Here is a 144,179-nt window from a genome sequence, read left to right as displayed (position 1 = left end):
TTGGTCACACTTGAAAGTTCAGTTTCACTTCCCCTGAAATCACAATAACTATAGCTGGATATTTTAAACTAGGCAGTCTGGTAATGCTGCTTTTAATGAAAGCCAAATATATCGCCCCCTCTGCCTAAGGCTTTTAAGTAAGTACTTAACATTGAAATATCCATTTATCATATGTAGGAGCTGGCAGCTGTGGAATGTGTTTCAAAGGCAGTAGTTGTAAATATTTGCTGAAAGACCTCCAGAAAATGTTATCAAAATGTTTAAGAATAACAGATCTGGGTCTTAGCTCTGAAGTAGGCAGTATCACGTGAAAATATGATGAAAATATATTATTGTAATTCAATCCAGATGAGAAATGTAGGAGAAAAATAACTGAAGAACTTTGACGTTAGATTTTTAATATAGCATTAAAACATATTGGACATATACCAAAGCTGTCCAGTAGAGCTTATTGGATCCATTTGTGAGTTTAGAGTTTGACAACAGACATAAAAATATAAACACCATTATGCAGTACTTTGTGTTTGCAGCTCTTAAGCACAACATCTGCAGTAGCCCCATGAATTAGGTGAATAGTATCAATGAAAAAAAACCCTCACTGACAGCAATGAAAATAAATGAGAATAAAAGGCAGTGTAAATAGCTTAGTTGTAAACTATTTCACAAAGAAATCTACTGTTCTGAATACTAGTTTATTTTATGTAACTATATAAGTCCTGTGTTTTTCTATAAGTGTTTGGGGTTGTATTTTCAATCACATCAAGGTCATATGTTTCACACCAAAAGGTATATAATGTAATGTTATTCCACAAAGGGTTTACCAAGGAGAATAGTGAATCAACTCACCTCCCCTCAGAAAGTTAGTAAAAGCTGAGCGAGAGGTGACATGATCGTAGTTCATATATTCAATCTTCATTTAAAAATCTTAGAATAGCCTAAATAAGACAATTAAAATTTATTAACATGAGTTTCCCTTGTTCTTATCTTTACATCACTTTTTTTTTCCCAGAGAAAATGAGCATGTAAAGTAAATATCTAGATTTTTATCTCTATTAAGGCTTTTATAAATTATATTTTTTTCCTTGTAATCTCACTGTAGAGTGAAACACAACTGCAGCTCAATAATCATACTAATATGACTATCTAAACTGAAAAGTTAAAGAAATGGGTTTTAATTTATATTTCCTTTTTATATTTTTTAATTGTTACGCTTAAAAATAATTCAGAATATATAAAGCTGTAAAACCTCATGGTAAAAAAATGCAACAGTTCTGGCAGTTACTGACTGAGAGAGGGATATTCTGTACAATATTAACAGAGTGGTGAGGGAATGCAAATCTGATTAATTAAAAACAGGTAAGACTCCTACCTCCTTTTATTTTGGAGAGTATTTCCCTTCGATTCTTTTCAGGACCCTTGTACACTATGTTTTATTTCTACCCTATGCCTTTGAACATTGCTTTCATCTTGCCCCTTCATACCCAACCAACTTATCTTACTACTGTCTAAACCTATACATCCTGAAGTTTTGCAGGATGCCAAACTGTTAATGTTCAGATTCAGAGTTCTTTTCTTTGATTTAATATTTCTCCACCATATTTAAAAGCAAATTACTTTTTGTTTTGGGTGTGGGGGGTTTTTTTGGCTTTTTTTTTTTTGGTTTTGAGAAAAGTAATTATTACTCTGGATAGATTGTTTGGGAAAGATTTGGTTTAAGTATTAAATATCTTTCTGAGTATACATGATAATATTATTCATACACACACTTCACCTCTTTCTCTCCAAAGCCAAATAAAATAACAACAACCAAATATAAAAAGGTGAGTAAATTCTGCTTCTCAGTGGAAATTTATGGAAAGTTAAGACCATCACTGAAAACCAGACTTGATTGCTTATTATGAAATTTTCAGATGAAACATGAAAAAAAGCTTTACAAGTATAATAGAATATCAAAAATATGAGGTTGCATTTTCACAAAATGTAGACTAGTGGAGATCCAGTGATGATGAAATCTGTTAGTTCTATTAAAAAGAAGAACTAGTTGTTACTTGTATCTCTTGTAAATTGAATTATCCTGCTCTATTATCTGGGAAAATTCTGAAAATATCTTTTTCTTTTTTTTTTTTTTTTTCTGCTGTCTGAAGTCCTTAGGTTATTTTGTTCCAATTGTCAAAGGAGAATTTTCAGATTTCATACTCAAACTTATATATTATATAATGCAGATGTGAAAGGCATAATCTTGAGATAATTCTGCCTTAAATGGTGGCTTACCAACAGAAGGAGATAAAAGGCATGAATACAATCAACATAAGTACTAAAACCATCTGGATCACTCGCCAGCAGAGTTGTATGAGTGATTGCAATGCCGCTATTGGATTTAGAGTGGTGGCTGCCTTCTGTACAGCAGACTTAAATGGGGAATAGAATCCCTTTTGAAATACTCCCCTTACACTAAAAAGAGATATCTTGCTGGTCCAAATGTGCACATTTACTTTTACAATATAATACTATACTGTTATGGCTAGATAAATTCACTTAACCATATGTGCACGTCATTTTATTCTGCTTAAATGCTACATGTTTCCCAGCCCTTAAGAAGCAGAATAACCTTATGGAAGATTCTAAATTATTCCATTTGGAGAAAAGTATTCTGCTTTTATGGATTTATTTTTTTTTTACTTAATTACAGGAAAAATAAATTCTGTAGAACTTGTCTTCTCTCAAGAAATGTTTACAGGCAGAATATTACTTGTAACTTGTATAGTTTTACTAAACTGTTAGATGACTTTTCACCTCCAGATCTCACTAATATACCTTCACAAATGTAATATACCTGCTACAGATCTTGCACATCTTTAATATTAATTTCTCTTGGAAATAAATACATAGATAAACCATATCCTCAAATGGACATTTCAAAATTGGTCTCAAGACATTGTAATGAATATTATACATTCTATCTCCACCTACTTGAGAACTAACCAGGTTTCTGAACATATAATTGAGTGCGAAAATCTGGATTAGTATTTTTACTGTGCATACTTATCTTCCAAATAATTTACAGTTTAATAGCAACACAAACAAAACAGAAAGATACTGAACAAAAAAGGATGCAACTAAAGCTTAAAATAACAGATTCAGAATCTGTGAATTAAGAATTCAGGTCTGTGATTTTCAGGAAGAGTTTAAACGTCATACTGAAAAATGTCATGTGTTGATGGGGGGGAATAGTAATGGTTTGGTTCAGAAACATATCCAATGTTAGAAAATTAGGAGAGAAATTGTGATTAGCTCAATTTCAAATCAATTTGAGCTGTGTAGTATCACCCATATATCTCTGGAGGACTGAGCCATGATGAAGTTAAATGAGTTGCCTAAGATTTTATGGTAAGACAACAGCTGACATGGGAAACAAAGGTTAACTTTTTCAGTCTACATTCTAATACTGTTCCTAATTCCATTTCCATATCAACCCACTGTGAAGCAGAAAAAAGGATTACAACATCTAATGCTGAAAGAGTACAGCAAGTCTTTTAAATAACAGAAGAGGCTTTGTTCACAGAAACATTTTTTTTATCTGTGTGGCTACAAAGAAAATATTTTATAGTTTAAAAAAATGAATATATAGAGACATCAGAGAAGGGAAATGGCTCAACTCAGGTGGATGCATGATTCAGTGGGTAGCAAGATTCACAAATGGGTTCTTTTTTCCTACTTGAATTTTTCTCACTTTAAAACACACTTACTTTTCTTTATGAAGTCCCAATTGTCCTGATGCCACCTGGGAGCTTGGGAGCTCTGGACAGCTCTCAGACAGGCTCTTTTTTCTCACACTAATTGCAGCTCTGTGCTGAGACACCAGATCCCAGGTCATTCAAAGACATGGCTGGCTGGGAACATCATCCTGAGATTTTATGAAACCCTCTCTTACCATGCTACATTCCTTTTCTGTCACCAGCTGTGTCAGTGCTGCCACAAATACGGTAACTTGTCTGTTGAGAAGTAACATATAACTGCTTTTGCTGTGGCTAAGTGAGGTACTTTGGTGTGTCCTCTGCCACAGACAGGAATTTCCACTCCTCTTTTGCTTTGCTGCCACTTATCTTACCAGGAGGACAATAAGTTTAAATTTATAGGGCTTATGGAAAAATAAACAAACAAAAAAAAAAGTGTGTTGTGTGTCATGTAGCAGAGAACTTTCTCTAGGAACAGTCTTTACAATCCATGCATTCAAAACAGCCTGAAATATTCCACTGAACCCTTTTTATCTCATTAGAAAGCAGACTTTGATACATAATACTTATTAAGGTGATATTTCCCACTGAATAAAGCAGCTTGAATAATTACACCTTTTATAGATCATTATGAAAACCATAAGTTCCACGGTATGTGGAGTTTTAAGTATTTTTTATTTCTTGGCTTATGAACATATGCTGCAGAGAGAAACCAAGCAAAACGTGGCTTCATAGTTTGCAATCTGACCTTAATTTCTGTTGCTGCAATTGTTATCTTTACATATCATCTTTCAAAGTCTAAATAAAAGAACACATTTCTGAAAGAGTGCTGCAGGTAGATTTTTGTGAGATTGGCTGCTGCAGCTCACTGTAGCCATCATCAGAGAGAACTTAATAGACATATAGTATTTTTATATATATTTATCTCCACATACTATAGCATTCTGTCCTTTTCTCTGTCTTATCCTATTATTTTTATATCTTCTGTTTCTAATTTAGATTCATCCAATCAACTTGCATACGTGTCTAGACTGTTTTAACCATACACATTCAAAGCTAATATTTGAAGGAGGCAGAACATCAGTAGGGAATGAGAAAGGAATGCTTTCTCTCCCTGTGTAATTGCAAGATGGGATTCTGTCCAAGTTGAACAACAAATGATAGAGGAGATAGATACCATTTTGCAGTGTCAGCTCACTAATAAATCAAAACAATGAAAGATTCTATTAAATCCATTTCTGAAAGTATGCAGAGTTTCAGAGGCCTAGTACAAGTACATCCTCTAAACACAATAGTACAACTTTGTAATCTCCATTGCCCTTCAAAGTTTCTTTCTGAAGAACAGTAATTTGTCTTCAGTTTTCTAGGACACACTTTATGTGGTCACTTATTTATTTTAATCGAAGCACAGACTGAGGGTCTTATCTACTGATTATTCATGAATAAATGAATGATTTTAGTGAACGTGTAGTTCATGCAGAGTAAATGTTAGATGAAGTCCGTAAAATAGAAGCTCATCCTACTCTTGATGAAGCTAGATATCCTCATTTTTAGGTTAATTACTGTGAGTATGATTCCCTGAAAACGTGCATGTAATCACTATTCCTAGGTGTATGTACGCAAGAACAACACTGGTGAAAAGAACGACAACTGATTGCATGAAAGGAAACCGTATGTTTCAAAGAAACTAAAGGGCCAAGTGCTGACTCCAAGTATTACCTAAAGACATATGACTAGATTTATATTTAGCTGGGTGGCAGAAATAATACTGTTTTCTTGGTTTAGTTCCCCAAAGAGATGTCACAAGGCTGAATGATGGCTAGATTATTATTAGATACCACAGGATGATCTGTTTCCACCCTTCTGGAAAGAAGCAGGCAATCAGTTTTGGATTTGCCTGTGTTCCAGCCCTCTACCAACTATGCCAGGCAGAACTGTGTCTACCACTGTTTATTCTGGCTAGTACCTGTGCTTAATTCATGCTTGACTACACCTAGAATAGACTCAGTCCATGCACTGTGTTCATATTTTCTCTAATCTGCTATCACAAAAATGTCCTACAAGTAGATACTGGTTAGTTACTAATTTCTGACTTTACCATTGCCGTGCTGTTCTGTGTAAGGCTGTATTGCATTTTAAATGTAATGCTTCTGCTGATCTATGCTAACAGAGGAATAATCATACCAGTTTTCAGCTTCCTTTCCTGACAGCATCCTGTCAGCAATGAGAGACATGGATACTCATGAGTTCTTAAGACATAGGTTTTTGGCAGTTGCTTCTTGATACAGAAATCACAAATCACCCTAGGGTTTTAAGTCTATGTATGGCAGTGGAAGGGTGGTGAATCATAGGAAACTAAGCCAGGCAATACTGACTTCTTTCAAGACTACTTACAGAACGTCTTACAGTATCTATCTGTAATAGCTTATCCTTTGTGACTGGTATCTTTTGTTAAGGTCAAGTATAATCAACATTCAGCAAGATGACAGCAGGTTCACTATGTGCTACCATTAACCCTCTGGCTCAGTTCTGTTTGCAAAAACAGGTCTGACTAAGCATAATCAGAAGCAATTGTGAAGTGCTGTTAATTATGTTTGTTGCAATTACCTCATGTGAGGTGGGCTTCTAAATTTGGAAATAAATGGGAAATAAATGAGAAACAGAAAAAAGTGGCTGAAAAGAAAGAAGATAGTGACCACTTTGAAATGCAATCATATCTGTTATGCTTCTTAGGTACTTAAGAAGTGCTTGATTCCCATTGTAATTATGGTTCCAGCTTCCATTTTTGTTAAGGAGTCATCAATATTTTTTACTGCCACCAGGTGAGTAACTTCATTCTATAATAATGAACTCAGACTTTAGTTATCAGCGTCAATTTCTGTAGCCCATAGATACAGCAGCATTTTCTGACACAGCCCCCAAAGAGCATAATTGAATGCTAGAAAAAAATAAATATAATTTTTATTTACAAGGCATCACATTTACATTGGAGTAGATATTTAGACTAGAATTCTCTGCCTTTGCTAAACAGGGAGCTGGTGATTCATCACGTGAGCAGAACCAAGCTGTCATGGTCAATGTGTTACTGTTGGTTAGCTAAGCTGCAAGAGCAGATTGTCTATTTCCTTGCAGTACATTTCAGTCAGGTTTTTCAATATGGTGTAGCCAAAACTAGTCACCTATATGAGCATCGCTGGTGCTGGCACAAACCTCAGGGGAGCACTATAGCGCGGTGCACCAGGAGCTTTCCTGAACCAGAGGATCCTCACACAGATCTCCAGTGGGAACACTGCGACCTAGGTGTCAGCTGCAGGGTGTAACTTGCTTTTATGCCAGTAGCAGGCAGCAGCAGTGAGCACATCAGTGAGAGGCAGAGGAACTGCTCTGCTTCAACAAGAACATGATTTTTTTTTTTTCTCAATTAGGAATTTTTTCTCAACTTGGGAAAAATCAATTTATACCTAATTAAAGTAATTCTGACTGTGAGAAACAAAGACAAGACCTGAAATATATTTCCCCTAACTCAACTTCTGCTCAGGCTCAACTTCACTCCTTCATTCCTAAACTTCTATCTTTCCCTTGCCCTAAGTGGAGGAGGGTGATGGGGAATTAGGGTCTTGCTCAGTCCACAACAGCTTCCTCCTAATCTCAATTCCTTACTCCAGCTTGGAGTCGTTATCACAGGATACAGTCATTCATGAACCGCTTCGGGTTGAGTCCTTTCCATGAGATTTAATTCTTTCAGAACTGCTCCAGAATGGATCCTCTTCATGGGGCAGAGTTCATAAGAGCAAACTGATCCATTGTGGATGCTCCACAAACCACAGCTCCTGTGTGGGCTCCCCTCTACAGCTACAAGTGCTGCAAGGATCTTGGTCCTATGTGGGTTTTCCATCAGCTGCAGCTTCCTTTCAGGGCATGCCCAATATGTGTCATGTGTTCTTTCACAGGCTGCAGTGCGGATATCTGCTCCGCTGTTGTCCCATGGGCTGCAGGGAATAACCTGCTACACCACGGTCTTCTCCATGGGTTGAAGAAGAATCTCTTCACAGTATCACAGTATCACAGTAGGTTAGAGATTGGAAGGGACCTCAAAAGATCATCTAGTCCAATCCCCCTGCCGGAGCAGGAACACCTAGATAAGGTTACACAGGAACGTGTCCAGGCGGGTCTTGAATGTCTCCAAAGAAGGAGATTCCACAACCTCCCTGGGCAGCCTGTTCCAGTGTTCCGTCACCCTCACTGAGAAGAAGTTTCTTCTCAGGTTTAAGTGGAACCTCTTGTGCTCCAATTTGTACCCATTACCCCTTGTCCTTTCATTGTTTGCCACTGAGAAGAGCCTGGCTCCATCCTCGTGACACTCCCCCTTTATATATTTATATACACTAATAAGGTCACCCCTCAATCTCCTCTTCTCCAAACTATAGAGACCCAGCTCCCTCAGTCTTTCCTCATAAGGGAGATGCTCCACTCCCTTAATCATCTTAGTTGCCCTGCGCTGGACTCTCTCCAGCAGGTCCCTGTCCTTTTTAAACTGAGGGGCCCAGAACTGGACACAATATTCCAGATGAGGTCTCACCAGGGCAGAGTAGAGGGGAAGGAGGACCTCTCTCGACCTACTAACCACCCCCCTTCTAATACAACCCAGGATGCCATTGGCCTTCTTGGCCACAAGGGCACAGTGTCGGCTCATGGTCACCCTGTCGTCCACCAGGACCCCCAGGTCCCTCTCCCCTACACTGCTCTCTAACAGGTCGTTCCCCAGCCTATACTGGAACCTGGGGTTGTTCCTGCCCAGATGCAGGACTCTACACTTTCCCTTGTTATATTTCATCAAGTTATTCCCCGCCCAGCTCTCCAGCCTGTCCAGGTCCCTCTGGATGGCAGCACAGCCTTCTGGCGTGTCGGCCACCCCTCCCAGCTTAGTGTCATCAGCAAACTTGCTGATAGTACACTCAATTCCCTCATCTAAATCGTTGATGAATATATTAAATAATACTGGTCCCAGTACCGACCCTTGAGGCACTCCACTAGATACAGGCCTCCAACTAGACTCCGCCCCATAGACTACAACTCTCTGGCTTCTCTCCTTCAGCCAGTTCACAGTCCACCTCACTACCCGATCATCCAGACCACACTTCCTCAATTTAGCCGCAAGGATGCTGTGGGAGACCGTGTCAAACGCTTTGCTGAAGTCGAGGTAGACCACATCCACCGCTCTACCATCATCCATCCACCGTGTTATTTCCTCATAAAAGGCTACGAGATTGGTCAAGCACGACTTCCCCTTGGTGAAGCCATGTTGACTGCCCCTCATAACCCTCTTATCCTTGATATGCCTTAAGATGGCACCAAGGATAAGGTGTTCCATCACTTTCCCAGGAACGGAGGTGAGGCTAACCGGTCTATAGTTACCCGGGTCCTCCTTCTTGCCCTTTTTGAAGACAGGAGTGACATTTGCTTTCCTCCAGTCCTCAGGCACCTCTCCCGTTTCCCAAGACTTGGTAAAGATGATGGAGAGCGGTCTAGCTATGACCTCAGCCAGTTCCCTCAGCACCCGCGGGTGCATCCCATCTGGACCCATGGATTTATGGATATCCAGATTGCTCAACTGATCTTTAACCCATTCCTCATCGACTAAGGCAGACCGCTCCGTTGACCTATCTTCATCCGGGGTCTCAGCGGTACAGGGCTCTTCAGGACTGCCTCCAGCAGAGTAGACAGAGACAAAGAAGTCATTCAGTAACTCTGCCATCTCTGTATCTTCTGTCACCAGGGCACCATGCCTGGAGTACTTAATCCACCTCATTCTCTTACTTGGGTGTCTGCAGGGATGTTTTCCTCACATTTTTCTCATTCTTCTCTCTCACACCTTCTGCACAGTGATTTTTACCCTTTTTTCAATACCCTTCCTACAATGCAGCCCAGAAAGCCAACCATATCCTGGGCTGCCACAAAAGGGGCTTGACCAGCAGGTCGAAGGAGGTGATCCTGCCCCTCTGCTCTGCTCTTGTGAGACCTCACTTGGAGTATTGTGTGCAGTTCTGGTGTCCTTAACACAAAAAAAAGACATGGAACTGTTGGAACAAGTCCAGAGGAGGGCCACGAGGATGATCAGGGGACTGGAGCACCTCCTATATGAAGATCGGCGGAGAAAGTTGGAGCTGTTGTGCCTGGTGAAGAGAAGGCTGCGTGGAGACCTCATAGCAGCCTTCCAGTATCTGAAGGAAGCTTATAGGGATGCTGGGGAGGGACTCTTCATTAAGGACTGTAGTGACAGGACAAGGGGTAACGGGTTAAAACTTAAACAGGGGAAGTTTAGATTGAATATGAGGAAATCTTTCCTACTTAGGGTGGTGAGGCACTAGAATGGGTTGCCCAATGAGGTTGTGAATGCTCCATCCCTGGCAGTGTTCAAGGCCAGGCTGGACGAAGCCTTGGGTGACATGGTTGAGTGGGAGGTGTCCCTGCCCACGGCAGGGTGATTTGAACTAGATGATCTTAAGGTCCTTTCCAACACTAACTATTCTATGAGTCTACAAGGTGCCACCATCTTTGATGAAAGGATCATCTGTGTCCTGTGGTGGATCGCTGGAGATGGCTGGATCTGGTATGTCCAGCACAGGGCAGACCTGGCCTCACAGAGGCTGCCCTGCAGCCCCCACTGCCAGTACCTTGCTATGTAAATCAAATACGTATCTTTTGAGATATGATTTGTAATCTTCCTCCTTGTACATGCTTTGATCTCCATGTATTAAGCACACTATTCACAACTTCATAAACACTAACTTTAAATTGCAATTTTATGATATATACTCAAAAATCATGATCAAGCAACAGTAAATAGCTAATGTGTCTGTATAAAAATGTTATTCTATCTTATTCCTGAAAAATTAACAAATTAAGTAGAAAAGATTTAAACAGATTGTTTAGTTAAAATTTTAAGATGTGTTTGATCAAATACTAAGACAATCACAGCACAATGAAAATAATGTGAAATCTGTGAAAGAAGCATGCAGTCTATGAAGGCTGAAATAGAACTAACTAAATTATGCAGCTCAAGTGGTTTTAATGCCTTGATGAAGCACAACGCATCTTGAGAGCTGAAATAAAATAAAAGGAAGAATCTCCTAAAGGTTCATATGATTCATTAAATAATAAGTATACTGTTCCTTAAGTTCATATTACAGATACCTATTTTTCATTTTAGTGGAAAGCAATGTATCAATTGCACATAAGCCTGAGGTAACCAAATACTACACCAGTGCATCATTAAGCTAGAAGAATTTCAAGTTTCAGTTATTCCCAGTAGACAGACAGAGAGACAATCGTTGAAGTTTTGACATAACAATTAATTATTATTTCCATGTATAAAACATGTGCAGTTGTAGCCCTAGATGTCAGAAAAGTAATCCCATATTAGTAATGCAGGAGACATATTTAGTATGAGCTTTCTGAATTGGAATAAATAAAAATCCTGACATTTGTAATTATCAGTTGTGTTCTTCAACTATTTCTAGCCAGCCAAACCCATAACAAATCCAGCCTTAAGTGTCTCCAACCTTAAAAAGTACTATACTTTTGGTTGTTTTTCCTCTCCAGTTATAAAATTAAAGCACATAGATAGATTCTGCTGATATAGTGCTTACTCATCAAGTGCTTTTAAAGAAAATAAACTGCTATGAGATAAGAAAAGGAATATTCACATGGGTTAAGAAGTTGTGAAGGGAGGATACAGACAGTAGAAAAGAATGGCCAAGTTGCAGATAGCATGGATATGATCACAGGACACTCACAGGGATTGTAGTGGAAACAGGTAGGTGTCATATATTAAAAAAAATGACCAGGGTGAAAGAAAGGGAGTGAAATAATGATGTTCCCATTCGATACCAAATTTCTCAGGGTAACAAAGATGAGGACTAACTGAAATATTGCCGAAGACCATCACAATACTGAGTGACTAAAAGGTGAATTAAAATCAGCATGAGGAAATGCTTATTTGCCAAGATAGCAATACAGGAAGTGTCATTCTGACTCTTAATAAATCTAAGGCGTAGTGATGTTTTGAATACCCCCATAAGGTAAGCTTCCCATCTCACCTCAGAAAAGTATGTTGTAAAATTGGAAAAGGACAATTGCACTTTTAGAAAGGTTTCAATGAAGAATGATTTTGCAGAGTAGATTCTTCAGCCTGAAAAAGAAATTACTGAACAGATAATGACAGATACCTATAAAATAAATAAGACACGCAGAAATTGAACGGCAAATGATTATTTACTCTTTCCTCTAATACAGTAAGTAAAGCTAGGAGCTGGCAGGTTCAAAATAAAAGAAGTCTGTGTCTTCAGTAGGTGTTATGAATCTGTGAAATGTCTTGCTGCAGGCTCACAGACTGATATGGCTGTTCAGGCTGGAAGTGAGCTCAGGAGGTCTGTAGTTGCAAACTGCTACCCGAAGTAGGGTCAGCTCTGAGGTCAGGCTTACCAGATGAGGTCAAATTTATAGAGCATAATTATGTCATGGACTATTACACCTACCTACAATATCCCTTCTGCTCCTCCATCCCCAAACCTTCTGTGACTCTGGAGAGCTCAGAAGTGGTGATGTGTACAAGAGTCTTCTAGAGACCGATTATTTTGTGCTTGTCATGTAGTTTTGATGGAGACAAAAGATCTGATATACAGATCTTTTTCTGATCCAGTATAGCTTCTTTCGTATTCTCATGGATGTACTAGTGAAAAGTATGATTCAATAGAGAAATTGTTAAATAAATGAACAATGTATTTCCCAATGAAAACATAAAAATCTGTAACAAAGAACTAATGGGAAAGAGGTGTACTATAAAGATTAAAGAATGTGTACGCGAACCAGGATGCCACTCCAGTTTTGACACCAGGCTCCTGAGAGTTTTGTTTTAATTGCCACTGAGACAGCATGCTGAAATAATTGGCTGTAACTGCAAATTCACTTTTTGCCTTTTGAACTGCCTTTATTCATTCTGGCACACTGCTTAGATCTGGTTCTATTCAATATAATGTGAGGGCTGTAAGCAATAGAAAAAAGTCACTCTGCTGCCAGAGTTTAAACCAATCTTAGCTGTTATAGTGATTTCAGCTCAGTGCAGCTACACATGAAGAAATGGTGACTAGCTAACTACTGCCATTTTGCGAGTAGTTAAAGACTGCTGTGGATCCAATCCTGTACCTGCTGTCTTTCAATTTTAACTTCTTTTGGTGCTCAACAGTTCTCAAAAAGGAATCAGTGGGTCAGCATACATGTGTGCACGATTATGCCCATCTATGTCTTCAAAGGCAGGACATGAGTAAGAGAGATAATACCTCTCTGCTGGGGGTTGCCTTATTACAAGCCTTAGCCTGAAGTCAAGCAGTATGTGTGAGCAGTCCAAGGAGCAAATGTATATTGTCAGATATATTGTAATTTTAATGTTGAGCTCAAAATTCTTCAACATTTAAACTCTACATATATAACATTCACAAATTTATGCTAAGAATGCTATAGTGAAAAAGCATACACTCTTAAGTCAGAAGTTAACAGACATAGTGCTGCTCTTGCCCTAATTGTCCCTATTGTACACATATGTTGTACTTTCATATCATTTTCTGAGTATCCTTGCTTCATTCAGGGTACCTTTCATACTCTGTACTGTTCCTACACAACACACAACACCTTTATCTTCATTATTCAGTGCATGGCCATGTGCCTTCTTTACTGACTATTATTCAAACTCTGGCTTGAAGGCAAAACTAATATGTTTGTAGATTTCTATGGTATTTATCACTGATACTACACTGTGGCACAAACAAATCATTTGATTTTTACAGTACCCTTGGAAAATAAAATGTTATTTTCTTTTATGCAGGAAAGCAGGGAAGGTAAGATGTACCTATTAATTTAGAGTGCCTATTGTGGTATGAATATTTATATCATGGGGCATTATATAGCGCTTTATCTATTCAATGAAAAGCTCTGATCACATTGCTCCTTACTGCCCAGACTTTTTACGAATGAATCCTAAATCTCTCAGGAAGTGAAGAATGTGTAGTCTGATGACCCATAAGAAGTTTGATCAACATGATCTTCACAAAAACACGTGTTAGTGTCATAAAGAACAGTCTATTTCCACATGAAACTATTTAAATGGCTACATGTAAGACTCTTCTTTCTCTCTTCCATCTCTACATTTCCTCATTTTGTTTTCAACTTTCTGAAGAACCAAAGCAGAATTCTTACAAACGGCAAGCAAGGTCAGTTATAGCAGGTTGCATGTCCAGTGGGGCTTTCAATATCTCCACAGGTGGATCCTTCACAAACTGTCTAGGCAACCTACTTCAGTATTTTACCCCCCTCAAAAAAAAAAAAAAAAAAAAAAAAAAAAACCAAAACGAGTGGGTTTTTTTTGTGTTCAGATGTAATTTCATGTGATTTATTTGTGCCCATTGTTATTTGTCCTGCCGGTGGGTGCTGCTGAGAAGCTGTCTCAGCCTTTCTTCATACGAAAAATGCTTCAGTCCCTTCAATAGTCTTTGTGGCCCCCTGTTGAACTCATTCCAGCAAGTCCATATCTCCCCTGTACTGGGTAGCCCAAAACTAGACACAGCATTCCAGTTGTGTCCTTAACAATCCTAATGCAGGATGCTGTTAGCCTTCTTTGTCCTGAGGGTGCATTGTTATCTCATGGTCAGCTTGTTGCCCACCAGGCCCCAAAGGTCCTTTTCTGTAAAGCTGCTTTACAGTTGGCTGGCCTCAGGCATGTACCAGTGCCTGTAGCTATTCCTCCCCAGCTGTGGGACCTTGCACTTCCCTTTGTTGAACTTTATAAGATTCGTCTCAGACCAATTCTCCAGACTTTTGAGGTCCCTCTGGATGGCAGCATAACACTCTGGTGTATCAGCTATTCTCCCCAGTTTTGTATCATCTATGAACTCGCTGAGGATGTAATTTGTCCCAGTAATGAAGAGGTTAAACAGTATTGGTAACTCACCTCACTGCTCAGTTACCCAAACTACATTGTCAGCTTGTCTACAAGGATGTTATGAAAGACAGTATAAAAAATCTCACTAAAGTAGAGGTAAACTATGTCCACTGATTTCCTCTCTTCCATCAAAGCAGTCATTGCATTACGAAGGCTGTCAGATTTGCCAGAAGTCATTTCCCTCCGATAAATCCATGCTGACTACTCCCAGTCACCTTTTTCTCCTGCACATATTTGGAAATGGTTTCCAGGAGAATTTTCTTCATCACTTTCCCAGGAATATGGGTGAAGTTGACCAGCCTGCAGTTCCCTAGGTCTTCCTGCTTTCCCTTCTTGAAGATAACACTGGCATTTGCTTTCTTCTAGCCTTCAGGAACCTCTCTCAGTCACCATAACATTTCAAAGAAAATTGTGAATGGCCCTACAGTGAGGTCAGCTAACTCTCACAGGATTTGTAGGTGCAGCCAGCCAGGCTCCAATGACTTTTAAGTGAAGAAAGTAAAGAACTTCAGTATCTGCTGATAACAGAAGAATAAAACCTAGTATTTTGGGGAAAAAACTCCTCTAGTTTCAGGATCATATGCTCTTCTACCTTGCCAAAATTCAGATATTGTCCTTGCTTTCTCCATAACCCACTCAATCCGCTGAATCTTATAGAGTGTTTCTAAGGGCTGCAAAGCAGAATGACAGTTCATATCAGTCATTGCAGTCTAGTTCAGATTTAGAACAGTTTAGGCTGACTAGAGCATTCACAGTACAAAGCAATCAGCTGTTTAGGTACAGTCAGATACCTTTTGTCTTATGTGCTGCTGTTATGGTTTTAGTTTTTAAAAACAGTTGTAGGTTTTTTTTTTCAGTTTGGACTGCCTGAAATAACAAAGCAGCTACGATGTTGCCTGCCAGGTTTCCTTTTTTAGCATGACTCCAGGTATTCGTTTCATGTTCTTAGGCGCAACCTGAGTGTACATGGTTGTAATCTAGGATACAGAGCAAGCTATAATTGTGTTGGAAGACCATACTTGTCACAGGATCATTCTGGCATAGACTGTTCACTGTAGACCCTAGGACAAAGATAGATGCCTTATGTCTGGGAAGGAACTAGTGAATCTACTTGAGAAGTGAGAAACGAGTAGGCATTCCTGTAATATGATCAAGAGGAAACCAGCGCAAGGGCATAAGAGCAAAAAAAGTAAAAAAAAAAAAAGAAAAAAAGATTTGGACACATTTTCTGCTTCCTTAGCAAATGATTTCCAGTTCCAGCAAATGATTTCCAATTTTGCAACTTCATAATCTCCAGCTCCACCTTCCCTATACTTCTGGCCCACACAGTAAATAGTTCTTTCCATGTTTTGCAGGCCCAAATGTCTCCTCATTACTTTTCTTTTGCCCAGAAAATTCCAAAATTTCTGTCAAGTTCCTTGTACTAAGCAAGCACAAGCCAAGACCCAATTAAGGGATAAGATCCAATTTTGTTTTCAAAGTGTCAGACTGAAGGTTCTTTATTTCACTGTGTCTTATATTAGTGATGAACAAATATCCCCAGCTCCTGTACACCTTAAATTTGGCTCTGATAACTTTCTCATTCTATAATGCTTAGTATGAAATAGAGAAACAATAATTCTCTTGGTAGCTGGATCCAGTTCAGTTCAGGAACTGATGCAAAGGAGGTGTGGACAGGGTCTTAAGGGAATATAAGAGAATAAGACACTGCTGAAGTATGCAGAGTGGAATTGTTCAAAAGTAAGAACCTGGCACCATATGGTCAGGTGTTTCCATATATGGAAACAAACCAAATCTGTCAGAAAGGACAGTTTCATGCCCCAATGACCATAGATGATAGCGCTACCTAGTGAAAGTTTCTAGAAGTTTATAGTAGTGATAAAAGGCATTTTTTCTCAGCTTTTCTGTCACGTATGGCTGAAGTCTACCAATAAAGAGCAAATACGATACATGATGAAAACATTTCTCTAACGCAAACATCTAATGTATCATTTATATATAGACATTATTTGGCAAAGGTTTAAGTAACTAAACACATATATTCATAAAGTGTTGCATATATTAGACACTGTTATTAGACACTGTTATTATACACACTTAATCTAGCCATCATGTGACCAGATCCAGCTGAGTTTTTACTTCTGCTAAAATGTGCAAGAAACTCAAGTACTACATCACAGTTTTTAATAACTTCATATTGATTAAAAAAGAAGAGTTAAGTCAAAGTACACTGAGAAAATGTCAAGACAGATTTTGTGCTCTACCAGAAGTTCTGCAAAATATGATTTTTATTGGTTTTAGTCACTGTTACTACTGTTAGACATAGAGGTTTCTTCCCTTATGAACTGAATTGAACAGCAGGATTAAATGTTTAACACTGCTACAGAACACCTGGTTAGGTCTTTTGGAACTTACTTATAGTAGTGTTAGTCGTTACATTCATAGTATGTATTTTATTTAATCAGAAAAGCCCTTTACAGTTAGAGTTAGACCACATTGTTTTTTAGCTTTTGCTTCTTTCTGCTTTGATTACATTGCAATCTGTTTCTTAAATGTGGGGTTTTTTACCCGAGTAAACCATACATAGTAAGTAGATGACTAAGTATAGTTTTGCTTTCCAACAGGAATAATTCACTTTTAACATCAGTGTAGAAGTAGAGTTGTTAAAAAATTAGGATGATTGATAGTATTGTTGAAGTAAAAGGAATCTTATTTGTTAATAAGTAAAGTATCAGTTCCAGGCATTCATTGATAATGAAGTTGAGTAGCCAAACAAAAGACATTTTTCCAGATGGTCCTAAACACAGGTCAGATGATTCTTAAGCACTGCAAGTACCAGCTGTCCATGCTGCCATGATGCTGAGGCATAAATCTAATGGCATTCATTTTCAGTCAAGCAGAAGAAACTTTCTGAGAGCCAGTGATGGAGCCAATATCAACTCACTGCAGATTGCCTTGTTATATACCATATTGCCAGTGCTTTTACTAAACACCTGAGGGTATGAGAGACTCATTGACGAAGTTCTAGCAACATCTGCCTTTCCTTACATATTGTGTACAAAAATTAGTGTTATTTTAACAGATTGCAATTGATCAACTGAGAAAATCTGCACAAATAGGGCAATTGTGCCACAATATAATGATTTGCAACACATATGTATTATAAATATATTTTACTAATTAGTATGGCTGCTCTTAACAGTAGTAAAATATAAGTCATGACTGGAAAAAATGACGTATTTTTGGTGTATTTGATGCACAGTGAAGCATTTAAGGAACAGATTATTTGCCACTTTAATATTAAATCAGAATCAAGTTTTCATATTAAACCAAGGTTGATGAAGACTCTGCTTTTTTTCCGCTGATGAGCTCAGTCCTCAATCTGGTTCTAAAAGTTGCTTTTGTGGATTGACTCAGTGAAATTAGCTCTTTTGGAGGCCACATTGTTGCATAGTCCTTTTCAGTTCTACACATTTTACTAACTCTGCTTACTTTCCTTTTTTATGCAGGCAAACACAGGCTTAAAGAATACAATGTCAAAGTAAAGAAAAATACATGGAAATTACCATAAAGATTACAATACATAAGACACACTTATTAGAATTTACTTTGGAACTTATGAAGAATTATGCCATTCTGATATTTATAAAATCGACTGGATATTTGGAAAGATTATTTTGACTGAAATTACTGAAGCTTGCACAGACATTTAGAAAAGTATCATATTATGTTTGTGTTACATTATAAGAATTTCTATGAGGAAATACTAGCACATCTCCAATTTGCAATATGAAATTTAAAAAAATAAAAAATCTTTGTATGTGAACAGGAAGTTCAACCCTCCATTCCCTCATGTTTATCCAGAAATAAAAAGAAATGAAGTCACCACACTATTCATCTTGCTTCCTTGGCCACTTCATTTACCACATTTTGTAATCGAGCTTAATTTTCCAGAATATTTTATCAACTGCCTCTACTTGTTGTGCAAAATTTATGGCTGCCCTTCTATAGACAGAGCAGAATATGAAGAACATTTTACATCATGTTGGAAAGCACAGACAGCTATAACAAAATTTCACTTGGATTTATAAAAGCCTTACTTTTCTATATTAGAATTTCTAGAAAATAGATTTTAATATGGAAATTTTTTATCAGCGATTACAAAAAGGAATCCCAAAGTGTTTGCTTAAGAGAAGACTAACATTATCAGGACAACGCAGAGAGCTCAACTATTCCACAGAAAAATTATTATCCATTTTTTATATTTTACTAGTCCAGAGAAGAGAATTAAACTTTGTCACCTTAACTAGGCTAGAGATAAAAACATTGTTAGCTTTCTGACTGAAAGTGTATAACATTCAATTTATAAAACTTCTGAAAGTAATGATAAGGTCATGCAAGCCATTTTGATAAGTTACCACTTTAAATGCATCATTGTAATAGAAACTTGAGGATGTCTTCTATATTTGTAGTGTAATTACATAAGGCTTCACCAAGGTCAGGTAGTGCCTTAGTGAACTATTGCCACCAAGAAATAGTGGTATTTTTGGCCTTCTATGATGGATTGACTGAAACAGGAGACAAGGGAAGTGCTACAGATCTTATCTACCTGGGCCTAAGGCCTTTAATATGGTCCCCCACAACATTCTTGTCTCTAAATTGGAAAGCTATAGGGTTAATGGATGGACTGCTATGTGGATAAGGAACTGACTGGACTGCCATTTCCAAAGAGCTAGAGTCAACAGCTCAATATCCAAGCAGAAACCAGAAATGAGTGATGTCCCTCAAGGGTTTTGTAAGGGGACCAACACTGGTACTGAGCAGGAGCTTTATACAAATATATGGAGATGGTTCTTAGCATAACAAATATTTTTGTAGCTACGGAAGGTAAATAACCTTACCATTAAGTAAGTAAACAACTAGATGGTCTTCCACCTAACAAGAGACTAAAATAATCTTTGAGGAAAAACTCCAGCCTCCCTGTCAAACTTCAAGCGGACACTGACTGAAAAGGGCTATTGCACTATGTTGCGTCAGAGATAAGGCATATGGCAAGTCTAAGACTCTGTCTATCACACTCTCAGGCAGGAAAGAGGAAATCAACGAGATGAAGAGATACAAAACAAACATGGATTTTTTCTTTTTGTTTCTCCCACCTATTTTTAATACCGTTAAAGCACAAGTATCACAGTACAGAGACAAGCTAAAGGAAGCTGGAACTGCTTATCATTTTCAAGTATTTTTTTTTATTGTACCATATGCAACTGAGAGCTGCCATTTTCTTTTTTAGCATCCTAGCTATACATTTCACACTTTTGTATTTCTTGTTATCCTATCTGCGTCACAAGGTCATTAAATTGCTCATCTAATTTAATCGAAATCTTTTTCTTCTTTGCCACAATTTGCCCATGAGGTAACAGTTCTCCCCCTTCCTCTCCGCCCCCCCCCTTTTTTTTTCCCAAGTAAACACTATGTCTTCCATTATCCTTGACCTTTCCTGCAGCTGGAAGATGAATTAGGGGAAGAAGCTACTACTGCTCCCAGGAGTGGTGTGGCATTCACAGTCAACTCAGACCTCTTTATTTATCAGGTGATTTTGCAAAAATGGAAAGCAAAAAGAATACCCCACCCCAAGGAGTACTACCAGTCTATTCTTTCAGTCTTCTGCCATTATAGGTTGCTATATATTCACTTTCAACACAAAAGGGAAGATATCTGGACTAGAATAGATTGAAAAACTATTAATCAGGTTTTGAAAATGCATGTAACAGAAGAAAGGTGAGGAAAACATAAGTGGCACTTACAGGTTAAGAGCAATGTATGCTTACACTAGAGTTGAAAAACTATGACCGACATGTAGGGCTGTTTTTTTAGAATTTGTGAGTTATTTCAGCTTTCTAAAGGAAATTAGTGGAAGAAGAAATAACCTGGAGAAAAATTATGGATCTAAGACGAAAGTAAAATTGTTTGCTAGTACCTTTCCTTTGTTGGTGTTTTAATAGCCTTAGCCATGCTGTTGTACTGTTTAGTCTCTTTTTTAAGGAACAAGCTCGTTTGATGTCTCATTTTTTTGTTTTATGTTTTCCTCCATATACTCCATGTACTCTCACTTTAGGTTCACAGAGCCCACTATTCTCCAAAATTAAAGCTAGTTTTCCTCTGGGTTACAGATCAAGTTATGGGATTGTTTAATTCACAACAAATGGGTTGGGAAAGGAAAAACATATTTAGTGGGTAATTATAAAGAACAAACACTAAAACTAATATAAAACGTGGAAAAAAAAGAGGCCCGGTACACACTAATAATTTGAATTCTGCTAAATTTTGTAGCTAAAATTACTTTGCCAGTAGTGTGGTTTCTAGCTTTTTTTCAGTTAAGTAACCCATTAGGTCTTTTGCTGCCTTACTAATGTTTTTTGTTTGTTTTTTTTTTAGGAAATCTGGGACTGTTGTCTCTAGTAAGTAGTGAAAGCTTCTGGAACTAAAAATAATGTGAAAACATGTCAACTTTGATAAAGTCCTTCATTGACAGTAAAAAAGTTATAAAAATCAGATCTGAGAAATTAGACTCCCTTTCAACTTTCAGTTAACAGGTTCCTTTTCAACTTTCAGTGAACAGGGCTAATTTTTAAGTCATTATTTAGCTCATCCATACAAAGGGTTAAACAAAAACTATATAAATCTAAAGAAAAATGTAAGTCAACTATGTTTACTGCTAAAAGTCAAAATCATGATGAACAATAGAAACAAGTTCTGTCATGTTTGTGTTTATTGAATGACAGACATGACAGATATTGGGAGTTAACATGTCAGTTAAAATATTTGTTGAAAACAAATCTGAAGTACAGTGTTTTACTGATTCAGCATAACCCCATTTGTATTACATCATAATGTCAGAATAGATTTAAAGCTAACTGCCTTACAAGAACACATTAAGATATTTTGAAGTCAAAATGACTTCTTATAAAGCATCTCATCAAAAGTAGGTGTCAAAGCAACTTTATAATCTTGGCCTAAGTTTTCAATTTCTCACATTGCAAAATTTAGTATCTCATTAACAATTCAGTCACCTCCTAAATCAGTATCAAATCATCCACCCATCTTTCTATCTCTATCAATTATCAAAGGTGCTAACCCACCAAAACTCATTAGGACTTACTAAATTCTAACTTCTTTTATTAATTTAACAAAAAAAAAAATCTTCATCTATAACCTCACCGTCCAAGTCTGAGAAACAAGGAATATAGAAGCATAGAATCATAGAATGGTTTGGCTTCGAAAGAACTTTAAAATCATCTAGTTCTAACTCCCCTGTCATTGGCAGGGATGCCCCACATTAGACCAGGTTGCCCAAGGTTCCATCCAGCCTGAACTTGGACACTGCCAGGGATGAAGCATTTACCACTTCTTTGGACAATCTGTGCAAGTGCCTCACCACCCTCACAGTAAAGAACTGGTCAGTCAGGATTTCCCCTTGGTGAAGCCATGCTGGCTGTCACCAAGCACCTTGTTGCTTTTCATGTGTCTTAGCATGCCTTCCAGGAGAATCTGCTTCAAGATTTTTCCAGGCACAGAGGTAAGACTGACTGGTTTGTAATTCCCTGGGTCATCCATTTTCCCCTTCTTGAAAATGGGGGTTATATTTCCGTTTCTCCAGTCATCAGGAACTTCACCTGACTGCCATGATTTTTCAAATATGATGGACAGTGGCTTACCGACTTCATTTTCATGGACCCATGAATGGATTTCCTCAGGTCCCAGGATTTGTGCACGTTCAGGTTCTTCAGATGGTCCAAATCAGATCCCCTCCTACAGTAGGCCCAAGGTCTTCATTCTCACAGTCCCTGTGTCTGCCTTCCAAGACTTGGGTGGTGTGGTCAGAGCATTTGCTGGTGAAGACTGAGTCAAAGAAGTCATTCAGAACCTCAGACTTCTCCAAATCCAAGGTAGCCAGTTCTCCCATTTCATTCCAGAGTGGGCCTACATTATTCCTAATCTGCCTTTTATTTACAACATATCTATAGAAGACCTTTCTGTTATCTCTGACATCCCCGGCCAGACTCAATTTTAACTGGGCGTCAGCTTTCCTGACCTGGTCCCTAACTTCCCAGACAGCATCCCATTCTGCCCAGGCCACCTGTCCTTGCTTTCAGCTTCTATAAGACTCTTTTTTCCTTCTAAGTTTCCTCAGCAACTCCTATCCATCCATGGAGGTCTCCTGGCACTCCTGCCACATTTGCTTCTTGTTGGGACTCAACACTCCTGAGCTTGGATCAGGTGGTCCTTGAATATTAATCAACAGTCTTGGGCCCCCCTGCCTTCTAGGGCTATATCCCATGGAACCTTGCTAAGTAGGCTCCTGAAGAGGCCAAATTCTGCTCTCTTGAAATCCAGTGCAATAAGTTTGCTGCATGCCCTTCTCACTACCCTGAGAATCTCGAACTCCATCATTTCATGATCGCTGTAGCCAGGGATGCCTTGGAGCACCACATTCACCACCAGGCCTTCCTTGTTGGTAAGCACAAGGTCAAGCATGGCACCTCTCCTTGTCGGCTCCACTATTTCTTAAGGAAGGAAGTTGTCTTCCACACAATCAAGGAACTTCCTGCATTGCTTGTGCCAGTCCATACCATCCCTCCAACAGATATCATTGCTCATGTGTACATACTCTCTATATAGTTTTTTAACACGTTTCCTTTACAAATGTTGAAGCTGAAGAGCAAATAAACCTTCTCTGTTACTGTCCAAAAAGTACTGTAGTCCCATTCATAATGCTTTAGCTTAAAGTCTCTACCTCACATCAGCTGTAAAAAAGCAATGCCAGTCCAGCTGGAGTTATCTGCGCACAGGTTCTTCTGTAGCAGCTGAGGTGTTAAGAATTGCCTGTTATTATACTCCCCTCTAATTAGCTATGCCTCATGTTACATTAATTTTTAGGTAAAGTTCTAATTCATTTTTAGGTAAAGAAGACAGAAGGCTGTCTTGCTTTGCATTCATCCATGCATTTTTATTAAGCTTCTGTGAATCCCTGAACTAAATTATAGTCAATAGGAAATTTATAGCTGCCTGGATTTGGGAAAATGCAAGTTGTTCTTTTTTCTTCTAGAAGTTTTTTTGCAGGATTTCATACTGTGTTTAAAATTTCGAGTTAATTGATTTAAAAATAATAAGTTTGATGGATCATCCTTATTCAATATACATTTTAGTCTGGTTTTCCTGCTTTTACTGCCCTGGTTTGCATTGTGATATCTTTAGCCAAAGAATAAGAAATATTTACTTTTCTGCAGAATTATCCATGGTCTAATCAACAATGTTTCCAATTGCGTCTTTAATTTTTGCCATTATTTTTGCATAAAATAATATATTTTCATGTATAACATGCACTTCATTTTTCTTAATTTAATTTGACAGGATATATGTTCAAATTCAAAAGTTTTAAGATGATTCAGGCTTAGGGTGTTCTATTTAGGTTCTTATACTAGAGCACTAAATTATTCAAACATATACAAAAAAAAAACCCTAAAATCCAAACATTTATTTAGAATTTCTTTCTTTCAGCATTTATTGGTGAAAAAATATAATTGTTCTAGTTTCATTTAAAGGAATGAATACTTAAATATATGATGTATGCTTTTCTTTGTATACATGAGACCAATACTTCTCCTCTTAATGTTACTTTAAAGTAGTTTTAAAATGCTGCTTTAAAGTAAGAGTTTTCTCTGTTAGTAAGCATCCTCAAAAAAACCTCTCAGATTATATAAGAACTGCACAGTAATCCATTCAGAAAATAACTATATAACTGTGGATGCAGCGGTACTATTTTTAAATACTTAGGAGCCATTTATAGGGGAAAAATAAAAGACTATGTTTTTAAAAGCATAGCCTCTTTAGTATTGCCTTTATACTCAGCTAAGAAAGAAGAAATCAGACAGTAGCCTGCTGCCTAACAGATCAGTATAAGAAATATATACCATGGTCTGACTGCATAGTTTATGAAAACCTTTCCTTGTAATGAAGCTTAAGTGACGAGTTGCTCACTGCTGGCTAGAAGAAAAAAAAAAAAAAAAAGGAAAAAATTTGAAAGAAATCCTCCAAAATACAGAGACATTTTAAATTTACATGTGTATAAACAAGTAGCTATCAGATGGTTGGGGAAAAAATGCAATCAAAACAGCTAATTTTGTGTTATAAGGTTTTCTAGTTAAAATCATTTGTTTTTCTTTTTGACATTTAGCCAGTGCCCTGGGTTCAACAGTAGTAGCCATTTTTCTCCTTCTTAGTAGCTGGTGCAGTGCTGTGGTTTTGACTTTCAGCCTGGGAACAGTGCTGATAACACCAGTGGTTTTAGTTGTTGCTCAGTAATGTTTAGTCTCGCCAAGGACTTTCTGAATCTTATGCTCTGCAAGCGAGGAGGGGAATCTGGGAGGAAGCAGAAACAGGACACCTAACCCAAACTAACCAAAGAGGTATTCCATACCATACCACGTCATGCCCAGCTTATAAACTGGGGGCAGCTACCTGGAAGGGTTAGATCACTGCTCGGGTCGGGCTGGGTATTGGTCGGCAGGTGGTGAGCATTTGTATTCTCCTCCCTTGTTTTTTCCCTTATTGTTATTATTATTGGTGATAGCAGGAGCGGTTTTGTGTTATACCTTAGTTACTGAACTGCTCTTAACCAGTAGGAGTTACATTCTTTCGATTCTTCTACCCGTTCCTCCAGGAGCTGGTGGAGGAAGGGCGAGGGGGAGTGAATGAATGGCTGCGTGGTTCTGAGTTGCTGACTGGGCTTAAACCACGACAGTCACCTATGTTAGAAGTCCCAGCCCAATGTACATTTTGGTCATTCCAAGCGGGGAAATCTCTCCAAGTATTTTATGACAGAAGATATTGAACCATCAACAAATCTTTCACTTACTGGCCTAAATCTTTTTCTGACATTTCACCAGATCTTTCTTGTCTTCAGGCATAAATAATGTTGTCAACTTACAGGTTTTTCTCCTCTTCATCTTCTAAAGGAGGAAGGAAGAGAGCTTATTTTAGGTGCTTGAAGTAAATCATTACTCCCATTTCTAATGTAGAGATTCAAGATGAAACTCTAGTAATGATAAGGTAAATTGTTATTATTGGAGTTGAATTATTCAGTGGTATCCATTACAAAAGTGATAGCATCACAATTTTATATTTAGACTTCCTTGTAGACTGCATCAGCAGCTTGTTTCCAGCATGCTTTTAAGCATAAAAACAATGTGCGCACTTCCTCGGAAATAATGATAATTGGTGGTGGCAAGCTGAAACTGACAATTTACTGCTTTTGTGGTTTTCTTTGGGTTTTGGGAGGTTTTCTTTGTTTGTTGTTTTTTTTTTAAACCATGGACTTTACAAAGCCTTCCCAAAAATATTTTGATCAAAAAGCACTTGTGTTCTTCTGATTGTTATATTCTAGATATTTATTGTTCAGTTCTCAGTTGGTAAATGATTCCTTAACTATAATCAACAAATACAACTTGCACATCATTTTTTTTAATTGCATAATCTACATGTTGTAGGCCATTTGTCCTGATTATTCACAGGTTTTTAAAGAGGTTATATGTTTTTCTAAGTGTGAACGCACTGTGATTTATAAGCAGTCAATCAAATCTTTTTCCACTTTGTTAAGACCTTTGACCTCTCTGATAGTTTTATTGCAGAAGTATGAAATTGAATCTTGCACATTTCAAGCAGAGGGGAAAGCTGATCCTTTCCGTAACTTCAGTTGAAATATTTTTCTATGATTGTCTTCATTTTTATGAGAAAGAGGGAATAATTCTTAGTGCAAAGTATGATGAAATGTATGTCATACATAGGTTGGTTGGTTTTGGTGGTTTGTTTTTGGGGTTGTTCTTTTCTTTTTCCCCTGAAAATATATCAGAAATAGTTTTATCTATTGTTTAATGCTCTAGAATACAAACAGTGCTAGTACTGTTGGTGTATTTAATTTACAGCAATTATCCATTAACCATCTATCTTTTCTGAATTCCCACTCTAATTTTGTTAGCTTCAAAGTCATTGAGACAGGTCTTTATTACAATGGCTTTGTTTAATACTATTTCTACCATTATCAGCTTTATGTTCTCTTTTTTAAAATCATTTAATCTTCAGGTGAATTGGTTGCAAAATAACTTCAAAAGTTTCTGCATTTGCTTATAAGTTTACCTTCAAGATATTTTGAAAATTCAATTAACAGTAAGAAGCCAGTATAAAATCAGACATCATAACATGTAAAACTGGCAAATGGCATTTTCTACATTATCTGACTTTTAAAGGTTGCTCAAAATAAAAGTCCAAAGCAGATGTCGGCTGCTTTGCAATATATTTCCTTGCACTCACAACCACTTAAAGCTTTTTTTCTTTCTTTCCTAAATCCTATGAATTTCAAATTTACTCTTATTTACAAGAATGAAAGCAAGTTTAAATTTATTTGCAAAGTATGGGGATAAAGGGAGAAACAGGTGATTCCACTCCTTCCAGTCTTAGTGTAAAATGGCTACTTGTTAAAGCAATAAAAATATTTCCTTTTCAAGTGACATCTGAAAAGCAGTTTAACTGTGTAGAAATGGGAATTAGCAGGTGACTTCTATGGAAGTTAATCTATGGGGTACAGAATAAGGCAGATGATTCTGTGGTAACATTTAACTGTAATGCAATGTTCTTGCAATCAATGTATGCAACCTGATATGGTTGCAAAGCAGTAGCACAGGGAATTCATGGATACTACTCAATATAAGAATGTACACCATGGCCCTGGTCAGATTTGCAGAGAGTTTTGATGGAACTCAAAGAACTTGAGGGCATATCTTCCTGGGCATGTACACTGTATCGTAGAATCATATAGTATCATTGTATGGTTTGAACTGAAAGGGACCTTCAGAGGTCATCTGTTCCAACCCTTTTTCCATCTTTCACTAGATCAGATTGCCCAAGCCCTGTCCAGCCTGACTCTCAACATTTCCAATGATGATCCACAACTTCTATGGGCAATCTGATCCAGTGTCCTACCACCCTCATTGTAAAAATGCCTGAATTCTGAAGTCTGGTCCTATGCACATTCACTTTGCTGCTATGGACATTTCACTGATTCTCAAAGTGCAAACACAATCTGAGAATAAACTCTAATTTAATAAAAAAGAAAAACACAAGAAGCAGTTTGTGAATAATAAAATAGTCCACTGCAATATTAGGTTTTCAACAAAAGAGATTTAGAGATTAACAGTGGGGTCCTCAGTAGAGATAGAATATTTCATATCTTTATGAAAATATGTTCTTGTTCAATGCTCATTCAGTATTATTTATATTAAATATTCTTGGAATCTTTCGTAAGACTTCATGTACCAAGAAAATTTTATAAAATGTTTCTAGAAAAAAAAATAAGCTATTTATGGGGAATATACAGTATTCTAGAATTTTCTAACAGTATGACAGTATTTACAGGCAGATGTTTTAAGCTCTCACACCAGAGCACCAAAGTTATGGGAAATTGTATATTGAAAAGGGTGCATCTAAATTACATTAAAATCAATACACAGTGAGTTCCTGACCTTTTGACATCAAAAGGAAAGCTTTATGTAGGTAAGGAATGAGTACTATTGATTTGATTTTAATTCCAATACAGATGTACTTATTTAAACCTTATACATAGACTATTACATTAATGTTTTTCAACTTTTCATTGCCAGTTACATTTCTGTATTAAGTTTTATGTGGTAGTGCAAATTTGCAATTATTTGCTTTGTGGCAGCCCTGATGATTTTAAGTAAAATCAAGTACTCCATTTTGTTAGGTGTTGCATGAACATATGTTATGAAGCAACTCATGCACTGAATATCAATGTTAAACTCTTTAATGACAGGTGAAGACAATGCAGGTAAGCCTATACCATCACTCAGTTTTATCCTCCAAGGCTGTTGAGATCACGAAATTAAAAACTCCCAGAGAATTGAAAAATGTAGCTTAACAAAATCTCCGAATTTGTTCACCCTCATAAATGATATACAGAAACACCAGACATTCACTTATATATCACTGACCACAAAAATGAAACTTCTTGCCAGTGATTAACAATCAAGGTTATTGGTCTTCACGTAGACAGTGTTAAAGTGAGGCATAATGTTCAAGGTGCCCATAAAGTTATTTTCTTTGAACAGATAGAGGCACTGCTTTCTCAATAGCTCATGTACTTTCCCCAACAGTCTCTCTCAAAACCTTAATTCATGCAAATTCATCTCAGATTAAATCAGTCCCTCTGCCACTACTTGTATTCTATCTATCACATAAAAACAAGGGAAAACTTGAAGCTCGGTCACAGATAAGTCCTGGAAAAGCAAGATTTGCACTACAGCTTGACTTTTGAAATCCCAGTGAATCACCTCCTTCAACCTGCTGGTCCCAATCCTTTTCACGCAACCCAGGATCTGATCATCTTTCTGGGCTGCAAGCTCACATTCCTGGCTCATCTGCCAGCATTCCCAAATTCTTTTCGCAGGGATGATCTCAAACCTTTCATCCCCCAGCCTGCATACCTGATACTGGGTGTTGCCCTGACCCACATGCAGGACCTTGAGGTTCACATGGGGACGCTTTCTGAGCTTGTCCAGGTCTCTCTGGATAGCATTCTATTCCTCAGACATGTCAACCACACCACTCAGATTGGTGTTCTCAAACTTGCTGAGGGTGCACTTGGTCCCACTGTCCATGTCACTGATGAATATTAACCAGAATTGGACCCATATGAACTCCTGAGTAGACCGTCACTGTTCTCCATCTAGACATTTCACTGCTGACAACTGCTCTGGGTGTGACCATCCAGCCAGATCCTTATCCACTAAATAATCTGTCCATCATATCTATCTCTCTCCAATTTAGAGAAGAGGATTCTGTGGGGACCACGTCAAAGGCTTTATATAAGTCCATATAGATGATAACTGCAGCTCTTTCCTTATCCACTGATGTAGTCACTCCATCATAGAAGGCCACTAGGTTGGTCAGATGGGACTTACCTTCAGAGAAGCCATGCTGGCTGTCTTGAATCATGGGATGTGTACTTGCTCACTACATTCATGTTCCAACTTATGTGACCCCTTGTGCTTATGCCTGTTGCTTGAAGTAAGGGAGGAGAAAAATAGGTATAAGTTCTGTGAATTTTATCAGGACTTTCAACACTATCTCTGACAGTATTCTTGTTTCAAAGGTAGAGTCCACATAATAAAGAACCAGAAGAGTAATAAACTTATTGTATAATAGAACTCTAAGGCTTATGTGTCATGGTTAATGGGTCACTTTCTATCTGGAGACTGGCAACAAATGAAGTATTTCAGGCACCTGTGCTGAGACATGTCCTTTTCAATTTATTTACTGATGACCTCAAGGAGATAACAGGGTGCATGTTCATCAGGTTTAAAGATGACACCATTTCTGAGCTTGAAGGCCAGTTCACATATTCTAGGATGGTTACACCATCCAGAGGAACCTAGGCAAGTTAGAGAAACAGGTCACGAGGAATCTTATGAATTTCAACAGGGACAAACAGGAAGTCCTGCCCTTGCTACAGAAAAGCCCTGGCAATAAAGCAGGCTGGGGATAAATGTGCTGGGATTAGTTCTCTTGGGAAGTCCCTGAGGCTCAGTGAGCTGCAAACAGTTCGAGACAGATGTACAACCTGGCAGCAAACATAGCAGACAGAATTGGGGCCATAAAACAAGACCATGGCTACCACACCAGAATTATTATCCCCTTTACTCAGCACTTGTTAGACCACATTTGCAACAGTGTGCTCAGATTTGGGCACCCCAGTACAGGGAACACATTCATAGACCAGCATTCAGCAGAGTGCCACAAAGACGGTGCAGGCTGAAGAACTTGCCCTATAAATTGAGGCTGAGGGATGTAGGACTTGTTCAGCCTGGAGCAGGACAGCTTCAGAGGCACATAACTGTAACCTGTAAGAGCCTACAGAGGGGCTTGGAGGAGATGAAGCCAGGCTCTTCACAAGATGCTTTCAAGATGCAAAGTGGGATGACAAAGGACAATTAGCATGAATTGAACCGAGGGAGGTCTCGGTATAAGAAGAAGCTTTTTTCCCACAAGGACCTGTTCCACAACACTGGAGAAGGTTGTGCAGAGAGTTTGTGCAGCCTCTGTCCTCAGAGTTTTTTGAGACCTGCTAAGTTAAACTCTAAACACTATGGTATGATCCCACAGCTGAAAATGCTTTGAGCAAGAGGTTGGACTAGGGATCTCGTGAGGTCCCTGGTCACCAGTTGTCCCATGATCAGAAACTTTCATGCCACATTTTCTGGTCCAGCTGGAGAGTGACAACACATCTGAAGGTCATTGTGTTTTCTTCTATTAAGGCTCCATATTGCACTAAAAGATAAATATGTCTTTTTTTTTTTTTTTTATTTTCAGTAATTGTCCTGGGTTTAGCAGCAGCAGTCATTTTTTCTCCTTCTTGGTAGCTGGTGCAGTGCTGTGTTTTGACTTTCGGGCTCGGAACAAAGGTGATAAAAATGATGTTTTGGTTTGGCCAAGGACTTTGTGAGTCTCATGCTCTGCCAGGGAGGAGGGGAGGCCGGGAGGAAGCAGAGACAGGACACCTGACCCAAACTGACCAAAGAGGTATTCCATACCACAGCACGTCATGCCGAGGGGGGAACTGGGGGGGAACCCGGAAGGAGAGGGGGTCGGCCGGGTCGGACTGGCGGTTCGGCGCGTGGTATTGTACTCCTTTCCTTTGCTGTTTTCTCTTATCATTGTTGTCGTTGGTGGTAGCAGTGGTGATTCGTATTGTACCTTAGTTACTAAACTGTTCTTATCTCAAGCCGTGGGAGTTGCATTTCTTTTTGATTCTCCTCTCCGTTCCCCCAGGAGTAGGGGGAGGGCAAGAAGGGGGGGGAGTGGGTAACAAGCTGTCTGGCTGTGGGTTAAACCACGACAGTAATTCAGGATTCCATTTCTAAGTTCAGCATCTCCAAACATGAGGAAAGATCTCATGTTTGTGTGAAGGGAAATATGAAATAGTGGCTGAGCAAGTAGAAGGTTTTACTTAGACTTACCTAGAGTGAGACAGTCAGTATATCATAGCTTACCATCAGTGTAACATAGCTATTAAATATATCAGCAGGTCATACCATTTCCTCTGCAGCTGTCACTCATGCAATTATGTACATATTTTCTAGTCTTTTGATGATATTCCTTTCAGAGGTAAACAAGCATTACTTACTTCAATTTCATGCAGTCATGAAAAACAGACCATTGCAACATTGAACTCCTAAGCTGCACACAGCTTTACAGGCTTAGTTAACCTTAAAAACTGAGGTATTTTGATGGAGGCAAGGCAGCAATGAGTGTATTTTACACGTGTGTCCCCTCAAATTCAGATTGCCACATTGTGTGCCCAGGAATTTCCCAGTCTTGATGACACTCTTCTGCAGCAATGTACCAGACAAAGAGAAAAAGTAATTGTAGAGTTGTAGCATAGAACTGTTCACTTGCCCTGCCAGTTATCTTTAGTATCACAGTTTGTGATTAGGAATAAAGCTGCTCAATAAAGTCTTTATTGAAGTGAAGTTCCAGAATCTTCAATATCAAGAAAATTTCCACTCATTTCTTGAACAGCTACAAACTCTTTTTTTTTTTTTTTAAAGGGAGTGAGAGAAAAACAAAAATCATTTTATTGCATATGTGCTATGGCTCAATAAAGTTTATTGGTTTTGACACTGCTGCTGCTCCTGATATTTCTGCTTTTTTTTTTATTATTATTATTTCTTCTTTTGTACCACTATCTGTGGTAGTGCTCACACATTGGCATATGCTTCTACAGTATGGAAAAGACCCCAAACATTTTACAGTATGTTCCCAGAAGCGGCAATTTGTGGTACAATGTCCTGTACAGACTTAGAGAATGCATTCAATTTTTGTAAACTGGTTTTTTACTAGAAATCTTTCAGAATGCACAGACTCAGATTTTTTGTGTGTTTGTTTGTTTGTTTGCTTTCTTTCCAGTCCATGACCTTAAACCTACAGATGACACTGTAGAACCAGACTCCAGTTTCCCACATGGATTGCCAGATCTCCCAATAACCAGGATACATGGATATGGGCTGAAAAAACCTCTGACAAGGCAGAATCTGCAAAAAATGAAAAGTCTTTATATCTGAAGATTGTTTCAGAAGGGAATTTGAATCAGTAGAGAGGACCTTTTTAAAATTCAGTAGGTAAGCTTTTCTTGTTTATTAGTTTTATTACTTGTGTGACCTTTCGTTTTGAAACAGGAACCGTTAGCAAATCCATGCAGCTTACTTCAGCTGAAGATTTCTAAGCCTTTTACTGAAAATCTGGATTATTTTTTTCTGCTCTGCAAGACATTAAAATGTATAATTGGGCTGAAAGGTTTTACTGGTCACCTGCTGGTCAGTAATTAACTTCATATCCTCCCCTCCGTTTGATGCAATGTGAGAATATTAATTGGTTCATGAAAGAATGCTGTCAGTTTCCCTGTCTCTTCACCTTTTTTTATGAAAGACAAAAGAAGTCTTTCAGAAAGAGCAAAAAGTATCTTCTTGGTGTACAAATATTAGCCACAGTGACAAGCAGCCTGAGCATTATAAAAATGTCTGCCACTCCACTTTCACTAATATTTCCACCTTTTCTTCTAATCTGAACCATATCTATCATTTTCTTCTATCTTTCAGTTTGTATATTAAATCCTCAATTTTGTGGATTTAAGAACTAAAAAAAAAAAAAGACCTTCTGTCAATTTTCTCAGCTGCCTGGCACTTCAAGTATGAATACTTACAATGTAAATTGATGAGTAATTATTGATATCTTCAAGTACCACCTCATATACAGACCTTTACTCTGTGTATGAGTATACAGACCTCTTTACTGTGAGGGTGTGAGGCACTGGAACAGGTTGCCCAAAGAAGTGGTAAATGTTACATCTCTAGCAGTGTTCAAGGCCAGGTTGGGCAGAACCTTGGGCAGCATGGTCTTGTGTGTGGTGTCCCTGCCCATGGCAAGAGGGGTTGGAACTAGATGACCTTAAGGTCCTTTTCAACCTTAACCAGTCTATGATTCTATGTACAGGATCTTTAATTTAAACACTAATTGATTCATAAAGGGTAATTAAACTACATTTTAAAAGGTATTTTGAAAAAAATTAAAGTAAAACTGTCCATGAATAACTGGAAGGTGACTTGCCATGACTGGAAGACATTTGCCATGTTTTAACTGACAAACTTACCTAAATTGGAAAAAGTCTGGGTTGACATTTTAGGTTTTTAGGAAGTGTTTGAAAATAGCTTTTTTTAAAGGCAAAACTAAGAGATCAGGTTATCAAATTGGAAGGAAGATTAGGTGTACATTATCTATATATATTAATAAATATGACAAGATATAAAACTGTATTTTAAATAATACATGTCTTCAGAGCAAAATGGTATGATATGGGGAAAAAAAGTGGTTCAGAAGAAAAAAATTCAGCATTTAAAACCTGGTTTCTTCTCAGCAACTATAATCTTAATGGTGGCTGTTTGTGGAAGGGTGTTTTGTGTTTTATTTTTCTTGCCATTTGTGGATATGTGTGTGGTAAAAGCCTGTGCTTCCAGATGTAACATCTCTGCATTACTTTGCCTCACCTAAAGAGACAAGTTTCTGCCTGCTGAAATTAAAGCTACTGGGATTTTCTTCTCTCTCTGGTGAATTTCATACAAAACATTAACACCAGCAAAGCAGAAAAAATAAAAACACAAAACAACCCACACAATAAAACCTAGAACACACTATCAGTAATTCTTTCTTATCTAATTGTACATTGACACAGGCTACACAGCTGTGTAGTCTGTGACCATCAATAGAAGAGATTCAGATTCAGTTTTTCAATGCTGTTTACAGGCAGTTTATATTGTATTATCATCTGTTTATACTGTCCTATTTTTCTTTCTTCCATGTTTACGTATTCAGTTGCAGCTAACAGTGATCCAGTTTAGTTCAAATACTTTCAGTGTAAAGCCCTCCTGAATAGAACAATCAATGATCCTCTTTTTTAAATATCTTGCATGTATTCTTAGTCTCGGTTTTGCAGCCTTACCAAGTACTGTCATAACTAGCCATTTGAGTTACTTCTTACTAACACTTGAATTATACTCGATAAAAGCTGCATCAAAAGGAGCGTGACCAGCAGGTCGAAGGAGGTGATTCTGCTCCTCTACTCTGCTCTCATGAGACTTCACTTGGAGTATTGTGTGCAGTTCTGGTGTCCTCAACATAAAAAGGACATGGAACCGCTGGAACAAGTCCAGAGGAGGGCCATGAGGATGATCACGGGACTGAAGAACGTCCCATATGAAGACAGGCTGAGAAAGTTGAGGCTGTTCAGCCTGGATAGGAGAAGGCTGTGTGGAGACCTCATACCAGTCTTCCAGTATCTGAAGGGGGCCTATAAGTATGCTGGGGAAGGACCCCTCAATAAGGACTGTAGTGATAGGACAACAGGTTACGGGTTAAAACTTAAACGGGGGAAGTTTAGATTTCATGTAAGGAAGAAGTTCTTTTTTGTTAGGGTGGTGAGGCACTGGAATGGGTTGCCCAAGGAAATTGTGAATGTTCCATCCCTAGCCGTGCTCAAGGCCAGGTTGGACAGAGCCTTGGGTGGCATAGTTTAGTGTGAGGTGTCCCTGCCCATGGCATGGGGGTTGGAACTTGATGATATTAAGGTCCTTTCCAACCCTAACTATTCTATGATTCTATGAATATTTCTAGACATGTTACAAAGTTATTTATGTGATAGTCCAGGCCAGACACTATCACTCAACTAATTTAAAAAAAATAAATTAATGACATCCAGAAAATATCTGGATGAAATAGGTGTATGATGCTTCAAGGGAAAAGAAGCAACCATTCCTAGAACCACAGCCAAATTTGTAAGAAACCTAGAGAAACAATTAAGAATACAATTGGTCAAAGAAAAACCTTAAATTGTTTTTGCTTTTTGACATGCAGCCATGTAGATGACTATATGTTGTTTCTTGGCTACTGGACTAAAGACCATTAAAATAAAACATAACAAACAATCCCCCCTAAAAAAAAAAAAAAAAACAAAAAAACCAAAACACCACACCACCACCATCAACAACAAAAAAACAGAAAAACAATCTTTGTAGATTGTGCATCTACATGGTGCATACACATGCCTAGGTGTGTGGATTTACATTTCAAGAAATACTTGAACTCTTTTATCCAATATATTGTGGTACTAAACAGAATCAGTCAAGAAAAATACAAAGCTAGCTTGCATATAGCAAAAATCTATTTTATCCTTTCCCTAGCAGGTGAAGAGCTGACATACCAGCTGTTGTATGCTGATGAAGGCAATTTTCTAGAAGTGAGAAAAATGCATTGCTTTGTGTATCTTTTTAAAAACTGTGCATGTGTATATTAAAATCATTGGTAAGCCTTCAGCTCAGCAGTACGTATTAAGAGCAGCATTTCACACCTCATAATGTAATTACATTCAATGCTTCTAAACTTGACACCAAATCACTTCCTGAGAGTAATTAAAGTGAAGACAGACTATGGAATTATTTTCAAAAAAGTTATGTTTGCCAGGTAACATATTCAGACGTTTAACATAGTTTTTTGAGACACTATCCCAATATAAATAAGTCAAAAACCTGAACTTATATGAGAATAAAAAGAACTTTAGGACGTATTAAACTTGAGGGGGCATTTCATCTTTACACTTGAGTGCTCAAATATTAGATCTACAACTTTTGTTTCTCTAAGGCTTACAGCCATGAGGCCTTCCTTGCACAAAAAAAGAGAAATTTTAATAGCATCTGGGAAACTAGAAACCAAAAGAAATGCATACAAGTCTTAAGGTCCCCAAATCACACATTTTCTATGAACACAGATATTATTTTTAAAAAGAAATTTCACCAATATTCAGTTACAGTTAATTTCACTAAAAGGCTCAAAAAGAAACTCTATGCAATAAATATGAACAAGCTTTTACAGAGATTAGTTATTGTGTTTGTAAAGCCCTTAAAAATACTGATACATTGGCAGAAAGAATGTTCATTTCATGTTCTTGATACTGCTCTGCTAAGTAAAAATCACAACAAAAAGTAAAAGTAGGAAAACTATTCATGTCATAAATGGGTTAAGAGAGCTGGAAGACACTGAAGCAGTCTTTTAAAGTGAAGCAGATGAACTTTCAAGTTTTTAGGGAAGAATATCTTGTAATTGAATAGCCATCTGCAAAGAAAGAAAACTACGTCCAATTTCTTTCTCTACCTGAAGATATTTAAATTAGCACCTAAATTTCTCTAGAAGAGTGCAAAGCACCAAGCTGCAGAGTGTTCCAGGATGATGTTACCTAATTTTTTATTGTTCTGTAGTCAATGATGACATTTTTCAAGTAGTACCAATGACAGACTTGTGGAATAAAGCCCAGGCACAAATAAGAGCTGAGTTCTTACTCACAGTCTGGTTCAAACTCATAAGTGTTTGACATAATTTATTCAAAAGTTTGTGTGAATAGTGGTAATAGGGAGATTCTTATTTTTGACAATTTTTAACTCAAAGCCAATTGAGATTTAAAAACTCCAGGAAGATGTTACAGTTTTGCTTGGTTCCAAGACAAAGGCTTAAAACAGACTAAAAAGGTAAAATTGATTTAGAATATATTTCTGAAATATATTCTCTGAGAATTAAGAGCTGTTTGCAAGAAGCTCTTGATAAAATATTGTGTCTCGGTGCAATGGGTCATAGTAGCCTTAAAGTAGACTCACATAGAATCTAGGGCAGTTACGGTGTGTGGAGAGATCTTTGCAGAAGAAAGTAATGGTAATAAGTAGTATCTTCATTCACTTATTTTTCAGGACTTTTCACTGACCAAAACTTTGTGTTTAAACCATTATATTTCAAAAATGGCACTGATTTGCCTGTTTAACTGAAGAGCTTAATAAGCAGATGCTTGCCCATCTGCCATCTGTCTGTCTGCCAATGCCCAAGAAAGCACAGTTCAAAGCAGCAGTGTCTGAGGTACCTTTATACAGCACATATTGGCAAGTGAAAGCATTTTCTCTGCAAATGCTTCTACACAATTTAGGAAATACAAGGAAATCCTTGGTCTGACAGAAGAAGGAGTAAGTTGATTACCAAAATGATTCTCTGCAGTCCTATACGTGTCATCTTTTTCAAGACTGATATCTTGTTTCTTCTGATAACAATTTTTTGTTGTTGTTTCTAAAAATATGAAATGAGTGGATATAACTTACTCATGGGCATCAAACTCTTTAACAATAGCACTTGTTCAGAGATAGCAACAAAATGTCAGTTTGAAAAGTGAGTCAGTGACAATGACATCATGGGTTCCATATTTATCCTCTCAAAGCCTACCATAACACATCTGTGTTCTGTGAAAGAAAGGTTGATTTCAATGATTGCTAACCCTGAAGATTTCACTTAAGATCTGAAAAACAAACCACACTCTTATCTAATAATCTTACAATCAGGGATTAGTGGGCAATTATCTGCTGGTGATGCATTAGACAGAAAATTATATACGATAGTTTTGAACAGTTGCTTTTCCTTAGCAGCATTAGCAAAAGTAAAATGTATTAAATCTCTCACATTAACAGAGAAGTGTTACTTCTAATGCATTCCAATAATGATTTTGACCGTACAAGTAAAATGAGCACTACAAAGTTGATTTATTTGGTAAGAAAGAAAAAAATGTTTTTTTTTCTAATGTTACAGAATTAGTTATGAAAATAGCTATGCTATTACTAGATTCAAATAAATTAATAGATTGTGAATTACAAATATTTTGGAGAGTACTTGGGGGTAAATTTTCTTGAAAGCTACATCAAAAATTTTCATAAACAGTTCTTTAATCAGATGTTTTTAACAAAACCTACTGGTTTTTTTTTTTTTTTTTGCAATTGTAATGCTATATTTTTCCCCAGTAAAATTTCATGGCTGTTCACTGAGGAAGAAGAAACATCATTATTTTTAAATAGACAAACAACCTATGGTTTTTCTGCCCATGGTAGGGGGGTTTGGAACTAGACGATCTTAAGGTCCTTCCCAATCCAAACCGTTCTATGATTCTATGATAATAAAAATGCAAAATACAATCACTTGTTTCCTGTGATTTTGAGATCTATGCTTCTTTGCTTAAGTGCTTTTGAGAACTGAATTCCAGTTCAAATTGTAGAATGCAAGCTTTGGAGTACTGCAAGTAAGTGCATGGAAAAAAAATCAAGACAGTGAATATATTATTTTACTGATAAAAAAAGGCAAGGAACATCGTTGTTGTTACCTAGTTATACGAGTAGCAGTGAGTGCTGCAAATATAGGAACCAAATTAACACTAAATGAACTGGTATTTCATTCTCAAACCACAATATTGATCTTCATAGTATGTGTCAGGGAACATTTAATTAATTTTTTTTCCATTAAATAACCTCACAGAGAATCAAATAGTGTCACACAGAATGAAGAAGACAGTCTCAAACTACTCTTTAAACAATACCATTTCCCTCCTCATAAAATAATAAAAATTTTAAAATAAAACCTGTCTTGAAGGATCAGATCATAGAAGGTGAACAACTGTATGAAAAGGATGCTTTTCAACATGAAACAAATGGAGCTGAATGAGAGACTGTTCAGCGAAATTAAAAAATAATACTTTCACTCCTCCATGTGGGACACATTTCCAGCTGATTAGGTAAAGTCCTGTGTTGTTCTGAATTCTTGAAAATGAATTCCTTACTTTTAAATTAGGGAGGCTGTTGTCCTGTTTCCAGTAAAGTTCCCTAAGACTATTATTCTATATATACTATACTTTTATTAAATGTAAATCTGAGGTTTAGAAATGTTCTTTAAAAGTTGCATTCTTGACAGATTTCCATTTTTTATCCAGCTATTAAATTCAGCTTAAAGCAAGTAAGTTATTCTTTATTTATGATTAATATCTTTGCTAGAACACTAAATTATTCTACACATTTAAGCTTAATTATATTATGATTCCAGATACATTTCATTAGAGAAATTATAATACATGTTTGGTGACAATTCTTACACAGTAAATGTTAAGAGTAACTGGTACAGACTGTCATGAAGTCAAATTAAAGTCCACATAGAAAACATTTAAATCAAGTATTTCCTTCATTATTCTTCTGTTTTCTGAAAATGCTAGCAAAATAAATTCTGATATAATATTTTTATTGTAAATTATATTCACTTTTTTAAATTCTTCCATTTTCAGCAAAAAAAAGGAAACAATAAAAGTAGGCCTAATGTTGTGTGAATATTGAGTGAATGAGGTATCTATTTTATCATCTGTCTATTTTCTTGTAGATTGGCCTAACAAAGAATATCCTTATAACACAATATTTTTATAGAACCAGAAAAACTAAGGTACTTGAACACTAAAACAGTTAGATATTTGCAATCATTATTGAAAGATCAGAAGTGAACCCGCTGAAAAGTCAAAATGTAGCTTGCAGGTTATCTTTTAAAATTACAGAATTAAAAGGGAAAAAAAATGTACAGTATAAACTAAAAGAAGATCTGCTATCAAGTTTTTCCATTTCCTCTCAGAAATTGTGTTTTAGAGTATGTAGTTTAAAGTGGCTCTTTAAGGGACAATTAGAATGGGTCACATCAGCAAAGACACTTTTGAAAATAAATTTGCTTTATGAGGAGCAAAAGAAAACCAACCAGAATTCCCAGAGGAAAACTGCCTGAATATTAAGGGAGTAACACAACATTCTCCTTAATATACTTACCTTGCTAGCTCTGTGTCCTGGGTTTAGCAGTGGCAGTCATTTTTCTCTTTCTTGGTAGCTGGTGCAGTGCTGTGTTTTGACTTTCAGCTGGGAACAGAGCTGAAAAACAATGATGTTTTGGTTTGGCCAAGGACTTTGTGGGCCTCATGCTCTGCCAGGGAGGAGGGGAGCCGGGAGGAAGCAGAGACAGGACACCTGACCCAAACTGACCAAAGAGGTATTCCATACCACAGCACGTCATGCCCAGGATGTAACTGGGAGTTACCCGGAAGGGCGAGTTGGGACTGCAGGATTGGAGGAGGTATCGGTCGGTGCTTGGTCGGGCTGGGGGGCAAGTTATTGGTCGCCTGGTGATGGGGTGTTGTATTCTTTTCCCTTGTTATTTCCTTTATCATTACTATTATTGGTGGTAGCAGTACTGATTTGTGTTATACCTTAGTTACTAAACTGTTCTTATCTCAACCCGTGGGAGTTGCATTCTTTCTGATTCTCCTCTCCGTCCCTCCGAGAGTAGGGGGAGGGCAAGAAAGGGGGGGAGTGAGTGAGTGAAAGCTGTCTGGTTGGGTTTAAACCACGACAGTTCTTTTTGGCGCCCAACGTGGGGCACGAGGGGTTGAGATAACGACAGATCTGACCGTCACAATGATGATTTATTGGATCTCAGAGCTTCAGAATGTTGTAACTTACTTAGAGCCGGTATTTGCTGTGTTAGTGTTTATCAAGTGTGGGGCTTGGGCTAAGGTTCTTGTCTCACTGTACTTTATGGCAATGACTTGTAATACGGGCGAACTCCAGCAGCAGGGCGGGACGGACGTGGTCGTGGACTGGTCCCTGGCCGTCCGGCTGCTCCTCACCGTCCTGGCCCTCGCCCTCACCTCCGTCTGCTTGAGGCCGCGGGGAGCCGAGGAGGGGCGGCCCCGGGAGCCGGCGGCTGCTGAAGCGGCCCGGGAGAGCGGCCCCGGGGACCAAGCGGGAGCGGGACCGGAGGCCGCGAGGGGACGGCTGCCGGTGGAGGAGGTCGGGGCGGTCGAGCAGCGGGAGAAGGCGGCGGAGGAGCCGAGCCCCGAGGCCGAGGCCAGCCTCACGATGGCCGAGAGCATTCCCCGGACGCCGCCCGCCGAGCCCCAGGAGGACGCAGGAGACCCCGCAGCATTTCCCAGCAAGGCAGAGGAGGAAGAGCTGGACTCAGGAAAAGAGAAGCTGGTGGTGGGAGAGCCGGCAAGCACAGCAGCTGCACCAGCCCCAGGGACAAGTACAGCAGCATTGTTTGAGAGTTCTGAAGGTTTTGAATGGCCTTTGGGTACCCTTGGGACCTGCCTGCTGACTGTGATGGTGTTCACTATGTTGGCACACATTCAGAGTGTGTTTTACCCACCACCATTGTGTCTGATCTCGATATTTAAGCAGAGTGGGGTTTGGGTCTTGTCTGGGGTTAGACAGCAATATGGGAGGACCAAGAGGTTTTCCCCAAGGCTGGACAGCCATGAGTGGCAGGGCATGTGGGACAGTATGGGCAAGTATCTAGTCCACTGGGCCCCTCCAGTGCTTTGGAAACATTGGAGATGGAAGGACAATGAATTATTTTGAACCTGGTGGGCCCATGACCCTTAAGGCCAACAGAGCAGAGATGCAACATAGAGATGGACTCATGATCGAGGGGTGGACCTAACAATGGACACTACTGCCCAGGTTATTCATGTGTGTGAACACTGCACACAGCCTCTCCTGCTCTGGAAGACTGTTACAAGAGATGGAGCCTGGCATCATGGACCAGATGGACTCAGCAGCTTTATAGGGACTGGTCCATGCACTACGATGAGAGTGCACTTAGATCAGAGTGAGGGTATATTGAAAATGTGGGATCTGAGCATGACGTGAATGGTATGGAATAAGGGGTGGATAATGTCCTGGGTTTAGCAGTGGCAGTCATTTTTCTCTTTCTTGGTAGCTGGTGCAGTGCTGTGTTTTGACTTTCAGCTGGGAACAGAGCTGAAAAACAATGATGTTTTGGTTTGGCCAAGGACTTTGTGGGCCTCATGCTCTGCCAGGGAGGAGGGGAGCCGGGAGGAAGCAGAGACAGGACACCTGACCCAAACTGACCAAAGAGGTATTCCATACCACAGCACGTCATGCCCAGGATGTAACTGGGAGTGAGCCGGAAGGGCTGGGTGGACTGCAGGGTTGGAGGAGGTATCGGTCGGTGCTTGGTTGGGCTGGGGGGCAAGTTATTGGTCGCCTGGTGATGGGGTGATGTATTCTTTTCCCTTGTTATTTCCTTTATCATTACTATTATTGGTGGTAGCAGTACTGATTTGTGTTATACCTTAGTTACTAAACTGTTCTTATCTCAACCCGTGGGAGTTGCATTCTTTCTGATCCTCCTCTCCGTCCCTCCGAGAGTAGGGGGAGGGCAAGAAAGGGGGGGAGTGAGTGAGTGAAAGCTGTCTGGTTGAGGTTTAAACCACGACACTCTGTAAGAGTGCTTAGAAATTATGGAAAGCTTTGGAAGTAGTTGATTGTATGCCTCCTTTTATTGGTTGGTTTTCAATGCACACTTTTTTTTTTCTTTCTTTAAGTAATTGAGGATGTAAATCCCATATAGTCAGTATGTTCTAGACAATTCATATGAACTTCTTAAAGCAAAGATAAAACTGCTTGCAGGTTCTTTTTCATGGCCAGAATAGTCCTTTTTAATAGGTGTTTGAATACCTTTTATAGACCATGAGAGGTACTTTAGCCCCAGGCAAAGTATTTGATTGTAAGAACAGATGTTAATTTAACAATTCAGAATATTTCACAATAAACTCTTTCTGTGGCCAAAGTACAGGAATGTGAAGTTGGTAAATTTCCCAATGAACATGCATGGTACAAATATTTTATAGTGCAAGATAATTCTTGCCCAAAACATAGTCTTAATTGTTTTCAAAGCAGTTCCATAGCAAATACTATTATAAACAAAATCATCATTGAATGCTGTTATCTCCCTTTAAAAAATACCTCAACACTATGCTGTAAAAACAAACAAACAAACAAACAAAAACAACAAAAAACAGCCTTCCCCAAAACCCACATAACAACCACGAACCCAATGACGAGTCCAATGACCATGATGTCCATTAGTGTTGGCAGACTATAAAACACATTCAGCTGATCATATCTTTCAAAACAGACAGTAAACTTGTGGCTTCATTTGTTTTATTTCCTGCCCTAATATCAAAGTTAACACTTCATACTTAACATCGTCTTTCACTTTTGTCATTCTCTATAATTGACAATTAATGAAATACTGAACATCGGTGCTCACTGTTCTGCATGGGTGACTAGCAGTTAGCCTCTCTGATTAGGTAAACACTTGTCTCATCCAAGCTGTAAATATAAAAATGAAGATATTAAATTTTACAAGGCTTATATTCATAGACTTAAAATAAACAGATCTGTCTAACACCATGAGATGGAAAAACATATGATATAATTCTATGTAAATTTTGCTGAAAAAAAAGACCCAAAACAGCAAAGCAAAACAAAGGAAAATTGCGCTGTTATTGGCTTTATGCCGTGAACTACAGTACCAGTTACTAAAAGAAGGCATAGATAAAGAAACAGCTTACTAAGAAAAGAATTCTCCCATTTGCTTATGGTTGTCCCAATAATTGTCATTAATTAGGACAATTTGAAGAAGCATTGTCTTTCAATAGTGCGGAATCTAGTGCCAACATTAGAATAGCTGTCTTTTGAATTTTAGATGGACCCATTACTTCTCTTTTCCCCTTGCGCCTACTGCTGTTTTCTTTATAAAAATTAAGTTAGCCTCTGGTGCAGTAAGTGAAGACAAATCATATATATGCACAAAATAGGAGAAGAATAGATGGACTCAGAGAGGGCTTTTTCTGGTCTACACATCAACAATGATAGTTTTGGTACCATGTAGCCACTTAGAAAAGTTTTTAGAAATTCTTTCATAAAAGTGGAAGATTGTATTGTTGATCTTGATATTGCATTGTTCTGCCATAGCAGAACTGAACAAATAATTGTCATTTGCTGATGATCTGCATTTGTCTTTGTAGGAAAAGGAGTCCCCACAGATGAGAACTTATCCTGTCTTTCCTGGGAATACTGGCTGTGAAGGGATGCTGACTGGTCTAGAACCTCTCTTTCATGAGTTTCATGATGCTTTCTCAAGCTGTATGTGTCGGCACTGCCAAAGAGTCTGATGGGAAGGAGTGGTCTGAAACAAATTATCAGTACTGACAGTTCAGTTGACATTTGCAAAGTAATCTCCCATCCTCTTGGAAATTATTTTTATGAGGAACAGAATCAGACTGTCATATTTGAATGAACTTTCTTACAAACAGGGCTTAGAAACCATGTAAACTTGATATTTTTGACTGGTCAGCTAATAAATGAGAAGGCTGCTGTTTACTTAAATGTACTGCCATACAGCTGTAATGTCATATTTATTTTTAAGTTATATATACACATGTATTTACAAGTTACATCTAATGTATTGAAAAAGAAACGTTGACAGTATGAAAGGACAAGGAAGGTTATAAAATAGCTTATGTTTGGCTATTCTCCAATCTGGGATAATAGGATTCACAAGAGAAGACTGCTGAAGCCACTTCTCTCATCTGTCCTACATTATCTTTCTTTACATCATCCTGGGTGAGAAGGAAGAGGAGGAAATTCTGCTTTGATACTTACTGAGTCACACGTTTTCATAAAGTCTTTGGATGCAGTTTAATGCTCAATGCTTTCATCACCCTTCAGTTTCACATTTTATCTTTCCTTTCCAAGTTCCTGCCCCAATCTTATATAGTTTCTCCTGGGTGTTTTGATCTTTCTCCTTCCACACCAAGTGCTCCTTCCCAGGGTGTTAAAGGGGAGGGTAGCAGTGTTGCTGCTTTTGCTTTGCAGCACAGATTTAACCACACGTGCTGTGCCAGAAGATTCTCCCAAGTCCATTTTAACAGCCCAGATTTTCTCTAAACTTCTCTATAACCTTTCTTGCTGTCTAATTCAGATTAGACAATGCTTTAGACATGCTTTTAATGATGAAAATCAGACCACAATGAAGTTTCTACAGACACCACCTATGGCCTATTTTGTATAACAAGCTCCCTGAGGCAGTTTTTTAAGTTATCCTTCTTTCTTGCATCCTTGAAATGCAGGTATGGTCTTGTCCTCTCAATTACCAACTAAGACATCAGATGTGTGTGTCCTTAATATGTGAATGCAATTGGGCTCTTAAAGGTCTAGGATAAGTGGTATTAGTAGTAGCCAAAAACTCTCCAGGGTGCAAACTTGAACATAGTTACTGAACATAGTCCAGTAACTAAGGTATAATACAAACCCACTACTACTACCACCAATAATAATAATGATAAGGGAAATAATAAGGGGAGAGAACATACAACTAAAAGGGGAAAAGGAAAAGAAAATAAACATAAGTGATGCACAACAGAGTTGCTCACCACCTCCCAGCCGGTACCTAGCCCGACCCAAGAAACAGTCTGGGCCTTCTGTGTGACTCCCCCCAGTTTATATACTGGGCATGACGTGCTGTGGTATGTAATATCCCTTTGGCTAGTTTGGGTCAGGCATTCTGTCTCTGCTTCCTCCTGGCTTCCCATGCCCCTCCTCACTGGCAGAGTGTGAGACTGAAAAGTCCTTGATCAGGGTAAGCATTACTTAGCAACAGCTGAAAACATCAGTGTGTTATCAGTGTTGTTCTCAGACTGAAGTCGAAAACACAGCACTGCACCAGCTACTAAGAAAGAGAAAAATAACAGCTGAACCCAGGACAGTTCTTTATTTGAAGCGATCTTCTGTGTAACTGGAAACTGGATAAGGGAAAAAATCCTGAAATCAGAGTTGTTTTCTTACTAATGTATGAGTGTGTTGGGATCACACTGAATAGCAGCCCAACAGATTCCACCTGTGCTGCAGAGAACTTCAGTGAAGTTGTTGCTAAAATTTGTTATAATGCAGCCTCTACTTATAATCCCATTTTTATGCTCCCTCAAGAAGATTAATGAATAAAGCTACAGCTGTAGCTAAATGTACAGGAAAGAAACGAGACACTAGCTAAAACCCTTTTCTTCCCTGTTGATGCCCCACGAGCAAAAAAGCATCTGTCTATTGCTTTTTAGAGATTTAATATAAAAAGCATTTTTCCCCTACAAACTGGCATCCTTTTAGTGCTTACTTTAATCCCATAAACTTTTTGATTCAATCTTCTTTCCCACAGATTTGTCTTTGACTGCCCTTTTGAGTGCTATGTTATAGTTTGAAGAACCCACAGCTACTGTAAGCAATCCTGCCTGTGTGGTTTTCTCATTTTAGGTGGAAGACCAAGTCAGCATTGGAAGATAAAAGAGAACAGAGAGAAGTGGCAAGGATGAAAACTGATGGGGATAAAAGTAGCAGGGAAAAGATAGTGGAAAAAAAAGAGTAAGATGAAGACACAAAAGAAGTAGCAATTTGTGATTGAGCAGAATGACAGAGAAAGAAGATATCTTATTCTGGAAATATTCACCAGTATTTTTGAATATTTTACAGATTAGAAATTTCAGTCATATGGACAGGATTGCGCATATGGGATGAAGGCAAAATCTAATAACTATTTCAAGCTCTTTGCTCTTTGTTTACACCTATTAAACATAGGATAAAACCAAGGACTATGCAAGAAGAATGTTTAGAAACATCAGCATTTTTGCTCTTCATGAAAAATACTTCTTCAATTTAGGCTTTTTCTATAAGTCTTTTCTCCATATAAAATGCAGCAGTTCTTTTCTTCCTTTTTTTTTTTTATTTTCCACTTTCAGTCACAATATGAATTTCACTTCATGCTCTCCACATACACAACTCAATGAATATTAGAAAAAATAAAATAGGAAAATAAAATTTATTTACTTCATGGCATAAGCCCAGTCGGTAACTCTGTGTACAGAACCACGCAGCTGCTCACTCACTCCCCCTCTCCCTTCCTCTATCCGCTCCTGGAGGAATAGGTAGGATAATCAAAAGAATGTAACTCCCACAGGTTGAGATAAGAGCAGTCCAGTAACTAAGGTATAACACAAAACCGCTACTGCTATCACCAATAATAATAACAATAATGTCCTGGGTTTAGCAGCAGCAGTCATTTTTTCTCCTTCTTGGTAGCTGGTGCAGTGCTGTGTTTTGACTTTCGGGCTGGGAACAAAGCTGATAAAAATGATGTTTTGGTTTGGCCAAGGACTTTGTGAGTCTCATGCTCTGCCAGGGAGGAGGGAAAGCCGGGAGGAAGCAGAGACAGGACACCTGACCCAAACTGACCAAAGAGGTATTCCATACCACAGCACGTCATGCCCAGGGGGGGAACTGGGAGGGACCCGGAAGGGGCTAGAGTGGACGGCAGGGTTGGAGGAGGTATCGGTTGGTGCTTGGTCGGGCTGGGGGGGTGAGTTATCGGTTGCCTGGTGATGAGGTGTTGTATTCTCTTCCCTTGTTATTTCCTTTATCATTACTATTATTGGTGGTAGCAGTAGTGATTTGTGTTATACCTTAGTTACTAAACTGTTCTTATTTCAACCCGTGGGAGTTGCATTCTTTCTGATTCTCCTCGCCATCCCTCCGAGAGTAGGGGGAGGGCAAGAAGTGGGGGGGGAGTGAGTGAAAGCTGTCTGGTTGGGTTCAAACCACGACAGTTCTTTTTGGCGCCCAACATGGGGCTCAAAGGGGTTGAGATAACGACAGATCTGACTGGATTGAGTCACTCGTCACAATGCTGATTTATTGGCTCTCAGAGTTGCTCCTCTTGATCTCACAGCTTCGGAATGTTGTAACTTACTTAGAGCCGGTATTTGCTGTGTTAGTGTTTATCAAGTGTGGGGCTTGGGCTAAGGTTCTTGTCTCACTGTACTTTATGGCAATAACTTGTAATACGGGTGGGCTCCAGCAGCAGGATGGGACGGACGTGGCCGTGGACTGGTCCCTGGCCGTCCGGCTGCTCTTCACCGTCCTGGCCCTCGCCCTCGCCTCCGTCTGCGTGAGGCTCTGGGGAGCCGAGGGGGAACGGCGCCGGGAGCCGGCGGCTGCTGAAGCGGCCCGGGAGAGCGGTCCCGGGGACCAAGCGGGAGAGGGACCGGAGGCCGGCAGGGAGCGGCTGCCGGTGGAGGAGGTCGGGGCGGTCGAGGAGCGGAAGGAGGCGGCTGCCGAGCAGCGGGAGAAGGCGGCGGAGAAGCTGAGCCCCGCGGAGGAGCCGAGCCCCGCGGCCGAGCCCTGCCCCGCGACGGCCGAGAGCATTCCCCGGAAGCCGCCCACCGAGCCCCAGGAGGACGCACGAGACCCCGCAGGCATTTCCCAGCAGGGCAGAGGAGGAAGAGCTGGACTCAGGAAAAGAGAAGCTGGTGGTGAGGGAGCCGGCAAGCACAGCAGCTGCACCAGCCCCAGGGACAAGTACAGCAGCATCACTTGAGAGTTCTGAAGGTTTTGGATGGCTTTTGGGTACCCTTGGGACATGTCTGCTGATTGTAATGGGGATCAGCATGTTGGCACACATACAGAGTGTGTTTTACCCACCACCATTTTGTCTGATCCCGAAATTTAAGCAGAGTCGGGTTTGGGTCTTGTCTGGGGTTAGACAACAATATGGGAGGACCAAGAGGTTTTCCCCAAGGCTGAACAGCCATGAGTGGCAGGGCGTGTGGGACAGTATGGGCAAGTATCTAGTCCACTGGGTCCCTCCAGTGCTTTGGAAACATTGGAGATGGAAGGACAATGAATTATTTTGAGCCTGGTGGGCCAATGACCCTTAAGGCCAACAGAGCAGAGATGCAACATCGAGATGGACTCATGATCGAGGGGTGGACTTAGCAATGGACACTATTGCCCAGGTTATTCACAAGTGTGAACACTGCACACAGCCTCTCCTGTTCTGAAAGACTGTTACAAGAGATGGAGCCTGACATCATGGACCAGATGGACTCAGCAGCTTTATAGGGACTAGTCTTTGCACTAAGATAGAAGTGCACTGAGGTCGGAGTGATGGTATATTGAAAATGTAGGATCTGAGCATGACGTGAATGGTATGGAATAAGGGGTGGATAATGTCCTGGGTTTAGCAGCAGCAGTCATTTTTTCTCCTTCTTGGTAGCTGGTGCAGTGCTGTGTTTTGACTTTCGGGCTGGGAACAAAGCTGATAAAAATGATGTTTTGGTTTGGCCAAGGACTTTGTGAGTCTCATGCTCTGCCAGGGAGGAGGGGAAGCCGGGAGGAAGCAGAGACAGGACACCTGACCCAAACTGACCAAAGAGGTATTCCATACCACAGCACGTCATGCCCAGGGGGGAACTGGGAGGGACCCGGAAGGGGCTAGAGTGGACGGCAGGGTTGGAGGAGGTATCGGTTGGTGCTTGGTCGGGCTGGGGGGGCGAGTTATCGGTTGCCTGGTGATGAGGTGTTCTATTCTCTTCCCTTGTTATCTCCTTTATCATTACTATTATTGGTGGTAGCAGTAGTGATTTGTGTTATAACTTAGTTACTAAATTGTTCTTATCTCAACCCGTGGGAGTTGCATTCTTTCTGATTCTCCTCTCCGTCCCTCCGAGAGTAGGGGGAGGGCAAGAAGTGGGGGGGGAGTGAGTGAAAGCTGTCTGGTTGGGTTCAAACCACGACAAGGAAATAACAAGGGAGGAGAATACAAGTGCTCACCACCTGCCGACCAATACCCAGCCCAACCCAAGCAGAGATCTATCCTTTCCAGGTAACTCCCCCCAGTTTATATACTGGGCATGACGTGGTATGGTATGGAATACCTCTTTGGTTAGTTTGGGTCAGGTGTCCTGTCTCTGCTTCCTCCCAGATTCCCCTCCTCACTGTCAGAGCATAAGACTCAGAAAGTCCTTGGCCAGACTAAACATTGCTGAGGAACAACCAAAACCACTGGTGTATCAGCGCTGTTCCCAGGCTGAACGTCAAAACCACAGCACTGCACCACATACTAAGAAGGAGAAAAATGACTCCTACTGATGAACCCAGGACAGGGGGTTTAGTAGGCTTTTAAAAGTGTATTTTAGTTTTAATAAAAGTATTCTTTGTCCAGACCTGTAACACAAGAAAAGCTACTTCCCCATTGTCCTGGTTTCAGGTATCAGGTTTATAACAGGGAAGGTGGCGGGGATGAGGGAGCTGGTGCTGAGTTACCTCTGGGTTTAAACCACAGGAGTTCTTTTCAGCACCCAACATGAGGCACAGAGGGTTGAGATAACAACAGATCTGACCAGAGTGTGACAAAACAAATTTATTGCTTTGATTAATAGTCACTCATTGCAATGATGATCTATTTGCTCTTTGAGTTGTGCTTGGACCCAGAGTTTTGCTATATCACATCTTACTTGCAGGCTGTATTCACTGTTTTAGCATTTATCAGCTTTGGAGCCTGGGCTAGTGTTCTCATTTTGTTGTACTTTATGATAGTGGCTTGTAATATGATAGAGTTATTGATCATGAAACTGACCTGGTATGTGTTCTCAGCATTGCCCTCACCCCTATACTTTGGGAGGCATGTAATGGGAATTCTTAACAATTACCTCTTTTTTTCCCCCTTGGAGGACCAACCTATGGAGATGTCATCTTCTCGTGCCTTCACCTCCCCCATCAGCCCATTTACAGTAGCATCTGAGAATTTTAAGGATTTTGAATATGCTTTGAACACCCTTAAAACCAACCTGCCCTTATACGCAAGAGGAAATGGAAACTGAAACCAACTGACATAGTGAAGGAAGATGAAGAAGAGTCAATACCAGAACTAGAGGGGGCAACATCAGAACTAGAGGAACCAGTACAAGAAACAGAGGAAGAGGCAGAACAAGAGGTAACTTCTTAGTCTCTTTGGAAGCAAAGTGCAAGACACAGTTCACTTTTACTTGAAGGGGGATCCAGTACGCTTGGAATTGACTACCCCAGGGGTGGAAACACAGCCCTACCATCTGCCATGGACTGATTTAGTCCACATTGGAACACTTGCTAAAAACAAAGCCGCAATATATGACTATCAAAAGCACAGTTCTGCCAGTTTGTTGATGCTAACACCAGAATATATACCATAATGTTGTTATGTTAATGTTAATGTTGTTATGTTGTTATGTTAATGTTAAAGTTAGGCTTCAGCACTTTTTTCCTGAAATCTATTAGTAAAATCTAATTTTGTGCATTTATTGTTCCAGGTATATGTCAATTATCATACGTAACGATACATTTAGATGAGCCTGGGTGACAGTGTTCATATAAATGAAACAAAATGGGATAGCAAAGTTGAGTTTTCTTACTTTGAGATTTCAGAGTCATATAGAGCTTTCTAAAAGCAGAATGGCTATGAGATTGTTAGCAAAATAAATCCAGGAACAAAAATGAGGCTCATACAGGAATGACTTGCAGATCTTATCCTAAGCAGATCGTTTATCCTCCCTCATGTTCCCCAGTCTCTGAAATACTGATTTTAGCTGCAGTCAGGTAGTTTAGGAGCAGGCTGTGGTTTTAACAGCTGGTTCCACTAAATTAAATTAATTCAGCAGCAGGACAGCCTTCTTTAGGCCATGTTTTAATAGTGTTTTATAACTCAGTGGGACAATTTCTGTCAGCACAGATTTAAAATCTGAGTGGTAACCTGACTTTCATATCTCTTTTCTATGAAGAAATAGCCTGAAAAACGTATATATACAGTATTAACTTTCACACAACATAGGCATAAATGTAGCATAATTCTAGACGAGATGGGCATAATTTTTAAAAGTTAAATGGTGAAAAATGCCATGTAGATTGATTGTTGCGCTACAATATCACAACTGTTCACCAGTCATTTACTGTAGTCTCCAGATTATGAAAAACCATCACTGATTGTCATATGAAGATGCCTCCAGTGTACAGAAGTAAACAATACAGTTTATGGGCAGTTTTAGTATGTTAGGATTAGCTTTTGACAAATATTTGAAATATGAGAACAAGGTAATGGATAAACAGTTATTAAATACACAAAACAAATACTCTAATATTTTTGAGGGGAAGTTCAATTTGCTGATGTATGTTACTCAAAAATGAGATCAGTTCATTAGAGCAGCAAAGACAGTTTGTCAAATACTTGACACATTTGTGAGGCTTGACTGAATACTAGCAATAACAATGTTATAATAAAAATTAACATGTTTGTTTAAATATAAATCAAGTGTCAAGAATAAAACAAAACAAACATTCTCAAAAAGAAAAAATTGTTTGCAATTTTTAACTTCTTATCCCATGGTCATAAACACTTTGGGTTGAGAGAATAAGACTACAACAGGGTTAATACTTTGGGGAAAGTAGTCATCAACTATACCTTTGTATTACTTTGAATGACCTATGCCATCTAATGTATGTATTGATTTGAAGAAAAACTCTGAGAACTCGCCAGCAAAGTTTAAGTTGACAAGCATCTATCCTCCATTGTGGGGTCAGGAGACACAGGGAATAGCTCCTCTGAGCCTGTCTTGCTCGAGCACCAAACAAGCCGTGATTATATGGTCATCAAACGTACATATTCATTACATTAAATGAATATTCATAAAGCTACTTATACATGACATCATTTTTCTAGAAAATTCCTCCCACATGCACACAATAATGTGGTAGTGGTCTTTGGGACCCCTGGTGGTCGTTTCATCCTCATCTTCTTCTTCTTTGTCTTATTCTCCCTCACTCTGTCCTTTGACTGAACTTTAGGTTTGGAATGTACCATTGTCCTGCCAGCAAACACTAGTTCTGTTCTAGCTGGTTATTGTAAAACATTTAACTAAGATACTTCTTCACTATCATCTACCGTAAAGCTCTTAACCGTTGCTATTGTTGCAAAGCTACCAAGCTCAATGTTACTTAATCACAAAGCAGAACTGATTTTACTTATTTACAAGAGATTATACTGCATTTTGTATTTCTTTGTTTCAATTTCCCCCATTTTCTGTCCTTTTACAAATTCTTTTGCAAGACCCCTTTAAATTATTCCATTGCTATTTAAAGTTTTTCTGAAATTTCCATTTCTACTTGGTGCTTAGTTTTGTTTCTTTTCCATAGTTTATTGTTGACTGTTTACAATATCAAAAGAAACGTTGGATTGAAATACAAATAATTACAACTAGAATTTTCAATATCATCATTCCTATGAACTATTGCGTTAAACAGGAGAGATTTGATAACCAAGATGTCATTTTTTTCCAAATTTCCTCAAATTCTCATGATGTGAGCATGAGCAAACACATGAAACACTAACCTGTTTCAATATATCCTTTAGATCAGTTATGATTCTTTCACTCTGATCTATACAACAGTAATTATCATTGATCACTGAACAAACATCCTTGTGAGGCTAACGATATATCTATCTAAAGCCATCTGATTTTGCATAATCACTTTAAGTAGACCTGACAATTCTTGTATGGCTTTAATGGTATCAAATGTCCTGTTTTCTATAGTTTCTATCATTGCCAATATATTTACAAGGGATTTTTTTAACCCACTCACTGCTAACCACAAAACAAACCACCTGGCTGTCGTGGTATAACCCCAGACAGACAGCTTTCTCACTCACTTCCCCCTTCTTGCCCTCCCCCTACTACTGGAGGGACGGAGAGGAGAATCGAAAATAATGTAACTGCCACAGGTTGAGATAAGAACAGTTTAGTAACTAAGGTATAACACAAATCACTACTGCTACCACCAATAATAATAATGATAAAGAAAATAACAAGGGAAGAGAATACAACACCTCATCACCAGGAGACCAATAACTCGCTCCCCCAGCCCGACCAAGCACCGACCCATATCTCCTCTAACCCTGAAGTCCAACTAGCCCTTCTGGGTAGCTCTCCATTACCTCCTGGGCATGACGTGCTGTGGTATGGAATACCTCTTTGGTCAGTTTGGGTCAGGTGTCCTGTCTCTGCTTCCTCTTGGCTTCCCCTCCTCCCTGGCAGAGGATGAGGCTCACAAAGTCCTTGGCCAAACCAAAACATCATTGTTATCAGCTCTGTTCCCAACCTGAAAGTCAAAACACAGCACTGCACCAGCTACCAAGAAAGAGAAAAATGACTGCTACTGCTAAACCCAGGACACTGGCAAAAATATGAAAAGCTGTATTTTGGTTAGCTATCAGATTTGAACTTTTGATTCATTTAACAAAACTTCTAATCCACATTCCAGAAGGATGTGTGTTAACAATTGTGAGATTAGGGAATACTGCACCCAAGGTGGATACTCCTTTTCAGTTAACGGCTAATGTTTTATATGCATTTTCTCCATATAACCAATACCATCCTTTCCCTTCTGGAACAGGGCACCATTTCTCTGCAAACCAATCAATGTTTATTGTCTTGTTACAGCTTGAAAAGTTACTCATGAAAACTGTAGAATTTATACAACCTATCAAGATGCATTTTGGGGAATGGGAACTCTAATTAAAGGGATTTCAAACCCCTCTCCTGATTTAGGCAATTGAGTATAAACCCAACATTCACTCCGATTAATGAAACTAGTTACGTTTTGTGCCAATGACACATAATAATTATTGTTTATAATAACTATGTGTTTATAGCTATATAAATTCAAATTATGACCGACAGTTTTATAGGTATAGGTTTTAAACACTTTACCGGACATATTTCTCTGATTCTGGTGTCTTCTTGATTCTTGAATAGTGTATCCAGGCAGGCTGCTCCTTTGTCTTAATTGCAGTGAAAGTAGTCAACAAAACTTGATACGGTCCACTCCATTTTGATTCAAGAGGGTCACCTGAAAAGTTCTTCATATAAACCCAATCTCCTGATTTAAAAAGATGGATAGGATGATCTAAACCCCTTACTCTGGTCCCTAGTACCCTTTTATTTATTCCTCCTAATTGTTTCCTTAAGCTTATCAAAAACTGTTGGAGATAGTTTTCTCCTACTTCCTGAAGATTTTCCCCTTTAAACTGGGATTGATATGGTCTACCATATAGAATCTCAAATGGGCTAACTTTTTCCTTTCCCTGAGGTTTTGTTATGATTCTTAACAAAGCCAATGGTAAAGTCTGATACCAATACAAACTTGTCTCTTGCCAAATCTTACCAGTTTCTTGTTTGCTTAGGTGATTCATTTTTTCTACTTGTCCACTGGCCTGAGGCCTATATGAAACATATGATTGCCAATCAACTTCCAATTTCCTACTGATTTTTTCCAATAATTTGCACTGAAATTGAACCTCAGTCAGAAGAGATAGCCACTAGCACCCCAAAATGAAGTAGCATTTCATTTAATATTTTAATTACTTGTCTCACAGTATTTACCCTACAAGGGAATGTTTCTGGCCAGCCTGAAAAAGTGTCTGTCAGTACCAACAATTGTTGATAACCTTCTTTCCTAAGTAATTCAGGGAAATCTATCTGTCATTGCTGCTCCTGATAATTTCCTTTTCCAGCTGTCCCAATCTGATTCTTGTTTTGACCATGGTATATATGTTTCTTCCTACAATTTTGTCGGTCTATAATGAGTCAGTGTTCCAATGGGTCTTATTCTTTTCTTCCTTCCTGGATGACCCTCTTATAACAGAGGGGGCCATCCCTCACATCAAGGTCTGGTATTGCATATGTTCCCACTGCTCAGTGACTACTGGGTTGCAGCCAAATGCGGAGACAAAGGTTCTTCTTGGTAGCAAACACAGAAGCCAGCCCAGGCTTGCCCTTAACTATGGTAGGAGGCATTTGACCAACCTCAGTCCTTGCACCTCACTGCCAATGCAGTTTCATCTGTCTCATCCAATAACAAGTCACTGCCATGGCAAAGCACACACAGATTTATACTAGCAGTATAACTACTACAGGGTGCATTCCATGATTTCAGTTTTCGTGTTAATATCCCCCACAATTCTGTTGATTGCCCTTAAATCTTGAACTAATCTATAATTCTTTCCATTTGGTTTCTTTATTCAATTAGTAATCTCTATTTTAAAAAATTATCAATGATTTCTTTGATTCTCTTCCAATTTAAAGGATACTGTTTTATCCGAACTGGGTGGACCTTTTTATTTCTACTTTAACAGGAAAGGCATTTTTTGCCTTACCTGGAATTTCAGATGCCCATACTCTGGGGTACAACTGATTAAAAAAAATATTTTATTTCAAGGAGGTCCTCCTTTTTGCTTTTCTGTTGAATTAGAGATAAACTAAGGACTTCAATTAATTGTTCTTCTTTAACTCTTAATTCTATTTCTCCTTCCTTAAACATTATGGTTGCTTCCAAATATTCTAATAAATCTCACCATAGAAAGGATTTTGGAGAATTTGGCATGTAGGAAAATTTATGCATTCCTATTCTTTTTTCCAGTTTACACTTTAAGGGTTTCAGAAAGAACACTTTTTCTTGGTGGCCAGTAGCTCCCACAACTGTAACAGATTCTTTTCCCAATGGAGTCAAACTCTGATTTAAACACTGAATAGGTTACTCCTGTATCCACTAAAATTCCACCTCATTTTCTTTGGTCCCTAGCTTTCATTTAACCAGTGGATCCGCCAGGGTAGATTTTCCAGGTTCCCATCAGTCTAGCTCCAATCCAGTCACCAGAGTTATCTGGGGATCATTTAACTTGGGGTTTTCCCATTTCCAATATTTAATCTCTTTTACAATATGCACACTGGTCCTGTCTCATAGTGAATAGATTAATTTCCCCCCCCCCCCAGCATTCCTCCTCTATTTCTGTTTGTTTATATCCAATAAATTCTTAATCTCCTCGCAACTATAGTCTGTCAATTTGTGTGTTCTTCTTTGTCCGCTTACCCCAGTGATCATTTTACGTTTAAACACAGGAGCTGCATGAGCTCCTTCTTTTTTTTTTTTTTTTTTTTTTTCACATCTGCCTCTTCACTGGTGTTTGATTCTGACTCACTGGTACCCAAATATCTCCATCTCGTGTCTCTGGGTCACAGTTGGGCTAAGACATGAGGGAACGGACTTACGGCCCCTGTGCCTTTTTTTGTTACTCAGTTTTTAACATGCAAACAGTGTCTTTTTCTGCTAAGGTGGTACCATTTTTATTATTTTTTTTTTTTTTTGGTCATTCACCCTGCTCTGCAGCAGTTACAATTGCCTCTGCAACAGCGTTTCTGCTTTAACCCTTTCTTAACTCTGAATCTAAATCTGCTACTCGTTGCCCCAACAGTGTGTTCTTATCTACCATGCATTTGTAAGCAAACAGCAAACAGCCTGCCATGCGTCCAGGGTGACTCAGTTGCTCTTTTGAGTGGGTATGGGGGTTGGTACAAACTCACTCCAATACTTTAACACGCCCAGGGGGTGCTTAGCTCCCCACGGTTCAGGTCTTACATTAATGCAAGTTTCTGGTTTATCCCACAACATGCTCCAAGGTTCCTGCATCCACCCCGGTCATTCCACAGGAGGAGCCACAACCCAAGGCTCTTTCTTATAAAATATAGGGATCATATATTATACAAAAACCTCAACATGACTGCAACAACAAAAATGCACACAGAACAGCATCCCTTGGTGTAGCTACACACCCCACTGACCAAGCGCTGCCCTCAACACACACACATACAAGGGATCCCACAAGCACATTCCATAAAACTACAATGCTTGTGACACAAACAAAATTCAGACAATCATTAATAACATGCTTACAGCATACAGTATAGCATTAATCATATCATGTCACCAATACTAAAATCTTTACCGTGATAATCCGTAAAACTAGGTCAAATACCAGCAAGTCACAGACAGAGTTCTGGACAAATACGGTACAGCATTAATCATATCATACCAACAACATCCAAATCGTCACCATATTACAAATATCAGATCAGTTACTAGAAAGACAAATCCAATAAATCCAGTGTATACCATATGAGCCCTAGCAGCCGGGTATATGACTCTACCTACTAAACTTTCTATGTCTGGGTTTACAGGAGGTACCAGATGGGTGGCTCATAGGGTACTCTATTACAGAATACCCCTAGGACATCTACAGTTGGCTTATATAGCACCCTATAGCAGGGCTCTCCTGCCACAGCTAATCTAGGTTAGCTAATAGGGCACTCTAATATAGAGCACCCCAAGCACAGCTAACCTCCCAAAGAGCCCTTTAATACCATTACATCCTAATAATTAAATTCATAAAGAATACCTTATAAAAGATGGTCCTTGTCTGCTCCTGTGTGCCATTTCACGACACGGATTCAAGTTGATGAGGACACTCAAATCCAACTTTATTACAACCAAGTCTTTTTATTGCCCTGTTTGGTACTTTCCCACCCTGCCCATACATACAACATTCAATCTCATCGGCCCCTGTAAAACTCTACAGGTAAATAGTCCAATCACAATGTTGCAGACCCTCTCACAACCCCCACATCCTCTTCTCTCCAGCTGAGATTCCCCCCACAACTACATCCTGGCCCATCCCCCCAAGGCTTGCTCTTTGACCTTCCTTGTCCTTCAATGCCCCAACTCCTTGCCCCAGGGCTTGTCAAAGCACCAAGGCCTCAGAGCTCATTCCCAAACTCTTTTTCATGCAAATCTTATTGCCTTCACTCCCCACACTTATACATGACACCATTCTTCTAGAAAATTCCTCCCACATGTGCACAATAATGTGGTAATGGTCTTTGGGATCCCTGATAGTCATTTCTTCCTCATCTTCTTCTTCCTTACTTCATCCTTTGGCTGAACTTTAGGTTTGGAATGTCCCGTTGTCCTGCCAGCAAACACTAGTTCAGTTCTAGCTGGCTTTTATAAAATATTTGCCTGAGATACTTCTTCACTGTCATCTACCACAAAGCTCTTAACCACTGCTATTTTTGCAAAGCTACCAAGTTCAATGTTACTTAACTACAAAACAACTGATTTTACTTATTTACAAAATATTATACTGCATTTTGTATTTCCTTGCTTCATTGTTTACACTTTGCATAAAGAATTCAACCTCATCTCTCCTGTTTCATTCACTAGCCACATTTTATGTCACTAGGGCATTGAATAACTGATCACTATTCACCTTCTCTGTTGTTTTCATAATTTTGTCATGTAATTTCTGTCATATCCTTCTTTAGTGGTCTTTTTTTCTACGTTGAAAAATCCAAAGATACCAGGAGACATCTGTGAGATCCTAAAAGATTCAGGAGGCTTACTTAAAAATGTAGAAAGAAAGACAAGTATCCTGTTATTGGGGTTTTTTTGACATAAGCCTTATTTTCTTCCTTTTCCATGAAGAACTGAGAAAAGAAACACAGGTGTCACTTTCCTACTTGAGAACTCTTGTATCACCACATTATCCATAAGAAAATATTCCCTTTAACTCTCTTCAAACGTTACATAAGGAATGATTAACATCTTTTCCCTTTTGTAATCAATTAATATATTCCTAATGGTTTTATCTATCTAATGAGTGAATCAAAGAACAACTTGCCTTCCCAGGTAAGAGCGACCTTAGAAATGTCTGGTTCAAAGCATGTCAGTAAAGTTAAGCAATTCAAACTGGGACAGTATGGATATCACAGCTTTATTCCAATGGCCATTGAGATCTTGCTCTGATCCATGGAGGGTATTTCTGTATTAGTCTTGTCTTTTGCTTGTATGGTAAGTCCAACTTTTCATTAAATTATGATATGATTATCCAATAAACAGGGCTCTTTTATCTGATAGTGTTATGGATTTCATTCTTTACCATTTGCTATTTATCTGCCTAGTTACAGTTTTTCTGTGGAGATATACTTACTCCATAAAAGCCCCTAAATGTTATCCCTTTAATGCTTTCAGAGTAGTTATTACTGCTTATGGCAACATATTGTATACACCAGAGACCAACTGAAAACAAATATGCTACTTTTGCTTTTGAATAACAGACCTCTTATATTACAACATTGTCTGTTTTTCCTGGGAGGAATTTGCATGAGAATACATGAAGAGCCAAATACTACTAAGTTCTTTTTACCTGTACTGTTCAGATGTAGAGCAGATCTACTGCATTACTTAGGTTGTTATGTTTTCTCCATTATATTTACTCTCTATGTTATTTTTGATAGATTTTCAATTTTAATTTCACTAGTCATTTTGGAAGATGTCCCTTTTTATCACTGTTGATGTTTTGCTTTTTCCAAACATGTCAATAGAGTTACCCATCATTACTAAGTTTCTCCTTGGATATTATTTTTATTTCTTTTGAATTTTAGTCAAAACCTCATCTTTTATGAAAGACATAGTTATCCACTTTAAGCAGCAAAACTGAATTTTCAGTCATGGATCAGAAATCTCCTAAAATTTTATGGTTTTTTATCCCATGTATTCAACAAATCGCAGATTCTCTGGATTTTACACAAAGTACAGAGCTAATCAGTATTTAATACACACTTTCTTAACCAGGCTTCTTTAGATCCAATCTGTTTAAAAAAGATTCTTTCTGTGTAATGAGCTAATATTTAACTATCCCTGCGAAAGCAAGGAGTTTGTTGCTGTTGCAGCACTTCTGCCTACAAAGTTAAACTTTTTAAAGTCTCATTTTACATCTGTCAAGGAAGCTGTAGTGTTAAAATCATTTCATAAACCAAAAGTCTTTATTTAGAGCTAGAAACTGGGTGGGGAAATAGATCTAGTTCAAGACCAAGTTGAGAATTACAGTAAGTTTCAATCTTCAACATTTTCAAACTCTCCACTACTCAGCACCAAGAATCCCCCTCACATCTTTCTTACATTTGAGCTGATGTCTGTCACCTTTTGTTTTAAGGTTTTTTCCTTATTACTTTCACTTTTTTTTTATCATCTTATATAGTAGTCACTCCATTTCCTATCACCTGTTACCTCTATGTTTCAGGTTTCAGTAAAGAGGCTTGCTGTCATGGTTAAATAAAGGGCAACCTTGCCACACACACGAGTTAACTAGCAAACTTTAATTTTCTTGGCTTGTTTTTATCCTCTGTGATCTAATCTTTTATGCCACTTTCCTACTGTTTAAGGAAATGAGCATTCTCTAATTATAAAGGACTATGGCCACACTAAATCCAATTCTTATTAACGACTGAAAACCAGGTTTAATGATTGGCACAGGGAATTCTCACTGCAATGCTATTATGCCCTAGAAAAAAATCTGATCTTAAATAATGACCTCATGTGCAAAGCAACAGTAATCTCTTAACAAAGAAAGATATGCTTGTTTTCTGATTGCTAGGTAGAGAAAAGACAACTTCATTGTTTTCTTCTTTTAAAGAGTCATTCCAACTTCCAAAACTGGTTTTTAAAACAGACATGATAATACAGGGATGACAGGGATCTCTGCAGAAAAAAAAAAAAAAAAAACAAAAAAAGAACTCAACACCAAAACCAAAGAGCAGATTGCCTGTACTCAGAATGAAAGAGATTAAACAGCAGATAGCATAGTGCAAGCCTGAGAAATACTGTTGTGTGGCCTCTTCCTCAGTTCATTATATGTGATTTTATAATCTCTCAGGTTGTTATTTCTATCAATAAAAATACAAGAAAATGCCATTTTAAACAATTTGTACATTATTCAGCTACTTCAAAAATGAATTTTTTGCTCTATTGCAATGAGAATTTGTGAGTTTGCCTTGTTAAAGCTCATATAGTGGCTATTAAGGGCATGTTAGAGACCTGTATTGTACAGTCTGCATAATCACCTAAATGCTATATCCTGCCACTGCAAAAAGACTTAAGCCAGATTTTTAATAGCCCAGTGGTGACAGTGCATATGCATCTAAGGACAATGCACATGCAGAAGCAGCTAATTAACATCAAATACTAATTAGTCCCTCAGTATTTAGCAATAAAGTACCAGCAGCTGTCTTAGATGCCATATGCTAATTAGCATTAATAAACTTCAGAAATAATTGTCTCCATTGTTCTGTGTCATAGTACTCCCTCTAATTATACTTTGGAGAGCATTGCCTATAAATGGTAGCAAGCATTACATTGCTTTGCTTGAAGTTTAATGAGCAATTTATGGCAACTTGTGGCAATAAAACAAAGAAGCTATATCAGAAAAAAAGATTAATACCAATTTTATAAGTTTATAATTAATGTGTTGGCTTGTACTTGTGTTCAGAAATTCTGTGAGATGGAAGGAAGATATATTTTTTTTCTGTATGCAGTAGCGTATGCAACAAAAGAATAAAAAGGTGATGTTTTAGTGTAATAGAACTGATTCACTGTCTTTGCATGTAAATGCTCAAAAAAACCATTTTTATATCTCACATGAAATCGTGTGAGCTATTATACTGGAGTGTTTATGCTCAGCTCTTGGGTTTTATGGTTGTTCAGAATTCCATTTGTCTAATGGTGAGGAAAAAAGTATTATTTTTTGTTCACTCTGATCAATATGCATTATCCACTATGGATGTTTTTCCACAGATTTATATTTTCTTGGCAACATTGATGAACTGTATGATTGCTGACATTTTTTATTTATTTTCTGTTAATCAGAGCTCCAACAAAATCCATAGGAAGCACAAGTTTAATATTAGGTCTGTGGCATAAAACCTCAGACAACCTGAGGCTCTTGAGATCCATTTAGATTTGCCTGAAAACTTGTGATAACCGTTGCTAAAGGAATCCAGCACTGCATTAAAGGAAGTATAATTTTCCATAAAATGATCCCTTTACACACACACTGCTCAGTCTCTGTATTGCCTGGTTTAAAGAATGTCAATAAAGTTAAGCAGTTCAAATAAAGTGAGTATATGTAATATTTCAGAACACCTCCCACTTATTGAGTCCCAACAGGATGAAAATAAAAGATCAGGAAAAAGCATATAATATAATAAGACTAGTGATGACAACCAAGCTGAGCCTAGATCCTCCCAAAATGAGCTTGTATCCTGTAGAAAATCACCAGACAAACCCTGCTCTATAATATTTAATTTCTAGAATGGGTCATGAGTCAACAGAAGGCAGGTCAGACAGATGTTCTGACTGTATTTTACCAGAAGTAATAACAAATATTCCATGGACTGAGCTTAAGTTTCAGCTACCTGTATTTGTATAACCATTACAGCTTAAAGAAAACAAGAAAATACCTTAATATTAAGCTTGCTTAGACATTTGTTTTCTTCTTCTTTTCTTCTTATTGTATTTACAAGTCTGCCAGCAGACCAGTTATAGAATGGGAACTACTTAAATTCATAAACTGACAAATATGTTCATGCAGAAAAAAAAGAAAAAATGTTTTTCTGAAAAAATCCTGTAAATTCAATAGTAGAGCTGGAATCTCATCCTAGATTTACATCACTAAATAAGACAGCATTGAAGTGGCATAGAGCTATCTTAAATTCCATGCATTTTGACTTCTGATAGCTATTTTTATACAAGAAGAGTCTAAATTTTGAACTTTTAGAATCAAATCCTTGGCACAAATAATAAATAGGATTATTAGTTTTCCTTTCTACAAAATCTTTGCCAAATTCAAAAAGAAAAACCAAAGCAATACAGAAATAAAGGAATCAAACCAACACCCCACCGCCAAAGGAACTGAGCACTTTCCATTATTCTGTAATTAAACTGTGCCTAATCCAACTTATCCTGACTGTAGAGAGAAGCAACCTGAAGGGGTATATTGCAAACAGAAAATGTTGCTGTTCCACTGTTTACTGGTATGTTTTAAAAATTGCTCACCTTCCTGTAACAGCTTGTTAGGAAGATCCAGGATGAAGGGAAGGCAAAGGGGTTGTAGAAGCAATTTAAAAAAAAAATAAATAGTGTAGCAGTTGGCAAATCCATTAGTGTTTAACAGCCTCATCTGAAGCTGCAATAGTTCAAGACCGTGACAGAACTTTGTAAAAGATGATTTCCTCCAAGGAAACAGATCATTAGCTCATAGAAATGACTAATGTTAAGAGAGTTTACTAGTCTATTACTTCTATCAGTGCTGAACCCAAGTACGAGTATTTCACCAATTACATTAATGCCTGTGAAACAAGTGAACTGAAGATGAAAGAGTGCATATGCTTGGTATAAGCACAAATCCACACAAAAGCATAAGATCAAACTTTTGCAGCTGGCATGGGTTTGAGGCACAAAATTCAGTTACAGGTTGTGTTTGGACTTGCAGTTTATGATTAATAACATCTACAAACTACTAATAAACAAATATGCTCTCCCAGCAGAAATAATAGTAAGGATGTTAATATTGCTGGGGGAGAATCAGACTCTGGAACTGAAGTTTGACCCTGTAAACCATCTTCTGAGCCATAATTTGAAAATATTTGTATTCTAATTTACAATGACACTCGATTTGAGATTTTCTCTCATTTTTAAACTATTTATTTGCATCATGTGTAAGAGTGAGAAAGAAAGGAAGCTTATCCACTTCAAAACAAACTAAGGCTTCAGTTATTTCACATGCATACTTTGTTATGATTTATTAGCATATTAATGGTATGTCCATAAAATGAAGTAGTTTGAAAATCTTTATTCATTCTCACCTGCAGGAACATAAAACTTAAAAGTTATCCTAACAAACACTTTTATACATTAGGAGTATCTTTCTTCATATCTTCAGAGATTTTCTTTAGAAATAGCTGTTTTACTGTAGGTTTGAAATGTCAAAACCAAAACCTATCTTTCAGGAAATGTATCATCTATTCAGACCTGAACGGGTTTCTACCAGTAGTTAAAACTTCAGCTTGGACTAGAAATGTGATTTATGTATTTGTACTGTATTTTATTCTGTCACAAAAGTTTAATGCAATTTCTTTGGGATTCTGTTTTCACAAGAAGCCCTAGAGCTTTGATAAAGCTTTTAAGTGGAAAAATATCTACCTTTACTTTTTATCAAGTTTTTATAGCAGAAGTTAACGTATTATGTAGGTAGTTGATTTAAATACAGAATATTTTTTCTCATTTTATGTTAACAAGATTTTCTTGTCCTCCTGACAAGTTGATGCTTCCTTTTACAGTATCATAGAATCATAGAATCGTAGAATAGTTAGGGTTGGAAAGGACCTTAAGATCATCAAGTTCCAACCACCCTGCCATGGGGAGGGACACCTTGCTCTAAAACATATTACCCAAGGCCTCGTCCAACCTGGCCTTGAACACTGCCAGGGATGAAGCATTCACAACCTCATTGGGCAACCTATTCCAGTGCCTCACTACCCTAACAGGAAAGAATTTCCTCCTTGTATCCAATCTAAACTTCCCCTGGTTAACTTTTAACCCATTACCCCTTGTCCTACCACTACAGTCCCTAATGAAGAGTCCCTCCCCAGCATCCTCATAGGCCCCCTTCAGATACTGGAAGGCTGTTATGAGGTCTCCACGCAGCCTTCTCTTCTCCGGGCTGAACAGCCCCAACTTTCTCAGCCAATCCTCATATGGGAGGTGCTCCAGTCCCCTGATCATCCTCGTGACCCTCCTCTGGACTTGTTCCAACAGATCCATGTCCTTTTATGTTGAGGACACCAGAACTGCACACAATACTCCAAGTGAGGTCTCACAAGAGCAGAATAAAGGGGCAGGATCACCTCCTTCGACCTGCTGGTCACACTCCTTTTGATGCAGCCCAGGATACGGTTGGCTTTCTGGGCTGCAAGCGCACACTGCTGGCTCATGTTCATTTTCTCATCGACCAGCACCCCCAAGTCCTTCTCTGCAGGGCTGCTCTGAATCTCTTCTCTGCCCAACCTATAGCTGTGTCTGGGATTGCTCCGACCCAGGTGTAGGACCTTGCACTTGGCATGGTTAAACTTCATGAGGTTGGCATCAGCCCACCTCACAAGCGTGTCAAGGTCCCTCTGGATGGCATTCCTTCCCTCCAGCATATCAACCGAACCACACAGCTTGGTGTCATCGGCAAACTTGCTTTAAGGTATATAAAATCCCCCTGTTGGGCCTTTTAAGCATTCCTCTTCTTAGGACTCTCTATGTACCTAAGTGGGTGATTGTATAATCCCAGGTACATTCTGGTTGTCTGAACACCTAAACAATAATGTCAGCTTCCTGTTCAGTACCCACAGGACAGATGAGCTCTAGAGCCACAACTGTAAGTATATCCACATGGTGAGCGTGCAGGAGGCTTGCTGGGGGGCCAACTGAGAATTTGGGTTCAAGGGCAAAATTCTGATAACCACAATTTCTACCTAGAAGTCAGAACACTTTGCAGGGATGAAAATTATGAAGTATTCATTCCTCTATTAATTTCAGATAATCTTTATAACATTTATTCCTAACTGTTGGAAACATGGGAGAGAAATATTTCTTCTTTGAAACACTTTCTGGACTTCACTAGTGAGTTTAAGTCAGTTCCATATTTCAGCAATTTCAACTGCAGGGTTCAACAGCCTCAGTTAATTCTGAACATGCTCACTGTGGCATAGGTAGCTTCATTATCCTTCCTTCTTAGAATTTTTTGACAGCTTCAGCCATCCTTTCAACTTCTCCACAGTTGTCAAATATTATCATAAGAAAGACTCCTGAGCTGGTGCTATTAGCTTACTAGCACAAGTTCCCAACACTATCGGATGTTAAAAAAAAGAAAAAAAAAAAAAGGGGGAAAGAAAGGAAGGCAATATGAGAGCAAACCCAGACACTCTCACTGACAGGAACAGCAAAACAGATCCTTGGAATAGTGTCATACCCAATCTTAGGTCAGGTGAGCAATAATTTGAGGGAGAAATTTCTTACATTCTCTATCAATTCCTGATCCAAAACTGAACAGCGAGGACCACAAGATCTAGGTGTTTTTTTTTTTTTATTTATTATCACAGTTTTGGTTTTTGTTGGTTTTGGTTGTTTTATTTTCAAGAATTACGTTCATTTTATTTGCATTTTAACTAAAAGAAATGCACTTCAGAGATGTGTATTCAAATCATAATTACTGTATTGGCTTCCTTTAATCTTTGCACAGATTATTTTACTTATACAATTGAATTCAAGCACTTCAATTAACTACCAGAAATAGCAGATGGTTTTCACATATGGAAAAAAAAATGATTAATATCCACAACACATTTAGCATGTTCATTCTTATTAATTGCAGTGGATATTCTCAGAATCTAAGTATCTGTCTTACCAGGCACCATAGAAATGCAATAGGCTTGAACTAATGCTGATTTAGCCATATTCATTGAGGAAACTGGTTACTTTATTTGCATTGATTCAGGGTCATTGGCTTGCTTAGACTTTAAATGCAGATAAATTTTGTTGGAGTGCCAAGCCTTAACAGCTATTTCTACTGCTGTTCAGCTGCCTACGTTCATGCTGAGATTCAGAAAGCACTCTTTTTGTAATCTCATGACAATTTATGTCGAATAGGTTTCTGCATCAGCCTCCTACATTGAGGTAAAATTCACTGACAATTTCCTGTTCATGTCATACCTGGTCTAGCTTCAGGTCAAACCACCACCTCCATATCATTTGTTGCTCTTCACATTCAGAACAGCTCAATGTCTGAAATACCTTAACCATACAGATTTACCCAACTTACCTCTTATAGTTTTAGTCTTCCTTCTCAGGCTCTGCTTTCTAAGGCTCCAAGAGTCTTCAAATTTCTTTACCTCTAAGGGTCTCAGGGTCTCACCTCCTCACTTCTCTTTTCTGCTTGGGCTTTCAGGTTGCATTGTGTCATTTTGATAGACAGGATTCTTCAAGAACCACAGAGCTAATCTCTTTTATAAAATGCACCAATTTAGAACTGTGAAGGAACCCTGGACTAGTTGTCCACTGTTTTCTAGCCTTATGCATCTATTCCAAGGGTTTACCAAATCATAAAAGACTGCCTATGACCTTTCATTCTCAGCCTTTTCTCTTGCTATGTGGTATTACAGTTCAGTATAGTTAAGCTTCCTAATGATACCAGTCTATGGTCCATGTGTGTAACAGAACTGATAATCTCTTCCCAAACTCAGAGGACCTGCTACTATTCACAGACCCTGATGCTGTGCCGCTTTCCTTTTTCTCTCTGAGAGGACCATGCCTGACATGGATGCTCCAGCTTCTTCACAGGTTGGGTTCTCTGCAACCCAAGAAAGAAACTGTTTTGAGAAAAGTAAATAAAATAAAAATAAATAAAATAAAATAAATTTAAAATAAAATAAAATTTATTTGAAAGAAAAATTAATTTTCCTGCTTGAAATCACAGAATGCTGATGACAGTTATTTGGCTGGATATCTTCAATAAAGAATATTATTAATAAACAAAACATATAGCTCTAGTCTCTTACAGTTGCATAGACTATCAGAGACAAACTGTCACATTTCATTTTCTTGATAAAAGGTCGGAGTGTAAAGTACCAATTGCCTGAAGAAACTCTCACAGTAGCTTAAATAGTTAGTTAGATAGATAGCTAACTGTTAACTGAAAACTGCCACTGGTTCACCACAGACATTCTTAAAGATTCTCAGCAAGTAGCATCTCCTGGGGATTTAATGCCAAGATAGTTACACTTTTGTAGAAACATATATGTACTCGTAAGGGAAAAATAAGGTAAAGACCGTTGGAGAAGGAACAGCTTCGTGTAAGCAGGTGATTTTCATTTATGTGAATTCTCTCCTAGGGTAAATTTTATTTCATATTTTACCTCTGTTGAGCCCGTTTCAGATCAGGACTGATTTTACCCCTAAAATATATTCATTACTGTAGTTAGCTTTGCAGTATGGAGTGCATTTGGGTATTGTGTACATGTAGCATTGCTTAGGGTTTTGGCTGGTGTTATTTTCTTGGATTTTTTTTGGGGGGGTGGTGTTTTTTTTGTTAGTTGTGTTTTTTTCTGTATAAAACAAAGTAGGAAGTTTTGATGGAAATGACTGCATATTTCTCATTCTAAGTGAACAAAGCAGAAGTAAATAGATAATCTGTGTACATACTAAAGGGAGGTATAAAGTAAGAAGAGGAGTAATAATAGTTTATTCTTACAGGTAATTCACTAAATAAGTGAATTTGCAATGACTCTGCAACCTTTCTGTCAGCATATCATTACAGCAAGTCCTTACCTACACTGACATGATGTATTCTCATGTCTACCTACTTGACTGTGGATGTGACAGCCACTAGAAACAGAAACACTTGCACTTGTAACACTACATTCCTTGTAAATCGTCACCAACTTTTATGTATACATAAAAAAAAGCTTTTTGCTTTGTTACTTAGGAATTGATTACATGGCAAATTTTACAGCTTACCTGCCCTAACAGATGCTCCTTTCCTTCTATAGACAAGAATAAAGTAATTCTCGCAGGCAGTAAGCACTTTGGCTCTTAATAAATGTTGTGGGAGATCTTATTTGCAGGAGAGCAAAAAACTGAAGGACTGAGTGATTTGTAGCTTTTTTACATGACTGTTTTTACAACTGAAACAATTGTTATACTCTAGCTGACAAAATCGGCTGCGATCTAACAATCAAAATGAAAAAATAAGTTTAAAATTAATGCCAGATGAGGAAAATCTAACACTTTGTATGAGCTTTAAGTTCATCAGAAAAATGAAAGAGATTGTAAAATCACCTATTCTAGAGTTCAGAGAGTGTTAACATCAGTGCAGTAAACTAAAACACTGTGAAGGGAAATAAAAGCCCACTTTGGGCTAAAATATAAGCCATGTTATTGTTTTAGATGTAGATATGTCAGTCATATGACTAATTTTCTGGGATGTCCTGCAAGATATGTAAATTGAAAACAGTGTCAAATATAAAAGGATCATCAAAGTAGCTGTGCTATGCCTGAAGACAGAGAGAAACACAACACCTCCAACTTTATACTAATAAAGTCTAAACTGCTTGTGTTTAAAAATAGCTATCAGATTATTCAGCTAGTCTTAATTATTGTTAAAACATAACTTTCCATATATCCACACTTGAAAGTATTAGTTTTGAAGTTAATATTTCAAAGTACATCAAGTCAGTGTGCTTGAAGATAGGCAGAGTGAAACTGATAATAAATTGTGTAGATAAACAAAAGTCAAAGGTTTAAAAGAGTCTGCCTACTTCACTCATTTCAGCTTTCCTTTTGCTTTCCAAGTTGGTGCACAGATTTAATTTAATGTTTTTCACTTGTTAAAGAACTATTTTATTTCAACAAGGAAGTAAAAATCCAGTATAAGGGTAATCAGCAGGTCTATTTTTTCAAGCTGAGTTCATACTGACTTTCAGAAATACAGTGAAAAAAGAGAACACAGATCTAGTAGCTGGAACACAAGAATATATCCTTATTAAAAATAAGTTAGGGAGAGGAGGGGTGCTGTAAATGGTAACACTCTGGATGAGAAAGATTGTTGCAGAGGATATTTTCCTTTATTTACAATAGTTTCCATGAATTAATAACAATTCCTTTTCTTCACAGTGATCGCAAGTCATGAGCAGCCTCGTATTTAGTGTAATGCCATATTTTATTGAACTGCATTGTCTGTTTTCATAAGTTTTTTCCTATAGACTTTAGAAACAAAATTCAGAAAGCCTCATTTTCACTTCAAGTCAGTGCACATTTATCTTTTTTTGTTGTGGTGGTGATTATTTCCTTTTTTTTTTTCTTTTGTGGTCTTTTCCACCCTTTATACCTTAAGTTAATGCGTTAGTCTACTTCTCAGTGTTGTGAGCCACACCCCTGAATATAGTTATCATTATACTTATCACCTCCAATTTTGTTACTCCAATTCTCACATACCCATCTGATTTGACGAAAGGATGTTTTGCTGTTAACTTCTCCAGTTTTTGAAGCTCCCAGTGTTTCTGCTCATGCTGCAGTTTCGGGTTACTTCTGTCAAACAAGCCAAATGAGCCAGTTTACAGAAACCTGAATCTTTCAAAAACCTTTTTTCTCAGCCAGGTGCCTCTCATCTTTATATCACACAAGGTTGATTATTTACTCTATCCTCTTAAAAATGATGAAACCACTGTTTCCCAGGATAAAACTGAAAGATTTACATCAACCCAAGTTAGTATTTTCACACAGTGAGACTAAGTGATTAAGTAATTGGTGAATTTTACCTCTAAGTGATCAGTGAATTTCAGGTTCATCTTAAAATGGAAAAAGTATTATCTCCAAATACACTGTATACAGTTTTTACACTTTTCATCTCTGGAGGGAATCAGCAACAAACATTACTTATTCATATATAGGAATGATATGTGCCAAGCATGATTAAATTCCAAGTTGTATAAATGCCATGGAGAGTTTTGAAAATACTTAGTTACAAAATTTACTTTGGTATCCGTGAGACTTAGGGGCTTAGCTATATTTTAGACTCCCAAATACCTTATAAGTCTAGCTTCTTTGTTATGTCTTCCTTAAAAGAAGTTTGTGCCCGTGATAATAAAATGTCTACTCTGATATTAAGACTTTTATTATGTGTACAATGTCACAAATAAAAAGTTCCTTACACAATTTACAGTAGATGGCCTGACTAAGACCTGTGCACACTACCTGTAACCAGAGAACCACAAGAAAATATTTCAGTGCTTCTCAAGTAGCATCTTGTAAAGAGTACTGAATAGATTACACTGAAAAGGTGATGGAAGAATCAAGAAAGTTGAGTGAGAAACAGGTTGCTTGAAATGACAGAATAAAAAACCATTAAACTGATTGGAATATATTACATTCCACTGTCAGCTGTGTTAATTAATACATGTTTAGAAACATCTGACATTATGAGATGTATTGAAAAGCTACTGCTTTTTTTACACCTAAAATTTCTCATGCAAAGTATTTTTCTACCAATGAAGAACAGATCTCATTTTACCTGCATAACAACCAATTAATCGGTCATAACTGACCATTTAGTGTTTTCTTAATGACTTCTCATGTCACTGTCACCTGGAAACACTGATTTCTGCAACTGCAGCAAAGGAGTAGAAGCTGGCAGAGCTGAAATGAGACAGTTCTTTCCTAATGGATGCTTACCAGAGGTAAACAAACTCTCGGTCTTTGACAAAATTTCACAGGGACAGGCCTGAAGCCTATTGTAGAAGGGGGTATAGATATGATGGCTTTTGGAGGCTGTGGATCAAAAGGCTTCTGATACTCCTGTTACAGCTTGAAGGGGTGAGTGAAGAGGTAGGGCCACCATCAACAGGACCAGAAAACCTATAGACCTGTCTGAATAGCTCAGGCACTCCACAGTCATTCCAGTGAAAGGCAAAGCAAAGTTTATCTATCTCCATTTTATTAATAGTATAAGAGAAAGTGTTGGGGAAAACAAACAAAGGGAAGTTTCTATGCTATCTGGATATTTACACTGGGGGCATTTACACTGGGGGGGTTGGAGGGCAGGGGAATGCAATCTTTTTCAGCAGGAGTAAAAAAAGATTTTATCAATATTTTTTAATATGAGAGATAATTTCAAACAGAAAAAGCAGTTGTAGGAAAAAGAGGCTAGCTGACTGCTGGAGGGAACTGTGTAAAGTACCTCAGATTCTCATGCCCTAAGGCAGCTAGACTAACTTAATATGGGCTTCTCCAGACAGAAGGGTCAATGAACCTGTCTGAGAAAAACTGTAGTAGGTATCCAGTTCAGGTATTTAACACAGCTTTCTGGCATTACCTTTCCATTCCTTGCCTGAACTTCAAATGTCTTCTGATGTCTTAGAAGTTTTATTCCCCTAGTCTTTATTTAATATTTGGTCAAAATAGAAAATAATACTGTTGTTACTGATTCTTTAATAGTCAAGATGCATTTTAAATGGGGACTGTGAAAACAAGACAACTGTTAAGCCTAAAGAGGGATTTACAGCTGCATCAGTAGAATCAGTGGATTATAGCTTTAAAACACAATCTAAACTACAATATTTTAGTATACTATAGCTAAAAACATTAGTGAAATATAACTATTATGAAAACGTAATAATAATTATACTGTTTCAGTCTAGGTTTTTATTTCTTGATGCATAAAGGTAGATATTAGTTCTAATACATATTCGCTCATTTTCACCAATCCAGAAATGATATTGCTGTCATTGGCAAGTATGCCCAATTCTCTTTTTGAATCTCATTTTCCTTTCTGAGTTTATTCTGATTATGAACATTTTAGTTGGTGATGTGGGCAGGAGCACTGAGTGCCCCCTCAGCAAGTTTGCAGACAACACCAAGCTGTGCGGTACAGTTGATGTGCTGTAGGGAAGGGATGCCATCCAGAGGGACCTTGACTGGCTTGAGAATTGGGCCCATGCAAAGCTCATGAAGTTCAACAAGGCCAAGTGCAAGGTCCTACACAGGCTGCCCAGAGAAGCTGCAGGTGCCCCATCTCTGGCAGTGTTCAAGGTCAGGCTGGATGGGGCTTTAAGCAATCAGATCTAGCAGAAGGTTTCCCTGCCCTTGGCAAGGGGGTTGGACCTAGATGATCTTTAAGGTCCTTTCAAGCCTGTACCATTCTATGTTTCTATGATGCTACCATTAAACCACAACTTACCTCATTGCACTGTAATTAACATGTATTTTTCCTTTTGGGGGGGCCATCTATGATGTCATTAATTTATCTTTTCAATTGTATCAACTCACTTTTCAGACTATAAGAGTTTTCCATGTAAAAAGTAAAATTCAATTCCTGAGTTTCTCTTATACAATTCTTTCTAACATAGTTATTATTATTTTTTTTTAATTTATAACACCTTAGAAATGAGTGCAACTCATGATTTGATAGGGAAATGAAACATTTGTCTACAGCAAACTTTTAGAAGTAAAAATAATAAACACATTAGTTCTTTCCGTTTTTTGACAGATTGGTGTCAACAAATTTGACTACAGTGCTGCATTACATTAAAACATTTACTAATATTACTTTTTTTCATAACAGTAAAGGTTTATTTCATTTTCTTTTCCTTGTGTTAAGAATAAATTCTAATTTGCTTCCTGACAATTACTACAGTAAGCCAGACTCAATTTACAAAATGAAACCCTGGGGCCTGGTGGACACTGATAGTGATATGATAAACACTTCTGCTCTGTTACAGGATTTTGCTCGAAGCCAAAAAATAGCTTCAAGTTGAGAAAGTTAAAAACTAAAAGCAAACACAGAATGCTAAAGTGTTTAGTAACGATTTATTTTTATTTTTCTTAGGATTTGTTGCAAATAAAGAGAAGACTAAAAAAATCCCACCAATTTATAAAATGGCAGACAAATTATGATTAAAAATATAAATAATTTGTTTTAAAAAATCACTAAAAACATTTTCTGAAGTCGTTTTGCTTTGTTTCTTTTATGCTGTGACACAGCAGATTGCACATTAATTATTACAATCTATTCTACAGCCAATTGCATGGAACAGATTCCTTAGCCATGGTTCTTGCACAATCTACACTCAACTTGCTTAGCTACATGACTGTACACAGTAAGCAGTGTGTAGGCAGTCCACACTCTTAAACAGTAGTGAAGTTTTGGCCTCTGCATTCAGTTAGGGCAATATAGATCAGACACTTTCTCAGTAACTCATTTTGTTTTAGGTACTGCATCAGGACATTTTTATTTGGTCTAGGGAAGATGATCTGGTGTCAAAAGTGAAGCCATCTCTACAAGTTCTGCACTAATATGGCATAAACTTATTAATATTTAGAAATTAAAGTTCTATAAAAAGGGTTTTGTTTTTTCACCAGCCACATGAAACAGACAAAGATATCTCTAGAAAGGCTGGAAATAAAATCTTCAGAGAAATCAAATTGTTTCTGAATGAGTGGTAAAGCAAGAGATCTCCAGCAAGGGTTATCTTTTTCATTCTTCTCTGTGTTTCTGCTTTCTGCCCTTCTCTGATTTAATTATTTTTTCAAAACTAATGAAGCCTTCCCACAGTTGTATAAAGGTTAGAAAAAAACTAAATGTGTTGACATCTATAACAAGTAGATATACTGGAATGGTAAACACATTGAAAAAATTTAAACAAAACGAAATTTCCCCACTCTGCAGTACTGAGACACAAAAGGAGGTACAAAGAGAAGCTAAAAAACTAAATGTTAACAGTATAGTTCTATCAGTTGCTACATTAGTGTTTTCTCTTTTCCTCTTAAAATAGGAGATTGTAAGAGGCTGATTTCTTTTAAATACTCTTTCTGAAATTTTTCTGCTGATCTTTATGTCCGCCTGGCAGATGTGGCTGTATTATCTCTTCACACTAACTTTGCTAAAGGTTTCCACTCAACTTTGAAACAATGAACAGTTGTTGAAACATAAAACACCACCTGGCTTAGTAATGGAACTTGCTGATAAGTCATTTGTTAGTGACACCCTTCCCCCCACCCCATACTACTTCCCTCTCGAAGGGAATCTTCCCTGCATGACTACACGCCTTAAGTACCATATAGTTGTAACTGCAGTGTGTGCCTGTCTGTGTGTCCCCACCACATTTTGTGTCAGACATGATTTAAGCCTTGAATTAAGGAGACTGCAACATGGCAGGGTACTATAGTTTGAAATCCTATTATTCATACTCACTGACCCTAGGAACAGCCAACCAGTAAGCCACACCTTTGTGCCCAGCAAGATCTTGGAATAGATTTTCCTGGAAGATATGTTAAAACATATGAAAGACAGGGAGGTGATTAAAGACAGACAGCACCTACTTGGGAGTTCTGCATGGACCCCCCAGCATAACAAAAACATGGACCTGTTAGAGCAGGTCCAGAGGTAACGCATGAAAATGACCAGACGGGTGGAGTGCCTGTGCTATGAAGAAAAACTGAGAGAGTTGGGGCTTTTCAGCCTGGAGAAGAGAAGATTGCAGCCTTTTTCTATATAAAGGAGGCTTACAAGAAAGACAGCAAGAGACTTTTTACCAAGGTCCATAGTGACAGGGCAAAGGCCAATGGCTTTAAACTGAGAGTAGATTGGAATTGGACATGCTGAAGAAATTGTTTACAATGAGAGTGGTAAGGAACTGGAACAGGTTGCCCAGAGAAGTTGTGGGCATTCCCACATAGCAGCCTTCCAGTATCTGAAGGGGGCCTATAGGGATGCTGGGGAGGGACTCTTCATTAGGGACTGTAGTGACAGCACAAGGGGTAACAGTTTAAAACTTAAACAGGGGAAGTTTAGATTGGATATAAGGAAGAAATTCTTTCCTGTTAGGGTGGTGAGGCACTGGAATGGGTTGCCCAGGGAAGTTGTGAATGCTCCATCCCTGCCAGTGTTCAAGGCCAGGTTAGACAGAGCCTTGGGTGTCATGGTTTAGTGTGAGGTGTCCCTGCCCATGGGAGGGGGGTTGGAACTAGATGATCTTAAGGTCCTTTCTAACCCTAACTATTCTGTGATTCTATGATTCCATGTTTGGAAGAGTTCAAGGCTAGGCTAGACAGGGCTTTGAGCAACCTGATCTAGTGAAAGATGTCCCTGCCCATGGCAGAGGGGTTAGACTAGGTGCACTTTGAAGGTCCCTTCGACTGAAACTATTTATGATTTTATAAGAATATCACTTGTGAAATTCTATTTTAATTTGGGTTTAATGGTTTTTTATTTAAAAAATTACTTAAATCAGCTGGCAAGCATTCTTGCTCTTCTCACTTGCTCTTAGACCTCAGCATTCTGCAAGGAGGTCATTCCACAGTAGCTGGGTAATGAATACAGGCACAAGTGGAAGTTCTCAGGTGCTTGTCCCTCGAACTGTTCAAAAACTATGTAGATGAGGCTCTCAGTAATATGGTTTAGTGGTGGTCTTGGCAGTTCTGGGGTAATAGTTGGACTTGATCTTAAAGGTCTTTTGTGACCTAGTTGATCCTCTGGTTTGATGGCTACACAGCCAAAATTATCAAGTACCAGCTTACAATGAGGAGATGCCCACCATAAAACTTTCATTTCAAGGTGTCTTAGCACAAGTTAGTCTCAAAGATGTGCAGCAATATCAGGTGATGTACCTAATAGAAAGCACCTATTTGGACAGGAGATCAATAGGTGCAGTTTTTCTGAAGCAAAACTGAGCATGAATATGAATTATGTGGAAAATCATAATGTACTGAAATTTCCACCACAGTTTCAATATTTCAGAAATTTGGAAGTTCTAAACAAGCGCCTCAACGTTGTGGATATGCGTGAACTAAAATCTTTCTTTATAATATAATTTGCATGTAACTAGTAAAATATTATTTTAAATATAGCATGTTTTTTGTAATTCAACATACAAAAGAATAATTCTGATTAGCAGTGAAATAACACAGAATTGTGTATTATTCATTGATATTATCAACTAGATTCTGAACTAATGGCAGAAAAGCAGCTACAGATTAACTTTCGAGCTTCACCTGAATTTGCAAGGCTGCCATTAAAAAATTGCTCTTATTTGTAAATTAGACACTATGTTGGAGTCAGTGAATCTGGCACATATTGATTATGCTGTGTTTCTTCATATGTGCTTGAACAGGAACAAAGAAGCAACCAATCAAATTCACTGCATGCTCTTAGCAAACACAGTTATGATTATATCTTTAAATTGCAGCTATATATGTAAGTGACTGTAAATTAGAGGCATAAATGAATGAGGTATAAAAAAAACCCTTTTTTTAAAAAAGAAAAAGTAGAGGGTAGTGCTTTACATTACTGATTATGTATGACAAAGCTATATTGCATCTAACAGCAAAAAAGCTTGGGTCCTTCCATCCCTCATTTTTGCTGCTGGCATAGCATGGGCAGTGCAAGCTCAGGTTTGCCTGCATCTGCTAATATATAGATGTCATTGTATTGCAGTAGGAGCAAACCATTGTGTATAGGCTGTAGCTATTATGAAAAATAAGCACAGCTAGAAAATCAGCAGGCAAGTACCTTGTATGTTACTTTATCAGCTGACCAGCAGGAGGTATCCCTACCTTCAGCAGCTGTCACTTCTGCTCTTCTACTTATATCCCTTATCATGCAGAGGAGCCAAGGTCAGGCCATATAACTGCATCACTTTCACAATATCAGCATAGCTGAGCTTCTCAGTCAAGTCAATGGCTGAGAAAAAGATAGATGAGGTTGTTTTCAAACCAGCCTTCCCATTTCACAATACTCTGAACAGCTGCTAAACCACCTGGCCTACCACAGGTTTATACCTTATTTAATTCCAATCCAACAGAACTCAAACATTGTATAGCATTGCTATTTCTGACTGCAAGAAAAAATGTCTTTTTTTCACAGTTAGAGTTCAGATAAAATCTGAGTTTTGTAAATGATGTAGTCCTAAGAAAGAAAATCACAAGAGGTGAATAAACCTCACTAACCAGATAGCTGTTACTAGGAAAAGTGTTCAATGTGCAAGTACATGGCAAAGCTTGAATAGAACTTGGAGACCAAAAGGACTAAATTGTGATGCCTTTAGAACAGGGAGACCCAGGTACTGAATCATCTGTAGTCTGTTTATATATAATCATTTGTCAGAGAGTGTATTGGAATGGCAAGGATTTGGTATTGGTGTGGTTACAGGGGTGGCTCCTATGAGAAGATGCTAAAAGCTTCCCCTAGAAGTGCTCAGTAGAAAAGTGAGCAGTTAGAGAGCTCACTTCTCTAGGTGTCCAATAAAGCCAATGCCAGGAGGCTCCAAGATGGACCTGTTGTTGGCCAAGGCCAAGCCCATCACTGACGGTGGTAACACCTCTGGGATGATGGGTTTAGGAAGGGGAAAAAACAACCTGGGAAACTGCAGACAGAGAACAGGGGAGTGAGAATACGTGAAACAGCCCTGCAGACATCAAGCCCAGTGCAGGAGGGGAGTAGGTGATCCAGGTGCCAGAGCAGAGATTCTCCTGCAACCTGTGGGGCAGGCTGTGCCCCTGCAGTCCCTGGAGGTCCATGGTGGAGCAGATCTCCACCTGCAGCTCATGGAGGATGCCACAACTGAGCAGGAAGACACCTGAAAGAGGCTGTGACCCCATAGGAAGCCTGCACTGGGGCAGGCTCCTGGCAGGACCTGTGACCCATGGAGATAGGAGCCTAAACTGGAGCAGGTTGGCTGCAGGACTTAAGACCCCATGGGGATCCACACTGGAACAGCCTGTTCCTGAGGGCTGTACCCCATATAAGAGACGCATTCTGGAACAGTCTGTTCCTGAATAATTGCACCCATGGAAGACTCTAACACTGAAGAAGTTCATGGAGAACTGACTCTATGCTAGAGCAGGAAAAGAGTGTGAGGAGTCCCCTACCTGAGAAGGAAGAAATGGCAGAAGAATTTTAAGAATATTTAAAATAAGGTTATTGCTAACTAGATTTGTGTAGATAATGATAAATAGGAAGAAAATAGAAAACTTTTGGTCTCAAGCTCTTACATCTTACAAAAATATTATTAAATACTTGATTTAATTTACTTATTTCCATACCTTATTTAATTTAATTTACTAATTATTTTGGCTTTTAGTCTAAGTCAGGCCCTACTGAATCAAGACAGGCTTCATGTTGTAGCATTTCTCAAAAAAATGTTCCAGAAACACAAAGAATGATCCTTTTTTGTTGTCACATTTTCTTGCAGAAACCTAATGAGCAAGTTTATCAGTGGAGTCCCCAAAAGCACAATTTTAGCAAAATATTGAATATTCATGTAAAATAAAGAATGCAATCTATTGTATGTTTGTAAAAGGCATTGCAAACTATTCACTACTATCATTCATGAAATAATAGATTTAGCTATCTTTCAACATTTGTTGTTAAGGAAGATCAATTTTGGTATTGTAATCCTAGTTGTCAACAAACAGGACTTAGATTACTGTGATACATTGAATTAAGGATAAGGAAATATGATTAACTCCTCATATTTTGCTTTTCAGACTTAGAACTTTTCAGTCAACTGCTTGTAATTTAAATAGCTATTAGGTGTTAATCTCATAAAATTTAAGAAAAAATGTCAATAATTAGCCTTAAAGAAACATGATTTGAGTTGAATCACCGCTACAGTATTCCGCATAGAGCCTTGATAAAGAGATACAGATACATAATAATATGCAATTCTGTGCCCACTACATTCAATTGAAAAACCTGTAGTGATATTTCTGATATCTTCAGCCTGGCTGAAATTACTAGTTCAAAATACTGTTTATTGACTATGATTTTGCTTATTGAAGAGTGGCTGAAAATGTTGTGGTTCATTGACCCTGGTGAGCTGCCAGACACCACCTAGATGCTCTCAGGACAGAGGGAGAAAGTAAGATGGAGAAGTTTTTGGAGCAAGTTAGATAAGGAGGTCAGTTACCACTACCATCAGAGGCAAAACAGACTTGACTTGGAGAAGATCATTTTAACTTATGGACAATTAAATAATAGAGCAGGATGGTTAGAAGCAAGTGCAAAACCTACTCTTATTTTGTGGCTCAGCTCCTGCGTTCCTGACTCTTCTACACCCTCCTCCCCAAGAAGAGTAGGTGGATGGGGAATGGGGGTGTTGTTGTGGTAAGCTCCATGAGCTGAAGTCCTTCAGGAAACATCCACCTGCTCCAGAATGGGGCCTTCTGCATGGGATGTGGCATAGATATCTGTAAGTCTCTGATCTGTCACCTGGAGCAATTCCTCCCCTTCCTTTTTCTGTCACTTTCATACCTGCAAGGATGTTGACCTCACATTTTTTTCTGTCCTCTCTCTCAACTGCTGTGCAGCAGGCTTTTTAACTTTCTTTGAACACATTTTCCCAGAGATACTACCATCATGGCTGAGAGGCTCAGATGTGTCCTCCATTGGGTCCACTGGTATTAGGGTTGGCTGTTTCTGACACAGGGCAGACCCTGGCCCCTTCTTGTTTCTTGCAGCACCTCAGCTAGAAAAATCTTGCCACCCAAACCCAGCAGAAATATGTATAATGCAAATTTACAATTACTCTGAATGCTTGGACTTAAAAAAACAAGGCAATCTGATAATCCTGAAGAATTCAGTGTTGAAAACCAGATTTGATTTATTTATTAATTTATGCTAGAGTTGTAAACAAATATGAAAAACAACTTTGCATTACGAGTTCATTTTGAAGCAGAAGTTATTCTTTATACACTTACATACATACATACGTACACACACATATACACATACACTTTCACATATGTATGTATTTTATATGTTTATGTATACATACACGTATATGTAAAAATTGTCATAGTTGGGATTTGTGTTTTCCTTACTGTAAAGTATTAAAGATTTATTGATCTAATGGAATATGACAATCCTGTAAAAGAATATGATGTTCTAATTGGAAACACATGAGCTGTTAATTCTGTGAATATCACCCTCATGTAATTATGTAGAAGATACATCATGATTAATTGCTTTAAGATTTAAGATTAGTTCCTCTTGAATAACTATTACAACAAAGTTATGTCAATATAGTTTGCTTCCAACTTTCCGTTTGCACATGAAGAAGAGTAATAACTTCAGGTGTATATGAATACTGACTAGCATGCAAAATACTATGCCTCTTCTTTTTTTTATTCAAAAACTTATAGTGATTAATGAAACACATAACTTGTAATCTTTTCACAGTTTACGAGACAGAAAAGTAGGAGTAGATCTCTATAAACTCTCAGATGGTACATTTAAATTCATGTAGTGTTTTCCAAAGGAGAGTCTAGGTTACATTAAACAGAGTAAATACTATGACATGGCTGAACAATGTCTAAAACACTTGAATACTTTATGCAAAAATAAAAAGAGTGTGTAGCTTTGGTGGCTTCACAGATTTTGATGTCGGAGCCTACTGACTGAGCAGTAGCCAATAAGAACAAAAAAGTATTCTCACTAAATTCGCAACTGAAAAAAATTGATAGAGTTTATAATCATTAGGGACTGCAGCAACAGGAAAAGAGTTAATGGGTTTAAACAAGGAGTAATGGGTTTAAACTAAGGGAAAGTTCAGGTTACATATAAGGAAAAACTCTTTACTGTGAGGGTGGTGAGGCACTGGAACAAGTTGCCTGAAGAAGTGGTAAATACTCCGTCCCTGGCAGTGTTTAAGGTCAGATTGGACAGAGCATGATCTAGTGTGAGGTGTCTCTGCCCATGGCAGGGGATTGGAACTAGATGACCTTAAGGTCCTTTCTAACCCAAACCATTTGTAATTCTATGATTCTGTAAGTACATTAGAGGTTGGAATAAGAATTTAAATTATTTTCTTGATTTGGGGAGATAGTCTTCTAGAAGAATTAAACTCTGTGATAAAAAAAAAGCAAACAAACTAGATTACATGTCAAGCCATAACTGAATAAGAGAAATCCCTTTCATTTAAAGTCATTAAGTTAACATATCTGAGATTTGTTTCTATTTTCTGATTGAATCACCATATGTGTGCAGTTGATTCTAAATCCTGCGGCACACAGGATTACTGCACAGATAGATGTATGTTACATCTCATACTCCTCTGCAAGGTTCAGGCACATAACAGACAAAAGCAAGCAAATATACAGACCTGAGTCTTGCTAGACCTGGGCATCTGACAGTCTACATGGTTTACCTTCATGAGAAACACTCTTTGTACAAATAATGAATATATGACAGGACAAATTTCTTGCAAGGAAGCAGACTGCACTGTACCCCAATTCTGCTAAGAAGGAGGCACATGAAAAAGTACTAAAGAAGTGTGCTGCTCCACTGGGAGACAAAGTACCTGTGGGAGACCTGGTAGCTGTTGTCAGACATACATGTTGCATGTGTTTATGATTTTCTGTGTGTTTATAAATGTATACATGCAACTCTTGTAGGACTCTACTGTCATACCAGTCTGGTCACATCAAAAAATAAGAAAAAAATAAAAGAGCTGTAACTGTAACAATATCTATATAAAATATTACAAATTTTTTGACAGTGGGATAGATTGCTTGATTTGGTCCTGAATATTAGAAATTTATCCAGGAAGCAATTTCCAAGAATGGGTTAGGGGCATTAGAATGGGCATTCTAAGATCTTTCATTGGCCTCAGTTTAAAAGAATATTTCACTAGGAAATATGGAAAAGATCAAGAGAATACTACTGGAAAACGTTAGATGCAACTTTTTAGGGTATTCCAGGAACCAGTTGCTACTGGGTTTTAGTTTTAATACACAACAGGTATATTGATTTTCTATTTCAATGTTAGTCACAAAAATATTAAGGATAAATAATTAAAGTGCAGGGACAAATCATTCTGGGAGATTAATTAGTTTAGTTACAAAAAAAGTCATCTTTGCATAGATAATAAAAAATCTGATTACTTTTCTAAAACCTACATGTAGTTACACTAAGAGGAATATATATCTTGAAAATAAAGTTACATTGACTATCTGGAAAATATTACAGAATATGAGTCTGGACTCTATCATCAACCAACCAACAGTTTTGAGCCATGGTTCCTTGTTTACATAGAAATAAAGAAAACTTTAAATAAATACTTTACATGTAGGCTTCTGTATAGGAAGACAAAGGTTGTGACCTGTGTTTTATGCCCAAATTCCTAACACTTAGAGGCTTCTTTAGTGTCTACAGAAATTCTTTAGCATTATTAAATTTACACTTTATTACGCACACAATGTAATTAACTAGTAAGATTTAGCATCTAACATCAGTGTAAAAGCTGGCTTTACTACTCAAGACAGCCACTGGGAGCTTCCACAGCTGGTTCTGGGAGCTATTAAGGACAACATGTCAACAAATATTTCCCAATAAAGAGTAAGACTTCTAGGTATTAGTTAGTTTCCACAGAAGACATACAGGTGCTATTGAAGACCATGTAACCTCCAGAATGCAAACATTACATTCTTTATGCCATACTGAGGTAAGAGGTATCTTTTCTGCTTTTAAATGTTACACCATGCATATACTCTCTTCAGAGGGAAACAAGGCCTTCATCTATCCAAGCATAGATACAGAAGGGTCATGGGAGCACAGAAAAAGGCCACATTTATATCTCCATTTCCAGGCTTTCAACCTAGTCTGTAACTTTAACCTACCAATGATCCCTAGATACAATTCAGTGAAACGGTTGAACTCTATTGCAATTTCTAAGATCCTTTGAAGGGACTCAAGGCCTAGGTAAAACCTAATGGATGATGTCTAAGATGAACCTGCACATACTTTGGCTTTTTAGGTGCCCTGAAGCTCATTTTACATTTGCATGATATGCTCTGTAGATACCTGGGAAAAAAAATCCCCAAAGTTCAAGGATCTGTTGGGCAACAAGGATATCACTGGTTCTCTAACAGGCATGTCCCTTTTCCTTAAGTTTCATCATTGTAAACAGTTCCAGAAAAAAATGTTGTACTACTGAAATCTCTCTTGCTGCTCTCCTTATTAGTCTCAAACTTCTGACGGCTACAGTAGCTTATCTTACCTTAGTTCCTTTATATTCTCCTTGTTTTTTTTTGTCACATCATTATACTTTGGGACTCTTTTTCCAGCTAGTTTTAATGATTCCAGAAATATTCCATAAATGTTGTCTACCTCCCATTGTATGTGCATCTATCTCAAACCTGCACAAGCACAAGAATGCACATACATAAGATTGTGTTTACTCTGAGTCTACAGAAAACAGACTAGTCAGTAAGATGTTGAGTGCTTGCTACTGAAATTGCAATATATTCTCCGACTTACAGACAAAGTCTTATATTCCCAAGCCAGCTTTAGCTGCTGGGATTTTTTGAAAAAGAAAGATCTTTTGTTTCTTCTGTTTTCAAATTAAGTTCATTTTCAGTCATTCAGATAATTTATACATTCCAAAAAAAAAGGCCTATATACATATGTTTTCATTTTTGCACATACAAGTTCACACATTTTCCTTTTGAAGTCTGAGATCTGCAAATTCAAACTACTCAAAAATATAGCCAGCTGAACATGCACATATATTAGTGTAGCCTTATCTTTTTCTTCATTACCCATTGAAGTATTGTATTTGTGCATTTTTAAAGACTTCATAAAAAGTGTCTTCTTCCTGTGCTTGAAAATATTATCACAACAGGAGTGTAAACGAAAATTCAAAAAGAATTTTAAAAGTACAGAAAATCAGATAATTTACCTTTCACCACTAGAGTCTTTTCAGAAAAGGCTCCAGAGTAGCTATGATTTATCTTTATTCTTGTTTAATTGAATTTTTCAATTACATTGCCATTAATTTGTAAGTTGGAAGCTGACATAATTAGTACGCTTGTGATTTCCATGTCCCTATTTTCTCATCACAAGCATAAAGACTACGTAAATGTCTGCAGAGTTCGTCTGTAGTTATCATCACTATAAGCCAAGCATTTTCTCATATTCATGGAAGATTCTGAACACACTGAATTTTGCTGGTTTGAGGACTTGCAGAAAACTATGACAAACATTTTTGGAGGAAAAAAATATCTTTTTGGATGCATTACACAGGCAAATTACCCATTTGTCTGCTGAATGCAACTGTTGATGTAGTGTGGAAGAGTATGATCTCAGAAAGCTTATTTTCTTTCAATACTGTCACATTTGATGTCAGAGAGGAAAAAAAAAAGGCAAAGAAACCTCCGAGAAACACTTCCTGATATGGCAAGGAAAGGTAGCTACATATTAAACAAATTGCTCAAGTATTTCAGATGCTTTAAAATTATGTATGCAAACTTACTGACATAGTGGGAAGACTAGCTTTGTACATTAGGAAAAATAGTCTAGTGTTCTAACAGACATATTGTGCTGTTACTTGTCTCTGAAGTCAATGAACCTTGACTGGTTTGGACCAGTTCTAAGTTTTTCTTCCAGAATCTATAACTGATAAACAATGTTACTATCTTTGTTCCCAAGGGCTCACCATGCACTGTTGCTATGAGCAGCAGCCAGACTATGTTGGTCTTTCTGAAACATTTTTTTACAAGTGTCACATGACTAGTTGGTAAATGCACCCTAATTCTCCTCTCTTTGTTGGTCTTCCCTTTTACTTTCATAACACATATTAGCTTAAAGGGAGACAGAGACACTAGGGAGAGTATGTCTAGACATGCAGTGTTAATTGAAATAAAAAAACGCAGTTTCTGTAGCTCATCAAGAGTTAGAAAGACAGGTTGCTTCCTTTCTTGGATTTTTAAATGGAAAAGCAGAGGTTCTCTACTGTTTTATAGCTCCATAAAATTCTTGGTAAAAATCCTCTTCCTTCAAATTATGCTTAATCTACTGTACTCTTAGAAAAGCCAAAATCATACATAACTTAATTCTTGCCAATAGCTGTGTTCTCCACTATCAAACCTCTCATACTGCATTGAATAAGCATCAAAAATCAGATAGAATTTTATTAGAAGTCAGTGAAGGTGTTTCACAATGATTACTTTGTAACTACAAGCATTGAAAATGTTATAAAGAATGTAGTAGTTAAAAAAAATATCTTGAACTGTCTTCAGCTGCATAGAAGATTGGGCAGAACTATGAGAAAGGTTCAAACATTCATAGCACTGTAATTTCTTGTTAAAGAAATAAAGCCTTTGGAAATCCATAACAAAATGCAAGACAAATGACAAGAGACAGAGATAAGTCATAGGATATGTTTGTTTAGAGATGGAGCACTGGTATTGGTTTTAAAAACCATAGATATCTTTTTGTGTAAAAGCTTTCACTTTTCTTTCAAGCTATCCACTGCAAGTGCAACATAACACCTAACTTGATGTTTCCAACAGTGGTTTGTATGCTTGAATTAGTTGCCTGGACTTCTTTTCTGAATGAGTGGAGAGAAGTTAATCATCTGTCTCAGGTATCTACCTCAGGATGAGATGAATCATGTATTTCAGGTTAACTCCTGTGATTTTAAAAGGAGACTAAATTGCTAGTTCATATACTAACACCTGAAGTTTGATGAGATAAATTCCACTCTGCAATCTAGGCAATACTCAGTATGAACATCACAAAAAAATTCAGACGTTTGAGCCTATTTGTTAATGAAAGGCTGGAACTCACCTACAATTCTGAGATTAATATACATCTGTTTATTCAAGCAGTGGCATACTCTTTAGACAGCTAATAACTATTCAAAGTATTTGGAAAAATTTTGCTGGACATTTTCTCAACAGTAGCCATTATAAATTTCATCCCCTCAGCCCTAGAGCAGAATTGAAAGATAAAAATCTTTAATTTCATGTCAATATCATTACAGTAATTATGCCTACATGTTTATAAGGCAAATAAACTTGCATTGAGACTCAACCTTATAAAATTAAATCCATGTTATTCACTTTCATTATTCAAACATGTACATTGCATCAAACAGTGCTAATAAAGGTGGTTACTTCGTAATAAATCTGTCCTGTGTTTGTGCTTCATGGTGACAGCTGATGCACGACAGTGGGGTAAAACCTACTCTAGAAAAGACAATTCAGCTTGTTAACAGAATACCAAGCTGAGGTAGGTATCCTTTCCTGTACCTAAACACTCTGTTTCAGAGTTAACACCACATCTTGCTGTGTCTCCTAGCATACAACAGAAGCCTACTACAGAACAAGGTCCTTCAATTCCTGTTGCAATCATGAGGACCGATGTCATGAATTCCTGCAGGAAAACTTTTGGAGTTCTCCATAAGGACACAATGCATAAATACCATATGAAAAATATACAGCTTTGCATAGCATGCTACCTACAACAAATATGACTTAATAATGAAACAATATAGAAAAAAGGAGGAAGATATATCTATGCAGAAGACAGTAGAGATTATGTGTTATAGTAGTTGCTTCTGAAAGTTAGAAGTAGCAGCTTCTGTTAAAAATACACATTTATCTAATTATTTAAAAGGGCCAAGTTTTGCATTATTGTAGGTTCTTCCAAGACAAGATAAGCTTATGACAGACATATTGAAGCCGTTATGTAGAGTATTGTTGAAAATTTGACAGGCTATAACTCTTGTGGAACTCTCCTTGCATATTAATACAGAATTCAGCAGAAGGTTTTGATGAAGTTAAATGCTTTGACAGGATAAATTTGGCCTTTGAGACAAAAACAAAACATGGTTTTCAAAGCTTCCTGCTCTCTTTGGTAGCAAAAACATTACATTACAGAGCAACAATATTTGTTTCCTCTGACAGAGGGTGCAGCTTCTGTGATACATTGCAAATATGTAGCTTAGCTTACATGCTAGCTACTTCTTGTCATATAAATATTATCAGGTTTTATTTGGGGATTTTCAAATAGAAAAACTTTAGTGATTATGTGTAAAGCACTAGAATTGGTATCCAAGTATTTTCTAGACTAGCCAAAGAACTAACACCCATAGTATATATGACCACAATCAAAATGCATGTGCTAGTGATTAAATCTAATGGCAATATCAGTCACAAAATCGAACATGTACAAGACAGAATTCCACCTGTGTGTAAAGCTAATGCCATTTGCAAAGAACTTGTGAATTCAGCCAGAATCCATAATTAAAATGAAGAAATGTTTTCCATTTTGACAGTGTTCAGTAATATGAGCCATTGAACAATTATTCTGAATTTAAAATCTAAATAAACTTGAAGCTCTTAAGTAGTATGTCACCCAGAACCAAACAAAAGATACTGGTTTATTTCACATGATTGAACTGTACACTGAAGCCTCCAAATCTATACAGAATGAGTTGTTGTATATGTAGCTCATCAGATGTGGTAAATTTGGGCATGAAAGAAACTAAGAATGGTTAGGATTAAATGTCATGGCTACAGGGCATAACTTCTAATTTTTTATTTTAAACCAGTTGGAGCAATCCCAGGCACAGCTACAGGTTGGGCAGAGAAGAGATTCAGAGCAGCCCTGCAGAGAAGGACGTGGCAGTGCTGGTCAATGAAAAAATGAACATGAGCCGGCTTCAGTGTGCGCTTGCACCCAGAAAGCCAACCGCATCCTGGACTGCTTCAAAAGGAGTGTGACCAGCAGGTTGAAGGAGGTGATCCTGCCCCTGTACTCAGTTCTTGTGAGACCTCACCTGGACTATTGTGTGCAGTTCTGGTGTCCTCAGCATAAAAAGGACATGGAACTGCTGGAACAAGTCCAGAAAATGGCCACAAGGATGGTCAGGGGACTGGAGCACCTCCCATATGAAGACAGGCTGAGAAAGTTGGGGCTGTTCAGCCCGGAGAAGAGAAGGCTGTGTGGAGACCTCATAGCAGCCTTCCAGTATCTGAAGGGGGCCTATAGGGATGCTGGGGAGGGGCTCTTCATTAGGGACTGTAGTGATAGGACAAGGGCTAATGGGCTCAAACTTAACCAGGGGAAGTTTAGATTGGATATAAGGAGGAAATTCTTTCCTGTTAGGGTGGTGAGGCAGTGGAATAGGTTGCCCAGGGAGGCTGTGAATGCTCCATCCCTGGCAGTGTTCAAGATGAGGCTGGACAAAGCCTTGGGTGAGATGGTTTAGTGTAAGGTGTCCGTTCCCATGGCAGGGTGGTTGGGACTAGATGATCTTAAGGTCCTTTCAACCCTAGCCATTCTATGATTCTATGATTAAACCAGAACCTTTTAAACATGGTACCACTGTAGAAAAAGAGGAGAGGAATAGTGCTAATAGATTAACATCATGTGAGCAAAATACTTGGGAAAGAAAAAGTGTTTCTTAAGTACATGAAAGGTTAATGTCCATACACTGGTTTAAAGTAACGAAACAATTTTACCAGCAACAAAATGAAAGAGCTACTAGTCAGAATGTCTTTGTAGTGCTTCTGAAACCAATAGTCACAAACTGTCCTAGCTTCAGCCTTCTGGAATTACTTGAAATAGAGTTTACTAAAAAAAAAAATAATAAAAAAAATCCTATTTTAACTTAGGATCATTTTAAAAAAATATTAAGTTCTCACATTTCTGTACTATATATGATTTGACTTGAATAAGCCTAAGATCTTCAGTTTGTGTACAAGACAAACACAAAATGTCTTTTGCTAGCAGCCTGATTCACAGAGACTACAATTTTAATACGAAGTGACTTAAAAGAGATATTAACACATTTGCACTGTAAATACTGCTTTTTATTTATTAAAAAGTCTCATTCTATATAATTTATTATTGTTAATGAGATCAAAGGCTTTATAATTAATGTGAAGTTGTGTGACTCATCAGAAATAGAACAGGAGCTCAGACCAAAGACAGCACTGGAAGGGAATCCCCAAAAGCCAAACCATCAAGCATCAAAAGGCCACTTTTTTCCTGTGTGTTTTTATTTGTCTGTGTGTGAAAGAATGTGACAAATGATTCAATCACAGTATTAAACAGACTCCTTAAGCCTTTCTGCTCAATGGAAACCACAGGTGTTTGTATATCTTGCAATATTTCTCCACCTTGTGAAGTGGTCTGAAATCCTTCCACATTAAGAAACACTATTAAGTTACTGAAGTGTGAGGAAGAACTAACAAAAATTTGTAATGTTCAGATTGTCTGTATATGGCTTTCGTCTTCACAGATTAGACTGGGAAATGCCTATGACCAATGAGCTTTCTTCTGTTTTTCAAGGAAGGTTCTAGAGAATAACTAACAAGTCTTTGCTTTTTGCAGTTTTTACCTTTCTGTAGTTTAGGAAACAAATCCCAGCAATGAATCCTGACAAACTTCCCCTGGGCCACAGACTACACTGAGTTTGTCTTCCTCACTGATGTAGGTGTACTATTTCCACTAAACTTTTTCAAGTATATCACACTGGTTTAAAAGCTGTTTAAACCAAGCAAATTTCAAAGAAGTCCCCATCCCAGTCTTATAATTTGCTTTGGTAAAACAAATTATTGACCCTGTAATTAAAATACTCCTACAAAAGAAAGACATGAAAGGAGCACTACTCTGGCTCACAAAGATGGAGTTTCTCATTTGTCAATTCAGCTATCCTTCAGCTCTAGCCCACATTGAGGAGTTATGAGTTATCTCACACTGCTGCCTTTCAAAATGCTCCTTCTTGTCTCTCACCTGTCCTTCCCTTATCAGTGTTCTGTATGTTTCATTTTTGCAAAAAGAATTTATATCTGAAAAATGGCTTTTTCAGTAAATATGACTGTGGCAACTTGGCTTTCCTGTGTTCTGAGGTTTTTTTTTCCAGTTTCAAGTTCTCTTTCACCCTATTATCCTATCCCCAAACCAAATTTTATGACTAGAAAATTTAATTAGTACATCAACTATAGCTTTCAATATTTTAGTGAAATAAAATTTGGGGATGATGATGATTCATTTTCCATAATATTTCTCAGAAATGCTCACTGCACATTTTTTATTCCATTTATAGCTGCCGTTAGCTTGTCATAGATATCACATGAACCATATTGCTAGTACAACTGTCAGATGTGGCAGTTCTAATGCTTTTGCTTATCAGAGAGATGTGTGTTCATATCAGACACAGGTGTATGCTTTTGAAACAGTTTTTTCTGCTTTGGTGTCAAGACAATATAGGAAGTTTAAAATCAATATAAAGCCAGATTACACATTAGACATGGTATACTATCTTCAGATTTCAAAGTTCAAGTTAAAAATATAGACATTTTATTGTAGCTTGAATTGTGAAATAGTACGTACTTGGGGAATATATACCAATCAACTTGTGCTTGTGAATACAAATGAAATTCTTGAAACCAAACATTTAAAATCTTCCTGAAGTCAAACCAGTTCAGGTACAAACACACAATTAAAAAAAAAAAATCCACTCCAAAACCAGATGTCATTTAAGAACCTTTAATTACTGTAGCTGCAATTGTCTCACCACGGACGAGTTTTATGACTTCAATAATGTATCTTTGCACTTATCAAGGAGTGTGGCCAGCAGGTCAAGTGAGGTGATTCTTCCCCTTTACTCCGCTCTCATGAAACCCCACTTCATTATGTAACACTTTGTATAGATATACAAAGTGAGTCCAACATAAGTGTCTTGACCAAAATCTGTACCATTTATTCTGATGAAGCTATTGAGTATTAATAACATTTTTCTTCTTGTTAGAACTAAATGTCCTCCTCCTTTCAGAAGAAGCAGAAGTAGAATTCACAGTTGTCACTATATTTTCTTTATCTTCTACAATACTTTAATGCAAACAACTGTATTGATATAAGATGTGTATGACAGACAAAGAAGGGTTTGCAGATCTTTGATCGAAGCATAGTCCTGTGTTATAGAGACTGAGCATAGCTGACAGCTTTACAAATTTTATTAATAATTTATTCACTTGAATACCTAGAGTTCTTGACCATGATACATTAACTTGGACTGTATTATCAACTCTACTGACCTTATAGGAATAAAAATTGAAAAAAAAAAAAAATACCACAAACTCAACTTATTTTACTAGGTACCTCACATTTATTTATTTATTTATTTTACTGAAACCAACTTAATCCCATTCATCTGTCCACCTTCTTCTTTGCTGCTCTCAAAACAAGTACCTTAGAATGTCTGGACTCTGTGCATACTGTAGTTCATAATCAGTTATATTAATTTAGTTAGATACAAAGGAAATGGCTGAAGTTAATGCGACAGATCACAAATTTTATTCAACACTCCCTCCTTGAGTACTTGTGTTTAAGTTAGGTTTTACCATAAAAGAAACCCTGAACCAGGATACACATGTTAAGAGTGTAAAGTGGTTATTCTTGGCCAACATGCATGAAGGGCTAAGACCAGCAAGCTCAGTGTTAACACACACTCTAAATGCTCTCTTGAGAGACCCAATGAATCTTTCCCAACCAGTCAGGACTTCTTTCTCTTGAATCTCTGAGCTTCGAAGTATCTCTCTGTTACTTGTTAAACTTCTGAATATTTTTATTTGTCTTATCTTGCTTGGCTTTAGTTCCTATATTTTTTCCCACCATCAGGAATTTTCTTCATAAATCACAGACACAAAGCTATGCTGAATGACACTAAGTCTCAGTTCACAAACAGGTGAACCCCTGGAAGTTAGGTTAAGCTTTAGCACTAAAAAAGCAGACATAGTGCTCACTCTACCATCTTTGCTGTCTTTGATGTAAAAGTCAGGTACACAGATGGAAGTGGGGATTTGCCAACTGCAGCAGTTAAATGTAGTCTTTTATTTCAGTTGCCTGCTATTATGTTCTTTCAGGAAAACAGGAATGTTACCTTAAAACAAACAAAAAAAAAAACAAACCAACAAAACAAAACAAAAAAAAAACAACAAACAACCCAGGCTCTTATTTCTGTTGACTTTATCAGTAATATAATTAAAATCAACATCATCATGTTGTTCATGAATAATTATGACAATTTTTCTATAATTGTTATTCCTCACTCTTCTTCAAACCCAGGATTACATTCAATGACACTTGCCGTAATAAAGTATTATCAAAGGTGATCCAGGTAATGAATAGCAGAAAAGAGCCAAGTGCCCTAAAATACATTATTGTAGACTGACACAGAGAGCGTCTGCTTGGAGCAATTATGAAGAAACATTTCAAACTGCCTAAGTTGTCTCACAAAATTTGAACTCTGTGTTACATCAAGGAGTATGTGGCAAAGCTAAAAACAGGAAAAAGCATCCAACAGTGGTGGAACCCACGTAGTACTGCTGTTAATTAGTATTTTCAGTGATTGTCAAGCAGGGAGAACCTGCTCACAGCATCTCAGTGGACAAGTCTGGATATAAGTCAGCACACTGGGCACCATTTTCTGTAGGGCCATGCCTGAGCTAAAGCATTTCCTACTTTTCTCTGGACTGCATTTCTAGTTGTACTTGCATACTTATTTCCTCAGTCTTCAGAAGAGTAAGATGTACACACAAAATATGGGAAGTTTCTGGGTCTAAGGGAGCGGTAAGAACATTTCTGTGTGCACAAGAGATCAAGAAAAAGCAAAACCTCTGTGGAGTTCCTGCCCTATACACATTTGTAGCACTGATACTGTATCTGTACAGCTGAACTCTTCTTTAGAAACTTGTAATGGCCAAAGAAAATAACAGAGTACCAGAGGAACAGGAACATTGTGAACAGTCAATGGTAATAAGATGAAATCCGTTGGAAGAACAAGAATAAAAGGAATAATGGCAAAGAAAAATGAACATTTTTAAAAAGCACACTGAAACCATATAATAAAAACTGGAGGGAAGAACGTAGGTCAGCAGCAAAAGTTTTGCTGAAGAAGTGAGAAAGATTAAATTATTACTATTTTTCCCTAACAGAATCAAAGCAAGCATTTTGCAGAAAGTTTTGTGTTGTGTTTTTTCCAAAGTAAGTGAACATTGTGTAAAATTCAAGTGATTTATTTAACTAAGAGCCACAATGGGTGCTTGAATGCATAATTCTGACCTTACAGTTTTCTTAAAGTTTCCACTTCTATTCAAGACCTTAGATTATCCTTTGCCCTTATTTTCTCTAAGTTAAAATTTCCACTTGCTACTGATGTAATTCTTCAAAGATGGAAAAGTCAACCTTTTTTTTTTTCCCTATTTCCCTATACGAAACTTTACCTCCTCCCCTCCCCGTTCCTCCCTGCTCCCCACCCTCCACCCCCTCCCCCCCAGTCTTAATTTCTAGTCATCTCCCTTCACATCTTCAGGACTTCAGTGTAACTCTTCTTTTGGACCTCTGGTCATAACTTCCTTTTTACTCATGCTGAGTGTACTAAGTTAACACTGATTAAAATGCAAAAAGTCCATCACTGGGCTATGCACTGTTTTCCTGAGATCACCTTCTCCTCTCTCCTCCCCTCTCCTTCCCTAGCCTCCCCTCCCCTCCCCTACCCTACTCTACCCTCCCCTCTCTTCTCCTCTCTCCTCTTCTTACTTCCCTCTCATCTCTTTCTTACATTCGTATTTTTCTTTTTCCCTTTTCCTTTTCGCTTTTCCCTTTCCCTTTTCCCTTTTCCTTTCCTTAAAATTATACCAGGGAACTTTTTGAGAGTATTTGTCCCATCATACTTAAAAAGAGATTATTCTCTTCCTTCCCAAGAGCTGATGACATTCCCTGGCAGTAAAAGAGAGGTTTTTGAACCTGTGATCACAAGACTGGTGCTCAATTAATCCCTTAATTTTGAGCTATCTTCAATTCTGCCTGCTTCTCTCTTCCTATGACTAGGGCAGAAGCACAGGGGAAACAAAATGTCTAATAGTTCCCAAGTTTCCCTTTGGCCCTTCCACCATTCAGCTAAGTTAAAACTATTGTCCTTGTCTTGTGAGAAATAGTCTATGAAACTACATGAATCAAAATTTTTATAAAATGACATGGATATTTTCTTCCACTAGCTTTACATTAGATTTTACTTCAGTCAAGTCTCAATCACATTATCAAATAGTTTTGGATTTTTTTATTCTATACCTGAAACTCCAAGGAAACCATACTATGTTATTAGGGATCTCCATTAACACCTAGATTTGCCTCCAACAGATAGTCCCTTATAGGGCTTCTACTATATGTTATTTTGCTGGCACCTGTCCTGCAATTAAATCTAAACTAGATCACTGGGAAAATGGTAATGTTCCAATTCTCAGTTTTATACTTATAAACTAAAAAAAAAAAAAATATATATATATAATATTCCTTATAATATTCCTTCATCTCTTCAGTAACACAAACGGCATCCTTTGTCACTGGAATTGAGAGACATTTTCCACTATCAGAATAAAATTTTATTTACTTCAACTCCACATAATTAAAAGTATTTAACTGTATTTCAGATTCGGTGTCTACCTGAGAGATCTTAAAAACAAAATATGAAGCAACTGAATGGCTCATTACTGTCAGAAGTATGGCAAACTTTGGTGCCTTGCCTTGATCAAGGAACTAGACTTCAAGAAATCACATTAGTGTTAAGAGACTTCTCGTGCAAAACCAAAAAAATGCAGAATATTTCCTCAAATAATCAACTTTAAAAAATAATGTATTGAGACACAAGTATTTGCATCACTTGGACACCTGGGACACTTCAAAGATTGTAGAGAAGTGCATTGATAATTTTTTTTTTCTTTCACAGTTGCTATGTATGAGTAGTTTGCAAATGCATTCACACAGAGTAATACATCCTCACAGAGCATTTGCAGCTCTCCAGTGTGTTTCACCGAATAGCACTGGGCCTCCGAAACAGCAGAGCATAGCAGTAACTTCCACTTTTGAAAGATAAGATAAGATGTTACATTTTGACTGCACACTAACATCTATCCATACAGGGAAATAGTGCAATATAGCTTGTGTCCTATGAATCCCTGCCAGGTTTCCTTTCTCTTGCAGTTGTGTCCCAAGCAGATGTAGAGGCTGCTTAGCTGTTTGACCTTAGGTTTGAACAGTGCGTCCTAAAGTTCAGTTTCATGATTGTTTGTTCATTTTTCCCAAGGTGTCCTAGTCTTGACCAGCTCATAGGTATACAAGGAGATTCTGCATTATGCTGTAAAAAAAGCCCAAACCAAACTGAAAGACCCTAAACTCACATCTTTGTCAGATCCTTAGTTTTTATGTTTTCAGGTTCTGAAATCCAAGTAGTGATTAAAACAACAAAAGCCATAGTATTGAAGGTATGAGAATCAGATTCCAGCTGGAGAACCGCATGCAACTGTCACAAAGAACTAAATTTTATGATTTTTTTTTTTAAACTTTTAATTGCCTAACGACCTCAATGATGTTCTTTCAAAGTAAGATGTGCTTTCAATGTGTTCTACAGAGCAGGGTTTTTTATGAAATTGCACAAGTTTGCTGAAATCTTAAAAAAACAAACCAACAACAAAAAACAGAAAAACACTCCTAAAAAATAAATCTTCAAGAGAATGAGTTTTCAAAATGCTATGTTTTTCTCAGTCTTCCAAATTTACTCTTTCCCTTACTGACACATTAGCTAAATTTAATTGCGGAGAAATATGTATTGCTATTTTTTCTGTCAGGGATGCTTTCAAAACTTGACACCACCTTCCACCACTTAGAGCTTTGCATAGTTCTTAATAAATTTCATACAGAACCAAGGGATGCTTTTTTTTATGTAGCAATGTTATGAAGCTCTCTATAAAAAAGACAGCTGAGAAAAGCTATTTTTCAGCTACGGCAGTGAAGAGCCTACTCCACAAATTTTGGCTGAATGAAGTCATTTAATCTTCCACAAGGTGCTGAAGTAGTACATTATGACACAGAGTACAGGCTGTCTCTCCACGGCAGTTTGTTTTAAGGTGAAATATAATCTCACCATTATACATAGAGGGCACTATTCATTTAATTAATCATGTCATGTCCAAAATGACATGCTAGGCTTTCTACAGTCAATGAGAAGAGTCATCCCTGGGAGTTATATCACTCAAAGACACGTGTAAACAGGATGATGTGTGTTTCTGTGCAAGAATCTGTACAATATCCCTATTTACTCTGTAGAAGACATAAATGATTAAATATTCAGGCAGTTTGGACTATTAAACTGGAAAAGAGGGAAGGAACAAAGTGTATAGGTTACATTCCTTTCTTCATCATTCAATTCATTCCTTCATAATGACAAACTTAGGTGAAATGTCATATCTTAATTTGTCCCATAGAAAATGTCCTTTTCATTTTTTTAGCTAAAGCATTGGAAGCATTTCTTTAGAAGTTGCGAAGGAAAACAAGAGAATATATGATAAATTTATAACGTTAAAGCATTAAAAATTAATATTCTGGAGTTCAAGTCTGTACTGGTGTTATATAGACATTCTTCGTTATCCTGCACACAAATGCAATTGCTCTCTCTGCTTGCAAAATCATATACCAAAACTAAATCAGGGATTCTTTGTCTGTGAACAAGAGCTGAAAAAGACAGAGACAAAAATTTACAAGTGTTTTAATTACTTTTGAGAGAGAAAGACAAAAATATGTTCTTTTTCTAGCTGTATTTCATAGAACCATAAAAGCAAAGAATCAACCAGGTTGCTCAAAGCCCATCCAGCCTGGCCTTGAACACTGCCAGGTATAGGTCAGCCACAGCTTTTCTGGGCAACCTGTTCCAGTGCCTCAGCACCCCCATTATAAACAATTTCTTCCCAATATCTAATCTAAATATCCTCTCTGTCAGCCATTTCCCCTTGTGCTGTCATTACTTGCCTGTGTAAAAAGTGTCTCTCCAGCTTTCTTGTAGGCTGCCTTCATGTGCTGGAATTTTTCCTGTTGTTTTTGAAAATCTATTCTCTTTGAGGACATCAAGAGTATTGGAGGGAGAAGCATGTGCTACAGGGGTACCCAAATCTGTATTTAAGAGTCTAAGTATTTGTTCTAAATACTGAAAAGGACATAGAAACCAAAATTAGATGTACAAGTGTTGCGTTTAAATTTTTTTTTCTGTGCAGGATCTGATGTGGCCTTTGTCATTTAGCCTTGTACTAAACAAGTGGGAAGCAGAATCCCCAGTATAAACTTTGGGAAGAAAGGCAGAAAGAATTTACTTGACTAAAGTAATTGGTTTAAAGCAAAAAAAAAAAAATTAAATTAAAATCTGCAACAGGTTTCTAGGATAGCCAAATATTCCAAGTCCTGAATAGGACTCCCAGCAGAGCATGTTATTGACAAACAACAAAACTTTTCTGTTTCCAGGATTAAAAGACCAAGGGTACAAACACCCCAAAAAGTCTGGTGACAGCAGAAACAACAAAGTTCTTTAGTGTCTATTTGCACCTTGATGTTCAGTGTTTGTAGTCTATATTGGATTCAGAACAGTTGAGCTGGTAGTCTCTCCTAAAAGAGGAAAGACTGCAGGAAGCAGTGCGTCTCCGAGGCTGTGCTTTTTGTTATCATCTTCTAGTACTCTTGATTTAGAGTTCATACTCAGCTATAGCAAATCTCTACAGAACACACACCAGAAATATAGGCTATGCTTGGGGAGAGATTATGACCCTATATAAATTGCTTTTTATATGAGAATGCTTTATATTCAAGCCTTGCTCCAGGATGAAAATCCTTCCTGGCAGTTAGAAATTTAAACAGAGAAAGAAAGCGCAAGATATGACAACAGTCTGAGTTGTGTCCACAGAGCTGAAAAGAAGTACTATTTGGACACTTCTGTTTTAAGAGGTTTCTTATTTGTTATAAATCAAGCTTGTTCACTTTATTAGTATAACTGTGTAAGAAATGCAAACATTCCCTAACATTGCTTTCTTCCCCTATTAAACATATCATAGTACAATGGCTGTCTGATGACACACAATGAAAACTCCAGCATGTACAGTCTAAGCTACAAAATATTTTTAGGTCTGAGACCTGACAGTCATATTTGTTGTTAGCAAACATAACAGCAGAGTAGATAACCTGAATGAAAGATATACAAGTGATGGTATGTATCCTGCAGAAGGCTGCACAACTGTTATTGCTATCATTCACTGAAAGACTTCATAAGAGTTTTTAATTTAAAGTACTTTACAAGTGGACTGTTCAAAACACATCACCATTTAAAAATAAAGGAGCAAAAAACACCCAAGGTGTGCAGAAGTACAGGTATGATCAGAGAATGACAAAAATCTTGCAAAAATTGTCATCTTATAAAAATTATTTTACTGGATTAGTTTACGAAATACCCACAGAACAAAATTCTGGTTGGAGGGCAAAATTACACACCAGTGCCTGAAATCCTTCTGGTCTCATCACTCTTGTGTTCTTCTTCTACACTTTTCTTCTGAATTTCTTCTCCATATTAACAATCATAACAAATTCACAGCTACATTCTCTGGCTTCTTAAAGTAATAGTCACATCTAATACTAATAGAAAATCCCACACTTTGCATTTTTTGATGGAAATATTAAGCCTTCAAAAATAGTTTTATTGTCTCTGATGAATTTTTTAAAGACCTTAGAATTAAAATAAATTACAAAGCACCTTCTTAACCAACTCACAGCAGCCGAAGGGATGTGTTACATATATGCTTTGGGTTTGGTTGTTCCAATATTACATTGAATGTTGTTTACAGAAGCTGAGAATATTTTCTGCTTGCCTCAGTCCACTCTTATACTTCCACATAGAAAAACAACTTCCCACTGACAGAGAGGAGAGCAGAACAGATATTTTGCTAGTGAATTAGGGGTGTTAGCTTGAATCTTACTCCAAACAAACCAATCAGCAAATGAGCCTCCAAAAATTTTTCCTTGACTGTCAGAAATGGATAAATGTGATGCCAGTTCTACCTCTACCGCAAAACCTGTGTTGCTCTAAATATGCTGAACCAGTTTGAAAATAATTCTGTTTCCCAGATTCACTGTACAGTGTTATTTTACAGACTGCTCATTCACAAAATTGTTCTCACCAATGATTAACAAATTAGGTTTATTAATGTAAGTTAATATTAATAAATTATTTCTGGCAATAAAATCATCCTGATTAAAAAAGAAACCAACAATACTGGCAAAGTGGCAATAAGTAACATCTAAGAAGCTCGTAAAAGAAACGAACTATGTTTGCTACTCACCATTCATAGGTCTAAGCTTGCTTTCCACTTCACATTTCACTTTTCCTTTTCTTTCTTTTTTATTCTTTAACTTTTATTAGTAACATGTCCCAGGCTCCTAAGGCAAGAAGATAATATGGTGCTATATCGATATGGTATGACATGCACTGTTTTATCCAAGGCAGCTACAGATATGGAGGTGCCACAACTATAGTCCTAGATTTATGCCACACAAGATGATAGGAAATTTGAAAAGAAGTCTGGTAGTCTGGTACTCCTAACACAGTGATTTATGAGATCCTTCACCATTCACATGTGTCAAAAGGAAAGGCAGGAGTATTATTCAGATCACAGATTAAATGAATGGAACTGAACGTCAGCACAACAAGAAGGGAGTCAATGAAAAATGCTTGCTTCTGAGAAACTAAAAAAGAAAAAACAACCAACAGTTTCTGATGGCTAGAACTTAGAATCATAGAATAGTTAGTGTTGGAAAGGACCTTAAGGTCATCAAGTTCCAAAACCCTGCCATGGGGAGGGACACCTCCCACTAAACCATACCACCCAAGCCCTTGTCCAACCTGGCCTTGAACACTGCCAGCGATGGAGCATTCACAACCTCCCTGGGCAACCTATTCCACTGCCTCACCACCCTAACAGGAAAGATTTCCTCCTTATATCCAATCTAAACTTCCCCTGTTTAAGTTTTAACCCATTACCCCTTGTCCTGTCACTACAGTCCCTAATGAAGTGTCCCTCCCCAGCATCCCTATAGGCCCCCTTCAGATACTGGAAGGCTACTGAGGTCTCCACGCTGCCTTCTCTTCTCCAGCCCTAAGAGCCCCAACTTTCTCAGCCTATCTTCATATGGGAGGTGCTCCAGACCCCTGACCATACTTGTGGCCCACCTCTGGACTTGTTCCAACAGTTCCATGTCCTCTTTATGTTGAGGACACCAGAACTTCACACAATACTCCAAGTGAGGTCTCATGAGAGCAGAGCAGAGGGGCAGGATCACCTCCTTTTACCTGCTGGTCACGCTCCTTTTGATGCAGCCCAGGATACAGTTGGCTTTCTGGGCTGCAAGTGCACACTGCTGGCTCATGTTCATTTTCTCATCGACCAGCACCCCCAAGTCCTCCTCCGCAGGGCTGCTCTGAATCTCTTCTCTGCCCAGCCTGTAGCTGTGCCTGGGATTGCTCTGACCCAGGTGCAGGACCTTGCACTTGGGATGGTTAAACTTCATGGGGCTGGCATCAGCCCACCTCACAAGCGTGTCAAGGTCCCTCTGGATGGCATTCCTTCCCTCCAGCTTATCAACCAAACTACACAGCTTGGTGTCATCAGCAAACTTGCTGAGGGCGCACTCAATCCCACTGTCCATGTCAGCGACTGGTCTTAAATAAGACCAGTCCCAACACCGATCCCTGAGAGACACCACTCGTTACAGGTCTCCAGCTGGACATTGAGCCATTGACCACAACTCTTTGTGTGCGGCCATCCAGCCAGTTCTTTATCCACCGAGTGGTCCATCCATCAAATTGATGTCTCTCCAGTTTAGAGACAAGGCTGTTGTGTGGGACAGTGTTGAACGCTTTACACAAATAAATGTAGATGACATCAACTGCTCTACCGCTGTCTATCAGTTCTGTAGCTCCATCATAGAAGGCCACCAAATTGGTCAGGCAGGATTTTCAATTAGTGAAGTCATGCTGGCTGTCACCAAGCACCTTGCTGATTTTCATGTGTGTTAGCATGCCTTCCAGGAGAATCTGCTCCAAGATTTTGCCAGGCACAGAGGTGAGACTGAATGGTCTGTAATTCCCCGGTTCATCCATTTTCCCCTTCTTGAAAATGGGGGTTATATTTCCCTTTTTCCAGTTGTTGGAAACTTCACCTGAGTGCCATGATTTTTCAAATATGACGGCCAGTGGCTTAGCAGCTTCATTCGCCAGCTCCTTCAGGACCCGCGGATGGATTTCATCAGGACCCATGGACTTGTGCACGTTCAGATTTTTAAGATGGCCTCGAACCAGTTCCTCTCCTACAGTGGGCCCAAGGTCTTCATTCTCACAGTCCCTGCATCTGCCTTCCAAGACTTCAGTGGTGTAGTCAGAGCACTTGCTGGTGAAAACTGAGGCAAAGAAGTCATTAAAAACTTCAGCCTTCTCCAAATCCTGTGTAGCTACTTCTCCCTAGAGCTTTCTGAGGGCACCTACATTCTCCCTAATCTGTTTTTTATTTGCTATGTACCTGTAGAATCCCTTCCTGCTATCCTTAATATCCCTAGACAAGTTTAATTCTAACTGGGCCGTAGCTTTCCTAACCTGCTCCCTAGCTTCCCAGACAACATCCCTGTGCTCTTTCCAGGCCTCCTGTCCTTGCTTCCACTTTCTATAAAACTCTTTTTTCATTTGAATTTTCCTCAGCAGCTCCTTATCCACCCAAGGAGGTCTCCTGGCCCTCCTGTTGCACTTCCTTCTAGTTGGGATGCAACACTCCTGAGCTTGTAGCAGGTGATCCTTGAATATCAACCAAGAATCTTGGGCTCCCCTGCCCTCTAGGGCTATATCCCATGGAACTTTACTAAGCAGGTTCCTGAAGAGGCCAAAGTCTTTTCTCTTGACCTCTAGGGCAGTGAGCTTCCTGCACGCTCCTCTCACTGTCCTGAGAATCTCAAATTCGATCATCTCGTGATCACTGCATCCAAGGCTGCCCTGGAGCGCCACATTTCCAATGAGCCCTTCCCTGTTGGTGAGCACGACTTCAAGCATGGCACCTCTCTTTGTAGGCTCCTCTATTACTTGCAGAAGGAAGTTGTCTTCCACAGACTCAAGGAACCTCCTGGATTGCTTGTGTTGGGCGGTACCGTCATTCCAACAGATGTCAGGGTGATTGAAGTCACCCATGACAACAATGGCCTGTGAGCGTGAGGCATTTCCTATCTGTAATAAACCATCCAGAAAGTCTACCAAAAAGAGCTGAGGGAGAATTACGAAGTTAATTATTAGTTTCATTACATGGATTTGCTCTCAGAGCTTTGACAATATGCTAGCAACAGTGTCTGCTTCATAAAAGACAGCTAGGAAAAGTAAACTTTTTTTTTTTGTGAAGTCATTGTCAGACTGCAATGCTCTTCAGAATGACATTTTGTCCAGTGTTTCTTCATTTGTCCAAGCATTTTTTCATAATAATTCTGTCTCTGTATTTTTATTTTTTTTTATTTTATTAGACATAGCATGAAATAATTGTAGCACTTGATGAGCTGAATGAAAATAAGGTTGCATGGAGATGGTTAAATCTACCTTATACAATTAGAAACACAACTTTCTCAAAAATATTCACCATGTGCATACATATATATATATTTCTAAATAGTTTCCTGACCTTTTTTTTTCCTGTTCTGAACAAAAATAACTAGAATGTAAGAAATACAACTATTTCAGGTCTGCCTGAGAGCTAGAAGTACCAAAAATTCTAGTTGTCTTTATGTGAATTTGTAGGCATGGGACATCTGGGACACAGCCATAATATTAAGAGAAGCAACTGAATATTATAAAGCACCAGGTATGTTACAAAATGAACCTTCACTCTTGCCCAAAGGAGAGAGAGATGCACTAAAACCTTTATAACAATCACATTCATTAATTTTTAGTGCTGTTGCAGACTAGTTTTAACAAGAGTGGCAAAGCTAAATCCATCAGGTTATATCTTACATTCAGACAATGGCTGAAATAAAATATTTAAGAGATATGTTGTAATCACACCATACACCTTTGAGCACATGGGTTTCTGACTGATTTAAATCTTAGAACATAAAATATTATCACAATAATATCTTTTCCTAGTTATAACTGTTTAAAAACACAGATTTGTATCTGTGGAGGCTTTTCACCCCTTGTTTAAGAGTCACTAAGAACATTCTCAGCAGTCTTAAGTCTCACTAGACACCAAATGAAAAAAAAATTGTTTGAGCATTTTGCCATTATGAGAAAATCCCCACTGTGCTACTACAGCAACAAAGAGTCACTTTGCCTTAATGAAAAATATATCTTTCTCTCTCTTACCTCTACAAGTGCTTGGAAACACTAAAATGGTTTCACCATATGTGATATACTACAGAGGCTCAAATTTGCTGACTACAAATATCTTTCCGGGACTCTCCATCATATTAGTTGAGGGGGGAAAGAAGATCAACATTTCAGAATATTTTTTTCTACTGATACCATTCAGTTATTAAGAATGTTTAGAAGTCAACAACATTATTCACAAGAGTAACCGTTGTAGAATTCTTTCAGTGTAAAATTATTCATTCATGTGGTGAGAACAAGCATTTTATATTTTCAAATATTACAGTCACCAATCAAAAGTTTTCAGACCTTATATTAAATAATATTACATTTAATTTTTTCTGTCCTATAAGAAAAGGGTAGGAGAAATAATAGACCAAATGACTAATAGGATAAATATTGTCTTTTTTCATTGGGGGGGGGGGGGAAATCGGCATTGAATTATATCATTTCAGGATATTTCCTTCTTCTTTCACCCCCCCCAACATGTCAGCCAAATGAAAAGAGAAGTGAATCACAGGAAGGATATGACTTGCTCACAGGGAAGGAGGAACAAACTGCAATACCTGCTGTGGAAATAAAGAACATCTAAGAACAAAAAGCAATATAAGTCTTAAAAGTCAGTTGATAGTACAGTGTCAGAATAGAATATTTGAGGGCATCTTTTTCAGCAAACAGTTTCAACATTCAGTTCTTTCATCCAAGCTGTAGACAAAAGAAATGCTTAAACTTCAGAATTTCTTAGAGGACCAAAAGAAAAAACAAATCCTGATTAAAAGGTAAAGATTAAAATGAAAAAGAATGGGGGAAAATGGAATAGAAGAAAGAAAAATACATAGAGTTGGTAAAAAAAGAAAGATTTATATTTCATATAAACACAAGCTCCAGAAATGGAAAGATTTCTAAGAGGAAGTTTTTTAATAGAAGTAATTGCTCTGGTGCCCTTAATTACAACAAAATATCAATCCAGTTGCTTTTGCAAAAAATGCTCCAGCACTTTGTTTGCAATTCTGTGTTTAACCAATACTGTTTAGTTCAAAATGTTTCTGCTGAGGTTACATAAATTATTCTTCAGCAAGGTAGAAAACTGTAATTTCTAATTTTATTTTACTAATGCTTTCTTAATATTAAGGCAATACCACTCAGGACTTTCACTGTTCTTCTGTATTTCCATGTTTATTGTTGGAACAACATTTAATATTTATTTTAATTTGCACTTATCATTATTTCATTAACAGGCTTTTTTGCATTTCAGTCATATTGAACTTTAGGGAGTGTATTTATTTCATTTTAGCACAGTGAATATCTCCTAAAGAATTCTCAGAATGCCACCTAGGACACAGATAAATTCTCTAATGCAACTTTATAGATGCCACATTTTGAATAAATAAGACATTTGTAAAAAGAAAAATAAATGTAATCCTGAAGTCTTATTGCTTTCCAGATCCATACTTACTATGCAATTTAAATGAAAGTTTCATGATATTTAGTATGTGTTACTCAAAATAATGCAGTATGATAGAACTTCATTTTCTTTCAGATACTGGGTGGATATTAACGTAAATCCAGTATCTTCTGTGGAATTGCTTCTGGTTTACTTTTAGTAATCAGAAATAGTGAATATGGATGACTTGACAAAAGCTTTGAGTTATCCTAGGAATATTTCTTGGATGTTATGTAAAACCTAATTAGAGGCATTCAGACATTGAATATTATTTTTAATAGAGAAAGAAGATTCATTTACTGACCTGAATGACATCTCACATAATACAAGGAGTTACAAAAAAATCTTGCTCATCTCTGAATCAAATATTTCCATAAAATTCTGCATACCATCTTATACCATGTTTTGTTTAGCCTTACTAATGTTTTTATTGATGGCTGCCTGCAGTTGAGTTAAACTGCTTTATATATGCATGTTAGCTATGTTGTGTTTTCTATTTCTCGTTCTAGCTTTAATTTCTTTATTCTTTTCTTACAACAGGTAGATTAATGACATGTTTTTTGTATTGCTTTCATGTGCCACTCAGGTTCCATATATTGAGGTCTTGACAGGTGATGATGCAATCTTAATCCAAAATACTAATCAGCTCCAATCCATGTGTTTTAGGCATATATCCAAACAAGAAAATGATATATATATATATTATATTTATATATATATAGGCAAAATCATTACTTCTAATTAGGTTGTTAATGATACACAGACTTATAAAAATGATTTTACTCATTCAGAAATATACAGTAATATTTGAACTAGAATTTTCAACAGTGCTCTCCCACAGATATTGTTGCTATTATTTGACAAAGGAAATTACTTAAGACATGAGTGCTCAAATGAAATTTTTGTTTGTTACTGCCTGCTTGACCAAAAATAACTTTGCCAAGGCATAGTTTAGCATAATTTAACAAGCATTAGCTTAGTAATCAGTCATCTACTTGATGCACAGAAGGAACAAATATCAGCTGCAAGATAGAAAAACATAAATACCAACTAGCTGAAACACATCAGATTATGGTCAGTATTACTATTCTAGTAATACCGCCAGTGACAGAACAGTAAAATATTAGCCTGACAGTGAGCAGGTAATCCAGTATTCTAATTACCGAAAAACACACATTTGCCCTTCCCTTCCCCCAGGAAAAACAGATGCGGCACCTCTGAATGCGAGGATATTGTTTTGATTCCTGTTCTGATAGAAGTGTAGTGTAGTCTAGAAGAAGTTGTAATTTGTCATCTTGCAAAAGAGAGAAGCAAAAGTGATGCAGATGTCTGGAATAATCATCTTGGCTAGTTAGGCAATAGAAGTTTGTAAATGACAATAATATTTTTTATTAAATGGGGGGGGGTGTATGTGTGAAGGAGGGGAGAATTGTTATGTCACCATAACATGGTTTCAAGTCTTAAAAAAAAAAAAAAAAGGTTAATCAATAATTATAGTGTAATCATTGCTTTAGTAGAATGTGTATGAATTAATGTGCATCATCATAGCCTTCTAAATAAGAGCTTTACTCTTCTATAGATCATCTTGTTCCCACTCTCAAAATTTTAGTCCTTTTATTTTCTTTGAACTGACAATGCCTAAGCTAAATGAGCCAGATGAAAGGATAGTAAAAATGGCCCCAAACTGGAAAAAAGGGCTCTTGACAAGTAGGAAATTGGCCTCTATGTTTTTTAAACACCTAGAACTTCCTAAAATCTGAATTGACTGTTGATGTTCAAGAATTTTAAGTTACAAAGGCTGGAACAACTACTTTAGGCACGAAATAGTTTTGATTCCAAAGATTGCTAAGTGTTGCCAAAACATTTTCAATAGGTGTAACAAAAAATATTTCTTTCATTGTATAACACTCATAGCTTCTTCCTTCATTCACTAAATGCTTCAAAAAACTAGAACAAGTTAGTATCATCAGTTGTCTAAGACATAAAAAACAATTTTTTTTCCACTTCTACCATGCAACATTGTTTCATTTCAACTTTGAACAAGCCACATATATGTTGTCTTATTCCTTTGCATTCTTCTGTAGAAGTAGATAATAATGAAAAATGTAATATTTGCTGTACAAGGGAAATTAGTTAACATTTATGAATTCTCTTGAGATATTTACACAAAATTATAAAATGTCTGTGAAAAACCAAATAACAAAATCACCTGAGTCTATGGTATCCCAGAATCACTTGGATTCCACTATTGAAAGACATTTAATGTTACTGCTGCTCACTTCAGTAGAGTTTATTTCAGGTTTGGAAAGTTAATTTTCAGTGTACATTCATGCTTCATCACTCTTTATAAATTAAAGTAGTAATATAAATGGACATTGTATATGTCTATCTAAAATCTAAACACACCTTGTTGTGTTACATGCCTGGTATATGGTGCTCTCTGTATGATTATATATTCATATATAAACCAAATATTTTAGTCTGCCCACACAGACTGCAATTTGTTACGTGATTATGAGTTGTCTATTCTAGAAGTTGCAAAATGAGAGCTCCTAGAATAGGAAAGACATCTAGGAGGTAATATACAATGAGATCTGTAAATATTTAGACAAACGTACAATTATAAATGTGTTCTGTAATTATTTATAAGTGAAGAGTATAAAATAAAGGAGCTTGGGGTTTGTTTTCTTTGTGTAAGAACTCATTCTTCATTAACATCTTTAAGATAACAATATACACCAGCATGGCAAGAGCATCCATGTCTTTCAAAAAGAGCCTGGATTAATTTCTGGCAATTGAAATTTTGCTACTGGTGCTCTTCTTAAAAGTATTACTGTGTCTGAAAGTTCTTTTGCATAAAAAGTCAATGGAGTTAGAAGACAGTGTCTGTCTTTGCAGGAAATAAATCAGGGTCATCTACAATAATTCTTCTCTAAGTCACTCTTGGGATAGCAATAATCAAATTTGACCAAACAGCAGACAGTAGTCATCCTGAAGAATAAGAAGGGAATATGTTCCTTCTTAAGTTATATTATTTGGTTAAATATATCTCATCATCTAGCTAATTTGGTATTACAGTAGGGTAACTTCTTACACCCAAAACAAAACCCACTACCTTTTCGTTGTCCTTTTCTTTAGCAATCTTGTGCCCATTTAGTTCTCCCTTCCATTTTCAGTCCCTACAAAACAAGACAGAGGGAGATGTGAAAATAAATAATAAACACGGAAACAGTAAACAAAGTAAGCATCAGGAAACTCCAACAGTATATCTGGCCTTTGGAAAACAGCAGCTAAAGTTTCTCATGAAGAAAAAAATGGCTCATGAAGAAAAATATGGCTCAAAGCAATTTTCGGCTTAGGGACCCCTCATTCAGAGCTGAAAGCCATAGCTTACAAACCTGTTAATTTGTGCATGTCATGAAAATTAAAAAAACAAAAACAGATGTCTTAATTTTCGGCTCCTATATGCCATAATGTTGTATCATTGCTTCTCCTGCTTCAAAGCAGTTTGTGCCACCTGCTGCCAATGGACTAAATGTCCTGTCCTGCTGATGACTTTGTCAGTACAAGGGGACAGTGGTGCTGTACTCCAGTTTCCTGCTAGTGAAACACTGGCTTCTCCTGCCATGCATCTATGCTTATTTGAAGTTTACCTATATTGTACAGTATACCATGTGCAGTCATATCAGATAACCAAACGCCCATAACTTTAATCCCAGCATAGCGATAAATCTCCTTAATGCTACTTGCGACATAAGTCTTGTGCAGAAAAACAGACAAAAGGGAAGAAAAACTCACACAAGCATTCGTGTCATCATGGTCCTTTTTCCAGCAACAATAAGACACTTTTGCTTTGCAGACTCACTCTGTGCATACACAGCAAGTACATTTTTATGTGTGCAAAGACAGCAGAGTGAATGTTTTCAAGACTTACACAGGTATATCACCATATTATTCATTATTTAACACAGATCAAAAGGAAGAAAAATTTATCATCACTACCAGTTCTAGTAACTCTTAAGTGTTTGAAAACTATCAGATACTCCTGCAGTGGCAATGGATTTTTAAACCAGGCAGGTGCAGTGAGAATAACACAGACCTGTAGTGGGCTTTCACATGTTTCAATTATAGAAAATATGGACCAGGACTGCAGTCACAGGAGACATAATGAACAATAACAGCTGTGTTTTTCAAATTACAGTAAGCGTAATTAGACTGCATAAATACACTGGTCAAGCAGTGCTGTGTTGCTCATTAAAAATGAATTTTTAAATGAAGGCTATTATGAATGTACAAAACCAGAGTGGGTATTACCGGTGTTTTGTTTATTTGTTTATCCAAGTATGACCTTTATTTATGAAATAAAACCACTGCAGTGGAGGACAGTTGGTTTTGCCTAGTGGTGCACTGAGAGGTACGTATGAAGCTTCTGACCGACTTCAGTGAATATTAGACTGAGCACACAGAGCTTTTTCCTTCAGCTCTCACGCTGCAGTGACATTCGCATTGGAGTCACTGAAAATGATGCATGAGCACGGGCAGAATGCAGATTGAAGTACTGGACCATAAAGTGAACGCTGACAGAAGTTTCTAGATTTTTCCAAAATTAAAGTTTTATTATAGAGATTCCTAGATATCAGAAATACCTTATCTGGTTGTGAACTAAAACATACTATGCAAGACACCACCTATCCACATGGAAGAACTTTCCAATGTCCTGTTCTCTAAAACCATGGAATATCTAGATTTTGCAGAATAAAGATGTCTACTAATAAGACCAACCAGTCAGCCATCACATCCCCTATCTTAACAGCCCTCCCCATGAATAATGGAGAGAAGAAATGAGAGATGTATGGAAGACCATATAAAATTGCAGACTAAAGAATGACAAAAGAATCTGAAGCATCTCAGCATCATAGTGACTAAATATTTTTGGCAAGGCATTTCTTATTTAGAATACTAAAAGCAGAAATCAAAACTTTTTTTATGGACAACTTCAGATTTTCTAATCACAAAAGAAATCAAGTTGTAATGAAAACTAGCTGAATATGCCATGGAATATGTTAGTTTGGAGTTGCTTCCTTTTATCTTTAAACATGTACACTAATAACTAAGGAAGTCTTTTTGACATACCAATTTAAAGAAATATCCAAAATTGTAGTATTTCAAATAGACTTTTATAAGACAAGTCATATTTTAAGGAGATGTTTAGGAAGGTACCCGTACTTCTTACTTAGATTTCCATTCAGTGATTGGCATAACAGGTGGTATTGACACCTATTGCAGAGGCTTTCATTACTAGTATTTGTACAGTTGGGTCAGGGCAGGGGCAGGGAACTTGTTGCTTTCTTTTGTTTTCATTTTTTTCTTTTTGTTTTAAAATTAGGGAAAAAAACAACAACCTGACCTTATACTGTTACAGTATGATTTTTACTATTAGAGAGATGTCACAAATCAATGCCTCCTGAGCAAAAAGTTATGTTCAGGATTGGACTACGTTTAAAAATTTGTTCAGAGTTTCCCTAAGGAATGGTAGGACCCAAGTATGGTGGTTCCTTAGGCAAAATTTACCAATCCTATGTTAGACCAGGCCTCTAACAAGGGTTTTACTGGTTATTGCCAATGCAGAGGGAATTCTAGCTTCTGCAGTTCAAGACAACTCAAAATAAGGTATGCAAGAATTCATGATAAGATACATTAAAGTATTTCTGGAAGGATGTACTGTTGTCCTGGGTTCAGCAGTAGCAGTAGCAGTCATTTTTGTCCTTCTTAGTAGCTGGTGCAGTGCTGTGTTTTTGACTTTCAGCCTGGCAACAGCGCTGATAACACTGTTGGTTTTAGTTGTTGCTCAGTAATGTTTACCTGACCAAGGACTTTCTGAGTCTCATGGTCTGCCAGGGAACAGGAGAAGCTGGGAGGAAGCAGAGACAGGACACCTGACCCAAACGAGCCAAAGAAGTACTCCATACCACAGCACATCATGCCCAGCATATAAACTGGGGGCAGTTACCCGGAACGGCTAGATCACTGCTTGGTCAGGGTGGGTATCGGTCAGCGGGTGGTGAGCAGTTGTATTCTCTTCCCTTGTTATTTCCCTTATCATTACTATTATTGGTGGCAGCAGTAGTGATTTGTGTTATACCTTAGTTACTAAACTCTCCTTACCTCAACCCGTGGGAGTTACATGCTTTTGATTCTCCTCCCCATCCCTCCAGGAGAGGCAGGGAGGAAGAAAGTGGGGAGGGAGTAAGTGAGTGGCTGCGTGGTTCTGATTTACTGGCTGGGCTGAAACCACGACAACTGGTCAGCCTAAATCAAGGCCCAGAGTCCAGCCAATAGCAAATTCATACTGTTCATGTAAGGGTTTTATTGAAAAGCTGCCTAGACACAATTGGAAACACTGGGTTCATGGGCACAGTTACATCTTTACAACTAAAATTATACCCAGGTTCCAAACTCACAAACAACATTAACTTAAAACCCACCTATTTCCTATTTTGCAGTCATCAATGTCATAGCCCTCATTCAATCTCTAAAGATCTCTGGAAATAAAAACATATGACAGGCCTTTTCCACCTGATCTGAAAGAGTGGATGGAAAGAAGAGTTTTAAAAAGTCACTAGGAAAATAAGTGGGAGGTAAGACCCCTTCCAATCACTAAGCAAAACCATCTTTCTTTTCAGTGAGAACACAGTCTTTCTGTCTGTCTCTGCTCTAACAAACATTTAAATATCGATTGAAAGTGGCAGTTCTGCAAGGAAGAAATGAAAGCTTCTCTACTACGTGATTCTCTATAGCTTTGCTAGTCAGTAGCATGTTTGATAAGTGTTGAGAATCACATAGATATTGGTTAAAAGATTTAAACTGCTCATTTCATTGTAATGAAAGAAAATTACTTAGAAATTTTCAGAAAGGGGTTTATGCCAATATAAATCTCAGTAAGGCCAAAGAGATCACTGAACAGGGCTTACCTTAGCCAACCAACTACTTAGAACAGCAGTTTTTATTTTGCAGCTGTATAAATAAGGTTTATAATCCTTTCCCTTCATCAATTAAAAACACAGGGATTTTTCTGTGCATCTGAGCTTATGTTCTGGTGGTGGGTGTAGTACAAACACCTGGATGGATTCAAGCAGTGCAAATAGGAGCAGGATCTGGCCTTTAATTTTATTAGTTTAAATGCCTAGTTTAGTGGAATGAAATGTCTTTATGACATTTGAGTCAGGGAGAAGAACAATTAACAGATGCTTAATTTATCCTTGTATAATGAACAAAGTTCTTTTCAAAAGTAAATAAAATTTCAGTTTAAAGAAACTCAGTAGATATCATTACAACTCTCCCAGGTAAGCTTTAAAGGAATAGACACTATGAGAATTTAAAATTTGGGATTCAAGACACGACTGCTAAGAAGTATTTTATCTCTTTCAAATCTTCACTTTTTCCTCTCCTCCTGCTACACTGTTTAATTATTAAGTGTTCCCTATTACCCAGTTTGTAATGGAAGAGCACATGACACAGATGCCATATAAAGGAAAAAGTACATTAGTGATATAAGAAAATGTCACTGCTGTACACAAATGTAGTAACATAACCACAACGAATAAGAAAGTGAGACTTTTTGTTCTGTTTCATGCTCTATCATTCTAAATATTATCCAAATGAGAATTTTAAGTTCACTGAGAATGCATTCCATTAAAAATACATATTATTAAAAATCATAGCACTAACATCTCATTGACTCAATGAATCAGATGGCAGACCATTAAATTCTTCTCATCTTTGTGCTTGTCCTTATCTTGTGCAGTTACAGTGATAACTGTTGGAATTATTCACCCATGCTTGCTCATTTGCACAGAACTGAACTGGCATAAACAACATGCAATAAAATTGTGGCTAAGTTCTCTGTTCGAATCTGCTCTTAAGAAAGCTTCACAAAAACACTTTTATCATCATGCTTTAAACTTTCTCTTAACTCAGAACATAGTAAACTTAGAACATTTACTTCCTCGGCTTGTGTCAGAAAATAGGTATAAGAATTACCTCTTTCCTGCAGTCTTCTCTGCAAGTCGCTACATGAATCTTCTCCTAGCAACCCTGCAGACATCCTGTCTTTGTGAGCCAGCACAAAGTGTTTCCAAGACCTCATCTCTTAGTGACCTAAAAACAGAGTGTGCCAGCCTTTGTTTAAACTTGGTATCAAGATGTTTTCAGGTACATTTGTCCCTACCTTCACTAAAAAAAGAACACAGTTTCTAAACTCGGTGGGTGGAGGGCTAATAGGTGACAGAGCCATGCCTCTGAACCATCAGAAGCTTCTCCTATGGGTATGCAGGCAATCTGTGGGACTGTACTGAGGACTCACACAGCTGAACCACTTTTGCTGCCCATCTGAAGTAGCAGTGAGTCGCTTCAAATGGGACCAGTGAAGAGCTGCGCCATTGTCCTGGGTTTAGCAGCAGCAGTCATTTTTTCTCCTTCTTGGTAGCTGATGTAGATCAGAGATACTGTGGTAAAAATGCTTGCAAGTCTTATGAAAACTTAACCAGTCACTTCTAATCACAAACACACAGAATGGCAGGTGATTATGCTATGCTGCCTGACACTGTGCCACTACAGTCTGGACATGTGAGAAAAATTTAAGATGTGTCACATTGTTCATATATAAAGAAATTAACACTTTCTCAAAATCTCACAAAGTAAACCACCTTCTCTATTTTAGCAAATTCAGCCCATTCATTAAACCAGTGTTAAGCATAGCTGAATGCTGTTTTGCAGCACACAATACTGCTTTAGAACAGCGATGTTACCCTTTCTTAACAGGGTACTCCAACAGCAATCTCAAACTCTGGAATTTTAGCCTAGAACCTGCCATTTTGGAAGCCTTTATGCTCATTGTGTTCCTTGCTTTTAGATTTGCCTTCCTTGTCTGTGCTACTGAAGCCTTTGTTAAGTTCCCTCATCCTCAGATGTTCCTGGGCCACACACAGAAAATGTGTTTGTTTTATTTCTCATCGAGCTAACTTATGTCCTGTAGAGTTTGAAAATGTGACTTGCCAGAGCTCTTACTCGCCAGAACACTCTGGAATTGAAGAAATGCATGTGAAACAGAGGTAACTCTTTCTTCAGATGAAGCTCTACTCTACCCTTTTATAGCCAAGCCTCATTTCTCAGTGCCCTGTGGTCAGTTACAGCCATGTCAGTAAGGAGCCAATAATGAACTGTGAGCATTTAGCTCATCAAGATGATTTTGTTTTTTGAATAAAGCACACCATCATTGCACAGGCTGACGTAGAGGAAAAGACTTTTTCACACTGAAATATGTCCCAAAAGAGGTGTTTTTCTTTAAGAAAGGTGTTAACTGGTGAAAATGACAGCATATAGTTTAAGGAAGAGACAATTTCAAAGGGAAATAATTCTTATTTTAATTATTCTAGCCATTTCTGTTATCTTCTACATAATAATTAAAGAAATAGTTAACACTTTAAAAAGGGGGGACTCCGAAAAAGAATTGTCTATTAAAGCTAGCTACTCCACTGCAAATGATTTTCCTCTAAAAGATGTGTCTTGAGGTAGATGGCTTTCAGAATTACAGAATCTCTGAATGATGGGGATCATGACATCAGGTAGATAACAAAAAATATACCTTTATGATTTAAACTTATTGGAAGTAGATTAATAACTTGTTTCCATTTAATTTGTTTTTATTCTCTATCTTGCATAAACATTTTGCTTTACCCAACCTTGAGTTAAGAATCACTTTAAGGTAATAGAATGAAACTCTGCTGACATAAACTAAGACCTTAGCAATTCTTTCTAAGATGCCTAATGTATTCAGGAACAAAGTGTGCCTTCAGAGTACTTTGCTTAGAAGTGGAAAGCAGTAGCATCTGGGAACATGCTGAAATCCTGAGGCAGCAAATGTATTTGTCACATTCTGATGTGGAAAAAGAGATAGATTTGATTTCCTATTTCCTGAAGGTTTATGCTCAACACATATTGATTTGCGGAGTTGGTGGTCAGAGTATTATTCTAATTCCTTCCTTTACTTATTCTATTACCAAAAAGCAAAAATAAACCTGTTGAGTGTTCTGTTGATATCAGTCCAGAAGCCATACTTAATATTCTTGATCTTCAGTATATTTTGTGATGTTTGTTTTTTTTTTACTTAACACCCTCTTAAAAAAATAAAGCAAAACCAAACAAACAAAATGCCAAGCAAACTATCTCCAAGAAAGGCAACTGCTGAAAAGATACTAACTTGTTTAAACTAGTCACGCCAAAAAAGTTTCCATAATATTTTCAATATCACACTTCTCTAAAGTGAGTGTTTACTAATGTAAAAATCAGTACATTCAACAATAAGCATTTCATAAACTAGGCATACTTTTGTTAGATGAAGTACAAATATCCCTGAGGAAAGGAGCTTTAAAATAACCTTAACAGAAAGACAAATCTTGCTGACCACTTTTTTCTTTCCTCCTTAATGACAGCAAACAACATAAGGTTGTAAGAAGACCCTTTTTCTAGGTAAATTCTAACTCAAAAAAGATGCATATAACTACAATAACACAGATATTCTGTAATCATAAATAAATAAATAAATATTCTGAATTAAATTGTTTGATCTTATTCACTGATTTAATGTTGCTACCAAATACCAAACCACATCCCTAGAAGGAAGCACACTCTAAGCCAAGTGCCCTACTGAGGCACAAGTTGTGCTCTGGGAAAACTCTTGTGCTTCACTATACCACAAGTGATTGATACTTTACCCTGTGCAATGACTTTGTGGCTAAAAGAGCATTAGATCTTTATAATTCATTGTACACAATGTTTCTTGTAATGTCAAAAGAATCTCTTTCTCCAGTAGATACATTTTGAAGGAACCCACAGTTTTGAGTGTATTTGAGAGTACTAGGCATCTATTGAGCGGAATAAGCTTGAGCACACAATATTCAGTGAGAACAAAACCAACTGGGTTTTTCTGTGGGTGTTTTTAATTTAGAATTTCATAGAAAAAGATCAGAAGGATTTCACACAAAAGTCTTAAAACTGATATGATCTAGAGGACTGTTAAACAGCTGACACATAAATGATGTCTTAAGTATCAAGGTTACTTCCCTCTCAGATCAACAGTGGTAATGGCAGAAATTCTGACTCCAGTGTAAAGTGAGACAGCTCTGTTTAAAATATAGTGGTATTGTTTTGTACATTTCTAGTAGGTGAATGTTGTATTTTTGCATGCCTATGTCTAAGAAAGTCATAACTAAAAACACAGAATGGAATATTTCTCACCATAAACTTAAGACCTATATATATACTGAGGTATAAATGTACTTTGATATGCCATTCATATAAATGTTAATTATGATTTCATTAACCATAGCCAGTGTGTCTCACAGCAAGAGACAGTGAAGTGGCAGAGTAAAGAAAGTCCTTATAGTATACTGAACTCTTAGAAATCCCAAGGTGCCAAGAGGCTTGCTCAGTAAAGGCTCAGTGATTAGTTAAAGTAGGTCATTAAGAAAATGTGAATTGTCACCAAAGATACAACAAAAAACACAATTGTCTCAAGGCAGCTTTTAGTTACTATGAGCTTTGTCCACTTCTATTTTAAAACATTAGTCTGTGATATTGATACCTTAAGTTTATACTTACTCTTAGTGGAATTATGTCCATGGTGTTCTTTAGAGGTCAAAGAGATTCAAAAGAAGATTATAAGCAACTAATGTTTTCTTTTACTTCTCAAACTTAACATGAGAAAGAGAGAAAAAAAAAGGAAAAACCAACAAAAAAACATTTGTTTAACAAATGACCGAAACAAACACACACACACAAACACACACAAACTCATCCCCTTTTCCCCCAAACCAAACCACTACTACCTCAAAAACAAACAAACAAAAAAACAAAACAAAACAAAACAAAAAAAACCCTCTACACACTCTCAAATTCATATGAAATTTCTTCTTGAAGTTGTATTTGCAACAAACTTACTGATACACTTGGGGTAGAGGGAAAATCAGCCAGTGCTATATACTTCCAGCCAGAAAAAAATTCTAAGTTCTAGCAAGACAATACAGTGGCAATGTACAAAGGTAACTAAAATACATGGTAATCAACAGACTAAATAGAATTCTAGTACATTATTCCAACTTCTCAGCTATCTCAGGCTATACAACCCTGGGAAAGAGGATGCAAATTCATCTTCCCAAAGGTAGAGGAACATGGAAAAGACTGAGCCAAGTTTATTTCAGACCTATTCATTACCTAGAAAGAAACTGATCATTAAAGATGCCATTCTCACAGGACCCCAGTTCTGAGTTTGTAACGTAGCAGTTGTTGTACTTGATCAAACAACAGGTTCATCAAATCCTTTGACCTGCCTAAAGCTGACTCCATCACTGGACTGCACCTTTTGCTGCACCCCAGAAATGAATTCATTCAAGTGCCACAGTAATATCATGCACCACACGGCAGACAAAATCCTTCTCAGTTCTTGAAGCATGAGATTTGTTTTAGCATTACATACATAATAACAAGTTTGTCTTAAAATTTATTTACAGTACCTGACAGAATGACCTTAATTTGCAATAAGTTTCACAAGGGGTGAATGCTTATTCTTGGGATGTGTGGGGTTTTTTTCCTAATGACAGTAATTCTTAATGCCTACTGGTCTTTTGTAATAATATAGTGAAACATGAAGAAACACTGACAGACTATCTTGTGCCATGGAAACCTGAACTGTTGAGTTTTATTTGCTACTACCTTAACTTTCTCTGCCTTTCTTTGCTATTCTCTATCACACTTATAAAAAGAATGTACTAGGCCTGAGTCTGAACTAAACCCATTAGTTTGTATTTCCTTTACAGAAATAAAATCAGAATCGTTATTTTTGACCCTTGTCCACAAAATGCAAACAGACAAACAAGAGCTCCCTCCCAAATTTCTTTTTTGTATAACTTTCACAGTAAGGTTTTGTGGAAATTATGCCCTGTTTTTCCTTCACTAGGAAAACTTGGAAAAGTGTGCTTTCTTTTCACTCCTGAGTTCTGCTCACTGCTCAGACCCCTACTCAGTGGGATGAGGAAGATAATCAGGAGTGCAAAAACAAGAAACCTCATGGGTTGAGATAAAGACGGTTTAATAGGTAAAGCAAAGTTGCATACACAAGCAAAACAAAAGAAGTAATCAATTCACTGCTTCCCATTAGCAGGCAGATGTTCAGCTGTTTCCAGGAAAGTAGGCTTCATAATGTGTAGCATCTACTTGGGAAGACAAATGCCATAAATCCAAGCATTCTCCTTTCCTCCCTCCTTCCCCCAGCTTTAAATCTGAACACAACATCAGATGGCATGGGATATATATTAAAATAGATGTATAATTATATAATCCTGTTAAACATAAGAAAGATTTTTCATTTCAGATCCAATTCCAGCATATTCTTTACATTTTTTTTTTTCTTGGCTGGAATATAAGTCACTGCTACTAGAATGTCATAAAATATATATCTATGGAAGGATAAATACAGAATTTTGAATAGTATTTTATTGTGATATTATTTATAATGGAATTTTCTTAAGTCATCTTTTATCTGCAGGTGGCCTGTTACCGATAATGTTTAATTTCATTGAAAGAGATAGTCCCCTATAAGCTTGTTTTACTGTCTGGAATATGAAAAATTAATTACACCTTGGTCAAATTGGCACTTTCTTGTTTTCTTCAGCTATTTCTGTTTTTCTGCTCTGCATGTCTATGTGTATTTAGTCTTATGTAGGGTCTGGATATGAAAGTAAAAGAACAACAATCCAAAAACTTCAGGCAAGAGCTTGCACCTAGTGGCAACATATTAACAATGAAGAAGAAGAGCTGAATATGTATGACTAACATCTTTGGTTTGTAACAAGCCACCTGTGCCATGGTTCTGGTTTGTTACTGCTTGAATCAGATGATTATGAGCTCAGTGACTGAGTCTGAGGAAGCACATGGTTGCCTTCTGCATCTCCCATAACTGACATATCCTTTTAGCATTTTCATATGTTTTTTGAAGGCTATCTGTTCTTTTTGCTTTGCAGACACTTTGCTTTGATTTTAGTTGCAGGGTTTGCTTGTTTAGACCACTGACAATGGGCATGAGACCCAAGCGCCTTTAAGAGTGTGGCCTCCAAATCTGTGAGCAACACCAGTAACGAAAGGTACAGATAGCCATGAATTTACACTGTTGGAGTGCTCCCTCCCTGACTTTTTCACTTCAAAGAAGTTCAGTACAGTTTTTCAGGTGCTTGGAGCTTGATTTTTGCTTGCTTTCTTCACCCTTCACCCTGCCTCACTTTCCTTCTCATCCTCAGTGAACAAGCTCCTCCCTCTATTGCTGTATCAGTGGGATTCAGTCCACTGGATTTCTACCTCTTTTTTATTTGAGTATATTATTTTTCATGCAAGAATGAAACTACGACAAATACCACAACAGCTTTTATTAATGTGCATAAATGTGCAGCTTTTCTCAGGTGTGTTGGCTCTCCTTTTCTCATGTGGTGTCATAAGGAGAATTTTTTCATGTGAAGGTCTCGGAGGCTTTCTCTCCATCTCTCTCTTAGCACACATTACTCAACAAATTTCTTCAAAGGTCATTCTCATGCTATAACTAGTCTCAGTGACAGTGGCTTTAGGAAAACACTAAATATTACAAACCTGAAGTATAAACCTTGGTGGTCTTTGTTCAGCACTTCATTCGTGTTAGGAACAGAATAGTGAGAAGGGTAAGAAATATATATATATATCTGTATCAAGATACGCCTGGCAGCCACAAAGAGCAGCAGTCTTTGTGGGAAAACAGCTTTACAGTAACAAAGTGTAAAGCTCTGTTAGTCAGAAGAAAAACAACAGATACAAAAATTGTCTCACTTGTTATATACCATAGGTTTGACCTCTCTGAATTCACCCCATTATAACTTCCACGATTCTAGCTGACATGGCTCAGATGAGGTCTGCTGGATGAGACAGAAGAAGCAGGGCTGTTGTCACCATAGGGGGTTCTTTGAAGAGGCCTTCTCTGAGCCTGGCTGCTGCTGCTCCCTGATACAGGGTAAGGTTTTAAGCAGTGTACTTGTTTTCGATCTTCAAGAGCAACAGTTTCAGGTCAAGCTGATACACTGTGTCCACCCCCACAATGGCTTTAAGTGGTGATTGAAACAATATCTCATCTCATTTCTATTTACCAGGTTAAAGGAAGTTTCTCTCCAGAATGGGCTTTCATCAGTTTACAGCAGGAAATAAATTTCTTCTAAAAATAAATCAAAAAAGACTGCCAACACAGGTCAGTGTAAAAAAATTCTATAATACTTGGTTACTGCGAAAGTTTTTCTGAGCACTTTATCTGAAAAATACTGAAAAATCTGAACCTTCTTAGCTACTTAGCTACCTACTCAACATACTGAAGCTTTAACTTCTCTCCCCTTTTTGCCCTCCACAAGTACTTCAGCTAGGTATTTCAAAAGGCATTTTTATGGAAACTGAGAAGTTAAAGTAGTCATTCAATTGACCATTCTCACTATAAACTATTGGATATAAGCAGAAGAAGCGATGAGAGGAGATAACAGGAGGAGATACATTTTACGAAATCAGTTAAAATTTCAAACTTCAGATGATGTTACAGTACATAACTTAAGCTGTCTGTCCCTGTAGAATGCCAGCAAGAGGGAAAGGACTTGAACACTGCATACTGTATAGAACTTCAATGATTTGGCCCAATTTGACCCTAATTGTATTAAGGAAGTTATTTTTTTTTCTTTCAATATTTTTTGTTTATTCCTTAATGTAAACATGATGCTGAAAAGTAGATGAGGAAAGTAGCAATTCAATACCTTTATACTTTGAGCAAGATAAGCAGAAATGCCTTTTCTTCTAAAAAAAAAGAAAAGTAAAAATAAACAGTATTTCCTATGCTTTGTATTAACCTGTAGGAGTTCATAGATGTTTTCCTTGTACTTAAATCTAATATATATATTTTGAGGTTTATATGGTTAAATACCAGTTCCTCAACACACAAGCCTATATCTGAAGACTTAGTGCAGAAAGATAAATCACATGAGGAAAAAGAGAAGCTATTAGGATGAAAACGATCACAAGAAAAAACCCCAAACAATGCAACAGAGGTATCATTCATTGAGTCTGTTCTTATACCTAAATGAAAATGGGTGTGACTTTATTAAGGGGAAATTATTTTTCTCCAGGTTAAGCTTCTCTTCACTTTAAGTACATCAGAGCTGAGAATTAAACAATACAATTGGCAAAGTTTAGAGTGACAGCAAAACTTTCCCCCCACCCCAAATAAAATATTTCATTTCCTAAGCAACTGACAACCAACTGTAGTGTGCATTTATTCTTCCTATATTTCTGTCACCCAGTTATCTTGTATCAGCAGGAGAGATGCCCAGGAAAACAGCTGCTTTTATATACCACAGAATCATAGAATCATAGAATAGTTAGGGTTGGAAAGGATCTTAAGATCATCAAGTTCCAACCCCCCTGCCATGGGCAGGGACACCTTCCTCTAAACCATGTCACCCAAGGCCTTGTCCACATATGTGCTTAGTACAGGATCCCATAGATAAACTGTAAGGAGAGAAACAAGCAGAACAATCACTAACAAAGTTAGCATTCCATTGAAGTTGCTTAAAACCAGAAATGAGACAAAAATCCATAAATCTGTGTAGTCATATTTCCTCTACTCTGTATCTTGTAACAGTAATTTTCTGATTACATTCATTATTAGCTATAATTTGTGTTCAGTAATTTATAGCTGGATCAGCTTGCTAAGTTTGAAGTGTCTTCTCTTTAGGCCTAGATGTTCACAAAATTGAGATACCCCTTTAGAGAGTCTGTCTTACTTCAGTGTTGCTCTGTGCAGGTAGGGCAACGTTAGTAGGTATCAGTAGCAAGAAAAGAGCACCTGGAAAAGTGACTGAGAGATCTGCAAACTTAATTTTATTGTCAGCTAATGAAAGTCTGGAAGCTTCCAGATCTTTTACTTTGCATTCTTCTACACAATTATGTCACAATTTGAAATCACACCGAACAGTCTGCAATATTAAAACAAAGCCCAATCCAAACATTACAGGGACAGAGAGGACAGTAGAAATCAGAGGTGTGAACTGGCTTCCTTAGGTAGTTGAATAGCAAGGAATTTGCTGACTTAACCTACCTAAATGTTTGCAGAAAGAAAAACAGTATATGCTACTCACCCACAACTGATTGATAGAGCAAATTAATCTATATCTCGCTACATCATGATGCAAACTTACTAATGCTAGTTAATTTCTGTAAGTAAAAATGTCACTAAAGTATTGAAAAAAATCCTAATGCATTTCTGTGTGAAAAGAGGGCTTGGACAACTAAGCAGTGTGTGATCAACAGCATTACTTTTGGGGATATAACTGTTTAGTCAATTTTTAAATTATACTTTTTCATTTTCTCAGCTCACCTCTGAAGAAAATGGGCTACTGTAAATGTATGTCTTCATGTCTGTGTTGTTTTAGTGTGGCTTTGAGAGAAAAAACTTCTCAAAAGAAGCTCAAGACTGTATTTCAAAGGGCTGAAGTCAATCTGTATATTCTGTAATTGTCAGACTTTTGTAAGGAGTTCTACATAAAGTCCCTTAGAAACAATTAATTTTTCTTGTTAACATATGTTAATATTATGCTATATTAAACACATGTTGTATGTTAATATATATGAAATATGTTACATACATTATTTCTATGCAAAATATATATAATATAATCACATAATAATAAAATTATAAGTATAATAAATAATAAAATTATAAATAGAATATCTATTTTAATATTTGAAAAAACTTTATTTCAATATTTAATACTTTATTATTAAATGAATAATATTATTAAATATAATGAATAAATAATGAAATGAATAGTATATTTAATTAAAATATATAATAAAAATGATAGGTATATCATTTATATATAAATATATATATTTTAATAAAATGACATTAATATGTTGTCACTTGAGAGCTCTTGCTTGAAGTATTTGAATTGTTGTTCTTTTACTACATTTCATATTCAGACCCTACATATGACAAAATACATATAGAAATACAGAGCAGAAAAACAGAAATAGCTGAAGAAAACAAGAAAGTGCCAACTTGACCAAGGTGTAATTAATTTTTCATATTCCAGACAGCAAGACAAGCTTACAGGGGACTATATCTTTCAAATAAATTAAACATTATAGGTAACAGGCCACCTGCAGATAAAAGATGACTTAAGAAAATTCTATTATGATTAAGATCACAATAAATTACTATTCAATATTCTTTATTTACCTTTCCATAGATATATGTTTTATGACATTCTAGTAGCAGTGACTTATATTCCAGCCAAGAAAAAATAAAATTTCATCAGCATTTCTGCTTAAATTTTAGTAAGCATACCTTTTTAATTTTAGTCAGTCATTAAAGGGGTAAAAAAAAGATATTTAACTTTATCTTGTCATTAACTTTGTCATGGTGATTTCTTACAGAGGCACCACAGAAAGATTGTATCTGTTGCACTGAGTGGTGGCAATTTTGACTAACATGTTTATCATCAGTACAACTTGTTTAGTGAGTGAAGCTTATAGCCAGCTACATTTGTGAAATTACTTGATGAAAATGAACTTTCTGCCAAACTTCAGTATTGTGTGGAAAATACAAAAAACAACAAAAGGAAGATCCTGATTTTGATTTAGGATTAATAAAAATTAAAAAAAAAATCTGCCAGGAATTCTTGTGGTTATGAATTTTTTATTCAAGGTCTTGTACTTTGTGGTGTGAATATGGTCATAGAATCACAGTGAAGTAGAAGTTACCCAGGAACTTTCAGTTACTCAACTGGTTCAATGTGCATGTCAAGAAAACCAAAATACTGTTAGAAGATCTCTTTCCTTCATACCTGTCTGATAAGATTTCCAAATAATTTATAATTTTACTTGGAAAGAAAAAGCAAATGTTTTGCGTTTGAACAAGGAAGAATTTTTTATTTTTTTTCTGAAACATATCAGTTGTCTAATTAAATATTCCCTCTGTCTGTAAGTTTTTTTCTCTCATATCCTTAAAATCAAAGTGGCTAAATCACAAGAAACTAAAATACTGCTTTCGTTCTCCAAAAAGAAATCTTCTGTTCTAAAGAAACAACCAAGGCTATGAAAAACAAAGATGCATACCTCTATAAAGTTGTTAACATGAAATCCTTGAAGCTGAAACTACAAGATGAGAAAGCAATTGAAAGAAGTTGCATTCAAGGCAAAGCAAAAATTGATTGATGGCATTTACAAAAGAAACATGGGAAACAATGAAGTGGTCACCTAACCATATCTGAAGCAATCTTCTAGTAAAACTGCTCTTCAAAGTTAACATATACTTACCCGTTATCTTACCACTAACTGATAAGTTAAGCAGCAAAGCATATGAAACTGTTCAAGGAGGAATGCCGTGGAAGTAACAGACCAGTAGAAAAAAATTACCTGCTTTTACTACAGTGACCTAGAAGAAGAAATTTTAGTTTCTGAATGCAATAACTTAAAACACTACTTTCTAGAATTGAATCAATCCTTGCGTGCACCCAACTTCAAGCATAAAGACTGACAGCCTATGTATTTCTTATAATTAAAATTGTTTTACAAACTTTCTTTAATATAATGATAATAAACTCCAACATTAAACTAGATGTTTTCTTAAGCAGAAGCTGATTAAAAATGTTAGGCATCTCTGTGATGTAAATAACATTAAATTATTTGTCTCTGATGACTATGAGTTTAGTGTACTTCAAGAAGCAGAATTTTCATATGTGATTTTTAACTTCCATGGGAAGTTATCAGGAAGATGGCTTTCTAAGTTAGTCCAAATAAATGTGTCTCATACTAAAATACACAGCATATTTCACAAAGCAAAACATAACCATAATTATATAGAAGTCTGGCTATGTCTGTACTAGAGCAGCGCTCTTCTCATGACCTAAAAAATCCTTCACATGACCGTAGTCTGACCTCCTACAGCTACCCAGGTGGATGGATCCTGCATCCTACTTTAGATATTGAGATGAGCAGCTGTTCCTTCTCCAGCTTGCTACTGAGACAGTATCTGACAATACTAAGGGGCTTAAACCGCTCTGAGAGTACAGTGGATGAGCATGCAGCAAACAAATGTGGGCTGTTCAAATCACAGAAAAACAGCTGCTGACAGCAACATAAATGCTGATATCCCCAGAAAGAGAGTTGTGAATGCTTGTCCTGGAAGATGGCTTCCACATTCTGAGACCACAAATGGCCAGTACTGATGATGGTAACCTGTATAAACTGCTTACAGGGTATTTGAGGCCATGGATTAATGAAGTGCTCTTGTTAATTGAAGTACTCTTGTTAATTTCAAACGTCAGCTCTTCAGGGCAAAGCTAAACTAAAATATGTGACTCAAATGTGTCTCTGGTAAAACTGAGCATACTATGCATCTGCATTCAGAAGGGAAAACAAACAATAAAACCCTACTATTGCAATGGGTGGAAGACCAGACAGTGCATAGCCTTGCAGGCCTCAGCTACTCATAGTGAGAGCCATGGTGGATGTTCTGACCTACTTTGTAGCAGATCTGTTTGGCAGCTTCAAAAGGACAGTGGAGTGGCACCAGAGAGCAGAAACAAGTTACTGTCACCTAGTGCCAGTGACAATGCAAGAGCATGAAGACAGAAGCATATTTCAATTAGCAGACCATTATTGATCATCCCAATATAGAAGATAGTCTGTCCTACAGCAGGTACTCTATACAAACCTATAGCTATCAAGAGTACAATTATTTTAATACTGCTAGGTTCCAGCAACCCATCTGTGCTGATATCTATCAAGGATATCTAAGATGCCGCTGGCACTGGCATCAGCTGAACCAAAGTCCAAGCATGCAACAATCACTGTAGAATCATGGCATTATCATCCCAGGTATTTCCAGCTCCTGTTGACATACTTTTGATGAAACACAAGTGAACCCAAAGGGAAATGGCTATAGGGCTAGACTCCAGGTAAACATCACTTCATCGTGTAGTACAGAATGTTTGATTCTTCTGCCATTTCTGTTGAAGAGTGATCAGTAAGGTCTGAGAAGTAACAGTGCTTATCCTTATACATAGTACGGTAATGTCAGTGCACAGAATGCACTTAGATGACACCAGAGAAGAACTGACATGACATTGAAAAAACAGTGTAGATTGTGAAGTCATGGAGGAAATAAAAGTGCAGTAAAACTCTAATGACATAAGAGGAAGAGGAGTCAGCTTTATGTCCATGCACACTGGCATAATCAGTATACCGTTGCTTGTACAGCTGGACAAGGAGATAAAGAACTCACATATAGTTTGAGAAATATTTCTCCTAGTGAAATATTTGAACACCTTGAGATGACTTACAGACATATGAGTGTAACCTAAATATACAGTAGCTGTACTGTTCAGCAAGAATTTCAGGGTTGCTTTACACTGAAAAAGTGGTCCTGGATCATAAAGCAAATTATAATAATTTTCAAGCTAGGAAATAATAAGGATTTATTTTTAACCAACTGTTTACTGTATTCCACAACACTCTGTAACAACTACTTTTTTTGATACAGCATTTATTTTCAGATGCATCAAGCACTGAATTTTAGTAAGAAAATTTATGTAGGCTAATGCCAAGTTGCATTTTTATGGGAAGTGAGGTCAATTTTGTTAGGTTGAATAAAATAGGACTTAAAATCGCAATGTCAATGTTGATTGCAACATTGCTGCAATAGTGCCAAAATACATGCAAAGCACATAACTAAATAATGCTGAAGTTGCAAGACTGATTTTTAATTAATTGATTTATAAACAGATTGAAATGCCTTTATAACAGATCTTTGAAAACGGTATTGTCAATGATATGTATCAAGTTGCCATTTGGCTAAGTGTTGCTTTTCAAGCTTTGAATGAATTGGGCTCAGTGGAGTGATTAGTCAGAAACTAACCTTTTTGGTAACAAAGTGAAATCAGAAAATAGGCAATAACTTAGTGTTCAAGTAAATTAAAAACAGTTCTCTAAGTACAGACACTTGCAAAATTGCACCTATCCAGCAAAATAATATCTAATTTAACACAGTTACTAAAGATAAATGATTTTTCCTGATCAAATTATATCAGGATGAATAATTTTATACTATATAATTGGTGAGCTGGATAATTCAATAAGCCCATTTGCTGTGGCTGACTTCCTTTCACAAGTAGAAATTCTGTAATGAGGAAGGCAGTTTTGTCAAAACAGCTGCCAAATGGCAGTAGCATAATAAAAAAAGACCATTAATCAGAAAATTAATTAAACATTCTGTGTATGTAAAACCTGCTGCATACTGAGAAAATGTGAACGGCCTGACAACAGCATTTGTAACAATTTATTCATTGGAGAATTGTAGGAAACAACCAATGTATCGCAACAATATTCAAATACAGTTATTCTGCAGTAAGAAAAGGACTTCATTTCTAAGGTTAATTGTCTAGGAAAATAAAGGAAACACATTTAAAATGTCTATTACTTTTCTTTCTAGTCTCTGTACAAATATTGTAGGGTACTATTCCTTTTGTGTTGACTAAAGTGAAGAGTACTCCTAGCAAAGACCAGAGTAAACTGCAGTTGTAACATCGGTGGCAGGCATTAGACCACTGGCATCTCTCAGAATCAGTATTGTGGGATGAGCTGGGACCAAGATATTCTGCATTGTTTGACACTGAATGAGCTACACAATAGTTTTTGATACTTCTGAAAATAGTTTCCAAAGTTTCTTCACCTTTGTTAAAAGAGTTGATCTACTTTTGACGTTTAATCTGGATACTACCTGTTGAAGGCTCCATTTTGAAATTGGTGTTGTTAACTTCCCTAAAGCTGGGTAAAACCTTAAAGCTCAAGCTGACATGGTGGGGTTTTGATATTGAGAATCTGAATTAAAAAATACTTTGGAGTGATTTTATAAAATGATACAGTTATATACTAAGATGAAAATTAGTCTTTGTACACTGATCTGAAAAAAAAAAAGTGGGGTAATAGTCTTTAATATGAAACAAACCCAGAGTTAGGCATGTGGTCAGTGTTAAATTGTGTCAGTTGCTGACAGACAGACAGCTGAATATGATCAGCAGTGTGTCCAGGCAACCAAGAAGGCCAATGGGATCCTGGCTTGTACCAGACAGTGTGTGGCCAGAATGGTTAGGGAAGTCATTGTCCCCCTGTACTTAGCACTGGTGAGACCACAGCTGGAATACTGTGTTCAGATCTGAGCCCTTTACCACAAGAGAGATATTGAGTTGCTGGAGTGGGTCCAGAAAAGGGCAACAAAGCTGCTGAAGGGTCTGGAGCACAAGTCCTAGGAGGAATGGCTAAGGTAACTGGGGTTGTTTAGCCTGGAGAAGGCAAGGCTCAGGGGGAACCTTATCACTCTCTACAACTACCTGGAAGGAGGTGGGACAAGGAGGTGGCTAGTCTCTTCTCCCATGTAACAAGTGATAGGACAAGAGGCAGCAGCCTCAAGCTGTGCCAGTGAAGATTTAGATTGGATAGTAGAAAAAATTTCTTCACTGAGAGCATGATCATGTATTCCAACAGGCTGCCCAGGGAAGTGTTGGAATCACTGTCCCTGGAAAGGTGCAAAAAATGTGTAGATATGACATAGTTTAGTGGTGGACTTGACAGTCCTGGGGTAACGGTTACACTTGATCCTAAAGGTCTTTTCCAACCTAGTAGATTCTATGATTCTATGAAGTATTTTAAATAACTTAGTATTGAACAGTAGAATTTTCACCCTAAGGGGAACATCCTATTATTTTGGGAATTAATGTGGAATTTTGAGGTGTTTGTTCATTTGTTTTTGATAAGAACGAACCTTCAATGGATGTGTTGCGCATCCATTTTTTATGGCAATAAAATGTGCCCTAATTTTCTAGGCTATATAATCACAAAACAAACAAGAATAAACAAATAAGAGTTTCAGAAGCTTCTAATGAATTTAGAGCCCCTCATTCCTTTGAAAATCAATGATAGTAAAACAGGTAATGACCTTAAGCACTTTGTGTATATCTGCATAACTGAGTTTGAAACGAAAGAAGGAAACTTTGTGGTTTCATGTGCCGTTCCTGCTACTTTCAAATAACATTCAGCATAATTACTTGTTTTTATTTCACATTCTTTGTTTCCTTTTTAGGGCAGCACTGAGCAAGGACAGGATGATATGGCTGGGAGAAGACCCATGTCTGTGATCATTGTCACCTGGAAATGCACTCTGATTTATGAAAGCACCTGATTATTTCCAACATAGCACATTTGAAATGCAGTTTCATTTCAACACCAGAAGTTCTTTTCCGTACCATGTATCTGATTTGTAGTAACAAGAAAATTTCAGTTTATAATGCTGTGTCTAGCTGGATGAATAGAATGCCTAAATTAGATTCTGTACTGCATAGCTAATAAAATGATCCCAGTATTTCCATATTACCGTGTACAGAAAATATTTAATCAGAATTATATGGAACAGTTTAATATCTGAATTTATTTTTTTTCCTCCACATTTTTTTTAAGGGAAATTATTTATTTATAAGTAGTTAGTGCTTGAAAAGCCCACATATATTTCTACCATGGATGTCAAGATCATGCTGAAATAATGTCAGGTCACCTTTTAGCTCTATAGAACATTTATAATTGTTGCAGTATCCGAACAATAGGAAATTGAAAACTAATAGATTATGGAAAAAAGCCATGTAGAAACAACACAGCAAACAAATCATATTAATGAGCAATAGTTTTTGTGAATGTGTTCCACTTGCAATATTTTAAAGCTGTGTCTCCAGGTACAGAAATGGTGCATTAAGTGAAGCCATGAAAACCACTGAATCATTCATAAGCTTGCCAGAGGTAGAGGGTGGTTAGATGGTTAATGCAGAAATTTTTCAGGCTAGAGGTGAGTTATGTCTAGATTTAGGTCACAAATGAGACACATTCAGTAGTATCAGCTTGATTTCTATAGATAATTTGTCACCTGCACAGATATATTTTATGATTGGCAATCTGTTCCAACATGAAGAAAGACAGGCATACCAAAAAATATTGCAATTGGGATTAAGAAGCTGTGTAGACAAGGATTCAAATTGACTGCCTACGTGATGACTAGCTCTTTCCAGAACTACTGCTCCATTCAGAATCTTAAGAAAATGGCATCAAACACAGGCTTCCTCACAAAATACAGAAACATTGAAAGGTTTGTTTTAAAAATAACATTTAAATAAAAAAATACGGCATAGAAGAACATTTTTATGTGAAAGAGATATATGATTCTCCAAATTTTACATCTTTTGAGGTGTAAAAATAAGTATTTTGTGTCTAAAATGCTAATAACACCTAACTGAATACATAAATGAACACATGCAGCATAAGAAATTACCTATACAGACTGAGATATGATTAGGTATTCTTTGCTGTTGCCATTTAGGAGATGAGTTCTCTGGGTAGATAGAGACTTTTTTTGCTACACAGGTATTCTTTGCTTCAAGGCTAGAATAAACAAAGCTGTGCTGCTGGAAAGCCAGTGAAATAAAACTCATACTGCTCTCAGTTGTTTTTGCCATACATTTGAAGGTGTCCAGGTGACATCTGTAGGTGTGCTCAGGGTGTGTGTAGTCTGGTACATGTAGATAGGAAAAGGAAGTGGGCAGGTGGAGTTGAGAAAATAGAATACTTATGTCCATCAGAAATATAGCATGCCTCTAGTTTCTCAAATGTTGGTCTTTTATCTTTTCCATTTCCTCATTCCTCAAGGAAGTCAAGATAGCTACACAAAATTGAGAAGGACTACTTTGATGTATCATTTGTAAACTGGAGCATAAGACATGATTTCATGACATTCAGCTTCAGAAACAGGGAGTTTGAAGAGACAAGTCTAGGTTAGCTGCATCCTTTGCTTCCAGTACACTTAATAAATACATAACAGTGATATGTTGTTTCAGAGACCTTATACTCTGAAAGCAGAACCAGCCAAATCAACGCAAAGTAAGCTGTAGGCTGCATCAGACATGTGGAAAACTTCTACTTATAGTGCAGTATTATAAACTTCTGGTTTTATCAGATTTCTCAGGACAACACTCTGTAATTAAACTGTAAAGTTGCGATACTCTATTCAGAGGAATTTCTGCTGCTGTGTCAGTATTATCCTTTATTTCACCATAGATATTAAAAACTCTGAGGCTTTCATTTGCACCATTTCAATGTTTGTTTATTCTATATTCAAAGGCAAACCCACTGCTTTGTAGCATCTTTCTACTTATCTCCAAACATTTAACAATCTTGGGAGCTTTGAATGACACCTAGAGCATTTTTAAGTTTTGCCTATTAGAATAATTATTCACAGCTATGAGTTTATGAGCCCAAGGCAAAGCTTTTATTAATTTATTTGGGAAGTTTGCAATTGGATTAAACTGCTGGTTGCACATCTGTGAAAGAAACGTCCTTCTAGGTGGTACACTTTTCTGATGGATTGCTGGTATGAAATAGGTATTTTCTAAAGAAACATGTTGGTTGTTCTTTGGTGGGTTTTTTTTTCAAGGGAAAGTTATTTTTTTAGTTCACTTACAAGCTGCATAAACGTAATATCCTAGCAAGAAAAAAATCAATATAGAGAACAAAAGTAGAGAATCCATGGGATATCTCTTTTATGCCTCTCTCCCTTATGTTTGAGGCCCTATTTTAGAAAATAAAATGAGCTCTCAGAGTTCTTCGCAAGTTCACAGTGCAGGATAAAAGCAGCATTTCCTTTTCAAATACACTACAATGCATATGATTCATTTATTTCCTTGTCTATCTATTTATTATCACTGTTACATATACAATGAACTATATAGAAGCTTTGGTTTAGCCCACCTCACTGGTCACTGGTAAGAAGATTCTTAATTCTGAACTGCTTCCTGAAAAACTTGTTGATGCTGTTGGGAAAATAGAGGTTCATTTAAGAAATTAAAGCAAATGTTCTAAATGAAAGGGATGGACACGTGTTTTAATATGTAAAAGGTATGAGAGTTAACTGATAAGCCATATGTACATTGCTTTTAAAAATATGAAATAGTTTCTTTCCATTCGATCTTCCACCTTTAAGCTCTTACAGCATTTTTCAAAACAGTGGAAAAGGAAACTACCTCTCTATTTTCAATTTCAAGACAACTTTTTCTTGTGGGCTTATCTAATGACCCTTAAGGTTTTAACAGGATTTAAATGTGATTTATATTTTTCTTAGAAACCAGTGATAGGAGTACTGAGCTTTTAATTAAATGTATAATTAAAATAATATTTTGGAGTTTCATAAGCTTTATCTGCCTAGCTGTCATTACAAGGACTGTTATAACACTGATCAATAGTAATTCTTAAAGAGGTTTGAAATATTTGGACAAAATAAATGTTCCTGAAGTCAAGTTCTCATAACAGCATTAGCAAGACACAGTGAAGTGACATGTAAATTAAAGGTATTGCAAAGAATATGGAAAAGTAATCAGTTAAACCTGCCTTGACCTAACCTAACCTGTCTTAATTTTGTAATTCCTTAACCACTGATTACTTATTTTGGAAACTTCAGTGTTCCCATAGCAAATAGATGATGGAGTCTAAAATAATTGTAGACAAATTAGAAGACTTCTGATATAGAATTTTTACTAAGACATGCTTATCATATTATCTCCAAAAAGGAGAAATATATTCCCAATATGCATTTGTTTCTACCACATCTGCCATTTTACCCCCAATCACGTGTATAATGGTATTTTAATACGTCAGATATTTCATCCTAACCTAGAATGAGCACTAACTGGGAAAAAAAAAAGGACTCATTTCCTCTCTCCTCTCTTCCAATCTCCTCTGTAACTTGGGCTCCAACTTAGAATCTCTGCTTGGAGAGATGCCCACAGAGGCAGCACATCACCCACAGTGGAACAAGCAGGGCAAGAAGGTAAATCAGTTGTAGTCATGCTTTTTGCTTGAACCAACAGGCACCTATAAAGGCTGCACGTCAGCTCCAGGAGGGAGGTTTACAAAAGAGACAACAATGGTGTGTCTGAGAGAAGTGTTAAAGAGGCTAGTCAAAGCACCCCTATTTCCATAGCATAATCATCATCCCTTTCCTTCACCTCACCATCTTCTCTGCTAAGCAGAGGCAGGTGCTTGCCACTCAGTGGCCCAAGGAAATGAAATGTGGGATGGCTGAAATCACAAAGTCAACAGGCACAGGAGATGTGGGAAGAGCACATCAGGTTGTGCTGCAGTAGAAAGGGTAAGCAGGGAATTGATAGGATGCCAGCAGAGACCCTGGTGGGGGCAAGGGTTGATGCTACAGTGTGCTGGCAAGATTGGATAATGAAAAGCATGGCTCAAAGAAGGGAAAGACAGTGACTTACAGAACAAGGCACAGTAGAAGCTCATGCCTTGTGGCAGCAGGGAAGCTGTGCTCACCTCCTCTGGAAAAATTATGATGAAGAACTGGCATGGAGTACTGGCAGCAAATAGGAAGAACAAAGAGTATTCACTGCAAGGGATAACCAAACCAGAAACTCCTGTTCAAAAGATCACACCCATCAAGGAAAGGAAGTGGTGGGTATCAGTAGCAGGACACTCCTGAACAGAAATGTGGGAGACTGAGGCAGCTGCCTGCTGACCTGACATGCAGTCAGGGGAAATCTGCTGCTTGCCTGGAACCAAAACTTAGCATATCATAAAAAGATAGCTAAAATTCCTCAAGTTCAGATATTACTACTTGTCCCCTTCCTCCATGTGCTTGCCAATGATACTGCAAAGAGTGAGCCACAAAAGAGTTGAAATGGCTAAAGCAAAGGGGATAGGTACTTGAGGTGTTTTCTCTCAATCTTGCAAGTGCAAGGCAAGGGTAAAGGCAGGAGCTTGCATATGATACAACCAGCACCTGGTTGCAGAAAGTTGACACCCATGACCATTAGATATGCTTTAAAGCTAAGTCAAAGTTTCCTGTCAAGACATTTTTCCTAATGGGATGGCTAACTTAACGAGGTAGGGTTAAAATTTGGTTTCATGGGGAGTGTTCTCTCAATCTAGGAAGCAAGAGGGTACAGGGTAAAAGCATGTGAGAAGCAGGGCCGTTGGGGATGCTTCCATATTTCCTGAGGAGTCCAGGGCTCCAAATGAGAGAAGCTATCACCTAGCAAGACCTTGTGGTAGATGTCTGCTAGAGATCACTGGATCAGGAATACGAGATAGGTGGAACCTTCATCAGACACCTTACAGAGGCTTCAGACCTACTGGGCCTGGTGACTTCAGTCTGATTTTTACTGGAAAGCGACACAGCAGTGCAATGCAGATTTCTGGAGTGTGCTGAGGACAACTTCCAAAACAATCACAGTAAATGATTAGGAAGTGGCTCTGTTCCAGAACAACTGTGTCCTACTAAGGAAGATTTGTTTAGACACTTAAGTATAAGCGGCAGCTTCGACAATGTGGTGATCACAAGATCATGGAATCATAGAATAGTTAGGGTTGTAAAGGACCTTGGGATCATTTAGTTCCCACTCCCTGCCTTAAGGGTGAAGAAGACAAGGACTGAATAAAAACCTTGAGAAAATTAGATCTCAGCTTGCTCGGGGAATAGTGAGGAGGGATGTCCTGGGAGCCTGCATTGGAGGGCATATGGGCTTGGGAGCGCAAGCACATTTTCAGACACAGCCTTCTCCAGCCACAAGGAGAGCCCTTCCCCCTTCAGTACAAAATACCTAGTGCAATCAGAAATCAGATTGGGTAAGCAGTGCACTACAGAAAAGAAGCACCTGAGAAATCAAGAAGGGTAGAAAAACCAAAAAGGATACATAGAAATGTCATCTGGGTAGGCAGTAGTGTAGTGAGTAAAGCAGAAGCTCTAACGTCACAAAACTGGCAAGAGATTTCAAGAATAACATGAAAGTCATCTGCAGATAGATTAGCCAAAAGCAAAAATACAAGGAAGTATAGCTTTACTGTCAAATGGGGTTGGCAAGTTAATCACAAATGTCACAGCAGGGACCTAGACAGTAACTGCTTCATCTACCTTAGTCTTCAGTCTGAGGTCTCTAACACAAAAAAACAGTAACAAGGGTAATGGTGAACTGCTGATGGTAGAGGTGGTTTGAGTTACAGACCTCCTATACAAAATGGAAATAGACAAATTCATGAGACTAATCAAGTTGCATCCAAGCATGCTGAGAGTGTTACCTAGCATGACAACAAAATAATTCCTATCAATCATTTCTGAATACCCATAGGGATCAGAAGTCCACATAACCACAACAGGGCAAATATTTTGCCCAATTACAAATATTGAGGGAAAAAATAAAAATAAATATAAAAAAAGTCAGAGAAAGTGCAGACAGACACCTTTCTGGTGTCTGCTTCCTGGAAAAAATGAGGAAGAGGTCCTCAGGAAGGACAACACAGGAACATGAAGAACAAGAAGGTACTGGGAGAAGCTGATATGCATTTACCAAGAGTAGGTCATACTTGACCCACCTGGTTGCCTTTTCGATGAAACAACCTGCTGAGTGGATGACGGTAGAGCCATGGGTGTCTTCTGCCTTGATTTTAGGAAGGCTTTTGACATGGTCTCCTGCAGCATCTCCATAGACAAGTTGTCAAGCTCTCTGCTGAACAGATGGATGTTTGGGTAGAAACGGATCTTAACTACCAAACCCAAAGGGTTCAGGTGAATGAGTCAATGTCTACTGGCAGAAATCAGATACTGAGTTCCCCATGAGTTTCTTCGGGGCCAGATGCTGTTGAGCTTCATTATAAATTATCTTGATGGGAGTGAATTCACACCCACCAGGTTTGTGGATGACACTGAGGTGGTAGGACAGGCAGATGCAGTGGAAAGAAGAGTCAGCATGCAGAGAGACCAGAGCATCTCTGATGACCTGAGAGACTTTGAACCTGTGACTATGTGCAGGGTGGAAGCTTCTCATGTGTGCTGCTGTGCAGTTCTCTTTCCGGAGATGTCCTCTCCAATTCACCAATATTCAGTCACATGGCCACCAGTGATTCAGGCATAACTCCCAAGTCCCTAAGGCAGGTGTACATCAACTGCTTTTCACCAGGAGAAGTGACATCAATTCCCTGTTGGAGACTGTTGAGAGATGCAAAGGGACAGAAGAGACCAAGCTGTGATCTATGAGAAAGATGGTATGTGTATCCTTGTCATAAAGGTGCTTTAGACTCAGCCTTCTACTAGACTCTTGCTGCCTTGGTTAGTGGGAGAAAAGAGCTCAGGATGAGTAGTGAAAGGAGACCATCACAAACAATGTTGAAGATGTCCTCATTCATAGGGAAAGAAGGGGTGGAGAGATGAAGAGACAGGACATGATGAAAATATGTAAAGAAAGGAGGAAGTGGAAAATTAAGAAAATCAATAGCAGTAATCTTTTGTTCATATACAGTTTTATATTAACCTTTTTAAACTGGTCTCTCCTTCCATTGCCGTATTTAATTATTGCCACTGGAAAGAAAATGAAGACAGATGTATTGTTTTGGGTGGCTTTTCTTGTGTATAAGTCATATAATAAGTGTATCAGTTGGGGTTTTATTAAACAAAAGCCATAAAAATTTGCAAGAAGAAAAAAAGAATTCAATGAAGAAACAGAACTCAAAAGTTCAAGATAGGTTTTAAACCTTGACAAAGGAAAAGGCTGAAATTCAGCAGGGTTACAAGAACACTTAGTTTACTAAAGTTTTATTTTGCTTTCTAAGTTACTCAAGAAAAAGCCAGTGAGACCACTTGTTCACCATAAACAATCTGTTAAATTATAACATTTATAGTTATGGTTCTACTAAGAATAGCTACTTAGCATATCCATGGAGCATTGCGCAAACTTACTCCCTCATGGAAAAAGGCAAGGAGTTAAAAGAGTTTACTTTAAAACAACTGAGTGAAAAAGCAGAAACCAAGAATTGTAAAGAGTTATTTTTAAACAGCAAAGAAAAAAATGAGGAAGAAAAAAAAAAAACCTCACAAAAACTTGTACACTGGAAGCATATGCAGTTGCATATTAATGATGACATCTGTTATGTACTGCCTTGAGTTCCCTTAACCACAGAATGTTACATAACCACTGTCAGGAGATTTAAAAGACTTCCATTAATTTGTGATGGCAGCAATTAGCAAGAAGAGTGTTAATACTTACTGGTGCTCAAGCTGTCAATTTCTGGCTATTTTGCATTTGGATTCTCTGTAAACTCTCACTGTTGTTTACACAAGGATATCACTGCATCTAGGTAGAAAACAATTTTTCTTACTGGTATGAGATATTCACTAGACAGCTGAAATTTCTGTTAGGAACAGCTAAGGACAGTTTGCTTAAAGCAAAATCAATACCATGTATAAATCAGTACATACATAAAAATTAGGAGATGCTTGGTTGGTAAAGTTCATTTTTGTCTGAGCCCATCTCAGTTATTGCATATTACATGTTGACATATGTGCTTATGTAATTTGGCAGTGTGAATAATATGAAATCTTTCTGTAGCTGGTACACGGATAGACTCCACAACTCGTTAAAGTTGTAAAGTAGGTATGCTTTTATTCAGCGCTGAGGCGCATGGGAGATAGCTCTTCCAAAGGCATGCACACCTCAGGGTTGTTCTCCTTCATATTTATCCTTTAAACTATTACATATTCATGAGGTTACACAACACACCTATACATATTCATGACCTATCCCTGCTTCATATTATAATGAGCTAAAAGGTCCTTGTTTGTGTAGGGTCTCCTGGTGGTGATGAGTGGGGTTCTCAAGCTGAAGTAAATGAGTCTTCCCTGGACTTTTCATCTCTAGTTGTTGCACATGTTCCCTGGTGATTAGTCACTGTCCAAACCACAAAGCTGATTTCAGTCGGTTTAGGAGTCCAGAGAACAGGAGATACTGTTCCTTCCTCCTATCCATAGCCTTGGTGTTGAGCAAGTATTTGTTGAGTAAGCATGAGTAAGCAGTAACATTGTTAAGCAAGCGGCTTAACCCTAACCCCTGTACATCGGTTAACCCTTCACATCACAGTTGATCTGAGTGAGATACATTTGCTTTAACATCTTTTCGTAAGCAAATGCCAATTGGCCAGAATTGAAAGCTCGTTCATGAAAACGTGCAATTTTTCTACAAATACCTTCTTTAAGAAAGTTTCTCTGGTCAAAGACAGAGCTTGTGCTCAAGGAAACACAGTGCCTTGAAGATTTGTTAATTGAAGCTATGGAACATGAATATATGCTTTTCGTGTAAGAATAAAACTCAATAGCTGAGTTGGCACTTCTATGTCCATCTTTCAGCTAATTGCTAATCACATTCTAAAGTATATGGTGGAGACCAAGAAACATTACAGAACAACATCACCATTACACAAGTAGCAATGAAGCACTGTTATTTTCCTTTAGAGGTGACTGCTCTGGAGAAGGTAGCATAGACCACAATCTCCTTAAATTTCTTCTGGAAGTGACATCCAGGGAGCTGTAGTTACAGCCATATAAATACCCAATCATTTAACTTACCAGATTTGGTCATCCTGTTATTAAATGTCAGTTCAGGCTGTGGTTTTGAGATAATTAGTAATTTGATAAAATACAGAATCCTGAATCACTGGTGGTGGTTTGAAATCATTTAGCAGTTCACACACCTATTATAATATTAACCTATACTTAAAATATTTTTGTGCCACAAAGGTCCACAAATCTTTTATGTATTTTATTCCCCTTCCAGAATTAGAAAGCAGAGCTGAGCTGTGTGAACTATGTTGCATAATGCTAAAAGGAGAGAAAATTTTTCCAAGGAGAGCAGAGTAAATTCTGTCAGCTACAAAGAACAGCTATGGGATCATTTATATGACCACATAAAACAAAAAAAATCATAAAGGTCTTATTTGAAAGACCCATAACACAGTAAACCCCATGCTATTGAGGGTTTTTCTGCCTCAGTTAAATTGCTAGGTTAAACTGTCACTACCAGAAATTGAACTTTTGATTCGGTGGAAAATATTTCAAGCTTAGCACAAAAAATACAGTGATCTGCCCCACTTAGATCTGCAGGCTGCATTGCTTGATAGCATACATTAGTTAAACAATACACGCTGAATTGAAAAAAATCTCTATCACCTGCAATCATTTTCACAATCAGTATTTAAAAGTCCTGTGCCTACAATATCCTAAGAGAGCAGAAATAATATTTTTGAGGTTTGGAGGGCTTTTTTTCCCCCAGTGGTAAAATGCAATAGCTTCCAATGTTCAGTTTTAACTATCACTACAAATTACTTTTACACCTCTGTGATCATCAGCTGCTTAGCTAATGTCAGCAGGAATGAATCTATTGTGACTTTCAACTATCTAATCTCCTTTACAAACCACCAGTCATGTAGTCTTTATCACATGTAGTTATTTCTGCTAAGGTAAGCAGGAATAACTGTAGAGTAGGAAGACCTGGGGGACAGAAAATAAAAACAAACAAACATAACTAAATGGAAATTGTGGAAAACAGAAGAATAAATGTGTTTTTAATGACATTAAACAAAAGCCATGTGGTCTATCTGTGACTACTAAATATCATGGTCCAGATGTATTGTCCAGTTCAGAAAATTCCTGAAGTATTTTTTGCTGACCTGAAATAATAGAGAAAGGTTTCAAATAATCCTCTTTTAAAACTGTTGTTAATTACCTGCTTTTGGCTAGCACCATCAGCAGGATGATAAGTGGCCAAAGAAGGACCTTTACTCTACTACAGACTGAAAGTACTTATATTCATTCCCCAGACCAGGTTCTCTGCGGGAGAACAATCATACAACAGCAACTGCTGCCTTGGCATTTACTGATGTAGTGGTTGGGAATGCAAATCTTCTTACACTTCTTTGCCTCCTAATTTTCAGCTGCAGTCCAGAAGGGGTAAGTAGATAGTCCCGGCATTGATGGGGGAGGTGGTTCTCTATTTTGTCACAGAACGTGGCACAGACAAGCTCACAGACACACAGGATGTTAGTATTATGCTAACTGTATTATGCAGTACTGTAGTGTATAGTACTATTATATGTGTATATAATATTTGGAGCCAGGGAGTCCTAAAGAACCAATGATGTTGTGATGGGATTATGTTACTATTGTTCTGGGAGGTGAATGGGCATATGAGTCTGAACATCCTTTTGCCCCCACATTGTAGTAGAAAAGGGTAAAGAGTAGGGTATCTTGCAGAGATCTATCTTTGTTAAAACAGTGCTTGAGGAATAATAACAAATGATATAAATTTATTAATGAAGCCCCATGCCATTCTTACACTAATGTCATGCAGGGATTTAAAACCATCCATCCTGTATATCAGAGCACAGCACATGTACACATATTTTCACCTTATAGCTTTGGGTATCAGTGTACTGAAGCTCAACATGGTAGGGGGCATGCCCTTTTCATAACTGAAGTACCTCTTGCCATAAAAGGAGTTGACCTAGGTGGGCTAATGTTAACTTGAGCAATCATATCTGCAAGGAACTGGACATCCTGGATTACAATGTAGACCTACCCAAAGATGGGCAGGCAAAAGTTGTCTATTAATCTTCACAAAAATATTATAAATGTAATATATCTGAAACCCCATGCAGGTACTGGTTTACATGATTAATTAACTTAATTGACTTCTTTATTCTACTATGTCAGTTGTGCAACAATAGCCGAGAAGAAAAATGCTGAAGAAATATGTTGATACTCAGAGGTTAAATCTACACATAACATTGTATGCCCACTCCATGAGACTCCAGTCCATGCGGTGTTCAGGTTTGTGACCATAACAGCTGTGCATATGATCATAGCAGCTGTTTTGGTTTCCAGGCTGTGAAGAATTACAGCTGGTGCTTCACTGGGGATTGTCCAGAACAGGGACAGGACACAGCAAGAGTACATCCCTGGCATCAAGAACTTTTCCTGAATACAGTAGTATTCAGGGCCCCAGTGCAAAAAAGACATCAGTTAACTGGCATAAGTCCAGGAGAGATACACTAAGACAGCACTTACCCTGTGGGGAGAGGTTGAAGAACCGGAGCTGGTTCAGCCTGGAGAAGAGATGTCTTCAGGGACACTTTACAGCAGCCCCTTGGCACAAGTGGGGTGGCTACTGAGGAGGGGTAGATGCAAAATAAAAGCAAAGTCCAAAGTAACTAGGAACAGAAAATGCTATATGTTCATTTCATTTTAAAAGAAGTCTAACAAAGAAGTTGTAGTCCTGTCTGCAAGATAACTGCAGACTTAACCAAAAATTACTATTTAGTTCTTGGTATAATTCAGAATAATAGTCATGGTTTAAGCCCAGCTGGTAACTCAGAAACACACAGCTCACTCTTCCTCTTCTTCCCGCCACCCCAATCCTGGCAGGATGGGGAGGAGAATCGAAAGAATGTATAATCCTATGAGTTGAGATAACAACAGTCCAGTAACTAAGGTATAACACAAATCACTACTGCTACTACAAGTAATTATAATGAAAAGGGAAATATGCAACTAAAAGGGGAAAGAAAAATAAAAGCAATAAAAATAAAAAGTAGTGACTCACAATACAATTTCTCACGACCCACTCACCTATATCCAGCCTGGCCTGAGAAGCTGTCTGGGCCTTCCATGTAACTCCCCCTGGTTTATACACTTGGCATGATGTGCTGGGTATGGAATAACTCTTTGGTTAGTTTGGGTCAGGTGTTCTGTCTCTGCTTCCTCCTGGCTTCTTGTGGCCCTCCTCACTGGCAGAGCATGAGAAACTGAAAAGCCCTCGATCAGAGTAAACACTATTTAGCACCAACTAAAACACTGTCGTGCTATCGGCATTATTTTCAGACAAAAGTTGAAAACACAGCACTGTACCAGTACCAGCTAATAAGAAGAACAATAGCTATTACAACTAAACCCAGGACAATAATTCATTTGCATCTTATAATTTTACAGAGTTATTTTGTAGTTCAGCACTTTGTATGACTGATATAACACTGAACTGTGAACATTCATATTTAAATTGCCTTGTTAGTGGTTGAAACATCTGGCATAACATTTTTTACAGGAAAGTGAATGTGGAAATTACTTTTACATTTGTTGAAACTATCTTCCACCTTGTTTAGTCATTTTGTGATTTAGATTAAGCTAAAAGTTCCATATTTTGTGAAGAAGCATTAAACTGCGCATTTCAGAATGAAGTAAATCAGTCTAGACATATGCTCAGAGAAAAATAAAATAGAGATGTAAGCTACATTATGCTGCTTAAGACAACCTAGAAGAGACTGCTTGGTCACAGTGCCCTTTTCTTGCCACTTATCAGGCAACTGATGATACATCTTTAATTCAGCCAGGGTCATAAAATCTCTATGCCACAAACTGCAAACTACCTTTGACACTCTTTGTGATAGAAAATACTGAAAGAGACAAATTTTCTTGCCTTACAGAACAGAGTAGATTTTAGTTATCTGTGATAGAAGAAACCTCATTAGATGCTGTTCTTACAGCAGCACTAATGCTGAGTGTATTCAATAAGTAAGAAAGCTTCTTGTATTCTGTATTCCTCAAACATCTAATTGTTATTACAAACAACATGTAATGAGTTGTTTGTTTGTTTTTTTCTGGTTGTTGTTTCTTTACATCTGTGCAAATTCTCACAAAAAAAAAAAAAAGAGGAAAACTTCCCTGTTTATAGACCTTTTTGGCCATGCCCAAGGGTCTGGGAATTTCTGTCAGACATTGTGTCACTATTCAGTGATCTCCGGTCATTTATTTCTGCATAGGACAGTGCTTTCTCACACTCACTGAGCTTTTATGGCATATGACTTTTTTAGAAATGATGGGAATCTTCTGACTTATCCAGAAGTAACTTGTTTGGAAGGCGGACTGTCATCCAATGGCAGGAATTCAGGGGA

The sequence above is a fragment of the Neopsephotus bourkii genome, unplaced genomic scaffold (genome assembly GCF_033783945.1).
Source record: "Neopsephotus bourkii isolate Nb327-2 ecotype Australia unplaced genomic scaffold, CSIRO-AGI_Nbou_v1 NB_1248, whole genome shotgun sequence".
Lineage (NCBI taxonomy): Eukaryota > Metazoa > Chordata > Aves > Psittaciformes > Psittacidae > Neopsephotus > Neopsephotus bourkii.
The sequence above is the reverse complement of the archived record's forward strand: the minus strand, read 5'-3'. Positions refer to the sequence as shown.